The following is a 144,179-nucleotide window of genomic DNA, read 5'->3' as shown; positions in this document are numbered from 1 at the left end:
GGGTGCCACGCTATTTAAGGAGGCGGGGCGGCTCCGTGGCGTGGGCGAGGGGCCGGCCGGAGCCGTGTCGGCGCCGGACTCCGGTGGAGTCCCGGTCGGCCACGACGGGGAAGGCGGCGCGGAGCTGGGCCTTGGCCTGGCCGGTTGGCGGGGCCGACCCAGTCGGGGAAAGGTTTTTTTTATAGATTTTTCCAGACAACAGAAACATAAATAAAAATTTCCTATAGGCATATAATATATCAAAATTTTCAGAAATTATTTTCTACGACATGAGCATTTTCCTAGCATTAAATAAAATTCACACAAATTCAGATAATTCAAAGAGTGCTACTGGTCTATTAAAATCCAACAAAAATCATTTTTTAAATACCAAAATGATTTCAAATTAATTTTTCTCCAATTTTCTATTGTAGGGAATCATGTTACCCTATTTTCCATATAATTTATTTTTGGAGAAAAATAATTTGAATAAAACTCAAAATACTCCAAATTGAAAATAAATTCGAAAGAACTTTGAATTTAATTCTTTGAAACTCCCAACTCATATTTCATATAATTTGAAGAAGTCATTTTATATTCTCTCATGAAAATCATTGAGTTGCATAAAGTTTCTGAATTGGAAAATATTTTCAAATGAAATTCAAATATTTTCAACACCCCTTGTCACTTAAATAAATGGAAGAAGTCATGTCAACTTCTCTCCGGGGTTTTGTGTTTGAAAAGAATTTGAATTCATGGAGATCAGAAAGCAAATATGAAAGTTTGGGAAAGTCCTTTTATTCCCTCTCATTTAACTTTCAAAAGTTTCAAATTCACTCACTTTCAGTCAATCAATCAATCAAATCTATCTATTTATTATAACATTCCAAAATTTAGAATTTTGGGATGTTACAAACCTACCACCCTTAAAAGGAATCTCGTCCTCGAGATTCGGAGAGGCTAGAAAGAAATAGGTTACGGTTTGGGGTCTTCTCAAAATCCATCGATCATCCCAGGGGTCTGGGGTGCTACCACCCTTAGAAGCATGGTTACTGTTCCATCAAAACTCATATACTCCATCCTTATTCTTGACAGTGTCGGTCTTCTCAGATCCTCGAGAAAATACCTCCTCTAAGATCTTCCGGTAACGGCATAACCTTTTCCTCAATTCTTTTGTCCTTTCATCTTGGTAAGGTTATTCCGAGACTGGGTCTTCTTACCTGAGGGTCTGGCGCCAATTCTAAATAACTATCGATATCTCATGGTGGTTAACAATTTGTGGTTTCTCCTGCAGGAAATGGGTCTGGGTGATCCTCACCATATAACCTACGGTTGGCAAAGCTGCCTTGTACAAGGGAAAAATACCTATACCATTCTAAGGTTTAAACAAGGTTTTGATCGTCGTCTCTCCACTATAGGTAAGTCACTCAGATTTACCATCCCATATAGCAAGGCGAATAATGAGAGTAAGTCGGTATGGTGATCAATCCATCCCGCACCCAAATCATTACCATGTATACAGTTTAGCGAATCTCGCATACTAACACTCAGTCATCCTCACGAGCATTGCAGAATTTCTCTCGTCGACGAACCAAGGTTCGGATAAATCCATTGATTCTGCAAGCCAAACAAACATCTATCGTTCCTTCACAACTCTCAGGTTTTGCGTAACTCCTATAAGATCGTCTGTCAATAAAATCGTAACTTCTTTCAGGGTTTTTCCTTCAGCAAGAATGTGCTTGCTTCTTGGCAGGTCCTGGAGCCTGTGGGTTATGGCACATCTCATCACTTGTAGTCCTTGAACTTATCATCGGGCAACTGATCATTATTCCAACTTCCAACTTCCTAGTATTCTTAAATCCATCCAATTGTGATGTCTTCCTTCCGTCTATTGGCACCAAACTAGGACATGATTACTCAGACTCATCATGGAATTTCCATTGATCCATATTTCCAACATCATACCTCCTTTATATCCAATGGTAACTCATCTCTTCATCCTCGTGGGATATCCCTCATACCGAGATAAAAACTTATACTTATGAAGTCCATATTCCATTTCGTGGAACATCATTACCCTTTCCAGGGTCAAGCGTCCTTACAGGGGAATATTGTCCATCTCTGCATGGCACTTCTTCAACTGGGAAACGTGAAACACATCTTGAACTCCTGACAGTCCTTCGGGTAACTCAAACTTGTAGGCCCTTCTCTCATATGCTCCAAAACTCGGTATGGTCCTACAAATCTCGGGGCTAACTGTCCCTTAACTCCAAATCGTTTAACTCCTCGCAGAGGGGTCACACGAAGGCATGCTCTGTCTCCAATTTCATAGACTACCTCCTTGAGTTTTTTGAGTCTACATAACTCTTATGCCTGGACTGAGCTACCTTCAGTCTATCTTGAATCAACTTAACATTCTCTTCTGACTCCTTGATCACATTTGGTCCAAACAACTGACGGTCTCCAACTTCATCCCACATACTCTTGGGCATCACACATATCGAGACAAAACTCGTATTCATTTTTGTCCGAAATCCACTCAATGGAGTATCCTTATCTTTTCCAGGGGTCAATGGTTCTTACAGGGTACTACCACCCTTAAATGCACAAATCTTCCATAGACCATATTTCTCATATCCTAAAAAATGGTCAAAATCCTTCTTCATAGAGTAACAACTCATAAAATCCATATCAGTACCAACGATGCTACTTTATTCATTCTCAAATGATTACAATCTCTCGCTTCTCCATTACATGTCTCAACTCAACACCTCAATATAAAAGAAAAATGTTCTCACTTCTACTACTCCATTTCTTTTGTTGCAAACTCAACTATCTAGCACAAGTCTCCTTCTCCTTGGGCATTCTCTGGCAAAGTGCCCTGCTCCATTACAACTAAAACATATTACTTCTGACAAGTATCAGGGTTTCCTTTTTGGGCAATTGTTGAGGTAGTGCCCTGACTCCTTACACCTGTAACAGGTGATATGACTCAGGTCCTTCCTGGAATCCAATCGGTTTCTCTTCCTGGACCTTTCCATGCCAATCATGGCTTCTATTTCCTGTGGGTCATATTCTACTTTCTCTGTCGGGAATTCTACTAGATCCCCATTCAAACAATTTTGGGAGATGTGTCCTTCTTCTCCGCATGAATAGCATGACTTAGTGCAGGGTTTACTCAGGTCTTCTTTAGGTGTGTCCTCCACCCCTTCCTTCATCATAGTTTCTTCTAAAATTCCCATAAGGGCTCCTTTCTTTACTTCTTTCTTCTGGTGGATGGTTCATTGTACCATGGGGTAAATGTAACACTTAGCAGGATAGTGGGTAGTCCCTTCACACAAGAAACAAGTAATCTGCCTAACTAGGCATTCTTCAACTGGGTGACTTCCTTCACAATTAGGGCATTCATCCTTGTGTTCTTTATGGGTGTGTCCTATTTCTCCATAAAGCTTGCATGCACAAGGTTTCTTTATATCCTTTCCATAAGGTTTCAACTTCTGGGACACAAACCGAGACTTTGGCAGAGTCAACTTAAATTCTTTCCAAGTGGTTACTCCTTGTTATCCATTGATGGTTTGGTACATCCTCCACCAAGTAGCAGCACCTCTTTCAAAGCATTGAAGAGCATGCTGGGGCATATCCTTTCTGGCTATAGGGTTATTCTCCATGTGATCTTCCATGTTCTGAATCCATCGGTCTGTCTCCAACTGACTCATCGGTCCAGAAAATACAAGCTCATCTTCATTCATCCTCTATTGGGTCCATGGGTTTGGGGTGAGATAAGAGAGAGGGAGAGGGATACACACAATACAAACAAAAGTTTTGAAAAGACAGATTTTATTTGTGGCCGTCAGGAAAACATCAAACAAATGACAGCTCACAAACGTCGCATCTAACGTAGGTATATAACAGGGGTTTGGTCTTCTAAAGGTCAATAAATCTTAAACGTCTCCAAACTCTTCAAGCCTTGTTCATGCCTCCAATGGCTTCTTCCGATCTTGCTTGTCTTCTCAAGTTCTTTTGCCAGATCATCTCTGTTGACGTGAAATCTCTCGTGACATCCTTTAACATTCCGGAGTTGCATTTCAAACTTCTGGTTTCAACATCCTTCACATGAACCATGGTCATACTGTCCTTCAGTTCTTGACAATTCTCCGGTATCTCGAGGTTGTAGCTCCCCCATCTTGGCTACTTTCAGCTTTTGGTTCCTGAGTTCTTCATGAAATGCTTCCTTAGCTCCACCTTAAACTTCTTGATGTACTACTCCAGATCTTGGTGATACACCAGCTAAGTTTAAAACTGCATCTTTTGCTGATAGATGCTCCATCAGCCTTCTACCATCCAATCCTTTCGAAGGAATGCATGCTTAGCTCAGCTCGGTGACCACAGTATCAATGGTGATGACATCACGGATAACCGTGTTTCTGCCCTTGTCATTGCCATGAGCTATCTTGCCAGTTGATATCTCCTGCCTTAGGGTTTTCTTGACAAAACTTTGAGTTCTCAACTCTCCATGTTTTAGTCTTTCTCCAATACACCTTGATCTCAGGTATTGACAACTTCCATAGTCTGCCAAGTTCCATAAGGGTAGCCTTCCTAGGTCATATAAATCTGGGAATTCTTCAGAGCCTTCAAATTCTACTTGTCTTCGGCCTTCAACCATTGTAGTTTCCATTATTCAGATGCACGGAAAATACACTTCATTTCGAAGTGGTCTTAGTTGTCCGATATCTTGTACTTCTTGGAGTGGTCTCATCAGTGGAATCTTCGAGTGGTCAAAAGGGGAAAGGGGTATGGTCTCACTAAGAGAATTTTTGAATAAGCTCAGAAGAGAAGAGAGGTAAAAGATCTTTTTGAAAGGGAAAGTTGTAGAGAAAAATCTTTGCTATGGGCTTGCCAGTTTCTAGGGTCACGTCCTACAGTCAACATGTGCTCTGATACCATCTTGTAGCGACCTGACCCGAATGGATCAAGTCTCTGTGCTTAAGTGCCATCCCTGGATTGGTATGCTGACACACATAGTACTCGAGGATTTATAGCAGAGGTAAATCACATGTAAAAGTAACGTAAATACTATTACCTCAAATCCAAAATAGCGGAAGTAACAAGGTTGTGGATTCCCATCAACACCAACGGCAAAGTTGAGTGTAGAAACCATAACCCTAACGTATCACTTACTCGTCGTAAGATAATCCTGCAACATGAGACGTTGCAGCCATAGAGGGTCAGTACATTGAATGTACTGGCAAATTCACACCATAGAGAAAATGATGAACAATGACTATCACTATATGCATATATGGATGGTGGAAAAGCTCTATGGTTATAATGTTTTTGCGAAAAGCCAATTTTTCCCTACTGCAAAGGAATACATTTTAATTAACTATCATGGTGGTTGTTGAACATTGAGAATGGTTGACAGCATTCTCAATCCCAATTAAGTAACATCATTAAAACCCAACAAAGTTAATTCAAGTAACGTGATGAGATCAACAGGATAATCCAAGAACTAGATACTCAAGATGTCCATAACCGGGGACACGGCTAATCATGATTAGTTTATACACTCTGCAGAGGTTTGCACACTTTTCCCCACAAGACTCGATCGCCTCCGTTGGATTTCTCGCACTACATGGTGTTTGAGAAATGGATGACCGAGACACAGTCTTTCAGAAGCGCTAGCACCTTACGATGGATAGACCGGTACACCTACTTTCCCCTACATCTGCTAGTCTACCTTGTAAGAGTTCGCACGACTTAATCAACTATGCCAGAGCCCATAATGGCTTGTGGCTGCACACGGAAGTTTCTAGTTTGAAAAATCTCATGATCCCTTTGAGCCTGGGTGGCGGTCCAAAAGAAAACAGGCAAGTCCTGGATTACCCAGGTGCCTAGACAGGCAAATCCTAGAATAACCAGGTGCCTCAATCCACCCAGATGTGTGTTAGGTTGCCACCTTAGATAAACCATTAATTAACAATCTCACATCTGTCATGGATATCACTCACCCAAGTCACGTCTACTAGCATAGCATGGCATAAAGCAAACGCAGAAGTAACTCCCAAAGGTTTGATAATAAACAGGTAATAGGTACTACCTCATCTACTTCCCATCCCACAATTTAATTAGATCCGGTGGAGTCCCGGTCGGCCACGACGGGGAAGGCGGCGCGGAGCTGGGCCTTGGCCTGGCCGGTTGGCTGGGCCGGCCCAGTCGTGGAAAGGGTTTTTTTTTAAAAAAGATTTTTCCAGACAACAGAAACATAAATAAAACAAAATAAATAAAAATTTCCTATAGGCATATAATATATCAAAATTTTCAGAAAATTATTTTCTACGACATGAACATTTTCCTAGCATTAAATAAAATTCACACAAATTCAGATAATTCAAAGAGTGCTACTGGTCTATTAAAATCCAACAAAAATCATTTTTTAAATACCAAAATGATTTCAAATTAATTTTTCTCCAATTTTCTATTGTAGGGAATCATGTTACCCTATTTTCCATATAATTTATTTTTGGAGAAAAATAATTTGAATAAAACTCAAAATACTCCAAATTGAAAATAAATTCAAAAGAACTTTGAATTTAATTCTTTGAAACTCCCAACTCATATTTCATATAATTTGAAGAAGTCATTTTATCTTCTCTCATGAAAATCATTGAGTTGCATAAAGTTTCTGAATTGGAAAATATTTTCAAATGAAATTCAAATATTTTCAACACCTCTTGTCATTTAAATAAATGGAAGAAGTCATGTCATCTTCTCTCCGGGGTTTTGTGTTTGAAAAGAATTTGAATTCATGGAGATCAGAAAGCAAATATGAAAGTTTGGGAAAGTCCTTTTATTCCCTCTCATTTAACTTTCAAAAGTTTCAAATTCACTCACTTTCAGTCAATCAATCAAATAATCAATCAAATCTATCTATTTATTATAACATTCCAAAATTTAGAATTTTGGGATGCTACATGAGCAATTGACAAAATTGAGCATAGTTATGAGAATATCTAGGTATGATCATGTATATAGGCATCATGTCCAAGACAAGTAGACCGACTCCTGCCTGCATCTACTACTATTACTCCACACATCGACCGCTATCCAGCATGCATCTAGAGTATTAAGTTCATAAGAACAGAGTAATGCCTTAAGCAAGAAGACATGATGTAGAGGGATAAATTCATGCAATATGATAAAAAAACCATCTTCTTATCCTCGATGGCAACAATACAATACATGCCTTGCTGCCCCTACTATCACTGGGGAAGGACACCGCAAGATTAAACCCAAAGCTAAGCACTTCTCCCATTGCAAGAAAGATCAATCTAGTAGGCCAAACCAAACTGATAATTCGAAGAGACTTCCAAAGATAACCAGTCATACATAAAAGAATTCAGAGAAGATTCAAATATTGTTCATAGATAAACTTGATCATAAACCCACAATTCCTCGGTCTCAACAAACACACTGCAAAAGAAGATTACATCGAATAGATCTCCACGAGAGAGGGGGAGAACATTGTATTGAGATCCAAAAAGTGAAAAGAAGCCATCTAGCTAATAACTATGGACCCGAAGGTCTTAGGTAAACTACTCACACTTCATCGGAGAGGCTATGGTGTTGATGTAGAAGCCCTCGGTGATCGATGCCCCCTCCGGCAGAGCTCCAGAACAGGCCCCAAGATGGGATCTCGTGGATACAGAAAGTTGCGGCGATGGAATTAGGGTTTTGGCTCCGTATCTGATCGTTTGGGGGTACGTAGGTATATATAGGAGGAAGGAGTACGTCGGTGGAGCAAAAGGGGGCCCATGAGGGTGGAGGGTGCGCCTAGGGGGGTAGGCGCGCCCCCTACCTCGTGGCTTCCATGTTGGTTGCTTGACATAGGGTCCAAGTCTCCTGGATCTTGTTCGTTCCAAAAATCACGTTCCCGAAGGTTTCATTCCGTTTGGACTCCGTTTGATATTCTTTTTGTGTGAAACTTTGAAATAGGCAAAAAACAACAATTCTGGGCTAGGCCTCCGGTTAATAGGTTAGTCCCAAAAATAATATAGAAGTGAACAATAAAGCCCAATAATGTCCAAAACAGAAGATAATATAGCATGGAGCAATCAAAAATTATAGATACGTTGGAGACGTATCAAGCATCCCCAAGCTTAAGTCCTGCTCGTCCTCGAGTAGGTAAATGATAAAAACAAAATTTTGATGCGGAATGCTACTAGGCATAATTTCAATGTAATGCTTCTTAATTGTGGTATGAATATTCAGATCTGAAAGATTCAAGACAAAAGTTTAATATTGACATAAAAAATAATACTTCAAGCATACTAGCTAAGCAATTATGTCTTCTCAAAATAACATGGCCAAAGAAAGTTATCCCTACAAAATCATATAGTCTGGCTATGCTCTATCTTCACCACACAAAGTATTTAAATCATGCACAACCCCAATGACAAGCCAAGCAATTGTTTCATACTTTTGACATTCTCAAACTTTTTCAATCTTCACGCAATACATGAGCGTGAGCCATGGACATAGCACAATATGTGGAATAGAATGGTGGTTGTGGAGAAGACAAAAAGGGAGAAGATAGTCTCACATCAACTAGGCGTATCAACGGGCTATGGAGATGCCCATCAATATATATCAATGTGAGTGAGTAGGGATTGCCATACAACGGATGCACTAGATCTATAAGTATATGAAAGCTCAACAAAAGAAACTAAGTGGGTGTGCATCCAACTCGCTTGCTCACGAAGACCTAGGGCATTTTGAGGAAGCCCATCATTGGAATATGCAAGCCAAGTTCTATAATGAAAAATTCCCACTAGTATATGAAAGTGATATCATAGGAGACTCTCTATAATGAAGATCATGGTGCTACTTTGAAGAACAAGAGTGGTAAAAGGATAGTAGCATTGTCCCTTCTCTCTTTTTCTCTCAATTTTTTTACTTTTTTATTTTTTTATTTGGGCCTTTTCTCTTTTTTTATGGCCTCTTATTTTTTTAGTCCGGAGTCTCATCCCGACTTGTGGGGGAATCATAGTCTCCATCATCCTTTCCTCACTTGGGACAATGCTCTAATAATGATGATCATCACACTCTTATTTACTTACAACTCAACAATTACAACTCAATACTTAGAACAGAATATGACTCTATATGAATGCTTCCGGCGGTGTACCGGGATATGCAATGAAACAAGATTGACATGTATGTAAGAATTATGAATGATGGCTTTGCCACAAATACGATGTCAACTACATGATCATGCAAAGCAATATGACAATGATGGAGCGTGTCATAATAATCGGAACGGTGGTAAGTTGCATGGCAATATATCTCGGAATGGCTATGGAAATGCCATGATAGGTAGGTATGGTGGCTGTTTTGAGGAAGGTATATGGTGGGTGTATGATACCGGCGAAAAGTGTGTGGTATTAGAGAGGCTAGCAATGGTGGATGGAAGAAAAGTGTGTATAATCCATGGACTCAACATTAGTCATAAAGAACTCATATACTTATTGCAAAAATCTACAAGTTATCAAAGCAAAGTATTACGCTCATGCTCCTAGGGGGATAGATTGGTAGGAAAAGACCATCGCTCGTCCCCGACCGCCACTCATAAGGAAGAGAATCAATAAATAAATTATGCTCCGACTTCATCACATAACGGTTCACCATACGTGCATGCTACGGGAATCACAAACTTTAACACAAGTATCTCTCAAATTCACAACTACTCAACTAGCATTACTCTAATATCACCATCTTTATATCTCAAAACAATGATCAAGTACCAAACTTCTCTTAGTATTCAACACACTCATAAGAAAGTTTTTACTAATCTTGTATACCTAGCATATTAGGATTATTTAAGAAAATTACCATGCTATTTAAGACTCAAAATAATCTAAGTGAATCATGAGAGATCAATAGTTTCTATAAAACAAATCCACCACCGTGCTCTAAAAGATATAAGTGAAGCACTAGAACAAAACTATATAACTCAAAAGATATAAGTGAAGCACATAGAGTATTCTAATAATTTCCGAGTCATGTGTGTCTCTCTCAAAAGGTGTGTACAGCAAATATGATTGTGGTAAACTAAAAAGAAAAGACTCAAATCATACAAGACGCTCCAAGCAAAACACATATCATGTGGTAAATAGAAATATAACTCCAAGTAAAGTTACCGATAGAAGTAGACGAAAGAGGGGATGCCTTCCGGGGCATCCCCAAGCTTTGGCTTTTAGGTGTCCTTAGATTATCTTGGGGGTGCCATGGGCATCCCCAAGCCTAGGCTCTTTCCACTCCTTGTTCCATAATCCATCAAATCTTTACCCAAAACTTGAAAACTTCACAACACAAAACTTAAAGTAGAAAATCTCATGAGCTCCGTTAGCGAAAGAAAACAAAACACCACTTCAAGGTACTGTAATGAACTCATTATTTATTTATATTGGTGTTAAACCTACTGTATTCCAACTTCTCTATGGTTTATAAACTATTTTACTAGCCATAGATTTATCAAAATAAGCAAACAACACACGAAAAACAGAATCTGTCAAAAACAGAACAGTCTGTAGTAATCTGTAGCTAACGCAAAAATCTGGAACCCCAAAAATTCTAAAATAAATTGCTGGACGTGAGGAATTTATCTATTAACCATCTGCAAAAAGAATTAACTAAATATAACTTTCCAAATAAAAATGGCAGCAGTTCTCGTGAGCGCTAAAGTTTCTGTTTTTTACAGCAAGATTAACAAGACTTTCCCCAAGTCTTCCCAACGGTTCTACTTGGCAAAACACTAATTAAACATAAAAAACACAACAAAAACAGAGGCTAGATAAATTATTTATTACTAAACAGGAGCAAAAAGCAAGGAATAAAAATAAAATTGGGTTGCCTCCCAACAAGCGCTATTGTTTAACGCCCCTAGTTAGGCATAAAAAGCAAGGATAGATCTAGGTATTGTCATCTTTGGTAGGCAATCCATAAGTGGCTCTCATAATAGATTCATAAGGTAACTTAGTTTTATTTCTAGGAAAGTATTCCATGCCTTTCCTTAACGGAAATTGGAATCTAATATTTCCTTTCTTCATATCAATAATTGCACCAATCGTTCTAAGGAAAGGTCTACCAAGAATAATAGGACATGAAGGATTGCAATCTATGTCAAGAACAATAAAATCTACGGGCACATAGTTCCTATTTGCAACAATAAGAACTTCATTAATTCTTACCATAGGTTTCTTAATAGTGGAATCCACAAGGTGCAAGTTTAAAGAGCAATCATCAAAATCACGGAAACCTAACAAATCACACAAAGTCTTTGGATTCGTCAAAACACTAGCACCCAAATAACACAAAGCATAGCATTCATGATCTTTAATTTTAATTTTAATAGTTGGTTCCCACTCATCATAAATTTTTCTAGGGATAGAAACTGCCAACTCAAGTTTTTCTTCATAAGATTGCATCAAAGCATCAACGATATGTTTGGTAAAAGCTTTATTTTGACTATAAGCATGGGGAGAATTTAGCACGGATTGCAACAAGGAAATACAATCTATCAAAGAGCATATATCATAATTAAATTCCTTGAAATCCAAAATAGTGGGTTCATTACTATTTAAAGTTTTGACTTCTTCAATCCCACTTTTAACAATTTTAGCATCAAGATCTAAAGACACCGAATTTTTGGAACACCGTCTAGGTAAAGGTGGATCATATTCAGTCCCATCATTATCAAGATTCATATTGCAAAACAAACATTTAATAGGGGGCACATCGATAACTTTTAGATCTTCATCTTTATTTTCAAAATTCTCCGGTTTAGCAGCCATCTTATTAACTAAGGTAGCCTGCTTATCCGAAATTTCAGCTGTCAACTTCTCAAGATGATCAATTTGGGATCTTAAACCATCAAATTATTTAGACATATCATCGAGCTCTTTATTCATATGACTCATAAAGCTTTTTTGTTCCTTAAGCTCGTTTCTAAAGAAATTATCATGCTCAAACTGTAAGACCATAAAACTCCTAACGTTGCTTTCGATTTCTTCTAACCTTTTAAGGTGAAGATCACCAAATCGGGGAAGAGCCATTGTAACCAAACAAGCAATCCAACATACAAGCAAACGAGGAACGGGCAAAAAAGGCAAATAGAGAAAGAGAGGGAGGATAGAGAGAGAGGGCGAATAAAATGGCAAGGGTGAAGTGGGGGAGAGGAAAACGAGAGGCAAATGGCAAATAATGTAATGAGGGAGATAAGGGTTTGTGATGGGTACTTGGTATGTTGACTTTTGCGTAGACCTCCCCGGCAACGGTGCCAGAAATCCTTCTTGCTACCTCTTGAGCACTGCGTTGGTTCTCCCTTGAAGAGGAAAGGGTGATGCAGCAAAGTAGCGTAAGTATTTCCCTCAGTTTTTGAGAACTAAGGTATCAATCCAGTAGGAGGCTATGCGCGAGTCCCTCGCACCTACACAAAACAAATAAATCCTCGCAACCAACGCGATAAGGGGTTTTCAGTACCTACACGGTCACTTACGAGAGTGAGATCTGATAGATATGATAAGATAATATTTTTGGTATATTTTATGATAAAGATACAAAGTAAAATGAAAGGCAATGAAAATAACTAAGTGTTGGAATGTTATTATGATGGAAGATAGACCTGGGGGCCATAGGTTTCACTAGTGGCTTCTCTCAAGAGCATAAGTATTTTACAGTGGGTGAACAAATTACTGTTGAGCAATTGACAAAATTGAGCATAGTTATGAGAATATCTAGGTATGATCATGTATATAGGCATCACGTCCAATAAAAGTAGACCGACTCCTGCCTGCATCTACTACTATTACTCCACACATGGACCGCTATCCAGCATGCATTTAGAGTATCAAGTTCATAAGAACAGAGTAACGCCTTAAGAAAGATGACATGATGTAGAGGGATAAATTCATGCAATATGATAAAAACCCCATCTTGTTATCCTCGATGGCAACAATACAATACGTGCCTTGCTGCCCCTACTGTCTCTGGGAAAGGACACCGCAAGATTGGACCCAAAGCTAAGCACTTCTCCCATTGCAAGAAATATCAATCTAGTAGACCAAACCAAACTGATAATTCGAAGGGACTTGCAAAGATAACCAATCATACCTAAAAGAATTTAGAGAAGATTCAAATGTTGTTCATAGATAAACTTGATCATAAACCCACAATTCATCGGTCTCAACAAACACACCACAAAAGAAGATTACATCGAATAGATCTCCACAAGAGAGGGGGAGAAAATTATATTGAGATCCAAAAAGAGAGAAGAAGCCATCTAGCTAATAACTATGGACCCGAAGGTCTGAGGTAAACTACTCACACTTCATCGGAGAGGCTATGGTGTTGATGTAGAAGCCCTCCGTGATCAATGCCCCCTCCGGCGGAGCTCCGGAACAGGCCCCAAGATGGGATCTCGTGGATACAGAAAGTTACGGCGATGGAATTAGGGTTTTGGCTCCGTATCTGATCGTTTGGGGTACGTAGGTATATATAGGAGGAAGGAGTACGTCGGTAGAGCAATAGGGGGCCCACGAGGGTGGAGGGCGCGCCTGGGGGGTAGGCGCGCCCCCTACCTCGTGGCTTCCCTGTTGGTTGCTTGACGTAGGGTCCAAGTCTCCTGATCTTGTTCGTTCCAAAAATCATGTTCCCGAAGGTTTCATTCCATTTGGACTCTGTTTAATATTCTTTTTCTACGAAACTCTGAAATAGGCAAAAAACAACAATTCTGGGTTGGGCCTCCGGTTAATAGGTTAGTCCCAAAAATAATATAAAAGTGAATAATAAAGCCCAATAATGTCCAAAACAGAAGATAATATAGCATGGACCAATCAAAAATTATAGATACGTTGGAGATGTATCATGCATATATAATGATCATTGCCTGGATATCGTCATAATTATTTGAAGTTCTATCAATTTCCCAACAGTAATTTGTTCACCCACCGCTTTGCAAAACCACTGGTGAAACCTACGGCACCCAGGTCTTCTTTCTCATATATTTGCCTATGTGATCTACTTTTCTCTTGCATTTATTTTTAGATCTATTAAACCAAAAACCCACAAATACCTTGTTGCACTTTATTTTATTTGCGATCTATTTAATCTATCACAACTTTCTCCCGTCCACGTGTCGTTTCTGGCGCCGTTACCCGAAAGGGATTGACAATACCTTTAACACGTCGGGTTGCGCGTGGTTGTTATTTGTGTGCAGGGGTTGTTTACGTTGTGTTGCTTGGTTCTCCTGCTGGTTTCATAACCTTGGTTTCATATCTGAGGGAAATACCTACCGCTGCTGCGCTGCATCATCCCTTCCTCCTTGGGGAAATACCGACGTAGCTTCAAGCGACATCAGTTAGCATCCACCAAAAATAGCAAATGGGCAGCATCTCTAGTGATATGCTAAGTCATGTATTGGAAGTTGGTGAAATTGAGCTAGAAAGTTAATACTTGAACATCACACAGTGTGCAGTACTGAAATAAACAAGGCACAAACATGCTTAACACATCAACCGTACTAAACATAGCCATTGCAAGTGGTATTGGTAAGATTTAGCTGGTCAGATCATACTTGTTAAGTCCTGGGGGTAGTCGCTGGGGCACTTCATCTGGGCCAGATCCTGCACCATGTCGGTGGTGAAGGTGAGGTGTTCCTCCGGGTTAACAACCACAGCGGCCTTCGCCATGGACTGCCATCAGCTCCTCGACCTCCACGTGATATGTGGTTGGGCTTGCACGGTGATGCTCCGGAGGTAGGGGCGGTAGGGATTTGGAGGCATGAGGATGTTTCGCATGCGCCATTTAAGCAATCAGGTCGGGGCCGTGATAGAGATTGGTGGGTTACCTGACTGGATCTGAGTAGAACATAGATGTGGTTGAAGCTGTGGTTGCGGCGGTGGCGGTTTGAGCTGCTGGTAGGGGGAGGCGCGGGGGGGATACTGAGGAAATTTTGATGGGTGGGGATGTGGTTGGAGGAATAAATTCTAAAATCGCACAATTTCACTGTGAAACTTGAAACTTGGGCAGGAGGAAACACACAATGCAGACGAAGCGCGTAAAATACTCGTGTGCAAGAAAACAGAAAATTGGCAGATCCCGTTTCCAAAAAAATGTACACTTGTAGTTGATTTTTTTCGGTCAATGGTACACCTGATTTATTTGGAAACATCGCACAGGTAACTGACTTATGGATCATTAACACAAAAAAATGTACACGGGTACGACATAGAAACCATGTGTTTTGTGATCTTCTAATGATTAACGCAAAAAATGCACATGGGCACACATGCTAATCAACGCTCAAAGCCCTCAAAGGATGCTCTTACCGACATTGTACGTTAATACTACAAACTTAAAGTACTACTCATAATTTCCTCTAGTACTACAAACTTAAACTACTTCTCACATGCTGCCATCGGGGCATGCTGGCCAGACGTCGGTGTTCTCCTTCCCGGCCTTGTAGGCGGCAGCCCACCGTGCTTCGATCTCCGCCAAGCTCTCCTCACAATGGCGTGCGGCCTCTTATTTCTTGCCGCGGCAGGACTCTCTTTTCTTGACTCCATTCTACCTTTTCCGCTCCTTCTGTGCGGGTTTGGCCGCCTCTAGATCCACCGCCCATTCGGCCATGGCGGCCTCAAAGTTCGCCCACGTAATTGTGTGGCCGCTGTCGGTGTCAAAACCAGCGGATCTCGGGTAGGGGGTCACGAACTGTGCGTCTAGGATTGATGGTAACAGGAGACGGGGGACACGATGTTTACCCAGGTTCGGGCCCTCTCTATGGAGGTAATACCCTACTTCCTGCTTGATTGATCTTGATGAATATGAGTATTACAAGAGTTGATCTACCACGAGATCATAATGGCTAAACCCTAGAAGCCTAGCCTGTTTGACTATGGTAATGAGTCTATCCTTTTCGGACTAGCCCCTCCGATTTATATAGATACCGGGGGGAATCTAGGGTCACATAGAGTCGGTAACATAAGAAGGAATCTTCATAGTCGAACGCCAAGCTTGCCTTCCATGCCAAGGAGAGTCCAATCTGGACACAGGTACAGTCTTCGGCCTTCATGTCTTCACAGCCCATCAATCCGGCCCATGGATAACAGGCCGGACGCCCGAGGACCCCTTAATCCAGGACTCCCTCAGTAGCCCCTGAACCTGGCTTCAATGACGAGGAGTCCGGCGCGCAGATTGTCTTCGGCATTGCAAGGCGGGTTCCCCCTTCTGAACTCCTAGTTGATCTTCAGATGTAATGATTGTATCCGGACTAGTATGCACAACTGCAGAGGACATAATATTTCATGAGTTCAACTCACCGACCACTTTTTGGTAATATGACACCATGCCTACCCGGCCACTACTTGCGAACCGTTTTAGCCGGCCCGTCGCTCCACGTCCCAAGATGTGGTCTTATTGGTGCGTCTTATCCAAGCGGAGATCGTGCCTCCCTTTTTAAGGGATTCCTGTCAACCCAGATGTGGGTAACCCAACCGTCGCTTGGGTACAACTCCTTGCAAACAAGCAGATTTTTGAGGCCCAAGAGGAGACGTTTGATATTCGCAGCCTTTATATAGGGGTACAGACCCGTCTTTTGCTTCCACGCATGCCTCTTTCTCAACCCCTGCTACCCTGAGTTGCAACACCCGGGTTTCGGTCGCCACCAGCCCCAATCATGTCCAGATCCAGCCGTCAAGGCCGGTGGGTAGCTTCTTCCATCGCGGAGGAAGACATTGCAAAGTTTCGGGCTCCGAGGTACCTGACCACTGAAATCTATCATCGGCTTCCCGCCGAGGGGCAGGTTACTCCTACCCCCAGATCCGGCGAGTGGGTCGTGTTCGTGTCCCACTTCCTCCGTGGGTTGGGGTTTGCACTTAACCCCTTCGTCTGAGGGCTCATGTTCTATTACGGGCTAGACTTTCACGATTTGGCCTCGGACTCTATTCTTCTCATCTCGGCGTTTACTGTCACGTGCGAAGCCGTCCTCCGAACTCCTCCGCACTTTGGCTTGTGGCTCAAGACCTTTGATGTGAAGCCGCAAGTGGTAAAGGGGGAACATGCCGAGTGCGGCGGCGCTACAGTGAGCAAGCTTGCTAGCGCCGTTTGGCTAAAAGGGTCCTTCGCCAAATCTTCCGATCTGTGGCAGCAGGGGTGGTTCTATATCACCGAGCCCTGCGGCTCCAACTGGGCAACTGCGCCCACATTCCGATCCAGCTCCCCAATTCAGCTTGCATCGTGGATTAACAAGGGGCTGGATTGGGGATTAACGAATGATGTGCGGACTCTACAAGGTCGCATCCGAAGCCTCATTGAGAGGGACATCGACATAGCCAACATCATTCAAGTAATGCTAGTTCGTCGGCCCCTGCCGTGCCAGCGACGTCCTCTCTACCTATGGGAGTTCAATCCAGAAGGGCCGCGGACTCTTCGGCACTTCTTTGGCACCACGCATGAAGGAATGTGGAGATTATTCTTCGGGAAATGAAGTCAATGGTCGGACACCACCGAAGATGTCGGCCTAGACTGTAACCATCCGGATACCTCGGTAAGTTCTCGTTTACCGAATACCTTATAGTCAGATACCAAGTGGCAAGATACCAAAAGTATCATCCTTTTTCAAGGCTGGATAAAGAAGGTGGAACAGATTAGGTGTTCGGCTCCCCTTCTCCTGTGTTAACAAGGATGCTAGCCTCGGCGCCATACCAAGCACCGATAGGGGAGGGCGAGAAGACCCAAGATGACCTTGGTTCCAGAGGTAAGACGGACACTTAGTCCGGGGAAATCTACCTTTGCTCGCCCGAAGACGGAGGCGGAAAAGGACCCAGTATCCCTTCCCAAATAGGAGGAAAAGGGTCGCCTCCGAAGATTGGGAGGGGCGGTCTTCCAAGAAGGGCAAGATGCCACCGTCGATCGGCTTGGGTTTGGAAAGCGACGCCGTTGAGCAGCTCCAACAGGGGGACAAGCCCTCAGCCAAACCGCAAGAGAATCTGGAGTACTTTGATAGCATCCCGTTCTGTTATTGTTACCGAAGATACGCATAACGTATTTATGCATTTTTACAGGTCGGCAAAAAAATTTTCTGGGTGATCCTCTTCTTCGGTGAGTCTCCTCCCAGATATGATGAGAGCGAGACGCCTCCTCCGACCTCCTTGCCCAATAAGGTGGATGACTCTGAAGTGACATCGCGGAGGATCCCTTTAGACCAGGGGACAAAAGAGGCAGTACCCAAAGGTGGACCTCCGGCCATCCAGGATTCCGGGGCTGATGATAACAAAGGCCCCGGACTGTCTGGTTCACAGCCGGCAGTGATTTTGGAGACGGGTGAGAAGATTCCTTCAAAGGATGATTGTGCTTTTGGAGCAGCTTTCAGAGACCCGGGGACTCCGGATATGTTGCGGGACATGTTGTGGAAAGCATCTGTCTTGGGGGAACAACGTACCTTGATGGGTACAATGATTGAAAAGATTTCGTCTGCGAAGAGCGGATTAAATGAAGCCTTCATGAGCCTACTGAAGGGCTTCAAGGTTTGTGACATAATGTTTTCAGCTATGTTTCATTTGCAAAGATGTGCATGTGTATAGGTAGTAGCCCCTGATACTCGGGTTGGCTTCCGCTGGGAAGCAAAATGGAGAATCGAAAAGGATCATTTTGAGGACTAACCTGATCAACTTTGAACACAGGCTGCTTCCCCCTTGGCCGTTTCCCGGACTATGGAAATTGCCGATTTGCAGCGGAAGTTTGATGTAGCAGGGAATGATTTTGCTTTAATCAATATGCGTATTGACGAGTCGCAAGGTATGTATTCGGGACAATCCTCATACATTTTTGTGGTATAAGCATGATGCTGAGATTTAGATGCTGGAATATGCATGGCTGCAGATGGTGCTGCCGCCGTTGAAGTTCTTTGAGCGGAGCTGGCCCAGGCCAAGGAGCAGGCCCGTCATAGTAATGTTGCTGCCGAAAAGGCATCGGCTGAATTAAAAGCCGAACAAGCTGCACGGCACCAAGATGAGGAGAAGATATCCACTATGACGCTCGAACTAGAGAATGCTACCGGCCGGTGTGAATTTCTAGAGAAGGAGAGTAAAGCCTTAACGGCTGATCTGGACAAGGCCTTACAAGAGGCTAGAGCAGCGCAGTCGGAATCCAGAGCAGCCCGTGAGGAGGTTCGACAAGCGAGGGATATTGCGGCTAGGAATCCCTTTCTGCTGCAAAATAAGTTCGGTGACCTGAGCTATTCCCATCTTAACCAAGTATGGAGTTCTCCGAACGAGTTCTTGGACTTGCCGAAGAGTTCTGCCGACACGGCGCAGTATTACCAAGCGCGAGATGGATATGCAACGTAGAAGCTTTTTTGGTCGCAGTTTGGCGCATCAAAGCGCCCTCTATTGCTCAATGAACAGATGTCCCAATGGGTCGAACTTCATAGGATATCCGGTGCTGCCATGAAGGATGTCCTAATCCGGTTGTGGCCAGCCAAGCCTGTTCCGAATAGCTATTTCGGTTTGGTGCAGAGGCTTGTTGATGCGGTGCCACGTATCGATGTTGTGAAGCGATCATCATGCATTGAGGGTGCGCCGATGGCTTTTGTCCGAGTCAAAACATTCTCGGTGAAGATGAAGGCCATCGATGTTGCGACGAAGAGTCCACCCAAAGGCAAGGATCACCCGAAACCGGAGCATTATTTTGAAGACATCCTAGAGGCCGCCCGCTTTATAGAGGGTCAGTGCTCGAAAGACATAATGTTCGAGTGAGGTGTATGAAAATTGTAAAGGACAATTTTATAGTTGATATATTTATGTTTTGCTTGAAAGTGTGAATTCCTCCTGTGCACCCGTTTTGATATAATCAGAAAGTTTTCCAGTCGTTCGCTTCAGCCCCCTCGTAGGAAGTACGGGGGTGTTCATAAAGGCATTTAATCACTCTTTATCCAACGTCTTGGTCCATGAAGGAGGTGATAATGCGGTGAACCAGGCAATCGGACTATAGGGCATTAACGCTTTCACTTAGCCATAGGATTTTTATTATGGGGCTACGACATAGCCCCTGGTATGTATGCGGCATATGGTGCCTTACATATTTGATCTGAAAAAGATCCCTCGTGTGACACGGAGAATCGCTAAAGATTCCAAGAAGTCGTCAAGTGGTTGACCAGCTCATGCTGCATCATGACAGTCAGTTTTCGGCTTTCTCTACTGAGGTGCTCGTCCGGTTTATACTAGGGCACAATCGCAGTAATTCTCCCTTTACTACCCTAGCCGATAGAGCGGAACGTAGGGTAGCAAGCACAGGAGTCGGGCAACCCAACTATTAACCCAAGACAATGATTCGAAGCTAATGCATATAAGGCCAAACTTGCGATGCCGAAGTATGCTATAGAGCTGTTCGGACTTTTACTGGCAACTCATTTGTTCCCACACCAAGCCCCTGGCAGGTTATGCCAAGGTATTTCTGTGAAATAACCGTAGGAGCCATATTTTTTGGGGAATCAATGCGGATGATTAGTTCGGATATTGTTTAATGGGACTGAGAGATATGCCAATGATTACTTATGATATATATATATAAGCCATCCTCCCGGCCATTTGACATGCTCGGGGTTGGAGGCGGAGGAACAGGCATAGTACAGGCTCGAGAAATAGAGAGTGTGGTCTACAAAAAGTTATTTTGGACCTCCTGTCGCACGTCTGTGCCTCCAGTCCTCGGTGGGGGGAATCCTTGATGGAAATAGCCCTTTAGGTGAGTGTACGGATCCAGACTCCGATAGAGCTAGTTTCCGATGTTTATCCTGTCTGTCACCTGGTTTTTAAAGGTGGAGAAGGAAGAAATAAAAAGAAAATAAATAATAATAAAAAGGTTAGTGGAGTGCTTGCAGGCTTTTCCGTATTGTGCTTCCGCCAATGCCCATGGTATCTCGAGTGCGTAATGTTGTATGCGCGGTACGAAGTTTGTAGCTGTACGAAGTGGGCGGCGGAAGCCGGGCTGCTATTTCCGTTCTAGGAGTAGTTGATCCTCAGGTGGAGACTGCTTCTGGCCCCCGGTGTTTCGTTGGTGAACCTTTCTGTCATCCCTCTCGCTTGGCGTCCTCCCCCCCCTGTGTTCGGCGTTGAGCTTGCCGGCCTGTTTAAAGACCCAGCAGTTTTTGTTGGTATGATTAGCTGGTTTATCGGGGTGGCCATGAATCTGGCAGGGTCGGTCCAATATCCAGTCCAGGTTGGATGGTTCGTCTCGATTCACCTTGAATGGCTTCTTCCGCTGACCGGGCTTGGGATTGCTGAATCCGGCGTTGACCGCTGTGTCGCCTGATCTTTTATTGTCATTGCAACTGTCGTTTTTACTTCCTCGTGGCTTGTCGTTGCCGTCCCGGATTTCGGAGGTGCCCTGGTTGCTGGCATTATTGCTTCTACGAGCGAGCCAACTGTCTTCTCCCATGTAAAAGTGGGTCATCAGAGCAGTGAGGGTTGTCATGGATTTAGGTCCTTCTTGGCCGAGGTGGCGTGCAAGCCATTCGTCCTGGACGTTGTGTTTGAAAGCCGCAAGGGCTTCCGCGTCCGGACAGTCGACGATTTGGTTCTTTTTGACTAAGAACCGAGTCCAGAGCTCCCTGGCTGATTCTCCGGGCTGTTGGACAATGTGACTTAGGTCATCGGCATCCGGTGGCCGGACATGTGTTCCTCGGAAGTTATCGAGGAAGGCCTCTACCATGTCCTCCCAGCCGCCTATGCAGTTTTTAGGCAGGCTGTTTAACCAGTACCGAGCTGGCCCTTTTAGTTTTAGTGGGATGTATTTAATGGCGTGGAGGTGGTCCCCACGGGCCATGTGTATGTGGAGGATGAAATCTTCTATCCATACCGCGGGATCGGTTGTCCCGTCGTATGATTCAATATTGACATGTTTGAATCCTTCGGGGAATTCATGATCCATTACTTCATCAGTGAAGCAAAGCGGGTGTGCAGCGCCTCTATGTTGGGCCACACTGCGATGTAACTCTGAAAGAGTCTCTTTGTAGTTTTCGGATCGGGTGTGGCGAGGTTTGACACGTCCGAATAGGTAGCCATCGTCACATGTCGAATAATGCCTTTGCGATCCGTAGAACGGTCTTGCGTTTCCTGCTCTATTGTCCAAGTCCCTCTACAGGTTGTTTGGGTAATCGTGACCCGCGTTGTTCTTGCCTTTATGGTGAGGTGGGGCGGTCTGGTGTTCGGCTTGCGTTGCCTCTTTATCCGGACAGAGTTGTCGGCGACCTGCCGCATTGTGTGACGATGGTATGGGCTCCAACGCCCCGTCATCGGACTGGTATAGCGATCTGTGCTTTGGGTAGCTTTTGGCTAGTCCACTAAGGCCGTATTCTTCGGCGACCAGGACTTCGGTCCATCTATCCTTGAGTAGGTATTGATCAGCTTGAAGCTGCTGTTGCTTCTTTTTCAGGCTCCTTGTCGTAGCTATCAGCCTGCGCTTGAAGCGCTCCTGCTCGAGGGGCTCTTCGGGTATGATGAAGTCTTCGTCGCCGAGGCTTACCTCATCTTCAGAGAGCAGAAGGTAGTTGTTGTCCTCCAAACCGTCGCTGGGCGGGGCCTATTCTTCGGGGTTGGCTTGCCCGTTTTCCTGTTCCTCCTGCTCGGATATTGCTCCCACAGGGTTTTCATTGCTTTCGGTGCCGTCCATAGTACTATTTTCTCCAGCGCCATCGTTGTTGCGGCGTGACTTGGGGTGGTGTTTGGGGCGCCGGAACTTAGTCTGTGTCTCGGGAGTTTTAACTGGATCTCCCTTGTCCTTGCCGCGAGGCTTTTTAAGTGTATCGATCATGTACACGTCATATGAAGGGGTGGCCGTCCTACGCCTGATGACTGGCGGGTCTTGGCCTTGCTCCTTATCGGCATTGTCGTCTATGCCGTCAATGTCTTCGGAGCCAGAAGCGGGCATGTCGGTTAGGTCCTCGACAGTGGCTATGAAGTGGGTGGCGGGTGGGAAGCGAAATTTCCCATCATCGGCCTCTGGGTCGAACCGAACATAGTTCGGCTGTGAGTCCTTCTCCAAGGACAAGTTCTTTAAAGAGTTTAGCACATCACCCAAAGGTGAGTTCTGGAAGATGTCTGCGGCGCTAAATTCAAAAATCAATAACCGATCCAGCTCGGTGTCCACAGGCGTGCCCGGTCCGGAACTTATAGCCGGAGACGAGTTCGGAGTTCCATTGACGCAAATACTGCGGGGTGCCGAGCCCGTGTGCGGCTCCAACGCCGCGGACTCTGTGGCCTCGGATGGCACGATCTGCTCCGGTTCTAAGGTCGTTGCGGCAACAGGGACCATCTCCTGGATGTGATCCGATGACAGATTTAAGTCATGTTCATCGGGGCGAGGGCGAGCGACCGCTGTGGTCTCAAATCCATTGAAGATCAAGTCTCCATGGATATCCGTGATGTAGTTCAAGCTTCCAAATCTGACCTGGTGGCCAGGGGCATAGCTATCGATCTGCTCCAGATGGCCATGCGAGTTGGCCCGCAGTATGAAGCCGCCGAACACGAAAATCTGTCCGGGGAGGAACGTTTCTCCTTGGGCAGCGTCACCATAGACGATTGAAGGGGCCATCGAACCTTTCATTGACGGCACAGTGGAACTATCAATGAAAGCACCAATGTCAGTGTCAAAACTGGTGGATCTCGGGTAGGGGGTCTCGAACTCTGCGTCTAGGATCGATGGTAACAGGAGACGGGGGACACGATGTTTACCCAGGTTCGGGCCCTCTCTATGGAGGTAATACCCTACTTCCTGCTTGATTTATCTTGATAAATTTGAGTATTACAAGAGTTGAGCTACCACGAGATCGTAATGGCTAAACCCTAGAAGCCTAGCATGTATGACTATGGTAATGAGTCTATCCTTTCCGGACTAACCCCTTTGATTTATATAGATACCGGGGGGAATCTAGGGTTACATAGAGTCGGTTACATAAGAAGGAATCTTCATAGTCAGTCGCCAAGCTTGCCTTCCATGCCAAGGAGAGTCCAATCCGGACACATGTACAATATTTGGCCTTCATGTCTTCACAGCCCATCAGTCCGACCCATGGATAACAGGCCGGACGCCCGAGGACCCCTTAATCCAGGACTCCCTCAGCTGCCGCCGGCGACGAACTCGGCGTGGCGAGATGCCATCGCTTCCTTACCATGTGCGCAGTCGCGGGCAGCGAGAAGCGGCGCGGCGGGATGCCATCACTTCCTTACCACTTACTGTGCACCGCGGTGCCATGAACGACGCTTGGAGCAAGCTCTGGGACGGAGGGGCCGGGCAGCCGTACAGTGCGGTGGTATTTAAGAGCTCCATGACAAACGGCAAAGGAAATTTGGCTTCCCTTACAATTTTGCTCGTTCATTATCGCACACGGTTCATCTCCGTCACTTCCGGAAACAGTGTGCGCTGAGCCTATTGTGTGTTGCGTTATGATTGGTGATGTTTGCTTGAACTACGTCAGTATTTCCGCAAAGAGGAAGGGATGATGCAGCACAACAGCGGTAGGTATTTCCCTCAGTGATGAGACCAAGGTTATCGAACCACGCAACACTACATGAATGGCACCTCACAAATAACAAATACTCTCAACCCGACGTATTAAAGGGGTTGTCATTCCCTTTTGGGCAACGGCGCGAGAAATTGGCAAATAGGCGGGGTAAAAATATGATAGACTGGATAAATAGATCTCGCAGGAATGCGAGATAAAATAAATAAGAAGAAATTGTAGCAAGGTATTTTTGTATTTTTGGTTTAATAGATCTGAAAATAAAAGCAAATAAAAATAGATCTCGAAGGCAAATATAATAAAGAAGAGACCCAGGGGCCGTAGATTTCACTAGTGGCTTGTCTCGAGAAAAATAGCAAATGGTGGGTAAATGAATTATTGTTAGGCAATTGATAAAACTTCAAATAATCATGACGATATCCAGGCAATGGTCACTATATAGGCATCACATCAAAGATTAGTAGACCGACTCTTGCCTGCATCTACTACTATTACTCCACACATCAACCGCTATCCAGCATGCATCTAGTGTATTAAGTTCATGGAGAAACGGAGTAATGTAATAAGAACGATGACATGATATAGACAAGATATATCTATGTTGAGATAGACCCCATCGTTTTATCCTTAGTAACAACGATACATATGTGTCAGTTCCCCTTCTGTCACTGGGATCAAGCACCGTAAGATCGAACCCACTATAAAGTACCTCTTTGCATTGCAAGATAAATAGATCAAGTTGGCCAAACAAAACCCAAACATCAAAGAATAAATATGAGGCTATAAGAAATCATGCATATAAGATATCAAAGAAACTCAGATAACTTTCATGGATATAAATTGATAGGTCTGATCATAAACTCGAAGTTGATCGGATCCCAACAAACACACCGCAAAAAGAGTTACATCATATGGATCTCCAAGAGACCATTGTTTGAGAACCAAAAGAGAGAGGGGAAGCCATCTAGCAACTAACTACGGACCCGTAGGTCTACAATGAACTACTCATGCATCATTGGAGAGGCACCAATGGACATGATGAACCCCTCCGTGATGGTGCCTAGATTGGATCCGGTGGTTCTGGAACTTGCGGCGGCTGGAATTGATTTTCATCGAATCCCCAAGGGTTTATGGAATATTGGGGTATTCACTACAAAAAATACACTTCCATGATGATACGTGTTTGTCACAGTAGGTCGCGTTTTCTGTCATGCATGTACATCCGTGACAAATTTATGACAGAATCAAGATAGTCATACATGTGCTGTCGTAGAAGTGTTCCATGACATTGCCAAAATTATCATCACGGAAGTGTCCAGTTCCATGATGATAAATCGCGTGTCACATAAGTGCTTTCGTCAAGGGTGACCGACACATGGCATCCACTGTAACGGAACGCCGTTAAGCTATCGGGTCGGGTTTTGGATCCGATAACCCGTTAACAGCACCGACCAATGGGAAATTCCCACGTGTAAAATTCTTATTGGTCAGACGAAACACGTGTCAACTCGTCAGTGGGTCAGATAGGCGCCTATGATATGTCAACACGTGCCATGGCCCACCACTGGCCCATTTAGCTTACAAAGCTGGCCCATTTGACTTGGTCAAAAGTTAACGGGCTGGCCCATGAAAAGCCGGTTAACGGTCTCTTCGCAAATAGCCCATTTTACGGCCCGTTAACTCACGGCCCGTTAGGCCCTAAAGGAAATCGGCCCAACAACGTCATGTGGGCCGTCGAATATAACACCATCCCATTTCACTTTCGGCCCATGTATGGCCCACGACGTCTTTCAGCCCATATGAGGCCTTCATATCTTTCGGCCCTGTACAGGCCCACTGTGACTCTAGCCCATAATGAACAGTAATTTTCTTTATACCCGTTAATGGCCCGTGATTTACATTGGTCGTTTCCATCCCGTGTTAGCTTTCGGCCTCTTGACGGCCCATATATTCTTGGGCTCCTTTTCGGCCCTTGATTACTTCCGGCCCGTTACTGGCATGTTCCCCTAATGGGCCAAATTCGGCCCATGGCAAGAGTCGGTCTGTTACTGGGATATTCCCCTAATGGGCCAAATTCGGCCCATGGCAAGAGTCGGCCCATTACTGGCATGTTATCCTAATGGGCCAAATTCGGCCCATGGCAAGAGTCGGCCCGTTTCTGGCCTGTTAACCGGTTGCGCCGTTTCCAGCCCGTCCTATATTCTGGCCCATTAACGACCCGTTATGCCTGTGACAGAATTAAGCCTTTGCTGTCCTACGGCCTATTACCGTGCTGGGCCGATACCAATTACGCCCGATTACAGCCCATGTAGACCCATTTATCCGATGGCCCGAGGCCCACCGATTAAAGGCCCATTTATCAACGGCCCGTAGGAGACCCATGGATCCTACGGTCCGTATATGGCCCATGGTAGTTGCGGCCACTAGCAAACTAGGGAAAAAGAAGACTAGGAAATAAATAAGGCCGAAACTAATGCTAGGCTATTAAGGCGATTGCACAAATTACATCCACTCGGCATCAAAGATCGCCACCAGTGCAAATATAGGGAACACCCTACACTATACAAAAATGGCTTGCTATTTTCTTCAGCCGGTGGCTGCACGTTAAGAATAAATTTTGTATCGCACCAAAACAAATTACAACTATATAACAAAAGGAAGGTTGGCATAAAACTTAATAGTCTAGCAGATAAATGCACCACCAGAAGTTCAGAAGCTCAGTTCATTTGACCTGGCTGTTACGTTTTCATGTTGTATTGTCCGATGGAGCACCATAACCCTCGCCTTCATTTCCCCTAGGCTCCTAAAGAACATAGTGAATGTCTGATAGTCTGGTTTCAAAACCATGCATATCTTGACGACATTGAGCAATGTTTCTCCTTGTTTCACAAAGGGTCTCTGTTAGGGAATGGACTTGTGTCTGGAGCGCAGATACAACATTGCTTTGAGCTTGCATATCTTGATCATGAGGCAGTTTGGACGATATTTCCTTAACAACCAACCCAGTATTACGCAGGAACGTGCTTTTGCACTGTTAGTGGACAGGTACTGACCCACTACAGCAAGAGCTGACATTGCGGTTATAGTTGCCTCGCCACCTTCAGAAGGTGGCGATTCCACCATTTTTTCAATAGCTCGCTGAAAAGTTGAGGTTTTACATTGGTAGTACCAGAACAGAAGATATTAAGGAGGCAGCAAAACCAAACAAAATAGCTTTGTTCTATATACAGAACTTATTCTGGTGAATCCATGTAAAATAATAGTTGTATTTTATTGCAAAGTACATAATAAAACCAGGTTCCAAACATATGATCATGTACCATCGCTAATGTATTGTCTATTTCTTCACATTGTATTGAGGGCTAAGGATAAAGAGACGAAGTTTATAATACGGTAAGCATAGTATGACATCATTCATATCACAAAACAAACTGAGAACAGACAAACAGGCAATTGTAACGTTGTGTGGGCGAGTCCAGCACGGAACTAGATTACAGGTCAAGATCAAAGGAACATCACTCCTCTCTTTTAAACCTTGTAAGGTGCAATGATACACTAAGACAATTGTGTATAAAATTGAAAAGAGTAATAGACATTGACTGCAAACCATGCAGTTCAAGCCACAAGTCAGAGTAAGTAGTAGTTAAAAGGCATGAGGATTAAGGACTTACAACAGCGGCTTTGACTGGTGTAGTCATGCCCTTCTTCTTGCTGGTGTGACAGTCCTTGAAGATTTCCACGGCATTTGGTTCAGGTACTTTTTGGTCCTTGCAGGCATTCCTCTGCATTCGGAACAAGTCAATATAGATCTGATAATATGGTACAACGAAAAGAGTGAAACAGCAGCTAATTACAAGAGCCTCGCAGTGTGAAATATAGCTACGAGATCATGTCGTCTGTTGGAATTTCACTTTCATACGGTTGGCCTTGTTCTTTGAACAGTTCACCTACAAGAAGATAGATTTGTGTGGCACATGCGTACATAGGACTTCAACATGTGATCTGATGACATATATATAATGTACCTGATACTTTGGATCGGACCAGTGTTTAACGAGGACTCTCCAGTCTTCATCAGATATATTTTCCACTGGAGATGTTTGGGCAAGTTCACTATTAGCCTTGCCTTCAAAGTGAGTTTTCATCAAGTTATACCGATACTGTCGCAGAGCAAACTTGAAAACATGGGTGCAAGCTTCTCTGGTTGCATCATCTTGGCTATCCAACTTGAACCTCATCTGTTGAAAATTATGGTAGTCTCATTATCAGCAACCTAGAAAGTATTGGACAGAGCAAGACGATATTACTAGCTTCCATACATAACCATACTTACAGTTAAATGGTCGAGGAAGGTGTTGAACTAGGTTTCGTGTTTGTCATTCCTGTACTGAATCCATGTTGGGAAGATACGTACATGAGACCTAACAACAACCACTGCCTCTGATAGTAACTTGGCTGACTCTGTAGCATCACATGGCCTTTTTAAACCTGCCTCAAAACGAATCTCCATTCTTCCTCCTCTAGATTTAGTTAACCTATCGAGCATTATCCCTGATGTTTTTTTCCTCTTGCGCCTAGGTGCTAGTCCAACAACAAACATAGGAAGTGTTAGTGTACATCAAACTGTGAGACTACATATAAAGAAGCATGCAACTGTAACTTGACTCCAGCAACTACCTTCTTGCTGTTGAAGCTCACAAGGTTCATCTGATATTGCCAACTCGTCTTGTGTCAAGAGTTCTGGGAAGTAGTGTCAGGTGGCAAGGGAGCTTGGGAATGTGCTGCTAGCTCAGTTGACGCACGAGTAAGTCATGCAGCTAGTAGTACTGTCGTAGGTGTTGAAGAACTAGGGCTGTCTCTGCTTGTTTGGTGGCAGCTATTTGTTTCTGTTTGGCTCTTTTGCAACTCGTGTAGCATGGGATGCCGTGTTTGTAGAATTTTCCGCTGGACTTTGACCTTCTATTGCACCATCAATACCAGCAGAATCTGCAGGGTTCATCTGCTTCTCATTCCCTGGCATTATGTGTTTCTTCCTCTTTCTTTGTGCCATGTTAAGGCAAGCCGACAAGAAAAACGAATAACAATTTAGTTCTTCAGAACAAATTGATGCGTGATGCAGACGAACTGAACTTTGATGTTAGACAACCACATGATAGGAGGATGTAATATGTATGAAAAATAGGATGGAAGAGATAACCAGAACTATGATGTGTAAACTAAGAAGAAGACATTTCACCAAATTAGAAGCAATGCAATGGAAGGTAGACACCATATGAAAGATGCTACAAATATCGCTCTGCCAAGTTAACAGTGTCTCATCATAAATGGAATTTAAACAAATGTGAAGCAGTACAAGAAATAAATCATATGCAAGATGCAAACAACATCACACTACCATGTTAGAGGTCTCTCGTCATTAGTGCAATTGCATATTCACAGCTTATGATGTGTAAACTAAGGAGAATGCATTTCAACAAATTAGAAGCAATGAAAGCTAGACACCATATGAAAGATGCAACAAATATCACTCTACCAAGTTAAAATTGTCTCATCATAAGTGCCATTTCAACAAATTAGTAGTACAAGCTAGAAATGAATGTGAGATGTAACCTATATCACACTCCGAAGTCAAAAGTGTCTTATGATAAGTGATTGTTGCAGGTTACACAACAGTAGTAATTTGATGTAAGAACATGGTGTGATAGACAAATATTGTATGTTCTAGAAACAGGAACACGTGTCTTATTCAAGTATAATGTGTAAAGTAAGCAGATGGAATTCAAAAAAATTAGAAGCAATACAAGCTAGACATTACACATAACATGCAACCACATATAACAGTGCCAAGTTAGAGGGAGCACCGGTGATGCTGCACTAGGGGAGACGTGCTCATCATAAACACAGCTTTGTTGAGTGTCTATGCATGTTTTGTCTTGGAAATCATCTTGGGGGTGTGGAGGAGTAGAAACTGTAGAGGCCCTCCGTTCGGAAGGAGCACCTTTATCCGCTGCCTTGCTAACTTCCTTCCGCTTTATTGATTTTGAATTGTCAAGTAAAACCGACAAGAAAAAGCAATAAAATTCTCTCTTCAGAACTCATTCATGCATGATACTAACAATCACTACTTTGATGTAAGGCAAACACATGATACCAGGATGGAATATGTACGAAAAATAGGACGGCATGGCATGTTCACAACTGTTTGTGTAAACTAAGCAGAAACCATTCCAGCAAATAAGAAGCAATGCAAGCTAGACACCACATGAAAGATGCAACCAATATGACTCTGCCAAGTTAAAAGTTTCCCATCATAAATGGAATTTCAACAAATTATAAGCAACGCATGCTATAAATCATATGAAAGGTGCAACTAATATCGCACTGCATATACTAAAGGTGTCTCGTCATGTTGATTGACGCGGGATACAAAAAAACAATAGTTTTATGTAAGGACATGCTTAATAGACAGATGTACTATGTACTAAATATAGGAAGGCATGTCACATTAACAGGTATAATGTATAAGCTAAGTAGACTAGCACATGCAGTTTAACCAGATTGGAAGAATTACAATATAGACACCATATGCAACATGCAACCACATATCACGCTGCCAAGTTAGAGCAAGCACCTGTGATGCTAGTGTAGGGGAAATGTGTAATCAACTATAGAGCTACGTTCACTATCTTCATCTAGCATTTCTGTTTCTTGAGAATCATGTCGGGAGGCTGACGCTGCATTCTTTAAATGAGGAGTAGTCCCCTTGCATGCCTGCCTCGTCATAAGTGATTGATGAGGGATACACAAGAACATTAGTTTGATGTAAGAACATGGTTAATACACAGATGTACTAGTATGTACCAAAAACAGAAAAGCATGTCATATTCAAAGGTATAATGTGTAAGCTAAGCAGATGCAATTTAACCAAATTGGAAGCAATACAAGCTAGACATCCGGCTGGAGTGGAGAGCATGATCATTTAGGACCTGAGAGCCTGGTGGGAGGCGGGCTGCTTCGCCACCATCGCAGCTTTTTAGTTGGCTTCCAGGTGATGCCTATCTTTGTTGGGCTTGTCACTGGCTCGGCCAGTGCCCTGACTAGCTATTTGTCTTCTGGTGCTCACGGGATGGTGGTTCATGTAAAAAAAATATTTCCTTATCTTACCGACTTTGGCCTTTCGAATACAAGCTAGACACCATATGCAACGTGCAACCACATATGACACCATGAAGTTAAAGCAAGCACCTGGGTTGGTGGTTCACGGCGAGCGAGATCATCAACTCCAGAGCTACGTTCCTCGTCTCCATTTGCTGACACTACACCCTTTAAAGACTTGAAACATTTTTGGCCTAGCCGCGTACCACGCTGGAGCAACTTCTCTCTATTCTTTTCTGCTTCTGTCAAGGTAGGGTCTGAAATACCCTTGCATAAAAACACAATAGTGAGGGTAAGGGTGAAGTGTGTGCAGAACTAGTGCACTGTAAAAGTAGCAGATAGCAGGTGGCTGAAAAATAAATGAGAGGAGACATATGATAGCTCTACAACATTGTGTGGCAAACAAAATTAGATTCTACTCTGTATGATTTTGTAATATATGAGCACAGGAAATGTAGGTACTCCTCCAGCACACCACCACATGTGGTCATATCTAAGATAACAGTCGACTAAAAATAAATAGGTCAGTCGATTTTTTTAATGAACCGTCCGATCTATAAGGAACGGGCAGATGGCCTTCGTCTACCTCCCGCCACTCACTGTTGACGATCTTTCTTGAACCACCAGCGACCACCGGCCCAGAACCCTGCCTCCGCCGCCCCGCCCTCCCATCGACCTCACACCACCGCTGTGCTTGGTAGCGCCCCCAGGCCATCCCTTTAATCCCGGCCAACCTCTAGATCAGGCGGCAGTAGCTCTAGGCTGCACACACCCCTAAGATAAACACCAAGGCGCTGCTTCCATTAATTGGGAATCAACTGGCCAGAAATTGAAATTCAGGGGGGTGACAGACCTCTAGCTAAGGTGAAATAGTATATGAGGAGAAACCTTGTGCATCGCGAGTTACTAGGAACATCTAGTATCAAGAAGAAGTGGTCAACTAGTGTCTTCTGTGGGATGAATACCGTGCAAGCAGAGACGTAAGATTTGCACGAATAAGGGAAGAGGAGTACCTTTTTCGGTTGCTGGTGTGGTCACCTCCACATGTCGCGACGATCTTCTTCTTTTTACCAAGGAAACCGATGTTCTAGAGGGTGCAGGCTTGGATGAACCCATGGCCAAATTGTTGACTATGTTGCCATGGCCGTATGTCGGCAGAGGGGAAGCATATCCGAGGCGGCAAAGGACGGCGTAGCAGGAACAACTCCGGTGCGGTGGAGGGTGGCGAAGTTGGAGCGGCAGCGGTGAGGCGCAGGACGGCATGGTTGAACTGGCTCGGGTACGGACGGCTCGGCCTCGACTTCAACTACTAGCCGTGGAGGGCGTTGCGGTTGAGGTTGTGGTGGACGACGACGTCGGGGTATCGGCTACGGCGTGATGGAGGAGGGCGGCGGTTGATGGGTCGGATGGGGTGGCGGACGGAGGACGCCGGGGTTTCACGGCTGGTGGAGAGGTAGTTTTGGCGCCCACGGAGTACGAATGGGGAATAGGACGGGTGGGCGGGGGGGAGGGGGAACCATGTTTCGGTTTGGGACACGCTTGTTTTTGGCTTTTTTGAACAGAAGATGGGACGCGCTTGTTTGAAATTTGGGGAAAGTGCAAACTTTGCCCCCCTCTTAAATTTCGGACCTACTGCGGGTCGGGGGTAGGATGGTAATCCTAGGTGTCCCAAATAGTGGGCGGGAGCGATTTCGGCCGCGCACATGTGTGCTTAGGCGGCCATTGTGTATGAATGTTTTTCGGATGCGGTTGTGTGGCGTCTAGATGAAGCTACAAACCTACCCCGGTTTAGACCTTTGGACGTCGGGCCGGTAGGTTTCACGGGTCGGAGTTATTAGAAAAGTAATTTCCTTGTACTACCAAACATTGGTCTCACGCGGTTTCGGGCGAGTAGAGGCTCTTTTGGCGCTTCGTTCGAAATTTTGAAACACAAGCATTCACGTTTAGAGTACTCTTGAACTATGAGGATTGACCTAAATAGACAACGTTATATTTGACATTGTATGTTTGAAAACCTCATTAAATTATCCGCTTCTTTTTGAAATTTTGACACTTGAAAATCCTATAACTACAATTATTTTGGAATGGAGGAGCTAAATTTTAATCTATTTTGTACATGACTACATATGCTATTATGTACAAAATCAGAGCAAAGATTGGTGCCCCCATAATTTAGGTATGGTTTACAAATGCCATGATATCAAATTCAAATAATTGAATGGACTTCATGTTGAATTTGATTTTTTTTAGACCACCTTAAGTTCAATTCAAATGTATGCTAGTTCATAGGTAGCTATTTATAATGTCCATTGTGTAACTTTCGTATGTATAATGTGCTTCACACACACACATGAACTATACTCACGTTTATATTCGATTGCTAAAGCGATGCATTGTCTAGAGTTCAAAATACTAACTATGTGGATCAATTGTGTCGAATAATAACATAGACATGCTCAAATTCGATAAAATCTAGATGTATGATGGATCAATGACCGCTCCTTACGCGAATTACAAATATCATGATCCCATCCTAATATTTGGATACAATTTATATCTGCAATCAATGTGTAGAGCAGTCTTTTATGTGTAGTTTCACTCTCCATCGGTGGTCTCTCACACATGCTCACACACTCTCTCCCGAGGTGTCTTTCTCACACACATGCTCTAGATATAACCCTCCCTCCCTCTCATAACCATTTACAACTGTTTTCACTAACCTTTATCACGAGCACTCTTCCTCTCGCAAACATACACATGCACAATCCTCATCGACCCTTTCTATATACATGAACCTGCCTACGTGTCTCATGTATGCACATTATCTTTACGCATGTCTCTCACGCATTGTCTCACACCTCTCTTCCTAATCGGCGAGTATGATTCTAGCAGAGCATTCTGTAGGATGCCCCTTAAAGTTAGGTTGGATGAATAGTAATATCAGAGATAAACGGGTTACCTTAGTCCGAGAACCTAGGGTTACAAATCCTAGCTGGCTTTGTCAGTGGACACAGAGTCCTTCACAATTCTGCTATCTTTGTCTTGTATGACTAGTCATCCATGGGTCTTCCTAAATGCGTCACGGGCCGACCAATGTGGCGCAGGACGGAACCGAACGAAGGGCCTCACCTCAACCCACCGGATCTCACGCGGTGACACACCCTCTGCCCCCACGTCTCATTATCTTCTCACACCCACACATACCAACACAAACACCACACACACAGAAAATTTCTCCTGGTGCCTCTATTCCCTCCCCCTTGCATATACACACTCAAGGGAATGGAATCTCTTGTCGTGACGTCATATTCGTCTCTCTTGCTATCTCTCCCACGCCCCCCCCCCCGCGTCAGCCCCTCTATCCATGCCTCTCTCGAATACGTAATACACACACATACCTCTCTAGGCCCCGCCAAATGCATCAACTACACATTCACACATGTTACATCACGTCCCCCGTTGATCTAAAAAGCCCTCTCTTCATGTTTATTTTGCATACAACATTCCTTTTGAATAAAGTGTGGCCAAAAAATTATTTTAGAGTTTCTACATATATACAACATTACAAAGTTATATGGAGAAGTACGAACGCTAATTTGCATTGCATGGTGCCCACAATGATATTTATTCCGCATTGTGAATTTGTATATTTTTATAATATATACAAAGTTAGTCATAATAAAGAGAAATGAAGAGCATATCTCTCTCCATCGCATACCCCCCCCATACGCCCCTTTCACGTATGCACACAAAACTATCTCCAGGTCCTCTAAAAGTAAGCCCCCAGAAAATTCACGCATGTTTCATCTTTCTCTCGCGATATATGCAATGACGATCATTGTATTTGAAGCGAAAGCACGATACGTACATTGGACTTCTGAATCCACTCATTACGGTCACCATTTACGTTTAGTGGTTATTATACAGTCACGGGCTCACCGTACAACTATGTATTTGCTCATGACATGACTAGTTGACCAGTTAAACGCTCCACGTGGCACCTCTAGTGTTGCATCACATTATCTCACTACCATCGTGCCCACCTGTCGACTTGTATCTACTCTACATATACACTCTTATAAAATACATAAAATACACTCTTATAAAAACAGAGTTGGTGATGATGGTGTGCCTGCCATCCTGCAATATAGGCCGTCCGATTTATATCTGACGGATAGGAAAGGAACTATGGCAATTTTGGAAAAAGGTACCCACACACCTCTCCACATTTGCAAATAAGACCTTCCCTCGTTCATCCTTTTCTCTCACAAGATAAACAAGTCATACAAATGCATCTTGATGTTACGTGCAACGCACGGGCATCTTTCTAGTAAGAATGAAAACAAACGACAAAACAATATTTGGACGGTGGTTCGAAGTCATGACCGCGGGCACAGCGGACAAGGTGGCCTTGTATTGGTATGCTGAACCGTCTGTTTTAACACACAGGAGCTGGTGTGGTGATTATACACACACGCATGCATGCACACGAACTGCATCCACGCAACACATGCACCCATGCATGCAAGCAACACTCACACGTACACACGCAGCCACGCACGCACGCAACACTCGCACGCACGCACGCATGCACACACCAGTACACCGCACGACCAACACACACTCTCACGCTCAAGTGCTCAACCTACACGTGCATGCACACACATCAGGCCCTGACAGACACATACACAACCAGGTGATTCCCGCGCACGGGTAGGAGCCTTGTCGCGCCTGCATAAATTTGTGTTTATCTGACCTTTTGCCTATGCGAACTGACAGGTGGGACCCACAAGGAACATGGTCAATTTAACTAGTCAACATGGCGCCATGCAGACTATTTGGCCGGTCAACAGAGTGCAATCCGATGCTGAACTGTGAGCAAGTGACCGTATAATCACCGCAAAATGTATATAGTGACCGTAATCAGCTTATTCTGAAGTTCGGTGACCGTATTACGTTTTTCTCTCTGTAGGCCCTCCAAAACTACATCTCTACACGTTCTCGCATGTTACATCTAACAACTATGCAATACAGCACTACTACTACACTCTAACACAATAAATCATATGTGTTTTTAGTTTTACTAGATATCATATTGTTACTTATAATTATTCAATTTGCATACATTAAAATTGCCTTTGAAATGTATGGCCAGTATCATCTACCGTGTGGGAAAAATCCTGCCCTTTCCTGTTTAATCGAGTTTGTATCGATGGATCATGCGAAACAGCAAAACTATAGTACTATACAGTACAAGTGACAGTTCCCTAGGTCGTCGTGTCGTCTACTCCTCCGTCGTAAGAGTGGAGCGCTCGCTTTCATCAATCTTCTAGTCCCTTTCGCCGACATGTGCGACATCAAGCTACCGGGTCCACTTGCCATACCGGAATACAGTGCAGAGCAGCCGGGGTGAAGCACCCCAGTCATGGCGCCAGCGTAGTAATGAGCAATGAGGCATCAAATCACAAAGCTGCACCTTTCCCGCAGTTAAGTTGGAAGGACAAAGCAACCATCATTTCAATCGTTGCTGAATCCGCTTCTCCCTCATCTTCTTCAACTTAACCACGTGTTGCTTTTGTCGTTGTTCTGCCTCATGTGGGACGCGGATCGGCTTGGTAAAGCACTGACACGTGGGACCGCATGTTAGCAAACCGCAAGGACAACGTCCTCCGAAAATAAGAAGCCTAATCCTAGACTTACAAAGGGCTACGTAGCTACTACGTATACTTTCCATCTAATCTATATATGCCCCCTGATTTTCAGGTGGGGTGGGCCTAATCCTCTCCTTTAATCCAATCAAATAGTCCCACATCACATCAATTCATAACTTTACGTAAACCATTACATGGATGTAGCATTGCTCAAATAAGAAACCTCCCCCGCCATCCGCGCGGCAAAATCACCTCCTGTTTACTAATCTTGATTCTATAATTTTTTAGATAAATATAATTGAGATTTGTATAGATAGCACACAGGAGCAAAACCAAGTGGTACGGTTAAGGGCATCCACAATGTGTAGCCAAATGTGAAAATAGCTTTTGGCATCGTGGGAACCATTGTGGATGGTGTTGCGAAAGCCAAAAAGATGGAACCGAAGCTCCCTGATTGATTGAAGGAATAGAAAAATGCAACGTATCTCCTCTTTCTCCCATGCTTGGACGCATGTAGTACAGTATAGAGCAGAGAGTCTACTCCCCTGTCACTTCTATCACAAATCACAAAGCAGTGAGGCATCAAATCACAAAAGCACGGACAAAGCAACCATCATTTCACTCTTCGCTGACTCCGCTTCTCCATCGTCTTCTTCGAGAAACCATCTCACCGCACTAGTACTCCTAGTAGTACTCCCTCCGGTCCTTTTTTGTCTGCGTCTAAGAAAATTTCGTTTTCCCCGCAATGCTCCGTGTATGGGCATTTTTTCGCTGCTCTTTCCAACCGGGCCCTCCATCCCTTTCCACCGCATGCGTGCCTGCAGTAATCCCATCTCTCTTTCCCATGTGCTTCGCATCTTCCCAAGGCAGAGAGAGCTGCTTGCATGCAGAAACAGAGGCACATGCATGCAGAGAGATGGACAGGGGAGAGAGAGACGACATGCATGCATGCGGAAGTGATAAAGTTGGTTTGCATGGCGCTGCATTAATCAAGCGATGAGGAGTGAGATGGTTAGCTCTTTGGTCTTTGGAGAAAAAAATACGCATTAATTGACACGTGAAACGAGGATTTGTATCGATTAAATCCCGCGAAGGAAAACCCCGCCTTTCTTTTTTAACACTAGTACTCCTAGTACGTACATACTTATCCTGCTTGGGTCTAGGCCTTGCATTGCCAAACTTCGCCACACATTTTTGCCAAGCTTGCCTAAAGTTTTCAAAATGAGAAGGAGGTACACTTGCGCACGGCTGTCGCTGTCGCACCGCACCCTCACACGGTGGCTCCTGCACGCCGTGGTTGCACCGCACCCTCACACAGTCGCTCCTGCACGCCGCAAACCCAACCAAGGGAACGCACCCTCACTGACACGTGATGTCGCATGTGAACAAACCAAACTCAGACATCATATCGCTGACACATAATTTTCGTTCATAGAGCATGTTTATCCAACCGCATGTTGGGGAGTATCCGTACGGCCCGTGCGGTGGTCTGTTGGGGAAGAAGAAGAGGTGGGAAGAAGGAGGAAAGAAGGGTTAGGAGACGTAGGATATTCATCCAACCGACTGAAATGGTAGACTGACCCAAGTCAGGCGACTTGCATAACAAATATATGTTTTTACACAGCAAAAGATCCATAAAAACAACAACATAAAGAAAAACTATCACTGCTCGCGAAAAGAGACGGCCTTGTCGTCTTTGGCTGCCGGCGCGAACCAGCCGTCGCTGCCGATGTGTGTCTCCGCACCGTGGTTGTCCTCGGCCTCCAGCTACTCGTTCAAGCAGAGCGTGCCGGCGCTCTGCACGGATGAGAGCACAACCCAGTTCAAGTCGAGGACGTCCAGTTCCGCCTGTAGAAGGGCCCCGATGGCAGCGGCATCCGCGCGCTCCGCGTTGAGACGAGCCTCCGCCGCCCGGTTCAAGTTTGGGACATCTGGTTCCGCCTGCAGGAGGGCGTCGATGAGAGCGGCATCCACTCGCTCTGCGTCGAGTCGAGCCTCTGCCGCCTGGTTCAAGTCCAGGACATCCGGTTCCGCCTGCAGGAGGGCCTCGATGGCAGCGGCATCCGCGCGCTCCGCCTCAAGTTGAGCCTCCGCTGCCCGGTTCACATCCACAACATCCGGTTCCGCCTGCAGGAGAGCCTCGATGGCAGCGGCATGCGCGCGCTCCGTGTCGAGTTGAGCTTTTGCCTCCCGGTCCTCCTTTAGTATCGCCATGTTGAACCGCTGGTCCGCCTGCACCATGGGGGACTCGGACGCCGGCACGAAGTCGACGTCCATCGTCTCATACCCATCGGGGGCCTTCTGCACCGCGACCTCCGCCATGAACATTGGATCGGCTACCTCCTCCTCGTAGCTTGGCTCCAGAGAACTCGGGGATTGGCCCGCCGCAAAGCGAGCTTGGGAACGGAGGTCTGTGGCGCCGACCGCCGCCGTGATTTCTGCGCGGCGCTCCGGCGTCAGCATCTTGTAGTAAGTGATCTTGCGGCGCGCCATGGCTTTCCGGTGAACTAGGGGACGCTTGATGCGGGCTAGGGGATCGAAAGGTGGGGGAATGGGCTGGAGATATGGTGTGGTTTTAGGGCAGTGGCTGGCGTAGGCCGAGCAGCGAAGGTTCTGGTGTGAATAGTGGTTCTGGTGATGACTGGTCAATCGGTTTTGACTGTACATCGCTCTTGTCGCGTTCGCGTTGCAGCCCGGCATGCTAGACCCTCCATGTCGCTCACCGAATGGAACGTGCTTCGTATTGCGTTTTCGCTCGCTTGTGGGACCGCAGTTGAGAGCAAACCGATGTCCCTCCCCCTCCCCCGCCCGCGTCATTTATTATACCACCACTCCCTCCGTTTTATGCGGAGTAAATAAAAACAGAGGGAGTATACTACGGATGAGGATCCCCTGACGTGGCCGAACCCATTGAGTAACTGACATGCGGGGCCTAGCAAGCATGGGGTCCGCCAGTAAGTGACCGAAAGGGAGGGTAAGGCAGGGATACCTACGTCAGAGGATCCACTTCCACTATAAAACTTTGACCAAATGTTGGAGTAATAATATATGACATGCAACTTACACAAATGTTAGAGTAATAATATATGACATGCAACTTACACAAAGCATAAGGGTCTAATGCGTCTTTCGAGGCTAACTTTGACCAAATGTTAGAGTAATAATATATGACATGAAACTTACACAAAGCAAATGGTCAAATTCGTATGTGAAAGGAGTTTCCAATGATATAATTTTCACATTATACATCTCATGTACTATTAATCTTGTCGATAGTCAAAATTGGAAACCATCTCGAGTACAAATCTAGGAGTACATACGAATCTAACAATATTGATTGGGCGTTGTTGAATGTCGATACCTTTTTGATCAAAGTAGAGATACTTTGACTACACATAAAACTTATATGTAAACTAGAAAGGATAAGAGGGAGTATATTGTACGTTCAAAAAAGAAACGAACATTGAATACCCTTTATATATGATTTGCGGATGCTATGATCACCGGTTCAAAATTTTGAATCCGCCTTAGGTATCACGTGCCCCCACTTGTTCCCTCTCGACTTCATCTCAGGGTCCGAAGATCTATTGAAAGAGGACTAGGGTGGGTACAAGCGAATGATACTCCGCGGAATGTTCAAATGAGGCATGCGGGAGGATGGACTCGACTGGAGGGCGACATGATCGATGGAGAAGAGGGTTGGAGAGGAATGAGAAATAAGAAAACGCCACATGATTATACTTGAACGGCTCAAATCAACAATAAGTTGTCTCGCTTGGCCTACATAGTGAAAGGACTAATGTGCAACACGGAGCACTGACGCTCGAATATGGCCGGGAAAATAGGGAAACCGACATGTGGGGCAGACTAGTCCAATGGAGGAGCTGGCCCACAACCTCCTCGCCACCGACAACCGTTCACGTGGGTCATTGGGGCCAACAACGGGGCGCAGCTCCAGCACCGCCTCTGGACACGGCGACCGCGGTGAGCGACACGCTCATATCGTAGCTAGACACGGTCGGTTTCAGTGTGCTGAGGGTGGCGTTAGTGTTGTGGCACGACCAACGATATGTTTGGTTTGTGCCCAAGGTTGCCCCATCAAAGCATTGGGTAGCCAAAATTTTGTTTGAGGTGTTGGTTGCCCATGATTTGGCCGACATTGGCAAGAAAAATGAACTAGAGTTGGCTAGAGTTCATTGGCATGCCAAAGAAATGGCAACCATCCAAACAAAGACCAATCTTTGGGTCATGACCAAAATTTTGGTTGAGGTATTGGTTGCCCATGATTTGGCTGACATTGGCAAGAAAAATTAACTAGAGTTGGCTAGAGTTCATTGGCATGCAAAAAAAGGCAACCATCCAAACAAAGACCAATCTTTGGGTCATGACCAAAATTTTGGTAAGGTGCACTTTGGCCACAATCCAAACACACCCCAACACCCGGCTCGTCGAGGATGCACGGGGCGCCGCGACGCATCCGCGGAGTGGTGTAGCGCGGCCAATTGCATCCTCTGGACCTGAGACAATGCCGGGTCATCTTGCTTTTTCAATGACATGCGGGGATTGCATGTGAGAAAAGGGCATCTCCAACGTTGCCACGACCGCAGCTGACTACCCTGGTACACCAAAACCCTCGTCCCTCGCGCCATCACGCGATGCGTTCCCAGCCGGCACCAGTTGCCCGCGTTCATGTCGTCCGTTCGTATGTCGTCGTTAAGAAGCTCGCTGCCCGAGGAACCAATTCCGGCGACTTAATGACGCACCCGGACACTTGGCCTCACCGGAATGCGCTACTTAAAGCGGCAACACCCAGCTAACCTCCACACCATAGCGCATCGTCCTCCTACTTGGCACCACATCCGCCATGACCGCAAGTGCGAACGCTCTGCGGGAGAGCTTGTCTTCGGGGATGAAGCTCGAGGTCGCCGCCCTCGCTCAAGTCGCCTCTCACGACACAATAGCGGCGTAGCCGGACGTGGACACGACCGCACAAGCGGTGGCCACACTGGCGGCCGAGGATGGGAGCACCGTCAGCCACGCGGCCTACTTGCCGCCGTCCAACGTCCGGCACCGCCGAGGTCTGGGACTCCTCCGAGGATGAGTAGGGCATGGGAGGCAGCAGGGCATCACTACAAAAAAAGACACATCCGTGACATTTTGGGCCGAACGATTTTTTTTCTGTCATACATATGACACTTCTATGACGATAATTGTGACAAAACCCGGTATCATCATAGATGTGGTGGGCTCCTACTTCTATGACAAAAAGTCATGATAGAAAATGGGCTTTTCGTCCTGGGCGGGCCGGAGACGTAGGTGCATGACATTCTTTGGGCCGTCCATGACGGAAAAAACCGTGGTAGAAGCGAGGGCGAGCAAAATTTCGGGGAGTTCCCGGTTACGGTGGGAGGTCGGGGGCCGAGCGATGCGCGCTTCGCTCGTACACGTATGCGCGTGTGTGCGAGGCGTTGGCTCTAACTGAACCCGAGCGAGCCGTTGGGCTCTAACTGAATCCGAGCGATTGCACTGCAGGCTATGCGTTACTGAACCCGAGCGATCGATCGATGGCTGTTAACTGAACCCGATCGAGCGATTCCTTCGCTACTGCTGCTAACTGAAGCCGATCGATGTTGCCTCTGGATGAACAGTGAGCGTTGCGGGGGGTGGGTTGGATGAATAGTTCCCGGTGAGGGTGGATGAACAGGACCCCGATCGATCGAGCCGGTTGGGGCTGGATGAACAGGACCCCGTGGAGGGCTGGATGAACAGGACCACCCCATGAAGGGCAGGATGAACAGTAGACGATGGAGGGCAGGATGAACAGTAGCCCGTGGAGGGGTGGTTGAACAGGAGCCCGTGGAGAGGGCTGGTTGAATAGTAGCGGTGGAGTAGCGCGCGGTGGAGGCTGGATGAACAGGAGCCCGTGGATGAACAGTCGCAGGTGGAGGCTGGAGGAGGTCGACGGTGGATGAACAGTTGCTCGTGGAGGCTGGAGGGGGTCGACGGTGGAGATGAACAGTATCCCGTGGAGTCCCGTTTTGCGGTACGCCACACCCCTCCCAATGAACAGGACCCCCGTTTCGACTATAGCGCTCCAACACAAGTCTGTTTCATCCGTTTTGCGGTACGCCACACCCCTCCCGATCAACAGGACCCCCGTTTCGACCGTAGGAGGTCTGTTTCCTCCGTTTTGCGGTACGCCAGACCCCTCCCGATGAATAGGATCCCATTTCGAACTTGGCCGGTCGAACAAAAGGCCGTTTCCTCCGTTCTGCGGTACGCCAGGCCTCGTCTCCATCACATGTTCCGTCCATGCCCTCCCGATGAACACGACACATTCCGTTGCCTCCCCATGAACACGACACATTCCATTGCCTCCCCATGAACACGACGCATTCCGTTGCCTCCCCATGAACACGGTGCATTCCGTTGCCTCCCCATGAACACGACGACGACGCTGTTTCTCCGTTCCGACCCAGCCATGTACACGAGCCATGGCCGTACATATGCACGAGTAGGCGTTCGAAACCCTGCCCGTATGTACAAATACGTGGCCGTATTTTCTTTCTTGCACCCTGGCCGTTGTACATACGTGTACATGCTACGTGCGCGCCTCTACTACGACACGTGCGCGCCTCTACATCGACCAATATGTACATACACGTTCGCGACCAGAATGACAACACTACGTACGCTTCGACCAGGTGGGTCCCGACTGTCAGGCACTTCCTTGCCTGCAAAGATGTAGCTGGTGGGTCCCAGCAGTCAGGGGGTGAATTGTTTTTTTGCCCGGACGCACTTCCTTGCGTGCGAAGATGTAGCTGGTGGGTCCCAGCAGTCAGGGGGAAACGTGTTTTTCGCGAAATATAGTGGCCCGTCCGGTGGGTCCCAGCTGTCAGGTCGAGGAATCATTATTTTCCGCGTAATAAGGAGGCACTTCCTTGCTGCGGCCGTGGACCCAGCTGTCAACCTCTCCACGTACAGTCCATGTCCGATGGAAGTCGTTCCTTGACCACGCCGCGCCGAGAGCACCAGGGCGGTGGATGACGGCGAGGCCTAGGAAGGGGACGACATGGAGGCAGGGAAGACTCAGCAGTTGTTTCCCACACGGAGGGGAGTACAACAATACGTGGGTTTACTGGTTCGTCTGCCGTCGCCGAAGAATAACAGCAGGTGTGGGTGAGTAGAGCGATGGCTAGGCCAGCGATGGGAGTCCGATCGAGCGGTGAGGCCTGCGCGGTAGCACAGCCGACTGCGAGGAGGAGGGAGTAGGCAGTCCCGCCGGTGCTTGTTTGAGCGGCTGGAGCAGGAAGAGCAGAGATTGAAGAAGCACGACGGCCGTTGGATGGACATCCAACAGTCAGTGCTTGTGCGTCAACCTTTTTTTAGGAAAGCCTCAAATCTGTGGAAAACAGCATACAGCCCATCTGCCACTATTTCTAATAATTTACAGCCCAATTGCCAGTTCTTAAGGCTTTTTTTGGAGCCTCCGCGGCAGCACAGCCGGCCACGGGAGGCAGGAGCATGCGGCACGACCGGCACTGCTTTGGGCGGCTGGAGCAAGAAGACCAGAGGTTGAAGAAGCACTACGGCCGTTGGATGGACATCGTACGGTCACTAGAGCTAGAATCATTCATATTGACTAAGTTGACAAAGCCCTTCATCCCGTCAACTTAGTAGGCCCACAAGTCAGCCTCCCAACAAGGTGGGTCCCAGCTAGCTGGGGGAGTGTTCATTTTTTTGTGCGTAATAAGGAGGCACTTCCAGTGGGTCCGAGCTGACAGCGGGGGGGGGGGGGCGTTTTTTTCACGAAATATGGTGGCCCGTCCGGTGGGTCCCAGCAGTCAGGGGGAAACGATTTTTTTTGCAAAAATACTGGTGGCCCGTCAGGTGGGTCCCCGCTGTCAGGTGGAGGAATAATTATTTTGCATGTAATAAGGAGGCACTTCCTTGCTGCGGCCATGGACCCAGCTGTCAGCCTCTCCATGTACAGTCCATGTCCGATGGAAGCCGTTCCTTGACCACGTTGACCACGTCGCGCCGAGAGCACCAGGGCGGTGGACGAGGCGAGGCCTAGGAAGGGGACGACGCGGAGCCGGGGAAGACGCGGCAGTGGATGCCCACGCGTAGAGGAGTACGAGGGTTCACTGGTTCGCTGCGGTGTGAGGCTGTCGTCGCTGTAGAATAACAGGGGGTGTGGGTGAGTAGAGGGATGGCCTGGCCAGCGGTGGGAGTAGTAGGGGCGGTGAGGCCTCCATCGCATCGCAACCGGCCACGGGGGCAGGAGCACGAGGCACGACCGGCGCTGGTTTAGGCAGCCGGAGCAAGAAGACCAGAGGTTGAAGAAGCACTACGGCCGTTGGATGGACATCATACGGTCACTGGAGCTAGAATCGTGCATATTGACTAAGTTGACAAAGCCCTCCGTCCCCGTCAACTTAGTAGGCCCACAAGTCAGCCTGCCACTAAGGTGGGTCCCAACTAGCAGGGGGTATTCATTTTTTGTGCATAATAAGGAGGCACTTCCGGTGGTCCGAGATGATAGCAGGGGGAATGTTTTTTTCGCGAAATACGGTGGCCCATCGGGTGGGTCCCAACAGTCAGGGGCAAACGTTTTTTTCGTGATATACTGGTGGGCGTCCGGTGGGTCCCTGCTGTGAGGTGGAGGAATAATTATTTTCCGCGTAATAAGGAGGCACTTCCTTGCGGCTGCCATGGACCCAGCTGTGAGCCTCTCTACGTACAGTATTCTTGCGATGGAATTCGGTCGTTGACCACATTGACCACGCCGCGCCGACAGCACCACGGCGGTGGATGACGGCGAGGCCTAAGAAGGGGACGACGCGGAGCCGGGGAAGACACGGCAGTGGATGCCCACGTGGAGAGGAGTACGAGGGTTCACTGGTTCGGCTGCGCTGCCGTCGCCGCAGAATAACAGGGGGTGTGGGTGAGTGGAGTGGAGGGATGGCCTGGCCAGCGGTGGGAGTAGTATGGGGGCAGTGAGGCCTCCGCGACAGCACAACCGGCCACGGGAGGCAGGAGCAGGCGGCACGACCGGCGCTGCTTTGGGCGGCTGGAGCAAGAAGACCAGAGGTTGAAGAAGCACTACGGCGGTTGGATGGACATCGTACAGTCAGTCGAGCTAGAATCATGCATATTGACTAAGTTGACAAAGCTCTTCGTCCCCGTCAACTTAGTATGCCCACTATACTGGGTCCCAGCTAGCAGGGGAAGTATTCATTTTTTTGTGCGTAATAAGGAGGCACTTCCTTGCGTGTGAAGATATAGCTGGTGGGTCCGAGCTGTCAGGGGCGGTAACGTTTTTTTCGCGAAATACATAGGCCGTTTCGGTGGGTCCCAGATGTCAGGTGGAGGAAATCATTATTTTGCATGCAATAAGGAGGCATTTCCTTATGTGCGGCCGTGGACCCAGCTGTCAGCCTCTCCACATACAGTCCACTTCAGATGCAATGTCGGTCATTGACCACGCTGACCACGCCATGGCGGCGATGGACCAGGGCGATGGATGACGGCGAGGCCTAGGAAGGGAACGACACGGAGGCAGGGAAGACTCGGCCGTTGTTTTTGTTTCCCACGTGAAGGGGAGTACGACTGTACGAGGGTTTACTGGTTCGTCTGCCGTCGCTGGAGAATAACTGCAGGTGTGGGTGAGTAGAGGGATGGCTAGGCCAGTGATGGGAGTACGGTGGGGCGGTGAGGCCTGCGCGGCAGCACAGCCGGCCGCGGGGAGGAGGGAGCAGGCAGTCCCGTCGGCGCTTGTTTGAGCGGCTGGAGCAGGAAGAGCAGAGATTGAAGAAGCATGACGGCCGTTGGATGGACATCCAATAGTATACAAGCCATCTGTGGAAAGCCTCAAATCTGTGAAAACAGCATACAGCCCATCTACCATTATTTCAAAGAATTTACAGCCCATTTGCTAATTCTTACGGGGTTTTTTGGAGCCCATATTGTCTATGTTAGCATTATAGCCCATATTGTGGCCACGGTTAAAAAATTATACGAAACTTTGCATATGTCGGTGCAGTCTGAATTGTTTTTAATCCCGAAATTTCGAGTCACATTCAGACTGATTTTAAAAATAAATGTATATCAGTATAAAATCCAATAAATTGTCCACGCATAAAAATCAATGCAATTTAAAATCTCGAAATGAAAAAAAAGATATTTGAAAATAATTGTCGGTTTGATGTGTTTTAAAAATGTACAACCCATTTCTCATTACTGATAGGCCATTTTCTCGGCCAGCCGAGTGAAGCTCTCCTCGTCTTGAAAGATTCGCAGCCCAGCAGGCCTGATAAAGCGAATTACTTGACAAATCACAAAAGAACTAGGCTAGCCATTTTCAGAAAGAAAAAAACTACTGGGCTGGTCTATGGTAAACATAAAAGAAAAGGCTGTCTAGACAGGCCAGAGTGTCCCGCACAGCCCAGTTGACACCCTGCTTCCGTCTCAAAAACAAATTAGATAAATGCCACTCCAATTATGGCGATTCATAAAAATGCCACTACAATTTCCAAACTTTGAAAAATGCCACTGCAATTTTTGCAAACTCTGAAAAACGCCACTGCAGTTTGCAAACTTTGAAAAACGCCACTCCAGACTTCAAAAAATGCCACTAGAAATGGCATGAAATGGCATTTTTCAATGTTTGGAAATTCTAGTGGCATTTCTCGGATATACCAGATTTGGATTGGCATTTATCAAATTAACCCAAAACAAAAATAACTGGGCGAGCTGCTGGGTCCCTGGTGTCAGTCGCTCGTTGTGCAATTCTCTCGTTTATTGACTACGTTGATAATGGCATGGGACCGAGATGTCAGAAATCCACTAGGAGGAGCCATATTTTTATTGGCTTGAAATAAGGAGGCACTTGCTTGCGTACTGCCATGACCTTGGCGGGTCCCTGCTGTCATCCTCTCCACATACAGTACCAGTTAGTCGTTCTTCAAAACTGATCGGCACACCATTAAAAAATAAAGGTCGATAACTAATGCGGCACCTCGGGCTAACGCGGCCAGATCGCATTTTGCACGAGAAATTACACACTATGTTTCATTGACATGTGGTCCCATTCCAACATATCAGTGAGACAACGGCGAGTAGTAGGAGTATTTCCAAACGGACGTGTAGGCCGGGGCGCCTCTTCGTGAACCGTGGCAAACTCGCAACCGTGCACCGACTCTTCGTCTTTCCCTCTCGATTTGGAACTGATGTCACACGCTCTTCCTCTCCCTCCTCCATTTTCCTTCAGCCCTTCACCCTTTCTTCTGCCATTGTTCGATCGTCTTCTCCATGGAGGGAACAGGCCGGAAACGACCTCGTTATTCTTGCCCCGATCTGAAAGATGACGTGGTGGAGGAACTCATTGATCGGTGCGATGTCATCACCTCAGCTAGCATGGAAGGTTCGTTCAAGCCCATTCTCGACTCAACTAATAACATCATTACAAAGAACCCAAGAGTCAAGGAGCGGTTTGATCTCCCCTATCTTCTTCGCCGTGACCCTGATGACTGGCGTCGGCATGACGAAGGCCTCACCCTGTGCCAGTTGATGCCGCTTGATAATGATACGTATGATGTTAAGATGCCATCGCTTGAGGGCAAGGCTTGGGCGGTCGCAAATGGAGATTGGGTTGTTTACATTGGGTCCAACTGTGAGTGGGAACTTGTGAATGTGTACACTCGTCACCGGGTTCCACTTCCAAAAATCTCAGCACCCTGCCCAGAGGTTGAGCACACCGATAATGTACGCATGTTCAAATACGATCATGGTGATTGTCTTCTACAGAAGATAGCAATTTGTCGAGTTCCCAACCGCTCTTGGAATTACAACAACTATCAAGTTGTTGCTATCTTCGACAAGCTTGTTGCCGTCCTTCGTGGTTCGACTCAATGGATATTGCTCAAAAATCAGTTTATGTACACGGATGAGTACTGTGATGCAATTCAATACGAGGGCCTTATGTTTGCTGCCACCACTCGTGGCCCTGTTTTTGCATGGCATCCTAGTAGTTTCGGTACGTTTGTCTTCCACCGTAATTATAATTGTTTCATCCACATGCATGCGGGTTAGCAAGTTTCCCTTTACTAATTAACCTTCTTCTTGTGTTTCCAAGGTCCTGTGAACATCCCACCACCTATACTTGAAAAAATTTATAACCAAGGGGGAGATGACGATGGTGATGATCACGAGCATGAGGACGAGCGGCGATGATATACTCTGTGGCGCTTGGCAACTAATTCCGATGGATCACCTCTTCTTGTGTGTATACAGCCCACTGATGATGTTACTGCTAAGGAAGCAGGTATCTCCCATGGTTGCACTGTCCGGACCTATTCCAACACCCGTTGCATGGTATTTGGGATGGATACTAGTGTGCTAGCGCCAACTCCTTCTCCCTGGCACAAAATTGATAGTCTTGGAGAAAACTCGCTCTTCCTTGGAAAAAACTATCCGATGATGGTGAAAGGCGATCCAACTGTTGTTGACACATTTATGAGAAGCAACTGTGTCTATACCTCGGACATTTGGGTGGTTCCCTACCCTCGTACTAATATAGTAGGCCGCTTCAGCCGGGATGATCAGTCCTGCGTTGGTCTCCAGATCGACAACAGATGGCCCGTCCCAGAGAATCACTTGTGGTTCAAAGCGTTTCCAACGCCGCGGAATGGTTGAGTTGAAGTTCATTTCATGGCTTGTTATTTGTTGTATGGTGAAAACTTTAGTATTTATAATGTATCCTCGTTGTCGATGTGGGTTGATGACTTGTTGTATGTAATAAAATGATATGCATGTGATAAACTTACTATATTTATGAATGGCTTTCGAGTCGCTTCTCTAAATTTGTACTAGCTTCACATGCTTCGTGCGTCGGGCGGGTGTTTTTACTGTAGCCATATGTTAATGTGTTCGTTGTACGTAACCAGCACCTCGAATCCTCGATACTAGTATACTATATACTAGTAGGAGTAAGTAGTAGGAGTAGTAGGGTGGCATGGGCCAGAACAAGCATTCACGTCCAGGAGTACGGCACACGCCACCACCATGACATCCATCTGACACCATATTATTTCTTGGAGTCCGTGCTAGAGCAATCTCTTCAACCTCATCATTTCCCTAACTTCAGCCATCTTGCGGCGGGCGAGGTGGGGGTTTGCCGATAGTAGGTTTCCTTAACTACGGTCCCACTTGTAAGGCCAACTCCAACGCACGACCCCAAACGGACCTCCGTTTTGCACGAACTCTAACAATAATTTTGACTAGAAAAGCAAGACCAAAGAAAACAAGAGCCACAAGAATACATTTTACTACTCCTGTAAGTTGGATTAGTGCCTTCTCGATGCATTCATTGTTGATCTGCGGAGGCTCGATCTTGCGTGCTTCTTTCTTCTTCGAGTGTAAAGAAGTAGACGTTGCTTCCTCGCATCTAGTCTCATGTCTAGCCTCTATTCTAGTAGGAGTATCAACAAGTGCACTAATCTCATCCGAGAGCAGAACCGATGATTTGGTCGAGTTCTTCCTCCTTTTGCCGACATGTGGGACATCCAGCATCCAGGTCGTGTCATGAAAGAAAATAGAGTGGTAGTTGAAGCCACGAGATGTGCATCTTGGGTTAAACTATAAATAGAATCTTACTACTCTTGAGTAACTCCAAAAGCGGCCACTGAAGATCTTTATTGGATTTTTTTTTCATCACCAGCACGTCGAGGTGAAAGATGTGCAGGTTCAGTGCGTCCTCTTGCGTTTTCACTGACATGTGGGGCCGCATGTGAGCAAACAAACGATGGGCTCCGCGCGTCCGCTGGCTGGCTGAGAGGAGAGATAGAGGAGGGCTGAGCACAAACTACAGGAAATTTGTTCTACGTACCTCGATATAGGCTCGATATAGTGGGGTGTCATGGGCCATAACTAGCATTCACGTCTAGCAGTACGGCACACGCCACCCACACGAGTCCCATCTGACACCAATTTTCTTGGAGTCCGTGCTACAGCCATCTCTTCTCCCTCCTGTTTTCTCAGCCATCGCGGGGTGGGCGGGGTGGGGGTTTGCCGATAGTCGGTTTGCTCAACTGCGGTCCCACTTGCAAGTGAAAATGCAACACCGCACGCATTCCTGCTTGAGCGGCGTGCCGGACCAACCGTGTGGGGGTGCGACGCGAACACGGCAGGCTTTTCCTTTTGAACTCGTAACTTGTAAAATTTGGTTCTGCTCCATGGCGCGACCGATAGATAGAAAATAACGATTTTGCCTAGAGTAATGAGAAGTTTGGTTCTGGCGCCGTTCATGCATGGAGTACGTACGAAAATTATGAAGTTGATGCGAAAGGTAAGATAATTACTGTAGTATCATATACTACTACATGGATTTGACGGAAAGATAAAAATACATACAGATCCATCAACGTTCAATGACATCCTCACGCCCTAGTGCGTCGGGTCACCAACCGACGTGTGAGGAGCAGCGGCGTTGGCGGCGAGCTCAACGTGCTTCTGAACAGTGCTGTCCAAGGTTGCCCTGCGCTCCAAGAAGGTCAGCGTCCTATCGTCCTCCTCTTGCATGTAGTAGTCCTTGTGGACGATTTGCGCGTAGACATGGGTGATTATGTCGATGGTGTCTTGCTGCGCCAGGCGCTGCGCGGCGAGCACGACCTCGAGGTGGACATTATCCGGCGCGACGGCGGGCAGTCGCAGGGCCATCAGTGCATCGAAGAGGTTGTTACCATAGTGGCCGTTGAGGGTGGCGGGCATCGGAGAGCCTGGGCGCGTCGGCTGGAGGCTTACGTCAAAGTCGTCCGCAAGCTTCTTGACGACGGTGAACTTGTCGAGGAAACCGACGAGAACCTCGTCGAACAAGGAGACGAAGCTGTCGTCCAAGCGGCCCCTCGCCCTGGCAGCCTCAAGCAATACTACCTGGAGACGTTCCTCGGTGCCGGGCCGTAGGCCGGCGTTGTGGACCATCTGGCACAGTCGGCTGATGCTCGCGCTCATCACCTCCATAGGTCTAGCGTAGCTTCTAGTCAACTGATCTTGCGATTCAAGTGATCACTCAGCCCTTGGTTAGCGTGCGTAGGTGCGTAGGATTTCGTACTACTCCTCGGCCCTCTACTGCACCTGCCTTTCGCTGTATGATAGGTGGGCCAGCCACCCCCTGGGGCCACGTGTCATTCTCCCAAAGGCAGTTGTCGTAAGTCAATGAAGCTGCGTCCCCCTCCGTGCCGGTGCAGTATAGTCATCTCACCGGACCTCTAGTTGGGGCCAAACGAGGGAAGTTTGATGTTTACTAGTTTATTGGTCCCCTTTGCATTTTGCGCCAAGTTTTGACCTTAGATTTAACTAACAAAATGTTAATGCATGTAAACAAAAATGTTGTGTAAGTCACCTTATGAAAACCAAATAATCCCAAAATACTTAGGCACGGTGCATTAACTCCCTCCTTGTTTCTTATTTTGTGACATATCAACCAATGAGAGATGTGGGCCGTGCATGCTTTCAATGACTTGAGACTACCAAACATGGCATGCAGTGTTTAGTTCATTGCATGTACTCCTATTAGTACTCTAGATAGGAGTAGCAAAAAAACATTAAGTTCTCTCGCCGATAGGAATAAAACACCATGTATTTATTTACAGAGGGAGTAGTACATTTTTGGTGACATGCATTACTAGATATTGCTAGTCAAATACTAAAATCCAAATGGACGTGGTAGTACTCCTAAATCCATACGGTGGTGCTACTAGTACTAGTAGTAGTACTACCAATGTAGGAGTAGTAGTAGGAGTACTAGCACTGTACTATCCGTTGGTCAAATTATTACGTGTTGCTCCTCGCAGTGAAGTGACAAGACCCTGCGCCGGAGATGACACCTGAGTATAGGCGCCATGTTCGGCATACCATAGTTAGGCTCACCGTCTGCAGTCACTATCATCATGGCTGTAGAGCTAGCCTGCTTACAACTAGCCCTGTTCGACATAATTTCCCGTGCGTAGATGCCCGTGCATTGCACAGAACACCAGGATTGGGGGTGGACGGCTCTGGCAGGGCCATCGCGCGAGATTTTTTCCATGGCCTTCTACTCCTAGATTGTGAGAGACAAGGAGTTGTTTTTAAATAGGGAACAAGTGCGGGCATCTTTTTGCAAAAATGGAGAAGCTTGGTTTGTATGCGTCAGATCTAGATCCGACGGCTATTGGTGAAAGATGGGAGGCACAACATCATCACCAACTCAGGACCTGTTTGATTTGCAGGATTTTGAAAACGCAGGCATAGGACACGGCAATATTACAAGTTTCAAACTGATATTACAAATGTTAGGAGTAATGTTGCACCTACGAAGAGGGAATTACTAGGAAGTTTAAGTAAGAACTTTCGTTACTTTAGGTGGATGCAGCATTATCGTACAAACTAAAATCCAACGCCCTGACAAGTCACTAATGGGCAAACAAGTTTTCGAGTCTCTGGCCAGTTGATGTTTCAAAAACAAGTTCAGCTTCTGCGGAGAAATGAGCTCCACCGTGTACCCGCGCGGGTGTGGCTAGGCATGAAGCGTGAGTACGTGCACGATGCACCTATTCTCTTCTTGTACACGTACACCACCTACGTGGAGTTGTGTGAGAGAGATACAAACCTAGAGAGATATAGTGTGTGGGTTCTTGAGAGTTTTTTTTATGTGTGGGGGGGGGCAATCAAAAAATTTAACATATGCAATGTGTGTGAAATAGAGTCCTGGATATAACATATATATAGAGGGGGCGATCCACGAGAAGAGAGTGGAGGTATCATCGGCTTGAGGTGTCCATAGAATCAAAGAGAGGGATGATGTGTGTGTGTGTGCACGCACGCGATCGATAAAGAGTGCCATCGATTTTGTGTGTGCCCACGTCAAAGATATAGAGTGGTGGCCTACTGGAACGTGAGATGGGACATGTGCAGTTTGTCTCTGTGGCATGGATACCTACCTGCAGAGCTCGACTATCGGTGTGTGGTGGGGAAAGAGGGAGGCCCAATTAACTATAGAGGTACAATGGCTGGTATATGTGTGGAGGAGGAGAGAGGCCTACCTCATGTATTAAGGAGATCGATCTGCCTCATGTATTAAGGGAGATCGATCGGCATCCATGCATATGTGCAGGAGATGAATAAGGTTGGGAGAGAGACAAAGCTAGAGTGTTGGAGGGGGTGGTAGTGGAGTTGCTTCTAACAAATGGTGGGATAGGCTTGCTAGACAAATGGAGGGCACGCCCGCAATACCAATAAGAGAGGAGATGGCTTCTTGTTGTCTGTGCACGTGCATGTGAGAGACAGGTCAGGAGGCATGCACGAATGATGAGGGGGACGATGTGGCTGTGGTAAGCAGACGTAACTACATAGGAAGATCAATCGCCCTTTGTAAGAGAAAGGAGAGACATAACTTGAGAGGTACGTCGGTCGATGAGAGGTAGTTAAAGTCGATCTAGGTATATGTTGGGAGATCGATTGGTATACATGCATGTGTGTGTTAGAAGCAAATGAGGCATGAGGAGAAGGATAGAGAGAGAGGGATGCATGTAGGAGGTGGTATGAGAGGCATACTATATCAAGGGGGAGGAGTGTGCGAGTATGAGAATGATGAAAAGAGTGGTGGGAGTGAGGCATGGACGGTGACAAGAGAAGAGGGGAAGCTTGTGTTTGTGCTAGGCACACCTGGCTAGAGAGGCATATCGATCGATGTGTGTCGTAAAGAAGGAGCTGGGGGGCCTACACACACCATGGGTGAATGACCTAAAGTGAAAAGACGAATTTGCGCGATGGAGCTAGAGAATGCTGAGGGAGGGTGAGAGGGATGCGGGCGTGTGCATGCACAAGAGAAAGTTAGCACTAGCTACAAAGATAAGAGGGTTGTGTGCGTGTAAAAGATGAATAGAGATCATATATACTTCATTATAAAAAGCGAATTCGGATATTTGACGAATTTATCATAGTGTTTCAAACCGACGGATGTGTGAATATATATAACGGTGATACACATGGTGTGGTTATGAACATGGTATACTACATTTAATATATTTTATCTCTACTCTTATAAAAAATGGAGTTGTTGATGATGGTGTGCCTGCCATCCTGCATTATAGGCCGTCTGATTTATATCTGGCGGATAGCAAGGAAACTATGATGGTTGAAGTTGGCAACAATCATGATTGTAGATTCTTATTGAAATAGAGAAACAAATTCAAATTTAGTTCGAATTGCAGCAGTAGTATAGACATTTGGAATGCACTAAAATGTTGGTATGAGTAGGTTACATGCATTATACAGCAAGCGAAAAAATTTAATCGGACATAACATGGATTCATACTCCCTCCTTCCATCTATATAGGGTGTAATGAGATTTTTAAGAGTGCCTTTGACTATACACAAGATTAATAGTACATGACATGCACAATGTGAAAATTATATCATTGAAAGAACCTTTCACAGACGAATTTAACGGTGTGCTTTGTGTAAGTTGCATGCCATATATCATTGCTCTAATATTTGGTCAAAGTTAGCATCGAAAAACGCATTAGGCCCTATATAGATGGAAGGAGGGAGTAGCTTTGAATAGCATTTGTATAGTAAACTGGGGCAAGACTCTCTCTTTGTGTGGTGTGAATAGTTTTATTTTTTTCATTTTCTTTTTGGTTGAGGGAAGTGCGAATTGATTTGGTATGTACAAGTACAATATTACTACATGTTAGGCTTGTCCCTAAAATTCAAACCACGTCTTGTTATATCCCGAAAATTCAGATATCATGCTGCCAAAACTGGCGCCTTCACAACCCGCGCCTTGCTATCCCAAAATTACAACGCGCGCGAAAACTCCCTCCAGCTGCCATATCCCGACACGCGATATCCCCCTTCTAACCCTGAGCCGAAAGGGCCGCTAGTTCAAATCGGTGGGGGTACTTTTGTAACACACCCTACATTTTGGACAAGCGCGTTCCTAGGTCATGCTTCACCCCCTCCCATCGCACCCTTTTCGCCATTCGAAATCCCAGGCCGCCATAACCTCTCCGCTCCAGCTGCGAAACCCCACCCTCCTCCGTCCGCACGTCATCGCTTCCCAGCCGGAGCCTCTTCCTCGATGACGTCGTCCACCGCAACAGCTCGACGTCCCTCATCCACCTCCCCGGATGAGGATCCGTCGTCCATCTCGCCGTCCTACCGGTTCAGCCACCCCATCCTCCACCTCCAAGGAGCTGCTCTGACGATCGCCTCGTCTATCGCGGCTGCTCCATCCCCACAGCGCCGCCTTAACCTGCTCCACCGGAACCGCAGCATCCTCACCGACTCCTCAGACAAAGCCGAGGCCTACTCGGCGCCACCAAAGAGGTTGTACACTCATCGCATCGCACCTTCTCCTTAACTCGACCTCCCGGTGCCGACGGTGCTCCATCCTGCACCCCCATGGAGCGGCTACCTTGAAGCCGGCGCCGCGGGCGACATCTCCACGGCGGCTCTCCCCCAGTGCGAGGCCCCTTCGGCGGCGGCGTCCATACCAGCCGGATCTGCTACTGCTGCTCCGGCTCTCGCTCGATCGCTCGCTCGCCCAGCTGCTGCTGCTGCTCTCCCCCTCGCTCGTGCTGCTGCTCTACTCCGATTAAGCCACACTTCAGTCGACTGAATCGTCTTTTGGGTCAGTCGATTTTCAGGGATTGGGGGGCTCCCCGGAGTTAAGGAAGAACCACCCGCAGCGGGGACGGGGTGTAACGCCCTCGTGCGGCTATATCTCCTACGTGTCGAGGCACGACTTAGAGGCATAACCGCATTGAAAGCAATGTCGCAAGTTAGGCAATCATCACAACATCCATGTAATACATATTAATGGGGAAATGTAACATAGTTGGCTTACACTCGCCACGTCAATCAAAGTACATAAATAGCATTACATCAACCAATCACTCATGGCCCGACTACGGTGCCAAAATAAAAGACCAACCCAACATGCGACACAGTCCCGATCACCCCGACTGGGCACCCGTACTGATCATCAGGGAAAGATACATAGTAACGGCGTGAGTCCTCGTCGAACTCCCACTTGAGCTCTAACGCATCATCTGGAACGGAGTCGTCTGGCCCTGCATCTGGTTTGGAAGTAAACTATGAGCCACAGGGACTCAGCAATCTCGCACCCTCGCGATCAAGACTACTTAAGCTTATAGGAAAGGCAAGGTAAAATATGTGGAGCTACAGCAAGCGACTAGCATGTATGGTGGCTAACCTATTCGCAAAAGAGAGCAAGAAGAGATAGCAAAGCGCGAACGAATAACTAGAGAACAACCTGCGGCAAGCATTACTCCAACACTGTGTTCACTTCCCGGACTCCGTCGAGAAGAGACCATCACGGTAACTCACACAGTTGATTCATTTTAATTAAGTTAAGGTTCAAGTTATCTACAACCGGACATTAACAAATTCCCATCTGCCCATAACCGCGGGCACGGCTTTCGAAAGTTCAAATCCCTGCAGGGGAGTCCCAACTTAGCCCATGACAAGCTCTCACGGTCAACGAAGGAAAAGACCTTCTCCCAAGACATTCTGATCAGGCTCAGTATCCCGGTTCTACAAGACACTTCGACAAGTTAAAACCAATCCAGCAACACCGCCCGAATGTGCCGACAAATCCCGATAGGAGCTGCACATATCTCGTTCTCAGGGCACACTCAGATTGTCTAAACTTCGGGTAGGCCAGCCCAGAGTTGCCCCTGGTAGCCACCCGCGGCTGACGAGGTGGACCAACACTCAGAGGAGCACTGGCCCGGGGGGTTTAAATAAGATGACCCTTGGGCTCCAAAAACCCAAGGGAAAAAGAGGCTAGGTTGCAAATGGTAAAACCAAGGTTGGGCATTGCTGGAAAAGCTTTATTCAAGGCGAACTATCAAGGGGTTCCCATTATCACCCAACCGCGTAAGGAACGCAAAATTTGGGACCATAACGCCGATATGACGGAAACTAGGGCGGCAAGAGTGGAACAAAACACTAGGCGAGAGGCCGAGCCTTCCACCCTTTACGAAGTATATAGATGCATTAAGATAACAAGATAATATAGTGATATCCCAACAAGAAAATAATGTTCCAACAAGTAATGATCTCCAATCTTCACCTGCAACTAGCAACGCTATAAGAGGGGCTGAGCAAAGCGGTAACATAGCCAATCAACGGTTTGCTAGGACATGGTGGGTTAGAGTTTGACATGGCAATTTGGGAGGCAGGATAAGTAAGTGGTAGGCATCGTAGCATAGGCATAGCAAAAGAGCGAGCATCTAGCAAAGCAAAGATATAAGTGATTTCGAGGGTATGATCATCTTGCCTGAACGTTGTCAGAGTTGACTGGATCCTCGAAAGCAAACTCAACGGGCTCCTCGTTAGCGAACTCGTCTCCCGGACCTACCCAGACAAGACAAACAAGCAAAAGGAACGCAATCAACCACGTGCACAACTCAAACAACATGATGCAAACATGGTATGCTATGCGGGATGCATATGCAAGATTTGGCAAGAGATGAATGAACCTGGCCTCAACTTGGAAATCCAAGTGTGCCACTGGAAAGGGGAGATGAAATCTCTTGAAAACGATATAAAGAATGCCGGAATCGGAGTCACGGTTTGGAAATGGCGAGCAAAACAAATATGACAACGTTCTGCGATTTACAGCAAGTGACCAAGTAAATGCAACAAAATGAACATGCTACAGCACTCAAACATGGCAACAATATACATGTTCGGAATCCGTTCATGATGCTTAACAAAAGAGGAACACTGAGCTACGGCCAATTCATGCATTAACAGGTTCAAACAAGCATGGCAAAAATGCATTTGGTAAACAGATTTCAGACTTAGTGAAATTAACACTTGTCTGGAATTTCAGATCAGATAGCACTCTTTGGAGCATTAAAACTATATGCTACAGGGCCTGAACATGGCAAAGTAAAGCATGGCATGGAGCTACTCAAAGAGATTAACAAAAGTCCCTTAGTGACTTTGAGCCAAAAGGGATCAGAAAATACATTTGCAAGCATGTGAACATGACAAAAACATAATCAGTTCACAGACTTGGTGAAAACTGGAACATGCAAAAATCAGATATCAAGTAGGCATGTTTACGAGCTCGATGCACTCACTACAGAGCAAGGCATGACAATCTAAGCATACAGCCATCAAGAATACACATTATACAAGCTAGTCATGGCAAGAACAATAACATGGCATGCACGGATCAACTACAACATCCTCGGCAAAATCGCTAACAAGTAGGCAATCTGCCCAGATTCACGAAATGACAAAAGTAGAGCTCGATTGACTCAAGCTAGGGTGCTCCACAATTGCAAACAAAGACATGGATGGATAGAGCACTACAAGATTAACAAAACATCCTTACCGATCATCCCCAAAAGAGGCATGGATCACTAGGAAACAACATGAACATATGGCATATTGAAATAAACAGATCAAGGACTTAGTGGAATTGCTAAGTCCCTGAAAACAGCATTAACAAATGCACCACTTTGCAAGCTTGTGCTAGTCACGACACACATCACAAAAATACATGGATACCACCACTGGAAAGATGGCAACACATATAACAAAACACATGTAGAGCTCCTGGGCATATCATGCACACAATAATCATGGCAAAAAATGACAAATATCTAATTGGAGCAGCAGATCTGACAATTATCTCAAATAGCACTCTTCCAACAGCATTTTGGGCATCAAGATGAACTCAAATGAAAATGATGCAATGAGATGAAATGATGTGCTCTTTGAGACTAACATTTTGATATGCTATATGCCCAAAACGGAGCTACAGATGCAAAGTTACGATGCGATGAACATGGCAAAATAATTAGGGTTTCGGGGCAAAAGTCAACCCCGAGATGAACTAGATCCAGATCTGGCCCGATTTGCACGCTTCCCGAGGTTCGTCGTCGGACTTGCCGGACTTGGGGGCACGGCGGCCGGAGTTTGTCGAAGGGAGATGAGGCCGGGAGCGCCGGCGTCGAAGAGGCGGCGAGGTGGCGGCGAGGAGGCGCGGATGCGGCGGCCGGGGCGACGAGCGTCGGTGGCCGGGGCGGCGCGCGCCGGCAGCCGGGGCGGCGGTCGTCGGTGGCCTCGGTGGCCGGGGCGGCGGTCGTCGGTGGCCGGGGCGGCGGCCGGTCGGCGAGGTGGAAGAAGACCCGGGCGGCGGCGGGCGAGGAGATGGGTCGCGGGGGCCTGCCCCGGGCCTCGCGGGCCGGCGCGTGGGAGGCGAGGCAGTGCCACGTGGCGCACGCTGAATGGCATGGGCGCGGCGGCGGGATTCGTCCGGCGGCGGCCGGACGTGTCCGGTGGCGGCGGGGAAATTTTAGGGTTTCGGGGGAGAAGGAGATCTGGATTTTCGGGGAGAGACCTATTTATAGGCATAGGGGGAGCTAGGAGAGTCCAAATGAGGTGCGGTTTTCGGCCACGCGGTCGTGATCGAACGCTCTACATGATGCAGAGGGTTTTGGTGGGTTTTGGGCCAAAATGGAGAGGTGTTGGGCTGCAACACACACGAGGCCTTCTTGGTCCCTCGGTTAACCGTTGGAGTAATCAAACGAAGTCCAAATGGTACGAAACCTGACAGGCGGTCTACCGGTAGTAAACCATGGCCACTTGGCATGTCTCGGTCCAATCCGGAAATGTTTAATCCCCACACACGAAATAAAGGTAGAAATGACTACCGGAGGAGAACGGAATGCCGGAATGCAAAACGGACAACGGGGAAAATGCTCGAATGCATGAGATGAACACATATGCAAATGCAATGCACATGATGACATGATATGAGATGCATGACAACAACAACAACAACAACAACAACAACACATGGAGACAAAAACCCGAACCCGAGGAAATAAAATAACTTAACGCCGGAAACGGCAAGAGTTGGATTACATATTGGGTAAATCATATCCGGGGTGTTACAACACTCCACCACTACGAAAGGATCTCGTCCCGAGATCTAGGACTGAAAGAACACCGGGTACTCAGAACGGAGGTGATCCTCGCGTTCCCAGGTGGCTTCACGGTTGGAATGGTGTGACCACTTGACTTTGAGGAATTTGATTGACTTATTGCGAGTCTTGCGTTCAGTCTCTTCAAGAATAGCAACGGGGTGCTCACGATAAGAGAGATCTTCTTGGAGCTCAATGTCTTCGAAGTTGACGGTGCGGTCAGGAGTCTTGAAGCACTTGCGGAGCTGAGAGACATGGAACACGTGATGCACATTTGCAAAGTTTGAAGGAAGCTCGAGTTGATAGGCGAGATCGCCTCTCTTACTGACGATCTCAAAAGGTCCCACGTATCTAGGGGCAAGCTTCCCTTTGATACCGAAGCGACGAGTACCTTTCATTGGAGAGACGCGGAGGTACACATGATCTTCGATCTCGAAAGCCAAATCACGGTGCTTACTATCATAGTAGCTCTTCTGGCGCGATTGGGCTGCTTTGAGGTTATCACGAATGACTTTACACATCTCTTCTGCCTCTGTGATTAAGTCATTATCAAGAAGTTGACGCTCACCGGTTTCAGACCAGTTGAGAGGGGTACGGCACTTCCTGCCATACAGAATTTCAAATGGGGCCTTGCCCGAACTTGCTTGAAAACTGTTGTTGTAGGAGAATTCAGCATATGGAAGACAATCCTCCCACTTCATGCCGAAGGAGATCACACAAGCCCTGAGCATATCTTCAAGAATCTGATTGACACGCTCGACTTGACCGGTAGTTTGAGGGTGGAAAGTTGTGCTGAAGAGGATGTTGGTGCCCATGGCCTTCTGAAAAGAATCCCAAAACTTTGAGGTAAAGATGCTGCCACGGTCTGAAGAGATCACCTGTGGAATACCGTGCAGCGAGACAATTCGAGAGGTATAGAGCTCCGCCAATTGAGCTGCAGTGATTGACTCTTTGATAGGAAGAAAGTGAGCCACTTTAGTGAGTTTGTCGATGACAACGAATATAGCATCATTGCCACGTTTGGACTTTGGAAACCCAGTCACGAAGTCCATCTCAATGTGGTCAAACTTCCATTCTGGAATGGCAAGAGGTTGGAGGAGACCAGCTGGCCTTTGGTGTTCTGCCTTCACTCTTCTGCAGACATCACATTCATTCACGAACTGAGCAATCTCGCGCTTCATTCGAGTCCACCAATAAGCCTGCTTGAGGTCCTGATACATCTTCGTGCTCCCAGGGTGGCTGGAGAGGAGAGAATTGTGAGCCTCGTTCATGATCACTTTACGAAGGTCACCTTTGGGCACGACAATACGATCCTCGAAGAAGAGAGTATCCTTGTCATCAAGGCGGTAGCACTTGTACTTGGGTTGACTCTTGGCAATCCCAATCTTCACCTTCTTCACCATAGCATCAAGAAGTTGAGCTTGGCGAATCTGATCTTCCAAGGTAGGAGAGACTTGAAGGTTGGCGAGGAAACCTTGAGGAACAACTTGCAGATTAAGTTTGCGGAAAGCTTCACAAAGCTCGGGTTGATAAGGCTTGAGAATCAGACTGTTGCAGTAAGCCTTCCTGCTCAATGCATCAGCAATCACATTGCCCTTGCCTGGAGTATACTCGATACTCGTATTATACTCTTGAATCATTTCGACCCATCGAGTCTGCCTGAGGTTGAGATTAGGCTGAGTGAAGATGTACTTGAGACTCTTGTGGTCAGTGAAGATGTCCACTTTTCTTCCCAATAAGAGATGTCTCCAAGTCAAAAGAGCATGCACAACTGCCGCCAACTCGAGGTCATGAGTCGGGTAGTTCTTCTCATTGGGCTTCAACTGGCGAGAGGTATAAGCAACAACTTTCTTCTCTTGCATCAAAACTGCACCAAGACCTTGAAGAGAGGCATCGTAGAAGACCTCGAATGGTTTGGATTCATCAGGAGGAGTCAGAACTAGAGCAGTGATCAATTTCTCTTTCAAAGTGTTGAAAGCAATGTCACACTCCGGAGACCAAACGTACTTGATGTGCTTCTGGAGAAGATTTGAGAGTGGCTTCGCGATCTTAGAAAAGTTCTCCACGAACCTTCTACAATAGCTTGCGAGACCGAGGAAGCTACGGAGTTGCTTCACGTTCTGAGGTGGTTCCCAATTCACTATTGCAGACACCTTCTCAGGATTCAGCGCAATGCCCTTGGCAGAGATGATATGCCCAAGATAAAGAACCTCATCGAGCCAAAACTCACACTTTGAGAACTTGGCGTAGAACTGATGTTCCCTGAGCTTATCGAGCACCAAACACAAGTGCTTGGCATGATCTTCCTTGTTCTTCGAAAAGACTAGAATGTCGTCGAGATAGACCAAAACGAAGTCATTGGTGTAGGGGTTGAAGATGAAGTTCATCATGCGAGTGAAAGTCGGACGAGTGTTGACGAGGCCAAAAGACATGACAGTGTATTCATATGAACCATAGCTTGTCCTGAAAGCCGTCTTGGGAATATCTTGCTCACGGATTCGAATCTGATGATAATCCATATGAAGATCAAGCTTGGAGAATACTTGGGAACCTTTGAGTTGTTCGAACAGCTCGTTGATGTTGGGAAGTGGGTACTTGTTCTTGATAGTCTTCTTGTTCAATGGACGGTAATCAACACAAAGTCGGTCTGTTCCATCCTTCTTCTTCACAAAAAGAACACCACAACCCCACGGAGAAGAACTAGGTCGTATGAGGCCCATTCTCTCTTGAATATTGAGTTGCTTCTTCAGCTCCTTCAAATCATCAGGTCCGAGCTTGTAAGGACGTTTGCAAACAGGTTCCATGCCAAGCTCAAGATCGATGACGAATTCAACTGGCCGGTGCGGAGGCATTCCTGGAAGCTCTTCTGGAAAGACGTCTTGATATTCGCAAATGACTGGAATTTGAGAGATGGCATCCAGTTCACCCTTCTCATTGAGAGAAAACAGATGGATTGTATTATCCCGAGCAGCAAAGACAATTACATCCTTCGACGAATGAGTCAATTGAATCTGCCTGGCTGCACAATCAAGCTGAGCCTTGTGCTTAGAAAGCCAATCCATCCCGAGAATAAGATCAATATCCGAGTTACCAAGGACCATTGGAGAAGCCAGAAACTTGAAATCACCCATCGAGATAGAAATATCCGGAATCTCATAGTTAGTGAGCAAACATCTACCCGGAGAGACAACTGCTAACGGTTTATGCATAACTTGAGCATACCACCCATGCTTAGATGCAAAACGTCTCAGATGAAACAATGTGATGCACCAGTGTCAAAAAGTACTTTTGAAGGAACATCGTTAACAGGAAGGTTACCCATGATGACATCTGACGAGTCCTCTGCCTGAGATGCATTCACCATGTTGACCTTGGCGTACTTGGGGTTATGCTTGACCACAGCTGTACTTGCCGATCTCACAGGAGGAGGAGGAGGAGGGAGGCGCCTCTGATTGAAGCACTTGTTGGCATAGTGACCCTTCTGTTAGCACTTGTTGCACGTGACCTCTGAAAGCGTACGGTGGTACGGAGCACTCGATCTTGGAGCTTGAGACGAAGTCTTGTTCTGAAAGCCAGGGTTGGGTGGGTGGGAAGATCCACTGCCAGCTTTGCTCTTCTGATACGGCTGACGAAACGGAGGAGGAGGAAGACAATACTTCTGCTGCTTGGCCACTTGAGTAGAGGAAGACGGAGTAACATCTCTGACTCGCTTATAGGAAGCATCACACCTCAGTTGAGCAGCCTCTTGCTTCAATGCCATGTTGTAGAACTCATCGTACCTCAAGGGCTCAAAGAGAACAAGAGCTAGATGGATTTCTTCTCTGAGACCACCCCTGAACTGGTATATCATGCTCTTCTCGTTAGGGATGTCCTGCTTAGCAAAGCGGGCGAGCTTCTGAAACAACTTGTTGTAGTCATAGACAGACAAAGAGCCTTGCTTCAGGTTGCGGAATTCCTCACGCTTGCTTTCAACCATGCTCTGAGGGATATGATGAGCTTTGAAGTCTTGACGGAATTCATCCCAGGTAATCACACGTCCTCCTCTGGAATCCTTGTATTGCTGGAACCATTCTGCAGCTTGGTCTTTGAGTTGGAAGGAAGCGAACTTGACAAAGTCCTCAGGCCTGACGTTACTACACTCGAAATGCTTGCACAAGTCCACGAGCCAATCTTCAGCATCAGTTGCCTCAACACAATTGCTGAAAGTCTTTGGCCCATTAGCAAGGAACTGGTTGAGTGTAGCAAAGTGATTCTGATTGTTGCCTTTGTTGCCTTGGTTCGCTTGATTGCGCTCTTGAAGAATTTGCATGATCAACTGCGTGTTTGCATTAGTAGCGGCCATCACAGCTTGCCATGCCTCTGGAGGAGGTGGAGGTGGTGGCGGATCAGGATTCGGAGTCGTTCGCGTTGGAGGAGCCATCCTGAAGAGGTTGACATCCATTAGCACATTGATAGACAAATATTGAAGCTGAATCCAACGGAATGAAATTGCAATAAATCGTCTTCACATCCGAACAAAATGAACGAATGCATTCCACTAGAAATGGTCACATATCCATAAATTGAGAAGCCACTTAGAATTTAGGTAGAGGAATAAATCAACAAGGTACGGATCAAGAACGAATACTCGGCAAGAAATCCCAATCTCAAACCAAATATCCGTGGAAGAAGAACTAGAGCTACAAGAATTCCCACCTATGAAACTCCCGAACCTTTCTGGTTATGCAATCAGGTGTTGGGGATACAGGGGAAGCATAATATCTCAACCAAATCTAGCAAATCCTACATCCAGCTGTATCCATCCTTCAACACATAACCGAGAAAAACTTTGGAAACCAGTACTGGGTGGCGTCGAGGTTATCTCACCAACGAACTGCATAAAAGAGATTTTCGATGTCGGCGTACTAAACTCAGGTATTCCAAAACTGCAACGATAAAATTGTGACGACAACACCTCGGAGCTCAACTCCCCGGGACACTGCCACAACCCCTAAAGACAGGAGGCACTAAGAACAATGTTCTCGTCACAAAACCATCGAAACGATTCCAAGATACCCGCGTGCTCCTAAATTTTTTTTAGTGAAATTTGAGAAGAGAAGAGTCAAAACTCTACGTCAGGAAGCCTCACCAGAGCGATGAAGGGACTGGGGAGTAAAAAGAATTCTTAAACTCTCCGATATATATTTCCTAAATGACTCAAAACATTTTTCTAGACTCAACTCGGCCGCTAATAACGATCAAGCAATGGGGCTCCTAAGGTCGGGAAGGCTCTGATTACCAACTTGTAACGCCCTCGATGCGGCTATATCTCCTACGTGTCGAGGCACGACTTAGAGGCATAACCGCATTGAAAGCAATGTCGCAAGTTAGGCAATCATCACAACATCCATGTAATACATATTAATGGGGAAAGGTAACATAGTTGGCATACACTCGCCACGTCAATCAAAGTACATAAATAGCATTACATCAACCAATCACTCATGGCCCGACTATGGTGCCAAAATAAAAGACCAACCCAACATGCGACACGGTCCCGATCACCCCGACTGGGCACCGGTACTGATCATCAGGGAAAGATACATAGTAACGGCGTGAGTCCTCGTCGAACTCCCACTTGAGCTCTAACGCGTCATCTGGAACGGAGTCGTCTGGCCCTGCATCTGGTTTGGAAGTAAACTGTGAGCCACAGGGACTCAGCAATCTCGCACCCTCATGATCAAGACTATTTAAGCTTATAGGAAAGGCAAGGTAAAATATGTGGAGCTGCAGCAAGCGACTAGCATGTATGGTGGCTAACCTATTCACAAAAGAGAGCGAGAAGAGATAGCAAAGCGCGAACAAATAACTAGAGAACACCCGCGGCAAGCATTACTCCAACACCGTGTTCACTTCCCGGACTCCGCCGAGAAGAGACCATCACGGTAACTCACACAGTTGATTCATTTTAATTAAGTTAAGGTTCAAGTTATCTACAACCGGACATTAACAAATTCCCATCTTCCCATAACCACGGGCACGGCTTTCAAAAGTTCAAATCCCTGCAGGGGAGTCCTAACTTAGCCCATGACAAGCTCTCACAGTCAACGAAGGAAAAGACCTTCTCCCGAGACATTCCGATCAGGCTCGGTATCCCGGTTCTACAAGACACTTCGACAAGTTAAAACCAATCCAGCAACACAGCCCGAATGTGCCGACAAATCCCGATAAGAGCTGCACATATCTCGTTCTCAGGGCACACTCAGATTGTCTAAACTTCGGGTAGGCCAGCCCAGAGTTGCCCCTGGTAGCCACCGGCGGCTGACGAGGTGGACCAACACTTAGAGGAGCACTGGCCCGGGGGGTTTAAATAAGATGACCTTTGGGCTCCGGAAACCCAAGGGAAAAAGAGGCTAGGTGGCAAATGGTAAAACCAAGGTTGGGCATTGCTGGAAAAGCTTTATTCAAGGCAAACTATCAAGGGGTTCCCATTATCACCCAACCGCGTAAGGAACGCAAAATCTGGGAACATAACACCGATATGACGGAAACTAGGGCGGCAAGAGTGGAACAAAACACTAGGCGAGAGGCCGAGCCTTCCATCCTTTACCAAGTATATAGATGCATTAAGATAACAAGATAATATAGTGATATCCCAACAAGAAAATAATGTTCCAACAAGGAACGATCTCCAATCTTCCCCTGCAACTAGCAACACTATAAGAGGGGCTGAGCAAAGCGGTAACATAGCCAATCAACGGTTTGCTAGGACATGGTGGGTTAGAGTTTGACATGGCAATTTGGGAGGCAGGATAAGCAAGTGGTAGGCATCGTAGCATAGGCATAGCAAAAGAGCGAGCATCTAGCAAAGCAAAGATAGAAGTGATTTCGAGGGTATGATCATCTTGCCTGCAACGTTGTCAGAGTTGACTGGATCCTCAAAAGAAAACTGAATGGACTCCTCGTTAGCGAACTCGTCTCCTGGATCTACCCAAACAAGAAACACAAGCAAAAGGAACACAATCAACCACGTGCACAACTCAAACAACATGATGCAAACATGGTATGCTATGCGGGATGCGATGCGGGATGCATATGCAAGATTTGGCAAGAGATGAATGAACCTGGACTCAACTTTGAAATCCAAGTGTGCCACTAGAAAGGGGAGATGAAATCGCTTGAAAACGATATAAAGAATGCCGGAATCGGAGTCACGGTTTGGAAATGGCGAGCAAAACAAATATGACAACGTTCTGCGATTTACAGCAAGTGACCAAGTAAATGCAACAAAATGAACATGCTACAGCACTCAAACATGGCAACAAAATACATGTCCGGAATCCGTTCATGATGCTTAACAAAATAGGAACACTGAGCTACGGCCAATTCATACATTAACAGGTTCAAACAAGCATGGCAAAAATGCATTTGGTAAACAGATTTCAGACTTAGTGAAATTAACACTTGTCTGGAATTTCAGATCAGATAGCACTCTTTGGAGCATTAAAACTATATGCTACAGGGCCTGAACATGGCAAAGTAAAGCATGGCATGGAGCTACTCAAAGAGATTAACAAAAGTCCCTTAGTGACTTTGAGCCAAAAGGGATCAGAAAATACATTTGCAAGCATGTGAACATGGCAAAAACATAATCAGTTCTCAGACTTAGTGAAAACTGGAACATGCAAAAATCAGATATCAAGTAGGCATGTTTACGAGCTCGATGCACTCACTATAGAGCAAGGCATGACAATCTAAGCATACACCCATCAAGAATACACATTATACAAGCTATTCATGGCAAGAACAATAACATGGCATGCACGAATCAACTACAACATCCTCGGCAAAATCGCTAACAAGTAGGCAATCTGCCCAGATTCACGAAATGACAAAAGTAGAGCTCGATTGACTCAAACTAGGGTGCTCCACAATTGCAAACAAAGACATGGATGGATAGAGCACTACAAGATTAACAAAACATCCTTACTAATCATCCCCAAAAGAGGCATGGATCACTAGGAAACAACATGAACATATGGCATATTGAAATAAACAGATCAAGGACTTAGTGGAATTGCTAAGTCCCTGAAAACAGCATTAACAAATGCACCACTTTGCAAGCTTGTGCTAGTCACCACACACATCACAAAAATACATGGATACCACCACTGGAAAGATGGCAACACATATAACAAAACACATGTAGAGCTCCTGGGCATATCATGCACACAATAATCATGGCAAAAATGACAAATATCTAATTGGAGCAGCAGATCTGACAATTATCTCAAATAGAACTCTTCCAACAGCATTTTGGGCATCAAGATGAACTCAAATGAAAATGATGCAATGATATTAAATGATGTGCCCTCTGAGACGAACATTTTGATATTCTATATGCCCAAAACGGAGCTATAGATGCAAAGTTACGATGTGATGAACATGGCAAAATAATTAGGGTTTCGGGGCAAAAGTCAACCCCGAGATGAACTGGATCCAGATCTGGCACGATTTGCACGCTTGCCGAGGTTCGTCGTCGGACTTGCCGGACTTGGGGGCACGACGGCCGGAGTTCGTCGGAGGGAGATGAGGCCGGGAGCGCCGGCGTCGAAGAGGCGGCGAGGTGGCGGCGAGGAGGCGCGGACGCGGCGGCCGGGGCGGCGAGCGTCGGTGGCCGGGGCGGCGGTCGTCGGTGGTCGGGGCGGCGGCTGATCGGCGAGGTGGAAGAAGACCCGGGCGGCGGCGGGCGAGGAGATGGTCCGCGGGGGCCTGCCCCAGGCCTCGCGGGTCGGCACGGTGGGAGGCGAGGCGGTGCCACGTGGCGCACGCTGAATGGCGCGGGTGCGGCGGCGGGATTCGTCCGGCGGCGGTCGGACGTGTCCGGTGGCGGCGGGGCGATTTTAGGGTTTCGGGGGAGAAGGAGATCCGGATTTTCGGGGAGAGACCTATTTATAGGCATAGGGGGAGCTAGGAGAGTCCAAATGAGGTGCGGTTTTTGGCCACGCGATCGTGATCGGACGCTCTAGATGATGGAGAGGGTTTTGGTGGGTTTTGGGCCAAAATGGAGAGGTGTTGGGCTGCAACACACACGAGGCCTTCTCGGTCCCTCGGTTAACCGTTGGAGCAATCAAACGAAGTCCAAATGGTACGAAACTTGACAGGCGGTCTACCAGTAGTAAACCAAGGCCACTTGGCAAGTCTCGGTCCAATCCGGAAATGTTTGATCCCCACACACGAAAGAAAGGTAGAAATGACCACCGGAGGAGAACGGAGCGCCGGAATGCAAAACGGACAACGGGGAAAATGCTTGAATGCATGAGATGAACACATATGCAAATGCAATGCACATGATGACATGATATGAGATGCATGACAACAACAACAACAACAACACACAGAGACAAAAACCCGAACCCGAGGAAATAAAATAACTTAACGCCGGAAACGGCAAGAGTTGGATTACATATTGGGTAAATCATATCCGGGGTGTTACACGGGGGCTCACCGGAGAGGTACCCCACTATCTATCTTAGGGTTCAGGGTGGGGGCGGGGGGCCTAGAGGGCTGGCCGGGGCGGCGGTGGCGAGTTGTTTCGGGGCGGCGAGGCGGCACTGGGGCCGGCGGTTCGGCCGGTGGTGGCTGGCGGCTCAGGGGGGTGCAGGTTGAAGATGAACTGTAGGCCCTTCCTAAACTACATGCCAAGTGCCTCTCTGCTACCATTGCGTTCAGTTTCGGGAGTAGCATTCAGATTCCACAGTAAATTTTAGTTTCGCCAGTTAAGTACAGAGTCAATAGTTTTTACCTCATCTGTTGTAGTCTGGTGGTTTTTGGTGATGTTAATTTTACATCCATTTTACATCATCTATTGGAGATGCTATTAGAATCCCACTTGAGATTGACGATATCTGTCTTGTGCTGCTTCAGCCTTGACGTCTTACGGCTCACCGGAGCTGCTCCAACAATAGAACGATCCATCACAACAGAGCAGTGCCCTGGACGCCTTCTACATCGCCATCAGATCTTCCTCCACACCTCCGACAGCCACCTCTGCCTCAACTGCTTCAGCGACCAACCCAATGATGCTGAGGTCGACACGGCTACGGCAAAGAGGTTGTACACTTGTTGCATCACTTATTACTATACATTCACGTCGATCCATTAGGGCTATTTTGGTTCAACGGAAAAACATCGATCCACTGGTTGTTACCATCACTCTAAATTTCTGCATGCTCTCCTTACATAATCTCACCATATTTTTTTCGTATGCATGTCAGATATTGTACATAGTCATGCTAAACACGTAGAGAAAAAGAGAAGAGTTTTGCGCGGCAATACAATGTCATGCAGACATTGCTCCATGGTGGGTTCAATGGCAAACCCTCCCCACCCCTCTCCAGATTGTAATCCAGAGGAAGATATCTGTTCTGAGGCGGATTCGGACGCCGCTGACCACTCCTATTAACCCCCCAAGGTGTTTGCTCTACCTTGGCATGATGATGTTAGTCATATCATGCATATGTTGCCTTGCAGTGCCTAGTTTTGACATCATATATGTCATCTGCTTAGTTTAGACATGTTCCGTAATGCCACCTGTTTAGTTTCTATATCATATATGGGAATTCTGCAGTCTCATGTCTTTTAGACAGCCATAATATATGTGAAATGTGCAATGCCATCCTGTTTAACCAGGCATCATATATTTGAATGATATCTTGCCCATCCTTTTCTTCATTACATTTCCATTTGTCGACAATGTTTGTACATTAAACTACTCTTCCTGTGAATCAGCCATTTGGGTGGGAGATGGAAAAATCTGGAGTGAAAACAAGGCCTTCAGAGCAGATAGTGCTACCTGTCGAATCAGATCTCTTATTGGGTCCAGATAGCTCCTCAGAGATGGATTCAGAGACAGATGACCAGTCCTATTCCCCCACTGAGGTGTATGCTCTAACGTGGCACGGTTATACTACTCATATCATGCATACGGTGTCTTGCATTGCATAGTTTAGACATCATATACACAATATTCAACACCATGTTCTTAGTTCAGACATCATATCGAATGCCCTCTGTTTAGGATATAAATCACATATGTGAATTAAATGATGCGATCATGATTACTTAGATAACATGTAGGTGAATTATGTCATGTGATCCTGTTTAGTTATTCATCATATCTTTGAATTATGTTATGATATGCTATCCAGTTTAGATAGACATCATATATGTGAAATTATGTCATGCTATCCGTTTTAGTTAAACAATATACATGTCAACTATTTCATGCCCTCTTTTTTCCACACTATCTATTGCATCTGTCTCTCATACAATGTCTATACGTTCAACTATGTTTCATGTTTATCAGCCATTTGAATTGGATCGGGTGATGCCAGTATCTAGCGGACTAAAAACATGGTCTTCAAATAAAACAGTGCTACCTCTTGGTGGAGATAGCACCCCGGTTGTACATGCACAAGAACCAGCCCTACCACACATAACCCAAACTCTCGCAGATTATACCCCTACTATGATGGACAGAGAACTAATTTCACCCAATCTGACCCCAACCCCAGCCGATAGTAACCCAGTTCCTGTTGACACAACACCATCTCCACCACAGAGCTCCCAAACAAGAGCAGTTAGTATGGCAGCTCCAGTGCCCAAAGGGCCAGTACTATCACGGCGAACCCCAACTCCACCAGTTAGTTCGCCTATTCCTGTGGAGGAAGCACAACCAGCTAGTCGTAGTTTAGCATCTATCGCATTTGATGTTGTTAAATCCTATGTGTGTATCTTCCCATCTTGGAAATATTATACTGAAGATGAAGGAAAATGCCAGTTGCAGGTGTTTGTCCAGGAGTTATGTGTAAGTAATGTTATTCATGGCAATTATGTTGCTTCGTCCCATACATCCTACCTCCATGATGGTTATAATACATCAAATTTTCCCATTTTTCTCTATAGAGAAGGACCGATTTGGAAACTCAGGATGAGGTAACTTGTGCTAATACCTCTGCTATCTTCAAGAATGCTTGGTGGCAGTATCGGAATTACCTGAAGAAAACATACTTCACCGGCAAAGAAACTCATCAAATTCCCTTATGTTCTCCTGAGACACATTTACTGGACGATGACTGGGAACGCCTTGTTCTGTACTGGTCCCGAACCAAGAATGTGATAAGGTCTATGAGCTCATTTTCTATTTTTAAGTATTATATTCTTGCGTCTTACTGTACTCTGTTCATGTAGAACAAGTGCCTAAACCTGAAGAACAACTGTTCTAATTTAAAGATTCCATTGCTACCATAGGACATAGATATATGTTCATTTGATGCTTTTATTATGTACTAGTACTTGGCAATAGAAGACTTGGTAGTTTAATCCTGTCCACCTTACTAATGAAATTGTTCACCGAAATGAGTTTCATATACTAGTACATGATAAACTTGTTATGTGTCTGCTTGTTTCTTCTTTTAGAATGCTGATAGAATATTGGGGAAGAGTGCCTTATTAAGCAACGGTAAAGGAAGTAATGCAGATAAGGTTCAGGATAGTGACACATCCTGTCTTGGTTTAGTGTTGGAGTTACTGGCCACTACCGCTTGCACAAGCTATTCAAACTCACTGTCTGAATCAGTTCGGTTTCTTGAGTCTCAACTACAAGCTGAAAGACATCGATCAGCTGTGCTACGACAAGAAGCAGAAGGACTGTGGAAGTCCCTGGAGCATTCAGATGCATACTTTCTGGTGCAACAGCAAGCGTTGGAGGATTTTAGCGCCAAACAGGACAAAGCTAATCAGCTTGCTAAGCTTATTGCCAGCATGGTGGATACCCAGGATAACATTTCTTGAGCTCTTCTGAAGTTGTTTCAGTTATGCTCTTGTTTTGCTGCCGCGTTTATTTGCACTGGTGGCCAATTTTGATGGCCAGTGTATATGATATGCTGCTTTGTTCCCTATATTTGCACTGGTGGCGAACTTTGATGCCCAATGGATGTAATATGTGTAATAGCCGTGATAGCCTAGCGTTAGTTGCTTGCTTATTTATTTCCTTGTTGTCTTGTTTATTTGTTTGCTTGTATCATTGTAGTTCTTTTTCCGCGGTTAACTAGTGGCTGCAATAACCTATTTTTTAAAACTAGGCAACAATAACCATGGGCTAATATTTACTGTAGTGACACTGGGCCTCCTACGGGCCGTAGAAACAGTGGGCCTTCTACGGGTCGTAGAAACAGTAGGCCTTCTACAGGCCGTAGAAACAATGGGCCTTCTACGGGCCATATCATCAATGGGCCTTATACGGGTCGTATGATCGATTGGCCAAACATGGGCCAATAACAGGCCTCATTATGGTCGTAAACGGGCTAGAGTTGGAATCGTCTGTTCATGGGCCGACCGTAACAGGCCATCGTTAATAGGTCGTATTTGACGATGCTATGAAAACGGCCCAACGTATTAACAGACCACAAACGGGCTGACTGTAACCACGGGCTAAATTTGGCCCACAAGCAGAAAATGACAGTAACGGGTCATAAGTAAACGAATGCTCGAAATGAGCCCAAGAATAAATGGGCTCTGAGAAGGCCGAAAGATAACATGGGCTGGAAACGGCCCAACGGAATAACGGGCCGCTAATGTGTATAAAGTGATACACTATTCATTACGGGCCAGTTTCACCACGGGCCATTAATGGGTGTAAAGTGATACACTGTTCATTACGGGCCAGTTTCACCACGGGCCGTTAATAGGCCAAGAGTTACATAGGGCCTCATATTGGCCGAAAGACATCATGGGCCATACATGGCCCAGAAGTGAAAACGGGATGGAATCATATTGGATGGCCCAGATGAACCTACTGGGCCTAATTCGGATAGGGCGTAACGGGCCTTGGGTTAGTGGGTTGTAAATGGTCTATATGCGAACAGGCCGTTAACATGCTTTACATGGGTCGGCCCGCCACCTTTTGACCAAGTCAAACGGGCCGGCCTTTTCACAAGAATGGGCCTCTGTTGGGCCGTGCCACGTGTCGACGTATCATAGGCGCCTATCTGACCCACTGAAGAGCTGACACGTGTTTCGTCCGGCCAATAAGAATTTTACACATGGAAATTTCCCATTGGTCGGGGCTGTTGACGGGTTATCGGATCCAAAACCCGACCCGATAGCTTAACAGCGTTCCGTTACGATGGATGCCACGTGTCAGTCACCCTTGACGAAAGCACTTCTGTGACGCGCGATTTATCGTCATGGATGTGGACACTTCCGTGATGATAATTTTGGTAATGTCATGGAACACTTCTACGACAGCACAGGTATGACTATCTTGATTCTGTCATAAATTTGTCATGGATGTACATGCATGACAAAAAACGCGACCTACTGTGACAAACACGTTTCATCACGGAAGTGTATTTTTTTGTTGTAGTGCATGGTGTGCCAACTGGCCAGTCCGTATCTCGTGTTCTACTCTTCCTCGCCGGAGACCGCACCTTTACTTCACGGGTCTTGAACCCCACCCCGTACAAGAGATCGCAGATGAAGGACGTCGGTCGCCGCCGTAGAATAGGTTTAGGGTCGGGTTTATTTTATTTTTCTGTCCTATAAAAGTTCGAAATGTAATGAAAATCTGTCGTGTTTCCATTAATATCGGCCGGTGTATATGAACTTTCACAATAATATACATATTGTAGGAGTACTAACAAGATGCCCGTGTGTTGCACGGAAGATCAAGATCTTGTGGGAGAAAAGGATGAACGAGGGAAAGCCTTATCTGCAAATGTGGAGAGGAGTGCGGGTAAATTGTCATAGTTTCCTTCCTATCCGTTAGATATAGATCGGACGGCCTATATTCCAGGATGACAGGCACACCATCATCAACAACTCTGCTTTTTATTGAACCGAGACAAATCTAACATGCAAAGTAAAATAAACACATAGGGTCTATAGATACACAAATTATCTTAGGCACTCCAATAGTACGTCCACTACACATTCACGCATTTCACATCTTTCTACATCTACGGGAACCTACGAAAGGGTTAACGTAAATTGCCTCTCTCTCTCCTCCCCTGATTTTCATGGTGGTGGGCCCCTCCCTCCCCCCAATCTACAATCAATAGCTCACACGTTTCACATTACGTTAATTATGTAACTGGGATTATGTAGGTGTAGCATTACTCGTCCTAAAAACCCAACTAAGCCAACCTCCCAGCATATCGCGCGGGAAAAGACTCGGCCGCGCCATTTTAGTCGGGATTACCGGATTACTAGTAGTAGTATCGATGGATCACGTGAAGCAACAAATTTTTTTGAGGGGGCGAAGCACCTAGTTTAAAAGGAAAAAAGGCGGTACACTCACAACACTCATGTCGCGGTCGCATTGCACCCCACACACGTTCGGTCCTACACACGGCTGACGCAAACGGAACGCGCTTCGGCTTGCCTCTTCACTGACGCGTGGGACTGCACTTGGAGAAACCAACCATGCGCCAAACTCCCCCCGCCCACCGCGTGAAAATCCTCCCCCCCCCCACACCCAAAAATTCCCCCCAAATCCGATTCAACCGCCCTTCGGCCAACTAGCCAATAATATTCCCCCAACCCCCCCCCCCTCCCCCCTGTCCCCCTCCACTCCATTTGCTTCGCCAAATCCGCCCTCCCCGCTGCGCCGATACGTCGGCGCCGCGGTTCGGCGATCCTCTCGCTCCCATAGTACGCTCTCGTAGACTATCGTCCTCTAGCCGCGCCGCCAACTCTGGCTATGTTCTTGTGGAGGCGCACGGCGGTCAGTGCCGCCACCACTGGCGACGTTCGTGTGGAGACGCACGGCGGTCAGCTTCTCCCATGGTACGTGCATTCTAGACTGACGCCCCGTTCATGTTGGTGTAGCACTAAATGTTAGCTGATATACGCTGTTAATCTCACTATTTGCCGAAGTAGTTTACTGTCAATATGCTCTGCTTAAGAAGCTTCCTTACCCTATTCTGCACTCAATCTGCTTAGCTGAGATGGCATGCCAAGGCTGATTAGTTGCTAAAATATCCTACCATATATTTATTGTGATGTTGATTGCCATGGTCTAGTAGCCAATCTGTTAGGTGAAATAGCTCTACACTGTTTTATACTCGATCTTTGTTGCTGCAATGGCCTTCGATAGTTCGATGGCTGTGTGCTCAGCCTCATTGACTGCTGAAACAGCCTGCCATAGTTTGGCACTCAAATCTATTTGCTGAATTAGCTTTACATATATTTCGTTACTTAGATCTGCTCGTCCAAATATCTTGCCATAGCTTTAGACATCGACCTAGGTAATTTTTTTCTGGACTTCATAAAAAAGCATATATGTTTTTCCTGTAATATCTAGTAGAAGAACTAATTTGTATGTCTAACAGATGGACAGGACTTGAATAACTTCTGCTCGAAGATTCTCCGTTGCATATGTCGAGGGGGTTGAAAACTTCATGAAATTTATTAGAGCTGAGTACGGTGGTCCGAAATCAGATGTGCTCTGCCCGTGTAGCAGTTGTATGAATTCAGTTACAAGACCCCAGTCAACTGTGCAAAATCATCTACACTTGTATGGGATGTCGGTCACATATACTAGGTGGGTTCATCATGGTGAAGTTGTGAACGTCAATGTTATTGACTACGTGGAAGCAGCAGATCACCATCTTGATCTGCCTGATGCTCAGGTGGAAGAGGAGGAGGAGGTGGTGGTGGCGGAGCCAGTGAGTTTGACCAACATTGAAACAATGCTACAAAATGCTCGTGCATTCCGTGAACTTTCACCTGCAGAAGAAAAATGGTGGGCCCGCATGATGGAACAATGCAACGTTGTTGTCACCCAAGGAAATAAGCTGTCAGTATTCTCAGCTATGGTCACCTTTCTTCGGATGAAGACATCTGAGCGGATGACCAACAAATCATTCGATGCAATGTTGGCTGCTTTCTGCAAATCTTTCCCAGATGCGTCTGAGCTGCCACACACCTACAGTAAAATGAAGAATTTCCTTCGTGCAGTTGGAATTGGATATGATATGATCCATGTTTGTAAGAATAATTGTGTTCTGCTCCGGAAGGATTATGCCAACTTAAGTGAATGCCCAAAATGCAAATCATCAAGATGGAAAGATGGCGATGCTGTGAAGAGGATTCCTCATAATGTTCTGAGACATTTTCCAATTACACCAAGATTGCAGAGGTTGTTTCATGATGCTGAAACAAGAGAGGATGTACTGTGGCATTCTAGGAACCAGGAGTACAGAGATCAGAATGTAATGAGCCATCCATCTCATGGTAGTGACTGGAAAAGCTTCAATGATAAACACAAAGAGTTTGTTGCTGACCTGAGAAACATTAGACTTGGCTTAGCTTCAGATGGATTTAACCCATTTGGCCACCAGAGCGCCACATATAGCATGTGGCCAGTGCTTGTTATCCCTTACAACATGCCTCCAAATGTCTGCACCAAAGAATCAAACTACATGATGGCCTTGCTCATCCCAGGTCCAAAAAGTCCTGGAAAGGATTTTGATTTGTTCATGGAGCCTCTTGTGGAGGAACTTCAACAGCTATGGAAGGGTGTTCTCACTTGAGACCTATATAGCAGCCCACCAGCTGATTTCTTTCTGCGTGTTGTTATAATTTGGTGCATCCATGATTATCCGACTTTGGGCACTATGTCAGGGTGAACGACACATGGTTACAATGCATGTGTTCGCTGTGACAGGAATCCGCTGTCATACGCAATACTTAGCAAGATCTGCTACATTGACAACCGCCGTTTCCTTGCCAAGGACAAGCCGCATCCTAGAAAATACCGAAGACATGTGTTCAATGCAAAGCATGAAAACCGTGATGCGCCAAAGAGACTCACCGCCGATGAGTTGCAAGTGGAATTAGAGAAGGTCAGGCATATTACACCAGGAAACCATCCTGGTAATGGTAGCGGGAAAAGGAAGCGTGGCAGGGTAGAAGAGAGATTATTGTTTACCCGCAGGTCCACTTTGTGGGACTTGGAGTATTGGAAAGATTTGGATGTGTGGCATAATCTTGATGTGATGCACATCGAGAAAAATATATGTGACAGCATTATCGGCACACTTCTTAATATTGAAGGCAAGACGAAAGATACCTTAAAATCTAGGATTGATTTGACACACCTGGGTATCAGAAAGGATTTGCAGGTGCAAGATGAAGGTAAACCACGGGATATGGCATCAGTTGTGTACATCTTGGACAAGGTAAAAAGAAAAGAATTCTGCGAGGTCTTGTCACGTGTGAGATTCCCACATGGATTTGCTTCCAACCCTGAAAGGAGAGTCAGTGCAGATGGAAACAAGGTACAAGGGTTGAAAACTCATAGTTGCCATGTCCTACTTCAAAGGATTTTACCTGTTATCCTTAGAGGATTGGGCCGCCCTAACTTATACAGAGCAGTTGCAGAGTTGGGACAATTCTTCAGGGAACTCTGCAGTAGGAATATTAGGATAGATGCTTTGGAGCGTCTTAGAGACAAGATACCAACTATCCTATGCGACCTTGAAAAGATATATCCTCCAGCCTTCTTTGATATGATGGTGCATTTGGCTGTTCATCTACCTGATGAGGCACTACTTAGAGGTCCAGTACAGTATGGCTGGATGTACCCTATTTAAAGGCGGCTAGGCACTTTCAAGGGCTATGTTAGGAACAGAGCTAGACCCGAGGGTTCCATTGCAGAGGCCTACATTGCTACAGAAGCGTTGACATTCTGCTCAAAATACATTGAAACAGCTGATCAGCTTAGCAAAGGGGTGGGTGAAGACAATCCTAGGCTCAATGTTTTCGATTATTCTGTTTGAGATACAGGGAAGAGTCGACAAGAGGACAAACCTAAAGATTTGGACAAAATGGTTTGGTATGTGTTGAATAACTGTCCTGAGATACTACCTCATATCAAGTAAGTGCATTACTGCAGCTTATACATTGTAATCTACTAAACTTGCAGCACATTCTTATATATTTAGATGTTTGACGCGATCACTATGTTGTGCAGCATCTACAAAGAGGAGTTACTGCCGCAAAATCCAAGAAACATTGACAAACTGGTTATGGCAGGATTTGCGAAATGGTTCAAGAACCATGTAAGCTTTTGAAGTGCACTGTCAGTTTTTTTAATATATTGAGTACATAAGATGATCAGCTTGTCTATTTTCTAACCATAGGTTAAGAATATGTGGGAGGATGGGCAGGCAGTTGATGATACCCTTTACTCACTAGCAATGGGTCCCGATACTCGGGTAAGACATTATGAATCTTGCGTTGTTGGAGATGTGCGCTACAACACCCTTGCACGAGATAAAGGCAGGAAGACACAAAACAGTGCCATCATGAGCACGGATACGTATGACAAAGAGAAAACTGAAATGTATGCTAACATAACAGACATTGTTCAGTTGCAGTATATCTCTAGTTTCGAGGATCATCGGTGTGTGGTTTTGTTGTGCTGTCGTTGGTATAACCTATTTACCAGGATCGCAAAACCCAGAGCTGATGATTATTTCAAATCCATCAATGTCAAGGCGGCGTACCAGACCAACGAGCCTTTTATTTTGGCAAATCAAGCAACACAGATATTTTTCTTGGAAGAGACATTTGCACGTAGCGATGACTGGAGAGTATTGCAAAGGTTTGAGCAGAGGAATTCGTTTAATGAAGTTGCATAACAAGATGATGCTTACACTGCTCCTGATGTACAAGAAAACATAGATGTTCCTAATATCTTTGAGAACCATCACGTCAATGACGCCGGCGAAAAAATTGGCTGTCGTGCTATGGACATACAAGAGTTGATCAAAAAGAAGCCAATGTTCGAGGACGTTGAGGACGAAGAAGATGATGACACCGTGGGGAATTACGATTCAGACTGATACACATGGCGAAGATGTTGACACTGCTGCTGCGGATGATGATTACATTGCTTTTGTCGTATTTTCCTGTCAGAAGACGTTTTTTATCTACTATGTGAAATTGTGTTTGCTATGACAACTGAAACATGATGAACATGTTGTTTAGTATTTTGCTGTGAGAACATCACTTGTTATGTATGCTGATTTGTGTTTGGTGATTGTATGACAACTAAAACATGATGACAGTGTTGTTTAGTTGTACTCATATTTGGCTGTGAAACTTGAATTTGATGACATAGTTTGCTGTTGGACTGCAATTTGCTCGACGTCTTCGAATGAGAACAAAGCTGACCCGATAGGGCCTCTGCTATTTATTTATTTATATTTGCAAAAGGGGATACCCCCTGATTTCCGTTAATAGAAATCATTAGATGATCACAACACTACGCCTAGCCTGCTACACAGGTTTCAATCATTACTAGTTTCAGCAAAGTGCTCATGTCGTAGCCATTGAATACATCACGAGTGCTACATACACTACAAATAAAGAGACAATCATCCTACATAGCACATCGATTTTGCCCATTATCTTCACAAGCTCTTTCATCTCCTCATTGCTGTCAAGGCTGTTCAGCAGTTGTTGCTTGGCCATGATCAGAGGAACTGCATCTTTAACCTTCTGCTCTGCATCTTCCTCTTCTGTCGTTCCTTCAGTTACTTGTCCAACACCCCAAACTGCTGGTATTGGGATTCCTCGGCTAACCAAATAATCAGTGTAGTTGCATTCCCCCACATCAGCAACTTCCCAGAAATACAAATCACATGAATCTTCCCTTTTATGCACGAATCAAATTGGAAGATCATCACCAAACTATTAAAAAATCAGCAACTGAAAGCAGCAGAACAACACTTAAACATATTTATTACCCCATTATTCGAGCATTTTTAGAAGACTCGGCCAGGGTTGCTGATTGTGGTTGAGACGCGATGGATGACTCTGTGTGATTTGCAGCAGTGGCACCACACCAACGGCAGCGGGTTGCTATGAGCAATCGGCTGTGGTGCGCGTGCCGGCGGGGGTGTGATGAGACCCACAGGCGATGGTACGGGTGGCAACTTGGCGCATATCTGGTTGTTGCCTGCTGAAGAGCAAGTGGACGAGCAGCCAGCGGACATGGTTGCTGCGGCCAGAGCTTCTGATGCTAGGCAGAGTAAGTAGAGAAGAGGAGAAGCGAACGTTGGATATGTCAGTTTCGTTACTTGCAGAGTAGCATAGCACCATATATAGTCATAGTCTAGGTTTGGATTCGAACCAGCTACAGGAGCACGTCTTTCTTTTTTCTAAAACTCGGCAACGTCTCTTTACTGGTACACTAGCTTGTTTTGTACGCCTTCCCAAGTCTTTGATTTTCTTTCCCTTTTTGCGAGGAAGGAAGGAGGAAAAATTGAGAGTTCCTGGGACTCGAACCCAAGACCTCTCGGTTGAAAACCAAGGGTGCTAGTCACTTATGTGGCGAACGTTCCCTGTGAGGAGGACGGCGGACAAACGCATTTTCCTCGCAGTTTTCTTCCTATATATAAAAAATTATGCTACTTGGTGTCCGCTTAGTCAACAAGCGATTGTGCCAACCTTGACAGTTGGATTGACATTCAACGGCTGTCGCGTTTCTTCAGTCTCTTCTTCCTCGAACCGCCAAAGCCAAACCAGCGCCAGCGGGACCGCCTGCTCCCGCCTCCCACGGCTGGCTGTGATCTTCCCCGGCTCCTGTCCGTTCCCGTCCGAGGCCTCACCATCGTCCTCCGCCTTGGTTCGCTCGCCGCGGCGCCGCCCTCTAGTGTTGTCAACATGGTCAACAACTGAGAGGAATAAGGAGATGACTATACATGGTGAGGATGACAGTAGGGACCCAGCAGCGCGCGCAGTAATTTTGTTTTTTTGGGACGGAGAAGGGTATCAACTGGGTTGTGCGGGACCCATGGCCCATCTAGCCCAGGCTTTTATTTCATATGTTTTGCACATGACCAGCCTAGTTTGTTTGTTTTTCATTCTGAAAATGGCTAGCCAGCTATTATTTGCAGAATAACCAACGTAGGCCTACTTGCTTTTCTACGCCCTGCTAGGCCGAAAATCTTTCAAGATGAGGAGGGATGAATTTTGCCCAGAAAATGGGCTATAAGTAATAAGAAATGGGCTATAAGTAATAATAAATGGGATGTAAAATGAAAAAATACAGCAAACAGGCAATTAGTTCCAAAATACTGTTTTCTTTCGGATTTTGATATTTTAAATTTCATTGTTTTTGTGCGGGTAAAATTTCATTGAATTTAAATTAAGGTATATTTAGATTTAAAATTAATTTGAATCTGGCTAGAAATTTCGGGATGTATGCTGTTTGGGACAGATTTGGAGGCTGCCTTGTGGGTCTACTAGGTTGACGTGTACTTTGGCTTTGTCAACTTAGTCCACAAACGATTCTAGCAGCAGTGACTGTTGGATCTTAATCCAACGGCTGTGCTGCTTCTTCAATATCTGATCTTCTTGCTCCAGCTGCCCAAACCAGCTCCAGTGAGACTGCCTGCTCCCGCCTCCCGTGGCCGGCTGTGCTACCGCACAGGACGCACCGCCCCACCCTACTTCATTGCTGAACAGGCCATTCCTCTACTCACCCACACCTCCTGTTATTTTCCGACAATGGCAGTCGGACCAGTAAACCCTCGTACTCCCCACCGCGTGGGCAACCATTGCTGAGTCTTCCCCGGCTCCGTGTCATTCCCTTCCTAGGCCTCGCCGTCGTCCACCGCCATGGTGCTCTCGGCGCGGCCTGGTCAACATGGTCAACGAACGACATCCATCGGCCGTGGACTGTACGCGCAAAATAATGATTCCTCCACCTGACAGCTGGGACCCACCGGAAGGGTCACTGTATTTCGCGAAAAAAACGTTCCCCTCACTGACATGTCGGACCCACCAGCTATATCTTTGCACGCGAGGAAGTGCCTCCTTATTACACACAAAAAAATGAATACCCCCCTGCTAGCTGGGACCCACCATAGTGGGAGGATGACTTGTGGGCCAACTAAGTTGACGGGGACGGAGGGCTTTGTCAACTTAGTCAATATGAACGATTCTAGCTCCAGTGACCGTACGATGTCCATCCAACAGCCGTAGTGCTTCTTCAACCTCTGGTCTTCTTGCTCCAGCCGCCCAAAGCAGCGCCGGTCGTGCCGCATGGTCCTGCCTCCCGTGGCCGGCTGTGCTGCCACGGAGGCCTCACCGCCCCCTACTATTCCCACCACAGGCCAGGCCCTGCGGCGACCGTAGCCTCACACCGCAGCCGAACCAGTGAACCCTCGTACTCCTCTCTGCGCGGGCTTCCACTGCCGCGTCTTCCCCGGCTCCACGTCATCCCCTTCCTAGGCCTCTCCATCGTCCACCGTCGTGGTGCTCTCGGCGCGGCCTGGTCAACGTGGTCAAGGAATGACTTCCATCGGACGTGGACTGTACGTGGAGATCCTGACAGCTGGGTCCACGGCCGCAGCAAGGAAGTGCCTCCTTATTACGCGGAAAATAATGATTCCTCCACCTGACAGCTGGGACCCACCGGACGGGCCATTGTTTTTCGCGGAAAAAACGTTTCCCCTTGACTGCTGGGACCCACCAGCTTCATCTTCGCATGCAAGGAAGTGCGTCCGGGCAAAAAATGATTCTCCCCCATGACTGCTGGGACCCACCAGCTACACCTTCGCACGCAAGGAAGTGCGTCCGGGCAAAAAAAACGATTCGCCCCCCTGACTGCTGGGACCCACCGGCTACATCTTCGCACGCAAGGAAGTGCGTCCAGGCAAAAAAAATGATTCGCCCCCTGACTGCTGGGACCCACCAGCTACATCTTCGCAGGCAAGGAAGTGCCTGACAGTCGGGACCCACCTGGTCGAAGCGTACGTACAACGGCCAAGGTGCAAGAGAGAAAATACGGCCACGTATGTGTACATACGGGCGGGGTCTCGAACGCCTACTCGCGCATACGTACGGCCAGGGCTCGCGTACATGGCTGGGCCGTAGCGTCATCATCGTGTTCATGGGGAGGCAACGGAATGCGTCGTGTTCATGGGGAGGCAACGGAATGCGCCGTGTTCATCAGGAGGCAACGGAACGCGTGGGAGCCAACCGGCTAGGTCGGAATGGAATGCGTGGTCATGTTCATCGGGAGGGCTTGGACGGAACAGGCGATGGAAATGGGGCCTGGCATACCGCACAACGGAGGAAACAGACCTCCTACGTTCGGAATGGGGTCCTGTTGATCGGGAGGGGTCTGGCGTACCGCAAAACGGAGGAAACGGACCTCCTACGGTCGAAACGGGGGTCCTGTTGATCGGGAGGGGTGTGGCGTACCGCAAAATGGACGAAACAGACCTCCTACGGTCGAAATGGGGGTCCTGTTCATCGGGAGGAGTGTGGCGTACCGCAAAACGGGACTCCACGGGATACTGTTCATCTCCACCGTCGACCTCCTCCAGCCTCCACGGGCTCCTGTTCATCCAGCCTCCACCGCGCGCTACTCCACCGGCTACTGTTCAACCACCCCTCCACCGTCTACTGTTCATCCAGCCCTCCACACCACGGGGTCCTGTTCAACCACCCCTCCACGGGCACCCCTCCACCGTCTACTGTTCATCCAGCCCTCCACACCACGGGGTCCTGTTCATCCACCCCTCCACGGGCACCCCTCCACCGTCTACTGTTCATCCAGCCCTCCACCACACCACGGTGTCCTGTTCATCCAGAGGCAACGCCACCGCTCACTGTTCATCCAACCCCCCCCCCCCCGCAACGCTCACTGTTCATCCCAGAGGCAGCATCGATCGGCTTCAGTTAGCAGCAGTAGCGAAGGAATCGCTCTATCGGGTTCAGTTAACAGCCATCGATCGATCGCTCGGGTTCAGTAACGCGTAGCCCACAGTGCAATCGCTCGGGCTCAGTTAGAGCCCAACGCCTCGCTCGGGTTCAGTTAGAGCCAACGCCTCGCACACACGCGCGTACGTGTACGAGGGAAACGCGCATTGCTCGGCCCCCGACCTCCCACCGTAAACGGGAACTCCCCGAAATTTTCCTCCCCCTCGCTTCTACCACGGTTTTTCCGTCATGCACGGCCCAAAGAATGTCATGCAGCTGCGTCTTCGGCCCGCCCAGGACGAAAAGCCCATTTTCTGTCATGATTTTTTTTCATAGAAGTAGGAGCCCACCACATCTATGATAATACCGGGTTTTGTCACAATTATCGTCATAGAAGTGTCATATGTATGACAGAAAAAATTTCGTTCAGCCCAAAATGTCATGGGTGTGTCTTTTTTTGTAGTGATTTATAGAGCAAAGAGGCAGTGCGGGAGGCCACCGAGCTGCGCACAACCCACTAGGGCGCACCTGGGCCTCCAGGCACGCACCTTGGGCTCCCCCTTTTGTACTTCTTTGGCCCATTGGATACCTTCTAGTCCAAAAAAATCCACAAAAATTTTTGCTGCGTTTGGAATCCGTTTGGTATTGATTTCCTACAATGTAAAAAACATGCAGAAAAGAATAACTGGCACTGGGCACTATGTTAATAGGTTAGTACCAAAAATGATATAAAATGATTATAAAATGATTGTAAAACATCCAAGAACGATAATATAACAACATGGAATAATAAAAAATTATAGATACGTTGGAGACATATCAATTGGCCGGAACCCCAGCCACGCGGATCGCGTGTGTGCACCGTAGGATGCCCCGCGATCGAAAGGCAATCCACGCTCCTCACATCACACCCGTGCAATTGTAGATGGATTGGATTTATATGCGCTAAATGCCTAGAAAATGCACATAATCCCCTAAATATGGTAAATGAGCTCGAAAAAAAATCCAAATTTGAACACGGTGATTTACAGGGTGTATGTTCATCGTAGAAAAAAAACTCTCGGAAGCATGGAATTTCCTCGATGATGGTTCGATTTATGAAGGGTGTGCATGAGGACATAAGCCAAACCTTATCCAATTATTACCAGGGCATGGTGAGGTCATGCCATGGCACCATGACAAGCGTCATGTTTTTCAAGCATTTATTTCATTTTTCCTATAGTTGAAAACCCAGTAAACAAACGTTTGTGGTTGACTATTGTGCACCCTTTCATGCACCGAAATATATGTCCATTCCTTGTAAAAGGCATTAGAATTTACTAAATGGCACGAGCATGGTTTTCCAAGCCGTCCCTGTGCACCATTTCATGCGCCGATTATTTGAACTTGAATTATGTGCATTAATGCCTAGAAAATACACATAATCCCCTAAATATGTAAAATGGACCCGGAAAAGTGCCAAATTTGAACAAGGTGATTTGCAGGGTGTATGTTCATCGTACAAAAGAACTCATGGACAAAGGCCAAAGGAAATTTGGACCCCCCCCTTCAATCTTGGTGATTTCCCCTCGAAACCATGAAACTTCCTCGATGATGGTTCGATTTATAAAAGGCATGCATGACGACATAAGGAAAACATTCTGAATTTTTTACGAGGGCACGGTGAGGCCATACCATGGCACCACACCAGGTGTCATGTTTTCCAAGCATGTATTTCATTTTTGTATAGTTGTTAACCCAGTAAACGACGCATTTATGGTTGACTATTGCCACACATTTCCTTGAAATATCTACCCATTCCTTGTAAAAAGGCATGAGAATGTACTAAATTGCATGAGCATGGTTTTCCAGACCATTCTTGTGCACCTTTTCATGCACCTATTGTTCAATTTGAATTATGTGCACTAATGCCTAGAAAATGCAAATAATCCCCTAAATATGGTAAATGAGCCCAGAAAAATGTCAAAATTGAACATGTTGCATTTGAGGTGGTATGCTGATCGTTGGAAAAAAACTTAATGACAAACTAGGATGGAAATTTGGATTCCCCTTCAATCTTGGTGATTTCCCTCTCGAAAGCATGGAACTTCCTCGGTGATGGTCCGATTTATGAAGGGCGTGCATGATGACATAAATCAAACCTTCTCAGCTTTTAACCAGGGGACGGTGAGGCCATACCATGGCACCATGCCAGGCGTCGTGTCTTTCAAGCATGTATTTCATTTTTCTATAGTTGATAACCTAGTAAATGACGCGTTTGTGGTTGACTATTGCCACGCATTCCCTTGAAATCTCTGCCCATTCCTTGTAAAAGGCTTGAGGATTTACTAAATACCACGAGTATGGTTTTTCCAGACCGTTCTTGTGCACCTTTTCATCCACCGATTGTTCGAATTTGAATTATGTGGATTAATGCCTAGAAAATGCACATAATCCCCTAATATGATAAATGAACTCGGAAAAATGCCAAATTTGAACATATTGCATTCGAGAGGGTATGTTGATTGTAGAAAAACTGAATGACAAGCTAGGAAGGAAATTTGGATTCTCGGCCCCTTCAATCTTGTTGATTTCCCCCTCGAAACTATGAAATTTCCTTGGTGATGGTTCGATTTATGAATGGTGTGCATGACGAGATAAGACAAAAATTCTCAATTTTTACCAGCGCATGGGGAGGCCATACCATGGCACCACACCAGGCGTTATGTTTTCCAAGCATGTATTTCATTTTTGTATAGTACCCAGTAAACACATTTCCTTGAAATATATGTCCATTCCTTGTAAAAGGCATGAGAATTTACTAAATAACACGGTCATGGTTTTCCAGACCGTTCTCGTACACCTTTTCAAGCACCGATTGTTTGAATTTGAATTTGAATTATGTGCATTAATTCCTAGAAAATGCACATAATCCCCTAAATATTTGTAAATGAACCCGGAAAAGTGCCAAATTTGAACATGGTGATTAGCAGGGTTTATGTTCATCGTAGAAAAATAACTCATGGACAAAGGACAAAGGAAATTTGGATTCCCATTCAATCTCGATGATTTACTATCGCACACGATTTATCTCGGTCGCCTCTGCTAACCGTGTGTGTTCACTCACACATGCAAAAGGAAAAAGAAAACCCTCACCCACTTTGACCCCACCCACTCGTCGCGGACTCCTCCGCAACTCTGCACCTCATCAACTTCTATCACGGACACCCTAAGCTCGACGGTTGTTGTCGGCAGGCGGAGGTCGTGCTCCAAATGGCACGGGATTTGCCCCTACCGCTTTCCACCACCTATCTGGACCAACATTCTAGACTCTGGTCGATTGGGTTTTTTTTGCGGGATTGGGTCAGGGATTTTTCTCATGGAGAAGGTAATCAACTTAGAGAAATATTCACTCATCTCTTATCGTAGTCTGTCCATCGCTGTTAATCAACCGGCGGAAATTGCCGTGGAATCATTTTAGTTCTAGCTGATTCATGGGTGTTCATTCGTGTGTCCACAATGCGAGCACAAATCGGGCAAGTGTGGTCACGGCCAGTCGGAAATGAAGTTCTATCTCACAATTGCGGATGACTTCAGGGAGCGCTCGGTATGTTCAATCTCAACCTACCACGGTCGGCATGGCCTAAATTTTGTGAACATATACCGTCTAGTGCTACATTGTCTATATATTTGCATCAAATCTTTGTTACATTATATATTTTAATTATATATTTTTGTAGTTTGCTTCATCTATATATTGATCTGTTCTATCAGTTACTCCCATATTTGCATCTTTCTTTGTTATTTCAATATATCTAGTTTACGATCTTAATTTTCATTTCAAGCAGTACATCCCTTGCTTTGCAAGAATAGGAGTAGAAGGAAATCTTGGGCTTTACTTTGTTGATGACTCCTAGGATGTCATATTGACAACGCAGCATGGATTTACAATGACGGTTAGCGTAAAACTTGATAACGATGGTCACTCCTATTTTAATGCGGGCCTTTGGAGAAAAATATCTAAGTGTTATGAACTGAAAGCTGGCAATAAAATTCTAGTGTGTGCACCACAGCCTGGTCTAATTAACATGGATGTTTACTTCCCGAACAACATCAGCCGATCAAAGTCTGATCAAGGTTAGTGTTCTTTCAACTTTCTCCATGCTGTCATATTACTTAGCAAAATCGGGGTATTTGTTCTGACTAATTGATCACTATTTAAGCAACCAATTGTGATTTCATTTTTTGACTCTATTCCTAGACAGTAACAAATTCTATTTACCAATTTATGTGCACTATATATTCTTCTGCCATGTTCTGAATAAATAATACCTTTCCACCTTTTACATGTTGGATGCATAGTGAACGATCTATATGTTACTAAGTGTACCAAATTTCACTGGAAGGACTTGAAGCATGTCATAAAGTTTGTTGATAATGTGATAGAGATAGCACAGCATATGAACGTTGGATTTTGGATGGGATTAATTATACCTATGGTGCACACATTGAACAAGACCAATTGTGCGCACAAAACGCCGGTAAAAAGTCTTATTTTAATGTTGATGCTCATAAACTATATATATATATATCTTCAACGATATGTTATAATTGGTTTTTATTCTACATTTCAACAGAAATTGCCCGCTGTAGAAGTTCCTGGATCGATTTCCCGGCGTGGTCGAATTACACTTATGCCTGCTAATAACGCCAAAGTGATTCCAAGGTACTGCATTTCCCGCAGAAATGGAACCATTCAAATTAACAAGTTCTCACTTGTCGTGGCAATGCATCCATATTGGAAAATTGGAGGCACTATTCTACTCATGCTCTACCAAGGCATGCCGAGTCGCCGTGATCAAGCTGCTTCTAGCGAATAGTTGTGGTTGTTGGCCCTTAGCCTCTTAAAATGTGCTAGCTGTTACTATGTTAAGTATGTAGATATGGACCATATGGTTGTTGGCCCTTAGCCTCCTAAAATGTGATAGTTGTTACTATGTTAAGTATGTAGATATGGACCATATGGTTGTCAAAACCGTGTTACAAAGATCCTCATTTTGTTGAATAGTGTAACCAATATATACATCTGCGCTATTCTGTTACGCGTAATAGAATATTATTCTGTTACCCTTTTTGAACTGACGGTTTTAGGTGGTTGTACTGATGTTTTCGAAGTGGTTGAACTGATGCTTTCAATTGTGTTTAACAGATCGTCTTCTTTAGTTCAAAAACTTTTTGTAATTTTTTTGTCGGAATGTGGCGTGTAATATATCGTTGGAAAGCTCTTGACAACCATATTTCAAGTATATTGAACGTTTTTGCAAAATCATTATGGTTTAAGAGCAGTTTTGAAAAACCATTTTTTTCAAAATCGAAAACGTGAATCGTATTTTGGACTCAATTTTCAAACGGTTTGTCGGAATTGATCAAATAAGATGGAGTTGGAAAGCTGGTGAAAATCCACATCTTCCATATATGTGTTATTTTTTCTAATTCTATATGATTTAAAAGTAATTTGAAAAATGGTGAAATTCTGGGCGAAATGTATTTTCGCGATTTTTTGCAAACGGTTTGTCGGATTGACGCAAATGATACGGTGTTGGAAAGCTATGTAAAATGCGCAACTTTTTCGTATAGAAATATTTTTCTAATTCCTTACGGTTTAAAGACGAATTCGAATACGGTCAAATTTGATTTTGATCGCGATTTTTTTTAAAGTTTGTCGAAATATGGCAAATAATATACCGTTGGATAGCTATCGAAAATGCGAAACTTAGTCATGTTGAACGTTTTCTCTACTTCGCAACCGTTTAAGAGTAATTTTGAATATGACATAACGGATCCTGCTGTTTTCTCGTGTGAAAAATAGAGTAGTCGTACTGATATATATGTATGTTTGTACTTATAGAGCCCAGGGGTAACAGAATAATATTCTGTTACTAGTAACAGAATAGTCCAGCCCTATATATATATATATATATATATATATATGATGTTACCTAAGTTCTTACATTTTCATGGAAAGTATTAGTATCGTACACAGTTCATTGAGTTTAAGCGTGTGCCCGATGTCCAGAAGGAAATTGCGTATTAACTGTCCATATTGCAAATTTGCACACATGTTAACATAAGGAAACATATGTGTAACTTACTAATCATCGCACACGAGTACTCGCAGACACATCGTGTGCGATACTCCTAGCTCCCGCAAGCAACTAGTTTGCATTTATCAAAGTTTTTTATACACACAGAATCGCACACGAACTAACTGTGTTGTAATTTCTCATTGCAAACAGTTCATCCGCTGTTTGCCACGTATCACACACATCTTGTTTACATGACTCATTTGTGTTCTTTTGTCTCATTGCAAATAGTTCACCCATGTGAACTGTATGTCGCATATCACACACATCTTATTAAGTTGAACCGTTTCTATTGTGTTCCCTAATCGAAAACAGTTTGTCCAAGTGAACCGTATGTCGTATATCACACACACCTTGATCTGGCTAACCGTTTATGTTGCACTCCCTAATAGCAAACAGTTCATCGGAGCGAACTGTATGCGGTATATCACACACACATTGATATGGCTGCACGTTTCTGTTGTTCTGCCTCGTCGCAAACAGTTCGAATGGATTAACCGTGTGCCCTGCATCGCACAAGCAACTAAAATCTGAACTGTGTTTGATGGCTCCTCCATCGCAAATGTTTTGAAACTTTTTTGACGGGTTTTTACACCACCGTTTATGATTAATGCATTGCACACAGTTTCATCAAAGGGTCTCTGATCGTAGTGTCACGTTAGCAGCATCCTGCAGTAGTGATATGGGCTCCTTGTTAGATCAACAATAATGCATATGAGAGCTACTCAATATTTTCATCGTGGTCTTGTCCTCTTGATCCCCAAAGAAAAGAAAAGAATTTCAAAGAAACACACTGAAATGTTTTTGGAGTTTTTGTTTTTTTGAAGAAAGTAAAACAAGAACAAGAAAAACTATTTACACGGGAAAGCTCCCAACAAGCAAAAGAAGAATGAGAAATATTTTTGGGTTTTATTTAATACTACTACTAAACAAACATGGAAAGTAAACTAACTACAACTAATTTTTTGGCTTTTCTTAAGGTTTTTCAAATACACAAGAAGAAAGCGGGAAAAAGAAAGTAAACTAGCTTGGACAATACAATGAAAAAGTATGAACACTAACAAGTGAAATGGGTGTGTGAACATGAGTGTAATGTCGGTGAGAAATACGTACTCCCCCAAGTTTAGGCTTTTGGCCTAAGTTGGTCTAGGGCTACCACTGGCCCGGATGATATCTGAAATCATAGTTGGGGTTGTACTGTGCTGCGGCAGCTACCACTTGGCGGGCTGCTTCCTAGAGGAGAGCATCCTCCGATGTTCTCTCATACTCGTTTGCCTCCTCTCTAGTTATAAAATATCTCCCATTTACCTGAAAGTTAAAGAAGGCAGGAGCAGGAAGGGTAACATAGACGACACACCGTCTGTCAAAGATTAGTCGGTACTGGAGGGACTGTTCGTTCCTCTCAAGAAACTGGTAGTGTACCATAGCATTATAATCTAGAAAAGCGGGTGGCAACTCAATGTCATTTCCTCTTATGGTTACACCAAGATAATTAGCATAATTCCCACCAAATAAATCTCCATCTTTAGCATTAAGATGTAACCTCCTCGCAATAATAGCCCCCAAGTTATATTTCTTATCACCTAACACCGCACACTTGAGGACACTAAGATCTGCAACGCAAAGGTGGCAATGCTCATGCATAACGTTAATGCATCTACTTATAAAGAGAGCAAAGTAATGTATGGTAGGAAAGTGAATGCTCTCTATGGTAGCTTGTGTTATATTTGTAGTTTCTCCCACAGTGATGCTAGCAAGGAAATCATTGTATTCAGATTTGTGAGGCTCACTAGGAAGGCCCCAATGTGGGATTTTGAAAGCAGTATTAAAATCTTCAAGGTCCATGGTATATGATTCATCATAAAGATCAAATAAAACAGTATGGGTATTGCGCTTAGATGAAAATTCAAACCTCCGCACAAAGGAATCAGTGAGGTGATAGTATTGTCCGCACTTGCCTGATACGAAGTCCTCAAGATCAGCATTACGTACATACGCATCATATTCATCCTTGAAGCCTGCATGAACCATAAATTCGTCCGACGGCCATTCACAAGGCCAAATTTTAGCTTCCCCTTGTGGTTCAAGGTCTGGATCACGTATCGCGAGCCTCAGTGCTTGCTTCCTCGAAGAACCACCTTGGTACATTTTCCTAGACATTTTTCTTCCTCTGAAAAATTTCTGAAATTTTTAGTAACTCAAAATAAAAGTGAACCAATCTCAAGAAGATTGATAGCAACTACTCCTACAAGTGCCTAGAGGCTATATCATGCATCAAAACTACTTTGGACCATATAAATTTGACATGCAAGCTCACGAGCAAGGTCACCACAGCAGCAAAAATTTGCAATAAATAAAGCACTAGAACAAAAAACTAATTGGACCATTGGAGGAGTCACATACCTAAGAACAATCCCCCAAACTAGTTTTGCAGATGGAGCTTTGAGCAAGGAGATCGAAAATGGCAGCAAAATGAGCAAGAACACTGGTTTGAGCTATGGGATGATTTTTTCTGGAGGAAGACGAAGTGGATGGGTGTTGGAATAAGTGAAGGGGACCCACGTGGGACCCACAAGATAGGGGGTGCACCGAGGGGGGTGCTACCTCTTAAGCATGCGTTGGTTTTCCCTTGAAGAGGAAAGGGTGATGCAGCAAAGTAGCATAAGTATTTCCCTCAGTCTTCGAGAACCAAGGTATCAATCCAGTAGGAGACAACACACAAGTCACCTAGTACCTGCACAAACAATCAAGAACCTCGCAACCAACGCGATAAAGGGGTTGGCAATCCCTTCACGGTCACTAGCGAAAGTGAGATCTGATAGAGATAATAAGATAAATATTTTTGGTATTTTGTTGTATAGATTGGAAAGTAAATATTGCAAAATAGTAAACGAGATGCGATAATAAAAGAGATGCAATATAATAACAAAGAGACCCGGGGGCCATCGGTTTCACTAGTGGCTTCTCTCATGATAGCATGTATTACGGTGGGTGGACAAATTACCGCCGAGCAATTGATAGCAAAGTGCATAGTTATGAAGATATCTAAGGCAATGATCATGAATATAGGCATCATGTCTGTGTCAAGTAGATCGAAACGATTCCGCATCTACTACTATTACTCCACACATCGACCGCTATCCAGCATGCATCTAGAGTATTAAGTTAATAAGAACAGAGTAACGCTTTAAGCAAGATGACATGATGCAGAGGGATAAACTCAAGCAATATGACATAAAACCCATCTTTTTATCCTCGATGGCAACAATACAATATGTGCCTTGCTGCCCCTACTGTCACTGGGAAAGGACACCGCGAAATTGAACCCAAAGCTAAGCACTTCTCCCATTGCAAGAAAGATCAATCTAGTAGGCCAAACTAAACCGATAATTTGAAGAGACTTGCAAAGATATCAAATCATGCATATCAGAATTCAGAGAAGAACCAAATATTATTCATAGATAATCAAGTTCATAAACCCACAATTCATCGAATCTCAGCAAACACGGCACAAAAGAGTATTACATCGAATAGATCTCCAAGAACATCGAGGAGAACTTTGTATTGAAGATCAAAGAGAGAGAAGAAGCCATCAAGCTAATAACTATGGACCTGAAGGTCTATGGTAAACTACTCACGCTTCATCGGAGAGGCTATGGTGTTGATGTAGAAGCCCTCCGTGATCGATTCCCCCTCTGGTAGATCACCGGAAAAGGCCCCCAGATGGAATCTCACGGGTACAGAAGGTTGCGGCGGTGGAAAAGTGGTTTGGTGGCTCCCCTGATGTTTTTAGGGTATAAGAGTATATATAGGCGAAAGAAGTACGTCGGTGGAGCTCTGTGGGGCCCATGAGGGTGGGAGGCGCACCTACCCCCCTGGGCGCGCCCTCCTATCTCATGGTCGCCTCACGGAGTTCCAGACTTCCATTCCAAGTCTCCTGGTTTGCTTTCGGTCCAAGAAAGATCATCGCGAAGGTTTCATTCCATTTGGATTACGTTTGGTATTCCTTTTCTGTGGAAGACTGAAATAGGCAAAAAAACAGAAACTGACACTAGGCCTCCAGTTAATAGGTCAGTCCCAAAAATAATATAAAAGAGAATATTAAAGCCCATTAAACATCCAAAACAGATAATATAATAGCATGTAACAACCAAAAATTATAGATACATTGGATACGTATCAAGCATCCCCAAGCTTAATTCATGCTCGTCCTCGAGTAGGTAAATGATAAAAACATAATTTTTATGTGGGATGCTACCTAACATGTTTATCAATGTAATTTTATTTATTGTGGCATGAATATCCAGATCTGAAAGATTCAGGACAAAAGTTTAATATTGACATAAAAATAATAATACTTCAAGCATACTAACAAAGTAATTATGTCCTATCAAAATAACATGGCCAAAGAAAGCTCATCCCTACAAAATCATATAGTTTGGTCATGCCCCATCTTCGTCACACAAAATACTCAAATCATGCACAACCCGATGACAAACCAAGCAATTGTTTCATACTTTAGTAATCTCAAACTTTTTTAACTTCCACGCAATACATGAGCGTGAGCCATGGACATAGCACTATAGGTGGAATAGAGTGGTGGTTGTGGAGAAGACAAAAAAGAGGAAGATGGTCTCACATCAACTAGGCGTATCAATGAGCTATGGAGATGCCCATCAATAGATATCAATGTGAGTGACTAGGGATTGCCATGCAACGGATGCACTAGAGCTATAAATGTATGAAAGCTCAACAAAATAAACTAAATGGGTGTGCATCCAACTTGCTTGCTCACGAAGACCTAGGGCATTTTAGGAAGCCCATCGTTGGAATATACAAGCCAAGTTCTACAATGAAAATTTCCCACTAGTATATGAAAGTGACAAAATAAGAGACTCTCTATCATGAAGATCATGGTGCTACTTTGAAGCACAAGTGTGGAAAAAGGATAGTAGCATTGTCCCTTCTCTCTTTTTCTCTCTTTTTTTTGTTTCTTCTTCTTTTTTCTTTTTTTGGGCCTTTTTGGCCTTTTTTCCCTCACATGGGACAATGCTCTAATAATGATGATGATCACACTTCTATTTATTTACAACTCAAAGATTACAACTCGATACTCAGAACAAAAATATGACTCTATATGCATGCCTCCGGCTGTGTACCGGGATGTGCAATGAATCAAGAGTGACATGTATGAAAAAATATGAGCGGTGGCTTTGCCACAAATACGATGTCAACTACATGATCGTGCAAGGAAATATGACAATGATGGAGCGTGTCATAATAAACGGAACGGTGGAAAGTTGCATGGCAATATATCTCGGAATGGCTATGGAAATGCCATAATAGGTAGGTATGGTGGCTGTTTTGAGGAAGGTAAATGGTGGGTTTATGGTACCAATGGAAGTTGCGTGGTACTAGAGAGGCTAGCAATGGTGGAAGGGTGAGAGTGTGTATAATCCATGGACTCAACATTAGTCATAAAGAACTCGCATACTTATTGCAAAAATCTACAAGTCATCAAAAACCAAGAACTACGTGCATGCTCCTAGGGGGATAGATTGGTAGGAAAAGACCATCACCATCCCCGACCGCCACTCGTAAGGAAGACAATCAAAGAAATACCTCATGCTTCAAAAATTTTACACAACGGTTACCATACGTGCATGCTACGGGACTTGCAAACCTCAACACAAGTATTTCCCAAATTCACAACTACTTAACTAGCATGACTCTAATATCACCATCCTCATGTCTCAAAACAATCATCAAGTATCAAACTTCTCCTACTATTCAACGCACTTTATATGAAAGTTTTTACTATACCCATCTTGGATGCCCATCATATTAGGACTAGTTTTATAGCCAAAGCAAATTACCATGCTGTTCTAAAAGACTCTCAAAATAATATAAGTGAAGCATGAGAGATCAATGATTTCTATAAAATAAAACCACCACCGTGCTCTAAAAAGATATAAGTGAAGCACTAGAGCAAAATTGTATAGCTCAAAAGATATAAGTGAAGCACATAGAGTATTCTAATAAATTCCAATTCATGCGTGTCTCTCCCAAAAGGTGTGTACCGCAAGGATGATTGTGGTAAACTAAAAAGCAAAGACTCAAATCATACAAGACGCTCCAAGCAAAACACATATCATGTGGTGAATAAAAATATAGCCTCAAGTAAAGTTATCGATAGACGAAGACGAAAGAGGGGATGCCTTCCGGGGCATCCCCAAGCTTAGACTTTTGGTTGTCCTTGAATTTTACCTTGGGGTGACTTGGGCATACCCAAGCTTAGGATCTTTCCACTCCTTATTCCAAAATCCATCAAATCTTTACCCAAAAACTTGAAACCTTCACAACACAAAACTCAACAGAAAATCTCCTGAGCTCCGTTAGTATAAGAAAATAAACCACCACCTTAAGGTACTGTAATTAACTCATTCTTTATTTATATTGGTGTTAAACCTACTGTATTCCAACTTCTCTATGGTTCATACCCCCCCCATACTAGCCATAGATGCATCAAAATAAGCAAACAACACGCTAAAACAGAATCTATCAAAAACAGAACAGTTTGTAGAAATCTGGAGGTTTCCAATTCTTCTGTAACTCCAAAAATTCTGAAAAATTAGGATGACCAGGACAATTTGTACATTGATCTACAGTTGGAATTGGTATTTTATCGCTCTCTGGTAAAAAATGAAAATTATTCTCGTGAGCACATACTTTCTGTTTTTATCAGCAAGATCAAACAACAATCACCCAAGAAGATCCTAAAGGCTTTACTTGGCACAAACACTAAATAAAACATAAAAAAAGAATCATAACAGAGGCTAGATAAATTATTTATTAGTAAACAGGAACAAAAAGTAAAAAAACAAAAATAAAATTGGGTTGCCTCCCAACAAGCGCTATCGTTTAACGCCCCTAGCTAGGCATAAAAGCAAGAATAGATCTAGGTATTGTCATCTTTGGTATGTGATAACCCACAAGTATAGGGGATCACAACAGTTTTCGATAAGTAAGAGTGTCGAACCCAACGAGGAGCTAAAGGTAGAACAAATATTCCCTCAAATTCTATCGACCACCGATACAACTCTACGCACGCTTGACGTTCGCTTTACCTAGAACAAGTATGAAACTAGAAGTACTTTGTAGGTGTTGTTGGATAGGTTTGCAAGATAATAAAGAGTACGTAAATAAAAAGTAGGGGTTGTTTAGATAAAGAAACAATAAAGTAAATATAGCGAGTGCGGAAAAGTGGTGGTAGGAGTTGTGAAATTGCCCCTAAGCAATTGACTACTTTACTAGACCGATAGCAAGTATTATGTGGGAGAGGCCACTGCTAGCATGTCATCCCTGACTTGGAATTCTATGCACTTATGATTGGAACTATTAGCATGCATCCGCAACTACTAACGTTCATTAAGGTAAAATCCAACCATAGCATTAAGATATATTGGTCCCGCTTCAATCCCGTATGCATCAATTTCTATGCTAGGTTGAAGCTTCTGTCACTCTTGCCCTCCAATACATAGTCCTATCAACATACAAGTAACCCTAGGGTGTGATCCACACGCGCAATCATATGATGGGCACCAAAGGACAGCAACATAACACAAGCAAATTAAATCAATCATAGCAATTCATCAACCACCGATAGGACAACGAAAATCTACTCAGACATCATAGGATGGCAACACATCATTGGGTAATAATATGAAGCATAAAGCACCATGTTCAAGTAGGGGGTACAGCGGGTTGCGGGAGAGTGGACCGTTGTAGATAGAGGGGGGAAGGTGATGGAGATGTTGGTGAAGATGGCGGAGGTGTTGGTGTAGATCGCGGTGATGATGATGGCCCCCGGTGGCACTCCGGTGCCACCGGAAGCGAGGGGGAGAGAGCCCCCCTCCTTCTTCTTCTTCCTTGACCTCCTCTCTAGATGGGAGAATGGTTTCCCCTCTGGTCCATGGCCTCCATGGCACGGGAGGGGCGAGAGCCCCTCCGAGATTGGATCTGTCTCTCTGTCTCTCTCTGTTTCTGCGTTCTCAGATTCTTCCCTTTCACCGTTTCTTATATTCCCCGAGATTCGTAACTCCGATTGGGATAAAATTTTAACACAATCTATATCCAGATATTAGCTTTCTTTCAGCGAAAGAAGGGCATCAATTGCCTTACGGGTGGCCCACGAGGGTCAGGGGCACGCCCAGGGGGGCAGGCGCGCCCCCTGCCTCGTGGCCACCTCGGGCACCGTCTCGCGTGGATTTTTCTTCCCAAAAATCATATATATTCCAAAAAAATCTCCGTCAGTTTTTATCCCGTTTGGACTCCGTTTGATATGGATATTCTGCAAAACAAAAAAACATGCAACAAACAGGAACTGGCACTGGGCACTGGATCAATATGTTAGTCCCAAAAATAGTATAAAAAGTCGCCAAAAGTATATGAAAGTTGAATAATATTGGCATGGAACAATAAAAAATTATAGATACGACAGAGACGTATCAGCATCCCCAAGCTTAATTCCTGCTCGTCCTCGACTAGGTAAATGATAAAAAAGATAATTTTTGATGTGGAATGCTACCTAGCATAATCTTGATCATATGTCTAATCATGGCATGAATATTAAGACATGAGTGATTAAAAGCAATAGTCTATCATTTGACATAAAAACAATAATACTTCAAGCCTACTAATAAAGCAATCATGTCTTTTCAAAATAACATGGCCAAAGAAAGTTATCCCTACAAAATCATATAGTCTGGCTATGCTCCATCTTCTTCACACAAAATATTCACATCATGCACAACCCTGATAACAAGTCAAGCAATTGTTTCGTACATTTGATGTTCCCAAACCTTTTCAACTTTCACTCAATACATGAGTGTGAGCCATGGACATAGCACTATAGGTGGAATAGAATATGATGGTGGAGGTTGTGTAGAAAACAAAAAAAGGAGAAGATAGTCTCACATCAACTAGGCGTATCAACGGGTTATGGAGATGCCCATTAACGGTGTCCTAGACTAGGGGGTACTCATCACGTCGTCTCCCGATCAGTTGGATTGGGCCGAGAACCCCCATGGACATGTACTCCTGGGCCAGTTCGGACAGCTGACGCATACAAGGAAGATTACATAAGACTTGGTGATCAAGACAAGGACTCCTCCCCCACCGGCGTATTCGGCTAGAACTCTTGTTATCCTAGGCCTCTGGTGCATTATATAAACCAGTACCAGGCTAGTCGATAGATGATATATACAACAATCATACCATAGGCTAGCTTCTAGGGTTTTAGCCTCTACGATCTCGTGGTAGATCAACTCTTGTAATACTCATACCATCAATATCAATCAAGCAGGACGTAGGGTATTACCTCCATCAAGAGGGCCCGAACCTGGGTAAATATCGTGTCCCCTGCCTCCTGTTACCATTGATCCTAGACGCACAGTTCGGGACCCCCTACCCGAGATCCGCCGGTTTTGACACCGATATTGGTGCTTTCATTGAGAGTTCCGCTGTGTGATCGGCAAAAGGATCAATGGCTCGCCCGCAGGTCAACTGCGACACCGGCATCTTCGTCGCCAGCTCGACTGGTCACCTTGGCTCGACCGAGGACCGTGCTCCATCTCTGATCGTCATGTTTGGACGGGGGCCTTCTTCAACATCAACTCCGATCTCTATCATGATCATAGACGAGTCATCCATGGAGCTCGAGGGCTCAACGTCAACATTGCCCTTGGGCGGCCATGCTGTTTTTATGGACAGCGAACTTGTATTCGCCGTCACCACCTCCTCGAGCATTGTTTTGACGATTGCTTCGGTGGAATAGTGTGGGATTACGTCTACAACAGCCATGCAAAATTTCGTCGAGTTGCGATGGAGGAATCTCCGACAATCTACAATATACCGGAGCCCTGTCAAATCTGGACGGGAATCTGGACGAGTTTAGGGCGTGGCCTCCAGAGCCCAGCTCGGAGGTCCTCTGGAAGATCCAACCGTTCATATACTGCAGAATTCCCATATCTACCACCCCTCTAATTTTCAGCTCGATCCGACGGTTCAAACTCCGGGAACCTTCCGATGAGTGGAACAATTTTCGGATCTGTTTTCTGCACGAATACGGATCCGACCCGAATTCATGTTTCTTTATGAACGTGATATTGGACAACCTTTTTAGAGGAATTCTCTTCTAGGGTATTGTGCGTTGTTTTTAAACACGTGCCCGTAAATTTTTAAGCCTCCCCTGAGGTCACCTTCATCATCATGCTGGTGTCAAACCAGTTCGTCACTTTGTTGAGCCGAGCTCAACTTCTTCGGATCGTCATCTCGGCAAGCCGAACAAGAGTTCGGCATCGCGAAGGATAAATCATCACCAACATCACCGCCCCACAGATTACACGAAGTGGGCATACCGGCATCGCCGCACGGTCACTTCATCAAGCCGGCATCGACCACGTCACGACCTGCATCGGCAGGGCCGCACTATTGCTTCTTCAAGCTGGTGTCCATCACGCCGACCTACTTCGACATCTCGGCTAGACCGGGGGCTTCGCCATCTCTTCATCAACCTATACTCCGGAGACTTCGGCGTCACTAGCCGACCAGCTCCGTCACGTTAGCTGGACCGAGGGCTTTGCCTCGGCAAGCCAACCTTTGCCAGCATCGCCGTGCCGTCGCTTTATCGCCCATCAGGCAATGGGTGTGCAGATCGAGTCCCAATTTTGGGAATCACCTTTCTTCGGATTGCTACAACAAATAAACCAGGTGCTATTAATCCTAGTATTTTTTTGCTTGTTTGGGTTCATTTTTCCCCAAGGAATTATTACTCTGGTTTGTCCATCATATGTACGAAGGTCTATCAAATGGTGGTCGCATTAACGACGAACGCATGGTGGTTCGGTCAGTTTCCGTACATAGTCCGGCGAACGCCGCATCCGGAACTCAGACCGACCTGTGAATTCAGGCTTCGCCACGCCTTTACCGCATCACGCTGACGCCCTGCATTGACTTCGGCGCCAGGCCATATTTCTTTTATTACTCACTTTGCATAAATTATTTATTATGCAACAATTTTTTTTAGTACTATTATCTCCGGTTTGCACTATTTTTGTGCACAGGAAAATGATCCAGCCAGACTATATCCTTTGGCGTCACCTCGGCTGGACGGGGGGCTTCGTCAGCACTTCATTACCCCATGCCAGGGACTTCGGCATCACTCTGCCGGCCTGCATTGACCGTTCTATGTCACCACTTCGGAGTGCCGAGCTCTTTGCTCCGCCACCTCGGGACCGGCTTGGGGGATGGAATCTTGTCCCGCACCAAGCTCGGACTGCGTCGTCAATACCGAACACATTAACCAGCTAAGTTGCCTTCATGCTCCAAGTTTTAAATTTTTAACTTGTGTTCGGTTCGACCAAGCATTATACCTTTTTGGAAAAAAAGTTGCTTGTAAAAAATTTCCTTGTCCAAACTTTGTTTGTGACGCACAAATTCAAATACCCCGTTTATTTGGGGGCTTCCTTTATGAAGCTTTTCCTCTTTCATATGATTATACTTGTACGGCTTCGTTCCTTGTTTGTGTATTACGCCACAATATGCACCATATTGACTTAAGCGATTTGCAAGCTGGGTTGCCTGGCTCCTGTGCTTACCCCTACGTTCCTGATTGTTCGGCTAGGGAGTAAAGGGAGCACCTCTGCGATTGTCATGACCGGGTCCTCCGAGCTCTGACCTCAGACTGGGTGAAGCCGAAAGCTAGCGCTCTTATTGTTTTCAATCATGGTCGGCACACAACGGAACTCATGAGTACAAAAAATCTATTGCACAAGTCTCATAGTAATAATGAGCACCGAAGAAAGGTATCGGTGGGGGTACTATTTTCTTCGAAGATGCTTCTTACACTTCGTCTGTAATATAGCATAAGTTCCATGAGTGCGCTTTGTCTGTTACAGCCTTATGGCCCTGTTGCCTGGTTATCGGAAACACTGTCGATATTCTCGACAGGTAGAGTACATAACACTTTTCGGTCTTTGACCGAAGAGGGAGAAGCCGACGGTCGGTTAAGACGCGTTTAAAGTTCGAGTGAACAAAGATATGATATTAGTACTTTGGTACATACAATCATTATACATAAAATTCTTTTACCCAAGTCACTTGGGGGCTCTTAAATTTATATGAGCCGTTTTATAATAAGTGTTCTTCTTCTCAGTTGTTGCAAATTTTTTATTACTATTATTATTCATCACTCCTTTTTTTGACACGAGTGTGTGGTCACTAGCCGGGGAGCCTAATTTCTCTCTCAAAGCCGCTAGAGTTTACTTTGCTAAACTGGCCTAGTGAGAAGTACTCCGCCTTCGGGATGGGAGGTTGAAGCTGTAGGCTGACCCGCTTGAAGTCTTGAGATAGGATGTGCCATGTTAAAGCACGACAGAAGCACTCTTTTTTTTCTAAGACCAATTTTCGGATTGGCACCGAACACTTGATCTTGTTCGGACATCAAGTTTTTACTGACGTTTTTTGGTTTTCCAAGCTTGTGGCACTTTTAAACTATTTGTGTGTTTTCAGCACAAGTCTCGTAGTGCGACACCGGACACCTTTAGAGATTCGGCAAAAACATTCTCGGATACTGCTATATATGCATCGGTTTCGAATTGTGTCTTCGGTCAATAGTTGGGTTGCCCGGCTCCTGCACTTGCTTCCTACGTTCCGCTTTGTTCGGCTAGGCGTGCAAAGGGAGAACCACTGTGATTGTGCTTCCATCTCACATGGTTAAGCACCTAAGTGGAGAAAGCCGAAAACTGACCGTCACAATAAGCGTAAACTGGTCAGCAATCCGATGACTGTGTTAAATGACAGGCCATTCATAACAATGGCCGAAGTGTTTACAGCTTGACCTCGACTGTCGCCGAACACTACCGGGGGCTATTAACTGGCCTCCCAAACAAAATCCTCGATATTTTGCTCTTATGTTGGAGCTGAGGTTTCATGATCATGCTTAGCATGACAACCCAAAGAAAGGAACCGATAGTGGGACTATTTTCTTTGGAAGACATTTCTTATGTTAAACGGTAATATAACATATCTCTCTGCGCACCTTTGTTTATAAAACCGTATGGCCAGATTGCCTTGTTTGTCGTAAATCTTTGCCCTCATAACGGCTTTATAAAGTAGGACAAACACTCCTCGGCTACTGGCCGAGGAGGTGGAAGCCGATGGTCGGTCAACAAAGTTTTGTACAATGCGGATCCGAGCATTAATGACGTAAAGTACTTGGATACATAGAGTCATTACACATAATTTGTAATTTTACTATGGATATCGATCCTTAATCCGGCCACTCGTACCCGCATTAAGGCTCGGGGGCTACTGGGCTTCGGGCTTATTATTTACAAATATTAAAGGGGCACATCAATCCCCTGATCTGGTGTTTCCACCCGACCAGTGTCTCGGGGGCTACTGCATTGCCTGTCCAATGCAGAAAATTTTATGTGCAATATAGTTTCTGAGGAGATTTTGATCCTCAGGTTGGTCGGGCGCACCCAACCTGAGTCTCGAGGACTGAGCACGCCACTTTTTGTGTCCTGAAGTATTCTGCCGAGCTAGGACTTGATCCTCAGGCCGGTTTTGTAAATCAACCTGAATCTCAGCGGCTACTGGGATCAGCGGTCTTACGTCATCCTTCAGGTGCATCTCGGGTTTTAGACCGATACACACCTTGAGGGCTACTGACTATATATCTCGGCAGAGAATAAATTGCACCAATCAAAAATATTGACAAAAAATTGGCCCACGGTCGGGGTGGTGCACCACCTCGGAAGCAGTCCGGCATAAAGCTCGGGCACTAGTTGCTGGCTCCATAGAGGGCATTTCCGGCATTAAGCTCGGCTAAACTCCTTCAACTTTTTTTGGACCAAGATGATCTATGACATCTTGGATATAGTCCGGTGTTGGAGCTTGGACACATTCCAGCGTTGGAGCTCGGATACATTTCGGCGTTGGAGCTCGGAAGCGGTCCGGCATTGGTGCTCGGCTGCAAAAGATACCTCGAATGCAGTCCGGCATTAGATCTCGGACGCAAGAGGACACTACCTCCCGGGAAAAACTTCAAACCCGAGGTGTGGCATAAAAATAACAAGGCATTGATAAAGGCCGGATACTTAAAGGGGCTCCTCGGATACCCGATGAATGCATTTCGGCGATCCTCAAGATCAAAGATGAGAAGATTTGTTGAACCAGTTTTCAAGACCGACGACCGAAGATGAAGAGCAGTTCGGAAGAATCGAGGAGCGTCCCTAACTTGAAGACCAGTTCAGGGGGCTACTGACGGTGTCCTAGACTAGGGGGTACTCATCACATCGTCTCCTGATCAGTTGGATTGGGCCGAGAACCCCCATGGCCGTGTACTCCTGGGCCAGTCCGGACAGCTGCCGCATACAAGGAAGATTCCATAAGACTTGGTGATCAAGACAAGGACTCCTCCCCCACCGCCGTATTCGGCTAGGACTCTTGTTATCCTAGGCCTCTGGTGCATTATATAAACCAGTGCCAGGCTAGTCGATAGATGATATATACAACAATCATACCATAGGCTAGCTTCTAGGGTTTTAGCCTCTACGATCTCATGGTAGATCAACTCTTGTAATACTCATACCATCAATATCAATCAAGCAGGACGTAGGGTATTACCTCCATCAAGAGGGCCCGAACCTGGGTAAATATCGTGTCCCTACCTCCTGTTACCATCGATCCTAGACGCACAGTTCGGGACCCCCTACCCGAGATCCACCGGTTTTGACACCGACACCCATCAATAGATATCATTGTGAGTGAGTAGGGATTGCCATGCAACGGATGCACTAGAGCTATAAGTATATGAAAGCTCAAACTGAAACTAAGTGGGTGTGCATCCAACTTGCTTGCTCATGAAGACCTAGGGCATTTGAGGAAGCCCATTGTTGGAATATACAAGCCAAGTTCTATAATGAAAATTCCCACTAGCATATGAAAGTGATAACTCAAGAGACTCTCTATATGAAGAACATGGTGCTACTTTGCAACACAAGTGTGGTAAAAGGATAGTAACATTGCCCCTTCTCTCTTTTTCTCTCATTTTTTTGTAGGCTTCTTTGGCCTCTCTCCTTTTTTGTGGGGCTTCTTTGCCCACTTTTATTTTGATAACCTCACATGGGACAATGTTCTAATAATGATGATCATCACACTTTTATTTACTTACAACTCAATATTCCAACTCGATATCTAGAACAAGGGTATGACTCTATATGAATGCCTCCGGTGGTGTATCGGGATGTGCAATGATCTAGCATAGCAATGACATCAAAAAACGGACAAGCCATGAAAACATCATGCTGGCTATCTTACGATCGTGCAAAGCAATATGACAATGAATGCTCAAGTCATGTATATGATGACGATGAAAGTTGCATGGCAATATATCTCGGAATGGCTATGGAAATGCCATTATAGGTAGGTATGGTGGCTGTTTTAAGGAAGGTATATGGTGGGTTTATGGTACCGGCGGAAGTTGCGCGGTACTAGAGAGGCTAGCAATGGTGGTAGGGTGAGAGTGTGTATAATCCATGGACTCAACATTAGTCATAAAGAACTCACATACTCATTGCAAAAATCTATTAGTCATCGAAACAAAGTACTACAGGCATGCTCCTACGGGGATAGATTGGTAGGAAAAGACCATCGCTCGTCCCCGGCCGCCACTCATAAGGAAGACAATCAATAAATACCTCATGCTCCAACTTCGTTACATAACGGTTCACCATACGTGCATGCTACGGGAATCACAAACCTCAACACAAGTATTTCTACAATTCACAACCACCCACTAGCATGACTCTAATATCACCATCTTTATATCGCAAAACTATTGCAAGGAATCAAACATATCATATTCAGTGATCTACAAGTTTTATGTTGGATTTTATGACTAACCATGTGAATGACCAGTTCCTGTCATCTCTCTAAATAGATATAAGTGAAGCAAGAGAGTTTAATTCTGTCTACAAAAGATATGACCACGCTCTAACAAATATAATGAAGCAGAAGAGCATTCTACAAATGGTGGTTGTCTATGTAAAGAGAAACAGGCAATCCAAACTTCAAATGATATAAGTGAAGCACATGAAGCATTCTATAAAGCCATACTCAAAAGATATAAGTGAAGTGCATAGAGAATTCTATAAATCAACTAAGGACTATCTCATACCAGCATGGTGCATAAAATAAAAATGAAAATTAAATGCAAAAGATGCTCCAAGATTGCACATATCGCATGAACAAAACGAATCCGAAAACATACCGATACTTGTTGAAGAAAGAGGGGATGCCTTCCGGGGCATCCCCAAGCTTAGACGCTTGAGTCTCCTTGAATATTTACTTGGGGTGCCTCGGTCATCCCCAAGCTTGATCTCTTGCCTCTCTTCCTTCTTCTCACATCGAGACCTTCTCGATCATCGAACACTTCATCCACACAAAACTTCAACAGAAAACTCGGTAAGATCCGTTAGTATAATGAAGCAAATCACTACTCTAAGTACTGTTGCAAACCAATTAATATTTTGTTTTTGCATTGTGTCTACTGTAATATAACTTTTTCATGGCTTAATCCACCGATATGAATCGATAGTTTCATCAAAACAAGCAAACTATGCATCAAAAACAGAATCTGTCTAAAACAGAACAGTCTGTAATAATCTGAACATTCACCATACTCCTGATAATTGAAAAATTCTACCAAAATTATTAAAAATAAAAAATTTGTATAGGAAGACAGTTCAAAAAGAATCAGAACCATTTGACGTTCGAGCTAAAAATGTAAAATCGCGCACTACAGCCAAAGTTTTGTCCTGCACCATACAAACCATCAAGCAAATGTAAACATCCTAAAGGCAAACCTTGGCACATTATTTTGATTTCTAAACTTTATAAAAGCACATAACAGAAATAAATGACTATCTAAAACTTCCGAGTTGTCTCCCTGGCAGCGCTTTCTTTAAAGCCATTAAGCTAGGCATATAGTGCTCAAGTAATGGATCCACCCGGATCCCAAGGTATATCAAAGCCAATTTTATTTAACAATGATTTGTAATTTAGTGGTGAGCACAAGGTAACATATATCATGTAATGACGAAGTCTAACTCTCTTCCTATGCATCGTCATGTCATAAAAGAACAATTCATGCACACATAGTAAAGGTCAATGCATAGTATAAACAGTTTCTTGCAATTCTATCATATTGGAAACATAGAGAGGTGGAGATATAGTTCCTCTCTCATAATAATTGCAAGTAGGAGCAGCAAGCACATGCATATTATATTCATCAAAATCATCATGTGCAATGGTAAAAGGCAACCCATCAATATAATTCTTAATAAGTGCAAACTTCTCCGATATAGTGTAGTCGGGAGAATTCAAAAAGATAATAGGACTATCATGCGTGGGTGCAATAGCAACAATTTCATGTTTAACATAAGGAACTATATCAAGTTCATATCCATAAGCATAATTCATATTGGCATCTTGGCCACAAGAATAGCAAGCATCATCAAAAAGGAATATTTCAAGAGAATCAACGGGATCATAGTAGTCATCATAGCAATCATCCTTCGGTAAGCACGAAGGGAAATTAAACAATGTATGAGTTGAAGAGTTACTCTCATTAGAAGGTGGGCACGGGTAGCTAATCCGCTCTTCCTCCTTTTGTTCTTCGCTCTCCTCATCATCTTTTTCATCCAATGAGCTCACAGTTTCATCAATTTCTTCTTCCATAGACTCCTGCAAAATATTAGTCTCTTCTTGGACAGCGGAGTAGTACTCAATATATGGTTCAACATAGGCATTAGAAGCATAATTATCATAGCAATATTTAAGTATGGCAAAATTTTCAGATTCGTAAAGAGTAGCATCATACTTTTCAATCAAAGAAGCAATTTCGTAAGCACCCTTAAAAGCAACAAATTCTTCAATTTGTTGAACGTCATAGTAACTATAAACACCCTTAGCATAAGAGGATACGATTCCATTATCACTAAACAAACATTGGTAGGGAAGGTGTTTCTTAGGGTTTTCAGAACAACAAGTAAAATCATATATTTCACATAAATTCCAAGCATAGCATTGCAAACGATGAATTTGATCCAGTAAACGTTTCCCTTTTTCAAATATTCGGTGTCGCACATAACAAGCATGCTCATCTAAGGATTTGCCCTCAACTAAGCTAGTTGGGGTTTCAGCACGAGCACATAGGGATCGAAGATGATCCAAGTAATAGGCTTCAGCAGTGTGATAGATTTTGAGTGGTTCTTCAACCATTGGTTCAGCAGGTATAACTAATTGTTTTTGGTATTTTGCGTTGCCTACCCATAACTAAAGATAGAAAACAACTAAGAACAGCAAATAAAAATTACTTAGTGATAAAGCAAACAAGCACACACGAGAATATTCACCCCACGCTATTGCTCCCCGGCAATGGCGCCAGAAAAAGGTCTTGATAACCCACAAGTATAGGGGATCGCAACAGTTTTCGATAAGTAAGAGTGTCAAACCCAATGAGGAGCTAAAGGTAGAACAAATATTCCCTCAAGTTCTATCGACCACCGATACAACTCTACGCACGCTTGACGTTCGCTTTACCTAGAACAAGTATGAAACTAGAAGTACTTTGTAGGTGTTGTTGGATAGGTTTGCAAGATAATAAAGAGTACGTAAATAAAAAGTAGGGGCTGTTTAGATAAAGAAACAATAAAGTAAATATAGCGAGTGTGGAAAAGTGGTGGTAGGAGTTGCGAAATTGCCCCTAAGAAATTGACTACTTTACTAGACTGATAGCAAGTATTATGTGGGAGAGGCCACTACTAGCATGTCATCCCTGACTTGGAATTCTATGCACATATGATTGGAACTATTAGCAAGCATCCGCAACTACTAATGTTCATTAAGGTAAAAACCCAACCATAGCATTAAGATATATTGGTCCCCCTTCAATCCCGTATGCATCAATTTCTATACTAGGTTGAAGCTTCTGTCACTCTTGCCCTCCAATACATAGTCCTATCAACATACAACTAACCCTAGGGTGTGATCCACGCGCGCAATCATATGATGGGCACCAAAGGACAGCAACATAACCACAAGCAAATTACATCAATCATAGCAATTCATCAACCGCCGATAGGACAACAAAAATCTACTCAGACATCATAGGATGGCAACACATCATTGGATAATAATATGAAGCATAAAGCACCATGTTCAAGTAGGGGGTACAGCGGGTTGCGGGAGAGTGGACCGCTGTAGATAGAGGGGGGAAGGTGATGGAGATGTTGGTGAAGATGGCGGAGGTGTTGGTGTAGATCGCGGTGATGATGATGGCCCCCGGTGGCACTCCGGTGCCACCGGAAGTGAGGGGGAGAGAGCCCCCCTCCTTCTTATTCTTCCTTGAACTCCTCCCTAGATGGGAGAAAGGTTTCCCCTCTGGTCCATGGCCTCCATGGCATGGGAGGGGCGAGAGCCCCTCTGAGATTGGATCTGTCTCTCTGTCTCTCTCTGTTTCCGCGTTCTCAGATTCTTCCCTTTCACCGTTTCTTATATTCCCAGAGATCCGTAACTCCGATTGGGCTAAAAATTTAACATGATCTCTATCCGGATATTAGCTTTCTTGTGGCGAAAGAAGGGCATCAATTGCCTTACGGGTGGCCCACGAGGGTCAGGGGCACGCCCAGGGGGGCAGGCGCGCCCCCTACCTCGTGGCCACCTCGGGCACTATCTCGCGTGGATTTTTCTTCCCAAAAATCATATATATTCCAAAAAAATATCCATCAGTTTTTTATCCCGTTTGGACTCCGTTTGATATGGATATTCTGCGAAACAAAAAAAACATGCAACAAACAGGAACTGGCACTGGGCACTGGATCAATATGTTAGTCCCAAAAATAGTATAAAAAGTTGCCAAAAGTATATGAAAGTTGAATAACATTGGCATGGAACAATAAAAAATTATAGATACAATGGAGACTTATCAGTATGCAATCCATAAGTGTCTCTCATAATAGATTCATAAGGCAATTTAATTTTCTTCCTAGGAAAGTGTTCCATGCCTTTCCTTAACAGAAATTGGAATCTAATATTTCCTTCTTTCATGTCAATAGTTACACCAATCGTTCTAAGGAAAGGTCTTCCTAGAATAATAGGACATGTAGGATTGCAATCTATATCAAGAACAATGAAATCTACAGGCACATAATTCCTATTTGCAACAATAAGAACATCATTAATTCTTCCCATAGGTTTCTTAATGGTGGAATCCGCAAGATGCAAATTTAAAGAACAATCATGAAATTCACAGAAACCTAGCACATCACACAAAGTTCTTGGAATCATGGAAACACTAGAACCCAAATCACATAAAGCATAACATTCATAATCTTTAATCTTAATTTTAATAGTAGGTTCCCACTCATCATAAAGTTTTCTAGGGATAGAAACTTCTAGTTCAAGCTTTTCTTCATGGGATTACATTAAAGCATCAATGATATGTTTATTAAAAGCTTTATTTTGATCATAAGAACGAGGAGAATTTAAAATGGATTGCAACAAGGAAATACAATCTATCAAAGAGCAACTATCATAATTAAATTCCTTGAGTAGTGGGTTCATTGCTATGTAAAGTTTTGACCTCTTCAATCCCACTTTTATTAATTTTTGCATCAAGGTCTAAAAACTCTGAATCATTGGGATGCCTTTTAGATAAAGTTGAATCATCTATAGTCCCATCTTTATCAAGATTCATATTGGAAAACAAAGATTTAGTAGGAGACACATCAATCACTTTTAGATCTTCATCATTATTATCATGAAAACTAGAAGAACGCGCTTTCACAAAGCAATCTTTTTTAGCACGCATCCTAGCGGTTCTTTCTTTGCACTCATCAATGGAAATTGTCATGGCTTTGAGAGACTCATTGATGTCATGTTTAGGTGGAATAGATCTAAGTTTCAAAGAATCAACATCAAGAGAAATTGTATCCACGTTCCTAGCCAAATCATCAATCTTAAGCAATTTTTCTTCAACCAAAGCATTGAAATTCTTTTGCGAACTCATAAATTCTTTAACACTAATCTCAAAATCAGAGGGCGTCTTATTAAAATTCCATAAGAGTTGTTATAGGAATTACCATAATTATTAGAGGAATTACTAGGAAACGACCTATAATTAAAATTTCTTCTATACGCGTTGTTACCAAAATTGTTCCTACCAACAAAATTCACATCCATAGATTCATTATTATTCTCAATCAAAGTGGACAAAGGCATATCATTAGGATTGGAAGAAACATTTTTATTAGCAAACAATTTTATAAGTTCATCAATCTTTCCACTCAAAACATTAATCTCTTCAATCGCATGAACCTTTTTACTAGTGGATCTTTCGGTGTGCCATTGAGAATAATTAACCATAATATTGTCTAGGAGTTTGGTAGCTTCTCCTAAAGTGATTTCCATAAAAGTGCCTCCTGCGGCCGAATCTAAAATATTTCTAGAAGCAAAATTCAATCCGGCATAAAATTTTTGTATAATCATCCACAAATTCAAACCATGTGTAGGGCAAATACGAATCATTAATTTCATCCTCTCCCAAGCTTGCGCAACATGCTCATGATCAAGTTGCTTAAAATTCATAATATCATTCCTAATATAGATGATCTTAGCGGGAGGAAAATACTTAGAGATAAAAGCATCGTTGCACTTATTCCATGAATCAATACTATTTTTAGGCAAATAAGAGAACCAAGTTTTAGCACAATCTCTAAGCGAAAACAGAAATACTTTCAATTTAACAATATCATTATCCACATCTTTCTTCTTTTGCATATCACACAAATCAACAAAGTTGTTTAGATGGTTAGCGGCATCTTCACTAGGAAGGCTAGAAAATTGATATTTCATGACAAGATTTAACAAAGCGGTATTAATTTCACAAGATTCAGTATCGGTAGTAGGAGCAATCCGAGAGATAATAAAATCATTGTTGTTGGTATTGGAAAAGTCACACAATTTAGTATTATCTTGAGCCATCGTGAAAAACAATCAATCCAACACACAAGCACACAAGAAGCAAGAGAAAAGAGACGAACGGAAGAGGGGCAAATAAAAGGCAAAGGTTTTTGAAAATTGTTTTAGAAGTGAGGGAGAGGAAAATGAGAGGCGAATGGCAAATAATGTAATGCCATGAAGAAGAGTTTATGACGGGTACTTGGTATGTCTTGACTTGGCGTAGATCTCCCTGGCAACGGCGCCAGAAATCCTTCTTGCTACCTCTTGAGCATGCGTTGGTTCTCCCTTGAGGAGGAAAGGGTGATGTAGCAAAGTAGCGTAACTATTTCCCTCGGTTTTTTGAGAACCAAGGTATCAATCCAGTAGGAGACAAGACACATCACCTAGTACCTGCACAAACAATCAAGAACCTCGCAACCAACGCGATAAAGGGGTTGTCAATCCCTTCACGGTCACTTGCAAAAGTGAGATCTGATAGAGATAATAAGATAAATATTTTTGGTATTTTGTTATATAAATTGGAAAGTAAAGATTGCAAAATAGTAAACGAGATGCGATAATAAAAGAGATGCAATATAATAAGAAAGAGACCCGGGGGGCATAGGTTTCACTAGTGGCTTCTCTCATGATAGCATGTATTACGGTGGGTGAACAAATTACTGCCGAGCAATTGATAGAAAAGTGCATAGTTATGAAGATATCAAAGGTAATGATCATGAATATAGGCATCACGTCTGTGTCAAGTAGATCGAAACGATTATGCATCTACTACTATTACTCCACACAATGACCGCTATCCAGCATGCATCTAGGGTATTAAGTTCATAAGAACAGAGTAATGCTTTGAGCAAGATGACATGATGTAGAGGGATAAACTCAAGCAATATGACATAAACCCCATCTTTTTACCCTCGATGGCAACAATACAATACGTGCCTTGCTGCCCCTACTATCACTGGGAAAGTACACTGCAAGATTGAACCCAAAGCTAAGCACTTCGCCCATCGCAAGAAAGATCAATCTAGTAGGCCAAACTAAACTGATAATTCGAAGAGACTTGGAAAGATATCAAATCATGCATATAAGAATTCAGAGAAGAACCAAATAATATTCATAGATAATCAAGTTCATAAACCCACAATTCATCGGATCTCGGCAAACACATCGCAAAATAGTATTACATCGAATAGATCTCCAAGAACATCGAGGAGAACTTTGTATTGAAGATAAAAGAGAGAGAAGAAGCCATCTAGCTAATAACTATGGACCCGAAGGTCTGTGGTAAACTACTCACGCTTCATCAGAGAGGCTATGGTGTTGATGTAGAAGCCCTCCGTGATCGATTCCCCCTCCGGCAGATCGCCAGAAAACGCCCCCAGATGGGATCTCACGGATACAGAAGGTTGCGGCGGTGGAAAAGTGGTTTCTTGGCTCCCCCTGATGTTTTTAGGGTATAAGAGTATATATAGGCAAAAGAAGTACGTCGGTGGAGCTCCGTGGGGCACACGAGGGTGGGGGCGCACCCTCCTATCTCGTGGCCGCCTCGCGGAGTTCTAGACTTCCACTCCAAGTCTCCTGGTTTGCTTTCGGTCCAAGAAAGATCATCGCGAAGGTTTCATTCCATTTGGATTCCATTTGGTATTCCTTTTCTGCAAAACACTGAAATAGCCAAAAAAACAAAAACTGGCACTGGGCCTCCGGCTAATAAGTTAGTCCCAAAAATAATATAAAAGAGCATATTAAAGCCCATTAAACATCCAAAACAGATAATATAATAGCATGGAACAATCAAAAATTATAGATACGTTGGAGACGTATTAGGGGGTAGGGCATGACCTCCACCCTTGTGGTCCACTGGTGCATCCCCCTGGTGCATGTTCAGTGCCAGAAATTCTAAAACATTCTATAAAAATCATACTAAATTTTCAGGGCATTTGGAGAACTTTTATTTTTGGGACATTTTTTATTGCACGGATAATTCAGAAAACTAACAGAAAATACTAATTTTGCTTTATTTATTCTAAATAACATAAAGTAAAGATAGGTACAGAAAATTGTGCTTTCTAAATACATCCATATCATGCTCATCAAAAGGGATCCATTAACAAGGTTGATCAAGTCTTATTAACAAACTTCTTCCGAATGACATGAAACTGGAGAATTTCTGAATGACACTAGGTTACTCAACGGGGATACGCATGTCCCCAACAATAAGAATATCATATTTCTTTTTGACAATAGGAAGAGGAAATTCAAAACCTCCCATAGTAATAGTTGAAATTTTTCCAATAGAATTGATACTATGAACTTGAGGTTGTTTCTTTGGGAAGTGTACCGTGTGCTCATTCCCATTAACATGAAAAGTGACATTGCCTTTGTTGCAATCAATAATAGCTCTTGCAGTATTCAAAAAAGGTCTACCAAGGATGGTCGACATACTGTCATCCTCGAGAATATCAAGAATAACAAAGTCGGTTAAGATAGTAACGTTTGCAACCACAACAGGCACATCCTCACAAATACCGATGGGTATAGCAGTTGATTTATCAGCCATGTGCAAAGAGATTTTAGTAGGTGTCAACTTATTCAATTCGAGTCTACAATACAAAGATAAAGGCATAACACTAACTCCAGCTCCAAGATCACATAAAGCAGTTTTAACATAGTTTCTTTTAATGGAGCATGGTATAGTTGGTACTCCTGGATCTCCAAGTTTCTTTGGTATTCCACCCTTATAAGTATAATTAGCAAGCATGGTGGAAATTTCAGCTTAAGGTATCTTTATTTTATTACTAACAATATCTTTCATATACTTAGCATAAGGAGGCATTTTAAGCATATCAGTCAAACGCATATGCAAAAAGATAGGTCTAATCATTCTAGCAAAGCGCTCAAAATCCTCATCATCCTTCTTCTTGGATGGCTTAGGAGGAAAGGGCATGTTCATCACTAGGTTGTGTCTCAGCATCAGAAATAGAAATATCATTGGGATTCTCAGGTGTGTCTATAGCAAGTTCACTAGCACGCAAAGTCCTGTCAATTTTATTTTTGTTTTTATTACTAGGACTAGGTGCATCAGTATTACTTCTCTGAGAATCTTGCTCAACTATCTTAGGATGGCCCTCGAGATACAAAGGTTCCTGGGTCATTTTACCACCTCTAGTCATAACCCTAACAGCATTATCAATGTTCTTACTATTCAACTCATTAAGCAAATCATCTTGAGCCTTAAGTACTTGTTCTACTTGAGTTGTAATCATGGAAGCATGTTTACTAATAAGCTTAAGATCATTAACAGTTCTACTCATATAATTACCCAAGTGGTCAAGCATGTAAGCATTACGTTTCAATTGTCTACTAACATAAGCATTGAAGTTTTCTTGTTTAACAATAAAATTATCAAACTCATCCAAGCATTGACTAGCAGACTTATTATGAGGAATATCACCTTCATCAAATCTATTAAGAGAGTTTACCTCTACTACCTGTGTCGGGTTATCAAGACCATGTATTTCTTCAATAGGCGTTAAATTCTTAATGTCGTCATCTTTAATACCTTCTTATTTCATAGATTTCTTTGCCTCTTGCATATCAGGACTGAGAAATAGAATACCCCTTTTCTTTGGAGTTGGCTTAGGAGTTGGTTCAAGAAGTGTCCAATCATTATAGTTATTCAATATATTATTCAATAGCAATTCAGCTTGCTCAACAGTTCTTTCCCTAAAAACACAACCAGCACAACTATCAAGGTGGTCTCTGGAAGCATCGGTTAGTCCATTATAGAAGATATCAAGTATTTCATTTTTCTTGAGAGGATGATCAGGCAAATCATTAAGTAATTGGAGAAGCCTCCCCCAAGCTTGTGGGAGACTCTCTTCTTCAATCTGCACAAAGTTAAATATTTCCTTTAAAGCAGCTTGTTTCTTATGAGCAGGGAAATATTTTTCAGAGAAGTAGTAAATCATATCCTGGGGACTACGCACACAACCAGGTGCAAGAGAATTAAACCAGTCTGGTGTGTCGTGGTCGCCAGGGACGGCGGCGGCGTGACCAGATGGGTTCGCGGAGGCACAGCTGGATCTGGGCCCAGGCGTGGGCCTTGGTCGTTGATTGCCGTCAGCACGGTGGCGGGTGCGACTCATCGGCAGCTGGGCGGATCCGCCAAGATTCTACCCTTGTCTGGTCCTTGAAAGCGCGGGCAACTCTAGGGGAAACCCTAGATCTCCTTGGGACCGAGCGATGGCGGTGCTTTTGCGTCGTAGTACCTCTTTAGGGCATCGTTTTGGAGTTTACTCTGGTTGAAGGGACCAGCGACGTTGGCGGCGCATGTCTGGTGGAGCAACTGTCGATGAAAATCATGACAACTACGGTCATGGCGGACGATGGCGGTGTCTTTGATGTCGTTCCCTTGTCGAGGCATCGTCGTTGCAGTTTGCGTCATCAGGCTTGGGATGCTCCGGGGGAAACCCTGGATCTGGGTCTTCCGGATCAGACGATGATGGCGTTTATTGCTTTCCCTCTTGGGGGCATCGTTTTGGAGCAAGTGTTGGCTGGAGGGATGGTGGAGCGGTGCTTCATCCCACACACTAAGGGCAGTGGATATCGGCGGCATGGCACTGTGGAGACTCGGCGTCCGATGTGCGGTGATGGACTCGCGCAGGAGGAGGTAGTTGTTTGACATCATGGTGATGTCGATGGCAGAGTGGCCAGACAAGGTAGAAACCTCAATATCTGCTCTGAAGATGGACCTGTGGAAGATGGAAATGCGAGTGCGTCAGACCGGTTTGTGCCCCATACCTGGTGTGTGGCTCGGCTGGGGCTTCCGACTTTTGATGTTAGGCTTAGGTGAGTGGTTTGGGTAGTGGCCCAGCTAGCACCCCTTCATCATATGGATAGGAGTAGCGGCAGATGTTGCCAAGATGGCGGTTTCAGGCATATTGTTGTAATACTTTGTAAGGTCCTCGAGAATTATTAATAAAGTGGCCAAATTCATCTCCCAGATGCAGAGGCCGGGGGTCATCCTCCTTTTCTGAAAAAAAACCTTTAACGAGAAAGGAAACAACTTAAGAATATAGTAATAGCGAATTTTTTCCTCATGAGCAAATAGGGTGGCTATATCATTTAATTTAGTAAGATGTGCCACAACAGTTTCAGATTCATAACCATAGAAAGGATCATATTCAACCAAAGTAATTAACTCAGGATCGATAGAGAATTCATAATCCTTATCAATAACAAAGATAGTTGAAGTAGCAAACATAGGGTCATATTACATTCTAGCATTCAAATACTTTTCTTTCAGCTTAGCTAACAGTTTCTTAAGATCATCTCTATCATTACAAGCAAGAAAGTGAAAGTGCGTTAAGTCGACTAGAGGGGGGGTGAATAGGCGATTTTTAGGAATTCTTCACTAAGAAATTTTAGGGCGAGGAAATTCCTGAGCGAAGAACTACTTGCAGCGGAATAAATACTCAGATGCATACCTGACATAACATAAACATGGATATCATGATGAAATGAAAATAGACACAGTGTACATAAAGCGTAAGCACATAATAAAACAGGATGAAGACAAACAAACTGAAGAAATTGAACTGAGGAAATTGAGAAAGTCTTCAGTCAAAGCCTTCAAACAGATATGAATAAGCACACAACACAGTAATGAGGAAAATAAAGGGTTGAGGAAATAGAACCAGTAAGCTTGGTGAAGACAATGATTTGGTAGACCAGTTCCAACTGCTGCGACAGTTGTACGCCTGGTTAGAGCGGCTAGGTATTTAAACCTGAGGACACACAGTCCTCACCGTATTCTCCTTGAACTAAGGTCACACAGACCTCGCCCAATCACTCGTGGTAAGTCTTCAGGTGACTTCCAAACCTTCACAAACTCGGTCACTCGGAGATCCACACTTCCTCTTGGGCGCTCTAGCCCATGACGCCTAACCGTCTGGAGGATGCACAGTCCTCAAAGGTAACATGCGTCGGTTCCACACAGGAACAATCTCTTCAGTGATGCTCAATCACGTTGGTTTGTAGGTGTTTGGTTTGGGGTTTTGGGTTTTTCCTCACTTGATGATTTTCGCTCAAAGTCCTCGGAGGATGGGATGCTCTCAATGACAAGTGTCGGTTTCTCGCGGAGCAGCCAACCAGCTAGTAGTTGTAGGGGGCGGCTATTTATAGCCTAGGGAGAAGCCTGACATGATAAGACATAAATTCCTTTCAATGATATGACCGTTAGGTGGGTAGATATTTTGGGACAGCTGGCGCGTAGCATAGCAACGGTCGGAAATTTGACTATAAAATTCCTTAAGGCTATCATGTTCCTCACTTGTAGGTAATCCGCACTGGCGAATTCCTAACTCCTCAGTCAAAACAAATTCCTCAGAGACCAGAAGAACTTCGTCTCTGTCACTGAAGAAATTGACTGAACTGTATGAGATTTCCAATGGCTTCACTCGAAGGGATTGGTAGGTGTAGGATTTTGAGATGAGCATCACTTGGAAACTTTTCCTTAGTTTTACCTCGACCCCCTTTAACAATATGGAGTTTCTGAAAGGATCGATATGGTTGACTAGAGGGGGGGTGAATAGGCAACTAACAATTTTTTTTAGCTTTTCTTTAACAAGTTAAAGTTTGCATCAAAATAGGTTGTCTAGAAATGCAACTAGGTGAACAACCTATATGATGCAACGAGGATAGGTACACAAGCAAGCAAGAGATATAAAACAAGTAAGGTTGCTTAAATAAAGGCACGAGATAACCAAGAGTGGAGACGGTGGAGACGAGGATGTGTTGCCGAAGTTCCTTCCCTTTGAGAGGAAGTATGTCTCCGTTGGAGCGGTGTGGAGGCACAATGCTCCCCAAGAAGCCACTAGGGCCACCGTATTCTCCTCACGCCCTCACACAATGCGAGATGCCGTGATTCCACTATTGGTGCCCTTGAAGGCGGCTACCGAACCTTTACAAACAAGGTTGGGGCTCTCTCCACAACTTAATTGGAGGCTCCCAACGAAACCACGAAGCGTCACCACAATGGAATATGGCTCCGAGGTGACCTCAACCGTCTAGGGTGATCAAACACCCAAGAGTAACAAAATCCACACAAGAAAGTATGGGGGAACCAAATATCCTTTGGTGGAAGTGTAGATCTAGGTCTCCTCCTTCAATCCCTAGCAAATCAACAAGTTTGAGTGGCTAGAGAGAGAGATCGGGCAAGAGAGCTTGAAGGGCATCAATGGTGGAGTGAGAGAGGTCAAAGGTGGGTGAGGTAGGTGGGAGAAGCTCCCTTATATAGTCACCCTCAATATCCAACCGTTACTGTGATTTTAGCACTGCAGCGGTACAACCGGTCCTCGTCCCGGTACAACCGGGACTCACAGTGTATCTGCAGAACCCTACCAAGCGGTACAACCTGACTAGGGGTGCGGTAGTACCGGCTAAGAAAAATAACCGGACTAACCGCCTGGCCACCGCACAAACACCGCATCAAAACAGGAGCTTGACCGGTACTTGGGCGGTGCCTGGCCAGAACAACTGTATGGCCTTGAGCTCTTGGGTGGCTAAGTCCTGAGCGGAAGAACCGCTCAGACCACCGGTGGTACCGGTCATCGTGGAACGACCGGACCAACCGGGCCACTACCGCCCAAGAACCGCATCAAACCAGAAGCGAGAGCAGTACTGGAGCGGTGCATGGACGGAACCACCGCCCCAGCTGTTGCAGAGCATGGTGGCGGTACCACCGCCCGGAGGCAGCGGTACAACCGCTCGAGCACAGCTGGTGAGTGACAAGACCCAGCGGTACAACCGCTCCAGAGAGCGGTACAACCGCTGGGCAGAAACAGTGAGCAGAATAGAAAAGAGGGGAAGAGGCAAGGAAAACTCTCTCTCACACACACACCTGAGGAAGGCAAAGAGAGGGTGAGAAAAGTGTACGTGAACTGATTCCCCCAGATCTTCCTAATGAGGATTCCCTCTTGATAGTACGGATACTCTACGACCAAAGAAAATAAAACCGTAGAGGACACGTCTTCGATCTTTTCCTTCGAGAGGTAATAGCAATCCGATGTAAGCCTAAGCATCGAGAACCTGAAACATAAAGCACACGTTTAGACCACCAAGGGTTGTCATCATCATCCAAAACATAAAGTTGGGAAATGCCCTTTCAATCTCCCCCTTTTTGGTGGATGATGACAACAACACGATTTGCAAGAGATAAGTCAATGAAATCTAGATGGAACTCCCCCTGAATGTGTGCCCCAACAAGTACTAGCTGTTAGAAAGCATGAGCACACTTTCAGGACTAGACTCCCCCTAGATTTTATAGACTCATCACTCTGAGCTCAAAAGGATAGATAATATAATACTTAGAGGCAATAATAACGATAAAGACCTACGAACAGAAAGGTAAACAGAGTAGCAAGTCTCACACACAGCACGGAACGAACCAAGTCCACAAACAAACACAAAACATGAGAACAAGAGAAAACAACCCAAGCAAATCCCCGAGACCTATAGAACCCTCCCCCCCTTTGGAATCAAGACACCAAAAAGGAAAAGAGCGAAGCTAGCGACCCAAAGCTCAGGCGTCCTCCTCTGACTCCTCAGTCACATCTGGATCTTCATCATCAGAGTCGTCATCGTCGTCGTGATCAGATTCTTCCATGGCATTGTCCGCTGCTGCAAACGAGGATGATGGCTGGGGAGGGGCTTCATCATCAGTCCAGGTGCTATGGGTAGAGATCCAACGCTCCTCTGGGGTGATGCTCTTCTCAGAGCCACTCTGAACCTGCATGTTGAGGTGCTTCATCATTGCAATTTGGTGACGCCGTGCAAGCTTCTCATTGACATGTGCCTCATACATCTTCTTCTGGATGTCAGCCTGGAGACAAAAGGTCTTCTTCACTTTGGCAGTAAGTTTGGCCACCCACGAAGGCTTGCCCCCTGGCTCCAGCTCAAAGTCCTCATCGTCAGAAGTAGCATAGACATCCTCAGGAGCATGTTCAGGGAAGCAAGGCTCGGCATGCTTCTTCTTCTTAAGGAGCTTGACCTCATGAACAGTGAGGTTGTCTGGAGAAGTGAGGAGCTCTCCAGGACGACGAACAGCCCACACAGAGTTCAGAAAGCACATGACAAACGGAGCGTAGATTGGGACTTTACGGTAGATGACCATGTTGTACATCTCATGCCACAGCCAATTGGACACATCAAACGTTGCCCCTGTCCCCACCATGGTCTTCATAGCAACCATCAAATCAACTAGATAGCCATGAATCTCATCTTGATTGCCCACCTTGGGCAAGAGCACATTGCGGAACACTCGGTGCATGATGTCATAGACCTTCTCCAAATCCTTGGATTCTCCAATAATCCCACGGCCCCTAATGTATAGAGGGGCAAGCTTCTCCTTAGGCATGGACTCAGGAAAATCATGAGGGCGAATGCCACCCCTTCCTTGCAGACCGGTATCCTCGTACCCAATAGCATTGCAGAAAGCCCTCCAGGGAACGTGAAACAATTCATCGCGACACATGAAGGTGAGAGTGTGCGCATCATCTTCTCCAAAATGAATTGTGGCATAGAACTGATGGATAAGTTGAACATCAAAGTCACAGTTGACTGACATGATCTTGACAAGATCAAACTCCTCGCAGAGAGCTAGTGCCTCACCAAAATACTCCATGTTGTTTCTCCAATGATCAAAATCAATTGTCCATTGCTTGGCATATCTGTTCTTGTTGTGCTCAAAGAGTTCATGAACAATTCGCACTTGCATCTCATTCCGAAACTGAACAGTGGTCCAACGGGGAGCAATGGGAACCTCATACGGATTCTTTGAGCGGTAGGCTTCCCAATCCTTGGCTTTCCAACGATGCAACAGCATGACAACACGTTGCTTAGCAGCTGCAGACTTTTAACGGCGAGTGGGCTTGGTGGGAATCACAACTTCATCAGCATCTGACACAACCGGTCGCAAGGTCCTTCGTGCCCTCTTCTTGGTCTTGCGAGGAGCAGAGCGAGAACTAGAGCCACCTGAACACACACACGAAAAGAACACACAAAAACCCAACAAGGATGAGAGGATTGCACCCACTAGCAGAAAAGGAACAAGTTGCAACAACAGAGAAGATAGAACAGTGCTTAGTGGTTGATATACTCCGGTTGTACCGGATCTTCCGCCGGTAGTACCGCTCCAGCGGTTGTACCGCCCGTAGGGGCGGTAGAACCGCTGACAGTGGCACTACCAGGGAAGATAGATCTAACCGAGTCATACGAATCACACAAGTAATATTCTGAATTCTAAGTGCTGCAAACAAGACAGGAGGCTAACAAAGAACTCTTCTAAGCTATAGAACGAACACTAAACGCGGAAAGATGGGTAAAGCCCTAGGCAAGGAAAAACCCTAAACAAACATCTAGAGGCAAAGAACACGAGGCATTACCACCATCCATGGGAAGAGATCGGAAGGCCTTCACGGAGAGAATCCACGGAGAGCCAAGGATCCGAAGCACGAGACGCACTCCGGGGCAGGGGTAGAGATGGCCGGCGGCTAGGGCAAGAAAAAGAGGAACGAGGACGAAGGGAAAAAGACAGCCCTTCAGCCCGGTCGAGTATATATAGGCCCGTATGCACGCCCCGGTAGAACCGCTTAGGGGAGCGGTTGTACTGCTTGTCTGGTACAGACCGGTGGATGGAGGCGGTACTTCCGGTGCCTAGAAGGCAACGGTAGTACCGCACGGCAACAACCGGTAGTACCGGATGTGGGTTACCGTGGGATTGTGCGGTGGAACCGCCCAGGCACCGAACGGAAACCCTTGGGACAGCACAACCCGGTACCAGCGGTAGAACCGCTCGTGGTGCCGGTTGTACCGCCCGACCACCTAAGCCCAAGCCAAGATCAAATGAGTGCAATCCGAAGGGAGGAAGAAGGGGCACAAAAATAGGAGAGAAACAACACCCTAGGAGAACCTAACACAAAGAGCAAAGAGAGAAAGAGAGAAAACAACACGAGAGCAGCAAGGCTAACTCCAACTCCCCGAAGAGAGGAAGGTGGCCGAGGCCACCTATGTTTGAGTCAATTGGTATGGCACCGCGAAGAATTATCCTTGGGTCCATGACCAAAACTCGTCTTTGAAGCACAAGTACCATCAAATATGGCTAATGTGAAAGACACAATCAATTTATGCATAATGGGGGGAGGGAGAGTTCATTGAGAGAACAATACTCCCCCTATGTCCATGCCTACACCTAAACTAGACAACAAGTTGAGCGTGGTAGGGTGTGCAAGGGTTCAAGCCACATTGCTCGAATCAATGATATTTAGCTCATGCCTTAACTCGCGAAATCTTGCTTCATCCAAGGGCTTCGTGAAAATATCTGCAAGGTTGTCATGAGTGTTGACATAGTTGAGCTCGATCTCTCCTCGTCTAATGTGATCCCAGATGAAGTGATACCGGATCTCAATATGCTTCGTCTTGAAATGTTGCACCGGATTGAGAGAGATCTTGATGGCACTTTCATTGTCGCACCAAAGAGGCACTTTGTCACAAGTGACACCGTAATCCTTTAAAGTTTGCCTCATCCATAGGAGTTGAGCACAACAACTACCAGCGGCAACATACTCCGCCTCAGTGGACGAGAGAGACACACAACTTTGCTTTTTGGAAGACCAACTTACCAAAGAGCAACCAAGGAATTGGCACCCTCCGGAAGTGGACTTCCTATCCACTTTGTCTCCTGCCCAATCGGAATCCGAGTACCCTACAAGCTTGAAGTTTGATCCTCTGGGGTACCATAGGCCAAAGTTTGGGGTATGAGCCAAATATCGAAAGATTCGTTTGACCGCCACATAGTGACTTTCCTTAGGTGCGGCTTGAAACCGTGCACAAATTCCCACACTCAACATGATGTCCGGTCTAGATGCACAAAGGTAAAGCAAGGATCCAACCATGGAACGATATACCTTTTGATCCACCACTTTACCATTGGGATCTAAGTCAAGTTGGCACTTGGTGGGCATTGGAGTGGAAGCCGGCTTGACGTCACTTAGCTTGAATCTCTTGAGCATGTCTTGAGTGTATTTGGATTGATTGATGAAAGTTCCTTCTCTTCTTTGCTTCACTTCGAACCCTAGAAAGAACTTCAACTCTCCCATGGAGGACATCTCGAACTTTGAGGTCATGAGAGCGGCAAATTCCTCATTGAAAGCTTTGTTGGGAGAACCAAAGATAATATCATCAACATATAATTGGCACACAAACAACTCCCCTTTGACCTTCTTAGTAAAAAGAGTGGGGTCGATTAGCCCAACTTCAAAACCACGGTCTTGTAACAACTCGGTAAGGTGGTCATACCACGCACGTGGGGCTTGTTTAAGGCCATAGAGCGCCTTATCAAGTTGATACACATGATCGGGAAAGTAGGGATCCTCGAACCCGGGGGGTTGCTTGACGTAAACCAATTCATTAATGGGACCATTAAGAAAAGCACTCTTCACATCCATTTGTTGTAACTTAAAATTATGATGAGAAGCATATGCAATTAACAAGCGAATGGATTCAAGACGAGCAATGGGAGCAAAGGTTTCACCGTAGTCGATACCCTCGACTTGGGAGTAGCCTTGTGCTACCAAACGAGCCTTGTTGCGAATGATAATCCCATGGTCATCTTGATTGTTCTTGAATATCCACTTTGTTCCAATGACATTGTGGTTCCCCATTGGCCTTGGCACCAATCTCCACACTTTGTTGCGCTCGAAGTTGTTGAGTTCGTCGTGCATGACATTAAGCCAATCCGGATCTTCTAGCGCCTCATAGACCTTGTGGGGTTCCACACAAGAGACAAACGCGTGATGCTCACAATAATTTGCTAATTGTCTACGAGTGCTTACCCCCTTTATTAAGCTTCCAAGCACATTCGTCATGAGATGATCCTTGGTGGAGAGCTTGGATGCAATCTTGGTGGCACGACGCTCTAATTCCTCCTCGGTGGTGAGTTGAGGAGCGGTTACTTGATCATCTTGAGCACCGTCATGAACTTGTTCTTGATCTTGAACTTGCTCGGGGGAGAGAACTTGACCTTGGGCATCACTTGGTGTGTCAACACCGTCTTGAGTATGATCTTGCCCTTGGTCTTGTTCATGAGGTTGAGGGCCTTCACTTTGTTCTTCGGAAGCGTGTGGGCCTTGGGTTGGTGATGGCTCCACTTGAGTGGAGCATTGTCCTTCTCCTTCGGCCACAAGGGGTTCCTCAATGGGTAGGATAAAACCAACACCCATTCTTCTTATGGCTTGAGGAGGAATTTCATCACCTACATCACAAGTGCCACTTTGCTCCACATGGGAGCCGTTATTCTCATCAAACTCCACATTACACGTATCCTCAATAAGTCCCGTGGATTTATTGAGGACACGGTAAGCATGAGAGTTTGTAGCATAACCAACAAATATGCCCTCATGAGCTCTAGCCTCAAATTTAGACAACCAAACACCTTTCTTGAGAATGAAACACTTACACGCGAACACCCGGAAGTACTTGAGGTTGGGCTTGTTACCGGTGAGTATCTCATATGGAGTCTTGTTCAAGCCCTTGCGGAGGTAGAGCCGATTGGATGCATGACACGCGGTGTTGATGGCTTTGGCCCTAAAGTTGTACGGAGACTTGAACTCCGCCATCATGGTCCTTGCCGCATCCATCAACGTCCGGTTCTTCCTTTCTGCAACACCGTTTTGTTGACGAGTGTATGGTGCGGAATATTGATGCTTGATTCCCTCATCACTAAGAAATTCATCCAAGGTGTAGTTCTTGAACTCGGTGCCGTTGTCACTTCTTATTGTCAAGATCTTTGCATTGTGTTGACGTTGTGCTTCATTTGCAAAGTCAATGACGGTTTGTTGGGTCTCGCTCTTCCTCTTGAAGAAATATACCCATGTGTACCTTGAGTAGTCATCCACAATCACCAAGCAATACTTCCTACCTCCAAGACTATCGAAGGATGTGTCGCGACCGGTTTTCCGGGCTCTAATTTCCAGAAAAGGGCCGTTGTGCTCACCAGCCCCAGGATTACTGTTAGCTGATGAGGCACCGACTTGTTACAGAAATTCCAAGCAAAAGTGCGAAATATGTATTACAAGACCATTGTGGCCTATGAGTACATCAAATGGTTTCTAGTGGTTGAGGGCGGAAGCGGTTTGTGGATCACCACGGTCTATGGGACTCCATTTCCCACAGGAACAGCTGACCAGGTTAACTCCTATCTTCGCGAGGCTGCTATCACCGTTGCTTAGGTCCCAAGGCTATCATCGCCTCGCTCCTCTCCAAGCAAGCAATCTGGCCAAGACAATAGCCAGGGACAAGCCAGTGAGTACTTTGAATGTACTCGCAAACATTAAGAACACAGGTATAATATAATTGATCAACATACATTGAAATATTCTATGATCACATCGTCAGTCATAAATAAAATCTTGATGCATGCAAGCAGGTTATTTATATGCAACCGGAATATGCAATGACAGAATAGAAATAAAATGCACCGATCGGATGTCTGAAGCGACGTCTCGAAAGGATAGTAAAAGTGAGCATGCCTCAGTCGGGCGTCTTAGCAACACCACGTAAGGGGCTTATAAAGTAAATAAAATAACAAGCATGCCACAGTCGGGCGTCTAAGCGACGCCACATAAAGGGCTTATGAGGAAATGAAATAACAAACATGCCTCAGTCGGGTGTCTGAGCGACGCCACATAAAGGGCTTATGAGAAAATGGAATAACAAACATGCCACAGTCGGGCGTCTGAGCGACGCCACATAAAGGGCTTATATGAAAATGAAATAACGAACATGCCACAGTCGGGCGTCTGAGCGACGCCGCATAAAGGGCTTATAATCATAGTAAATATCCAGGAGGTGGTACCGTCCCAGGGATATTCATTATTTCAAACAATGCAAACGGTTAGTCCATAATGATAACAATCATAACCATCATATATCACATGTCATCATCAATATTCGAGTTTAGTGGTTTCTCCTCCGAAGACCGACACTAAGACCGACACTTGACCCATCCCAGACTGTAATCCTTAACCATGGACACGGCTATTCGAATAGGTTTAATATATCTGCAGAGAGTGTACTCTTTACCCATGAGTAACGGATTCCTTTAGTCCATCGGACTAATTCCGTCTACGGTCTTTTAATTGAAACACACCTGACTTGCACACACCAGCTTTTACTCGTGTCTGGAATCACCCATGACACCTGTTAAGCAAAACTCTAAGTGGGGAGGCTACAACCTCGCGTAGCATGGGATCAAATTTCTATCGCGCGCTCTAAGGGGTGCCCCCCTCTCGGTCCCAACCGGATACACCCATGCCCCCGGACCAGGTGGCATGCCTACCGGCTACAACCGGTATCTTCCACCATGGCCTCTCTGTACGGTGTGTGCCAAGACAAGGGTTAACAACTTACTGAACCATACCCCACCTACGGTAGGGACCAGTGGCAGTACGAAACAAGTATGGGGGTTACCGGAACAAGACTCGACCTATGGCCGACTCAGGAGGCTTATGAGTTCCCTGCATGACATGTATATCAAATATATTTCAACCAACAAATCACCACCCATTATACCTTACTATGCCATACCGGACATAACCGTCCCGACGGAGACCGGCGACAAGCTCACGCCTACCCAAGGCAGAGGCTTTCCCGGGTTCCTTTCCGGCATGCATGCAAGGCACATGAGGATGATTACCATCACATGTATATTCATTTCCTACAGCAAGGAAATCACTAATATGCATCCATGCAAATGACCATATCACATGAAATAACAAGTTCTCCGAAATAAGGTGGTGTTATAAACGTGTCAACTAACACACCAAAAATATTATTCCGGGGTTCAGAATGCTTGCCTTCAAGTTGTGGAGGGGTGAGGTGCTCTCCAAAACTTTTGAAAGTTTTCTTCTCTCTCTCTCCAAAATCCTATTTAAAATATATTTGAATTAACACACAATTTCAAAACAGCACAAAAAAGTTGTTTGAAATTTTTCAAATAAATATGATAAAAACTAGACAAAAATTTAAAGAGGACAGAAAACGAATCAATCAAAAATCATTTTCTGTTTAAAAGTTATAAGAGTTTTAATCTAGGGACTCATCTGTAATGAAACAGAAAGTTCCCAGGGGCTAACTTATAAAAACAGAAAACGCTTCGATTGAGAGTACGTCGGCCCAGAGGGGAGACGCATTTTGGCAGAAGACGTTTTCAGAAAACGGTTCGTTTAAAAGATCAGAGAGGCTGACAGGCGGGTCCCGCCCGTCAGGTTTGAAATTTTAAAAGAGGCGGCAGAGCTCGACGGTGCCTGAGAGCCGCGGTGGTCGCCGGCGGCGATCCACGGCGAGGCAGGGAGATCGGAGAGTACCTCCGTGTTCAGGGCGCCATTCTGCGTCTGTGGGAGGTGGTGGTGGTCGCCGGCGAGTACCACGTCGGCGGCGACGCTGGCTCCGGCGGACGGCGATTCGGGTGGTTGTGGACCTCGTCGGAGAGAGCTGTGAAGATCAAATTGGAGTGGGGGTTAGACTCTTAGTTGCTCGAGAGGGTTGCTGACGAAGTTGGGGTGCCGGAGACGGCCTCACCGGAGCGAATTGAGGTGTAGGCCGAGGCGGAACGGGGCGGCCGGAGTCGGGGAAGAAGGGCCCCTCGAGGCTCCTCCAGTGGCCAGGCAGGGTCTAGTGAGATGGTGGAGTTGTGCGGGGGCGAGAGCAGGCTCGGGGGTGCTATATATAGCCGGCCCGAGTCGGTTGCCGCGAACGGATAAGTCCGGCGAGGTGATTACGGCGGTGCCGTGGTTGCACGGGAGGGTTTTGAGGTTGAGCGTCGTCGTGGGCGTTCCCTGGTTCCGTTTAGGTGCTAACCGCGTCGGGATTTGGTTGCTTAGGGGGAGTTCGACGGAACGGGGCGACGCGGGCCCGTCGGTGGCAGGGAGCACGCTCTGTGCGTGCCGCGCCACGGCGACGGTGCCACATGCGTGCGCTGGCAAGGAGATGGCCACGCGGAGCTACCAGGAGGATTGGGCGGCGCCGAACAGCGTTGAGCCACCGTTCTGCTCCCTGTCAGCCGCTACGGTGGTTCGGCCGCCGCAAGACACGCCGGCGCAGGCGGGCCAGGGTGCCACCGATGCCAGGAAGGCGCCAAGCGCGCGTGTGGAGCTCCGGACAAGTAGGCCAGGCGGCGAGCAACGTGCCAAGGGCACTGTGGACATGTGACTGAATCTTTGATGGAGAACGACACTGCAAATTCTGAATTTACTAAACATGAACAAAAACAGTGCACGCCAAGTGTTCGACAGAATGATTCTGGCCTCTAGGGATTTTTCCTTGAGCTGATTTTTGGTGGAGTGGTCTCTCATTGCAACTAGAGGTTGTCTGAATTTTGGTGGAATTTTTGGGGAAGTGTAGATATGAATTTCACCAAATTTGGCAAATCTGGTCCAAACTTGCAGTGAGTGAAATTTGAAAATTTTGAAAAGAAGAAGAGTGGATCAAGATGGTTCTAGGTTGTGGGTGCTAAGGACTATCCAGAGGAGTTGGTTTGAGATCAAAACTCAAAGGAAATTAGGTACTTGCTTTGCAAATCACCTAGGCTTAAAATAATTGACAGAATTGTTTTGGGGAATAGAATAAATGAAATAAAATCCAAAAATGGGTTGGACTTGTTGGAACAGAATGAAAATGAGGTTGATTCACTCAAAAACTTTCAAAGAACAGCACTAGGTTTTTGCATAATGTTGAATCATATGCTACTACCAACATCCCATAATTTTGGTGGAGGCCACAAAGAAATATTTAAATGGGTTGTAGTGCAAAATTGCACTCTGGACCAGAGAAGAAAAATTGATGCAGAGCTCAAAATATTACAAGAATAAAAGATATTTTTGCATAAAAGTGATTTAAAAACATCACATGACATCTCCAAATTTTGGTTGGAACTTTAAGTGAATTTATCAAATGGTTGTAGTTCAAATATGGCCATGTAACCTTGGAAAAACCATTTTTCAAGAAAATAAAGATCAAGCAAATTAATTATGTAATTAGTTCTACTAATAAAAGAAAAGTTTTTTCTTGAGAGGTTAAACAAGTCCAAAAACATATTTGAAAAGTTTTCACTTTGGGGAAAACTCCATAAATCAAGGGAGGAAAAGGTTCAAAAATAAAAAGGGAGCCTAGAAAATAAAGGTTTTAATTTCCTGGCAAAAATTTTAATTAATAAAACAAGGTCAAAAATTTGGGGTGTCACAGGATGGAGGCCCAAAGAGATCCATGTGAAGGAGCTCCAAAGGCCTCTTTGAATAAATGATAGTCGTGGGAGGGTGAGCCTTCTCATGTAGCTTTCCTTCGATACAGGCACTGCAAGCACGATCTTTAGCAAAACTAACATTCGTTAGTCCATGGACATGGTCCCCCTTGAGGAGACTTTGCAAAGATCTCATATTGACATGGGATAAACGGCGATGCCAAAGCCATCCCACATCAACTTTAGCCATTAGGCATGTCACGGTCTTAGTGGGTCGCTCCGAAAAGTTAATCACATATAGACCGTTCTCGACATGCCCAACAAAGGCTACTTTAAGAGTCTTGCTCCACAAGAGGGCCACGGTATCGATATCAAAGAAAGTGGCAAAGCCCATGATTGCAAGTTGACGAATGGAAAGTAAATTGTATGCAAGGGACTCAACAAGCATGACCTTCTCAATCGTGAGATCATGAGAGATGACCACCTTGCCAAGTCCCAATACCTTAGAAGATGAGGCGTCACCCCACTCGACATTGGTGGGCATAGATGGAACCTTGTGCACGTCCACCACCAAGTCCTTGCTTCCGGTCATATGATTTGTAGCTCCGCTATCAAGCAACCATGATCCACCACCGGAAGCAAACACCTACAAGAGATCAATGCTTGGTTTTAGGTACCCATTTTGTAATGGGTCCTTTGATGTTAGTAACAAGGGTCTTAGGAACCCAAATATACCATTCAATGTATTCATGAAGAGAACCAACAAATTTGGCATAAACATGCCCATCACTAGCACGGCATAACACATAAGAAGGATTAAAATCGCCGACTTTGTTGGGAGGGGTGACATTGCCCTTCTTGACATTATTCTTCTTCTCCTCGGGGGCACTCTCTCCCTCCCTCACAAAGGTTTGCATGAGAGGAGGAGGCCGTTTGTTCTTGTCATTCTTCTTCTTGTTCTTGGAGTCGGGGACGTACCCAACCCCTTCCTTGGCCACACCTCCCTTTTGGTTGGTCAAGAGATCGTTGAGGTTCTTCTTGCCTTGTATGCAAGTTGCAAGACCTCTCTCAAGTTGCTCCTTCAACTTAGCATTTTCCTCAACAAGATGTATATGCTCACAACACGGGTTAGTAGCATTTGCATTATCAATTAAAACCATATGAGGAAAAGTTGCTTTCTCCTTAGTTAGCTTCACTTGGAGTTGATCATGAGACTCCTTGAGACTAGCGTGAATACCCTTCAAGGCCTTGTGGGCCTTGTCAAGTATATCAAACTCCTCTTTGAGTCTAGCAAGATCAACCCCGAGTTTGGCCTTCTCGGAATTTAGCACACGAGAAACAACGAGGGCATGATCATAATCTTTCTCTAACTTAGCATGATATACGTTGTGTGACTCCTCAAGAGCCAAACGAAGACCACGCTCTTCCTCAAGAGCATTGGAGAGATCCGAAATCTCATCGGCATAGTCATGACTATGTCCTTCCATCTTAGAGATGGTGTCTTCGTGAGCCTCGATCATGTCATTGGCCTCACCAAGTTGTTCCAAGAGAGCAATAAAGTGCTTCTTGGATTTTCCCTTGAGTTTGCCCATAAAGGCCTCAAACTCGTTAGCCTCCACATTAGCTCCCTCAAATTCATTAATACTATCCGTTTGGGAAGGATGATTAATGATGGTAGTTTTGATGTTGGAGGTTACCTTGTTGGTGGCTTTAGCCATGAGGCACTTGGCGGTGATGCTCTCGTTGGGTGAGTCGAAGAGAGACACCCATGACGTTGTTGCAATAGCAACGGAGGCCATGGCAACCGACTCATCATCTTCATCATCGTCATCGTCCTCATTGTACTCTTCTTGCACAACCAAGGCCTTGGGATGAGTCTTCTTGGTGAAGTTGTTCTTGTTGGGGAACGACTTGGCCTTGTCCTTTTGGATGATTTTTCCACCATTGTCTTCCCTCTTCTCATACGGGCATTCCGCAACGAAATGACTCACGTTGCCGCAATTGTAGCAAGTCCATACACGTTGCTTGCCCCTTGTACCACTCGAGTTGTTTTTTCTAAAGTTTGGCCTTGAGTTTTTCTTGCTCCAAAATTGCCTTGAAGCAAGTGCCATGTGTTCATGATATGCATACTTCGTATCTTCGGGGTTGCTCTCCTCTTCTTCCTCTTCTTCGTCTTCCACTATGAGCTTGGCCTTCAATGCAAGGTTAGGCTTCTTTGCCCGTTGAGAATGGAGCACCGCATTGTCGGCGGTCTTGTCCAAAATGTTCATGGCCACAAACTCATCCAACACTTCGCTTGAGGTCAAAGTGTGGAAGTCCGGTCTTTGACGAATGACGGAGGACATGGCCTTGTGATAGGGCATCATTGCCTTGAGGAATTTGCGCTTGATCCAATTGTCATCCGTGTCCTTGCTCCCGTGATCTCGTAGTGAGACCACGAGTTTGGTTACTCTCTGATAGAGCTCACGAGGTTCTTCATCTTCCTTCATTGCAAACTCATCGGCCTCATCTTGTACCACTTCATAGTTGGAGCGTTGAATGCTTGCGCTTCCCCGGTAGAGAGACACGACACAATGCCATGCATCTTTGGCCAAGGCGAAAGGACGAAGATGAGGTAGGTCTTCGGGTGGAATAGCATCTTGAATGATGAAGAGAGCATTCTCATTGAATTGATTGTCCGCGGCTTCTCGAGGAGTGAAGTTGCTTGGATCATGTGGATAGAAACCTTCTTCAATGATTCTCCAAAGGTTAGTGTTCACATGATTTAAATGGCATTTAAAGCGGTAAACCCAAGAATCAAAATCCTCATTTTTCACAATCTTAGGGGGAGGACCGGCATGATTCAAATGAGTGGAAGGAACCGGTCCACCATAAACAAGTGGTGGTTCCACATGGGCAAAGATGCCGGTGCCATTCTTGCCACTAGAAGAAGGAGCCTTTTCACTACTAGCTTCCCCCTTGTCGGGGATAGCATCCGTCACATTGTTGGCGGGATCACCCACTTTCAACGGTGCGGTGGATAGTTTAAGCCCCTCAAGAAATTTAGTAAACATGCTTTCGACTTCGGTCGTATGGAGGTTTTCAATGTCTCCAAGGCCACATTGAACTCCTCACGAGAGACCGAAGTTCCCCCATCTCCCGTAGACGAGATCGGATTCACACCGGAGTGTTCCTCCACACCGTCTACGGTATCAACCATACTCTTTGGATGGTAAAGTCCTTAATAAAGAGACGAGGCTCTGATACCAATTGAAAGGATCGATATGGTTGACTGGAGGGGGGGTGAATAGGCAACTAACAAATTTTTTTAGCTTTTCTTTAACAAGTTAAAGTTTGCATCAAAATAGGTTGTCTAGAAATGCAACTAGGTGAACAACCTATATGATGCAACGAGGATAGGTACACAAGCAAGCAAGAGATATAAAACAAGTAAGCTTGCTTAAATAAAGGCACGAGATAACCAAGAGTGGAGATGGTGGAGACGAGGATGTGTTGCCGAAGTTCCTTCCCTTTGAGAGGAAGTACGTCTCCGTTGGAGCGGTGTGGAGGCACAATGCTCCCCAAGAAGCCACTAGGGCCACCGTATTCTCCTCACGCCCTCACACAATGCGAGATGCCGTGATTCCACTATTGGTGCCCTTGAAGGCGGCTACCGAACCTTTACAAACAAGGTTGGGGCTCTCTCCAAAACTTAATTGGAGGCTCCCAACGAAACCACGAAGCGTCACCACAATGGAATATGGCTCCGAGGTGACCTCAACCGTCTAGGGTGCTCAAACACCCAAGAGTAACAAAATCCACACAAGAAAGTATGGGGGAACCAAATATCCTTTGGTGGAAGTGTAGATCTAGGTCTCCTCCTTCAATCCCTAGCAAATCAACAAGTTTGAGTGGCTAGAGAGAGAGATCAGGCAAGAGAGCTTGAAGGGCATCAATGGTGGAGTGAGAGAGGTCAAAGGTGGGTGAGGTAGGTGGGAGAAGCTCCCTTATATAGTCACCCTCAATATCCAACCGTTACTGTGATTTTAGCACTACAGCGGTACAACCGGTCCTCGTCCTGGTACAACCGGGACTCATGGTGTATCTGCAGAACCCTACCAAGCGGTACAACCGGACCAGGGGGGCGGTAGTACCGGCTAAGAAAAATAACCGGACTAACCGCCTGGCCACCGCATAAACACCGCATCAAAACAGGAGCTTGACCGGTACTTGGGCAGTGCCTGGCCGGAACAACCGTATGGCCTTGAGCTCTTGGGTGGCTAAGTCCTGAGCGGAAGAACCGCTCGGACCACCGGTGGTACCGGTCATCGTGGAACGACCGGACCAACCGGGCCACTACCGCCCAAGAACCGCATCAAACCAGAAGCGAGAGTGGTACTGGAGCGGTGCATGGACGGAACCACCGCCCCAGTTGTTGCAGAGCATGGTGGCGGTACCACCGCCCAGAGGCAGCGGTACAACCGCTCGAGCACAGCTGGTGAGCGACAAGACCCAGCGGTACAACCGCTCCAGAGAGCGGTACAACCGCTTGGCAGAAACAGTGAGCAGAAAAGAAAAGAGGGGAAGAGGCAAGGAAAACTCTCTCTCTCACACACACCTGAGGAAGGCAAAGAGAGGGTGAGAAAAGTGTACGTGAACTGATTCCCCCAGAGCTTCCTAATGAGGATTCCCTCTTGATAGTACGGGTACTCTACGACCAAAGAAAAAAAAAACCGTAGAGGACACGTCTTCGATCTTTTCCTTCGAGAGGTAATAGCAATCCGATGTAAGTCTAAGCATCGAGAACCTGAAACATAAAGCACACGTTTAGACCACCAAGGGTTGTCATCATCATCCAAAACATAAAGTTGGGAAATGCCCTTTCACTATGACTCAAGAAAGAGAAAATGAAACTACGAAAACAAGTCTTCACACTTCATGTTCCTCGTATGAATATCAAGTCTTCACGGTCACACCAATTTCTTCACTTTCAAAGTCTCCAGTCGAAGACATTCATTTTTAGGGGTCAACTTTCTCTCTAAATATCAAACTCCTCTTAGACTTATAGACCTGTGTACACTCACAAACGCATTAGTCCCTTAACCTATAAGTCTTCAATACACCAAAATCACTAAGGGGCACTAGATGCACTTACAGAAAGTCTCTAGCAGTTTCCTCATCCATGGTATAACCCTCAGGTACAACAGGCAATTCATATGTAGGGGGTCATAATCTTCATTTTCTATAATATCATCAGTTTCAGTAATTTCATTATCTCTAACCCTAGCAAGTTGTTCATCAAGAAATTCACCTAGTGGCACAGTATTATCAAGCAGAGAAGTAGTTTCATCATAAGCATCATGCATAGCAGAAGTGGCATCATCAATAACATGCGACATATTGGAATCAATAGCAGGTGTAGGTGTCACAAGTTTACTCAAAACCGAAGGAGAATAAAGTGCAGAGCTAGATGGAAGTTCCTTACCTCCCCTCGTAGTTGAGGGGAAAATCTTGATTCTTTGATCTTTCAAATTCCTCATAGTGATCAACAAATAGAAATCCCAAGTGACTCAGAGAATAGAGCTATGCTCCCCAGCAACGGTACCAGAAAAAGGTCTTAACAACCCACAATTTAGGGGATCGCAACAGTTTTCGAGGGTAGAGTATTCAACCCAAATTTATTGATTCGACACAAGGGGAGCCAAAGAATATCCTCAAGTATTAGCAGCTGAAGACAAATAATTCGAAAAGCATACATAGCTACTCAATCATACATCATAATTTAAAAGGTTCAGTTATATTCAATGAACAATCTGATCGCAAATCCACAAATCATCGGATCCCAACAAACACATCACAAGAATTACACCGGCTTGATCTCATAGGAGATCATTGTATTGAAATCAGAGAGAGAGAGAGAGAGAGAGAGAGAGAGAGAGAGAGAAGAAGAGGAAGAAGAAGAAGAAGAAGAAGAAGAAGAAGCCATCTAACTACTATTATGGACTCGTAGGTCCTGAAGGAACTACTCACACATTATCATGGAGGCAACAAGATTGATGAAGAGGCCTCCCGTGATGGCTTCCCCCTCCGACAGAACACCGAAACAGGGTTCCAAATGGGATCAATTCAAAACAGAGGGTTGTGGCGGCGATAATATTCTTTCGGGTTCACTTTTGAGGGTTCCGGGAATTATAGGATTTATAGTTGGAAGAATTAGGTCAAACGGAGGCTTAGGGGCCCCACATGAGCAGGTGGCGACCCCCCCCCCCCCCCCGGCCACGCCACGTGGCCATGTGGCTGCCTCGTGGGTCCCCTCGACCTCTCTCAAAGCTTCTAGGGTCCTTCATTGTCTAGCAAAAATTGTCAAAAATCGACATCGTATTTGGACCTTTCTAGATATGAATTTCTACGAAACCATAAACAAACAAAAAAGAAGTGACGTTGGGCACTAAATTAATAAATTAATCCAAAAATAATATATAAATATATATAAATGTATAATATAATAAAAAGTTATAGATACGTTGGAGACGTATCAACCACCTCTAGCTTCCGACGGTGCCATTAGCTATGTTGTGTATTCTGTATTTGATTCTCTCAAGTATTCTGATACAAACACCTTAACCACCGCAGTAGAAAATTTGACCATGGCTTTGAGGGAAGCGGGGGCTGTTTGGATCAGAGCCAAGGGTTGCCCAGCCAAATTTTTGGCCTTGACCAACGTGTTGGCGCACATTTGGATCAGCTCCAAATATTTGGCTCGCCCCCAACTCATCTGCTCTCCCCGTTGATTCTGTAGCCAAAATGTTGACGAAACCGTGGCGGCTGAATTGTCCGCCAATTTTTTGGCGTGCCGATGGTTGGCAGGGCCACCACGGGCAGCAACCAAACGGCTCTGTGTTCAGACATAAGAAGGTATTCGTCCATAAATCTAAGGCATACTTTCATTGGCAGGTCCGCGTTGGAGATGCCCTTGGGATCGTACTTTCGTTGTCAAAGCCACACAAGAGATAAGGCGAGCCTGTGCCCACGAAAATTCACTTGTGTCGAGTAGTTCGATCTTCGGCTCATTCTCCTCCATTCATTCCCACCATCGCTCGAGTGAGCGATCAGTGGCATGGCGTTCATGGCGAGCGGCAGGGTGGCGATCGCTCAGACCAGAGCAAGGTTCGTCACTCCCCGCAGCCTCTTCAACTGGGGCAGAGGCGCAAAAGAAGCCGAGACGCCGCCGCCGCAGTTCCAGTACCACGGCGTGGAGCCGCCGTTCCCCATGTCGCTCGTGGCCAACACGCACCTCAGAGGACGCGAGCTCAGCTGCTGTTACAGGGCCACCGTTGACGGCTTCAGCGCGACGGACTTCCACCGGCGGTGCGACTTCAAGGGCCCCTGCGTCGTCGTCGGCTACACGGCGGGGGGCTCCTTCAGGTTCGGCGGGTTCAGCCCGGAGGGGTACCGCAGCACGGACGACTACTACGACACGCTCGACGCCTTCCTCTTCTACTGGCCGCCGGCAGCGCCGGAGGACACCGCCGCTGCCGTTCCGGTGGTGCTGCCCAAGGTGGGCGGGAGCGGCGCTGCGCTGTTCGACTACTCGCGGGGCGGGCCGCAGTTCGGCGCCGACGGGCTGCTCATCGGCCCGCCGCTCACCGCCGTGATGGGGGTGTTCACGGGGCCCGACGCCAGCGTCGGCGTCGGCGACCTCCGGCGCGCGCGGTCACGGCTCGGGCTGTCCTACGCGAAGAGGGAGGACGGCAAGGAGAGCCTGTTCGGCGACGAGTCCAAGGTCGAACTCGACGAGGTGCTGGTCTTCTGTAGCCCACAGATTGCCAGCATGTACTAGCTCAGTTTGCTTAGAGCTATGGGTGGATAATTAAGCTAACCAGTAAAAGAGGATGCTCTCTTTGTCCCGTTCTTCCAAATGTTAATGGGAATCCTAAAAGGCATGTAAATTCGTCATTGTTTCCATTCATTCAAGTGGTTTAGGCTGATGGAGTAAGGGCATGTATTTTTTAGAGAAAAGGCATCAGCCCGACTTTATAAATAAAGCCTTCAGGCAGGGTTCGCCGCAACCAAACAACACCAAACAAAACAAATAATGGGCCACAACCATAAGGATTAAGACAGAACAGAGATACATGACACCCAGGCCAAAACGATGGCACGCAGGTCGAAACTATGAAGGAAGGAAGGAAGCCGAACCAGGCCACCCTCATAAGCCAAAAGGGACCTCCCTCGACAACTAGCCACCTGGCTCTTGCTGCGAGATAGAAGAAGTTGTAGCCCGAATTTGGGCACATAGGAGGTCGAAAGCATCGCAGTCGTCAGACTTAGTCAATGATCTCCACTACTGCAGAAACAGGCAAGTTTTAAATAAGCAATCAACAGGCTTGGCAGGAAAAATATGCTCGATAGTAAATTTGTTTCTAGCCGTCGATAGGGCCCAACAAACCTCAGCCAATCCGAGCCAAAACATACATTTGGTGGCCCCGGCTAGGCCATTAGCTAAAATTCTGAGCTCAGAGAAAGAGGAGGGGTTCTAGGAGACCCGAAGCCACGACTTGGTACAACACCAGACCAACTTGGCCAAGACACAGTGGAAAATGATATGATTTGTGTCCTCCAAGTCTCCGCACAACGCACATCTGTCTGAGCCCGGGCCATTACATTTACGAATTTGGTCCGCCGCAGGCAGGTGGCCCTTGAAGGCTTGCCACAAGAAAATCTTAATCTTGGGAGGAATCCGAGCATGCCAGATAGGTCTAAACTTAGTAGTGGGGGTACCACAAATTAACATAGCATACAAAGACTTAACAGAAAAACAACCAGACGCAGAGTGGGACACACAACCGAGTCCTCACTCTCCGAGAGCATGGGGATGTAGGCAACAAGTCGCTGTCAATCATCAAACTCTTCAGGAGACAAAGAGCATCGAAAAGCCAAGTCCCAGTAATTATCGGAGAGCTCAGAGATAGAGATCACCGGGTCCGAGCAGTAAGAAAAAAGCGTAGGAAAAGCCACAGCAAGGGTAGTCTCTCCACACCACCAGCCAAGCCAAAAATGAGTAGACTTGCCATTGCCAACCACAAATTTAACACAGTCTTTAAAAAGAGCTTGGACTTTGACAAGATCTTTTCAAAACTGGGAACCGCCTAGGGAAGAGGCAGACATAGGGCTAGAATTAGGGAAGTACTTAGCTTTAAGGATGGAGAACCACAAAGAACCCACCCCAATCATCATGATTTTGCACCACCATTTAATAATAAGACATTTGTTCATAACCGCAGTGTTTAAAATGCCCAACCCTGCAAGGTTTTTGGGCCTACAGATGGATTTCCATTTGACCATCCTATGCTTGCATTCATTGTCCGCTGCATTCCAATAAAAAGCACCCCTCTGCTTATCAAACCCTCCATGGATAGCGCCCGGGAGGAGATAAAAACCCATGATAAACATCGGAAGGGAAGACAATTTAGCCGGAGAAATAGGAAGGACCAAATATTTGAAGGGAAACGAGCGCAAGGAGAAATTCAGAAGCTGGGAGACCCACAAGGCCTTCGCCTCCGACACACCAGAAACAATAACATCACTCTTGGAAAAGTTGATCTTGAGCCCAGATGATGCTTCAAAACAGAGCAAAAGGAACTTAAGATGAACAAGGCAAGCATCGTTCAGCCCAACCATAATGATTGTGTCGTCCGTGTATTGGAGATGAGTAACACCCTTGGGGATAAGGTGGCAGATGACATGGGAAATGTGTCCGGCCGAGGCCGCCCTAGATAAGATACGAGATAAGGCATCTGCAAGAAAATTGAACAAGAGAGGGGAAACCGGATCCCCTTGCCTCAGCCCCCTACCATTGGCGAAGAATTTGCTAACCTGGCCGTTAACCGAGATCTCAGTGTGGCCACCAGAAACCAGCTGTTTGATCCTATGCACGTAAGCACCATCAAAGCCCTTGGCTAGCAGGACCTAACATAGGAAAGCCCAGCTCATCGAGTCATATGCTTTTTCAAAATCAAGTTTTAGAATACCAACCTTAGCATTACGCACCCTAAGGTCATGAACAATTTCATGCAGGCATAAGATACCATCCAAGATGAACCTCCCTTAGACAAAAGCTGATTGGAAAGGGCTAAGAGCCATGTGAGTGATAAGAGATAGGCGAGTTGCAAAGCCCTTAGCAGGGAACTTCGCAAAGTTGCTAATGACTACGATAGGTCTAAATTGCGATATAAGGCCAGCCCCCTTGACTTTAGGGATAAGAGAAATCATAGCATAACTCAACCGCGAGATAACCACTATCCCCAAACAGAAACCCTGTATAACATTGCAAACCAGGGAGCGCAGCTTAGGCCAAAAATTCCTGAAAAGGGGAATGGAGAAGCCGTCCGGGCCCAAAGCCGAATTAGAGTTGGCAGAACGCATGACCTAAAAAGTCTCCTCGGATAAAGGGATAAGGAGTGAATCGTTCTCATCTCTAGTGATCCTCCCAGATTGATCCCACAAAGAAGGTGAGATCCAGAAGCCAGACGCGGTCTTGGAAGAAAGAAGGGAAGAAAAGAACTCCACTACGTGCGAAAGGATAAGGACCTGATCCAAAACTCTAACACCGTTGGCCAGGAGGCTATCGATCAAGCACCATCTCCTTCTGACGCTGGGAATAGGAAAGAAGTACGCGGTAGGAGAATCGCCCTTAAGGGTCCAATTCAAGGTGCCCCTTTGACGCCAATAAATCTCATCCTGACGATGCAACTACATCAAGGCCTCCTCCAGGCCATACCTAGTCTACCACTCCAAATCAGAAAGTCTAGCCCATCAGCCACCGTGTCCAAGGCAGTGATTTGATCCACCAAGTCAGTTTTTTCCCTATGTGCCTCGGCCGCCCTGTTAGGAGCCTAGCCGCGAAGGAATTTTTGGAGAGAATAAGAGAAGTGGTGCCAATCATCGTGGTCCCAAAGGAATGTCTGTCCGACGGCAACAATGAGGTAATCTTATCGGAAATCAGGTCACAGAAGCCATCGACCAAGAACCATGAAGCATCAAACTAGAATCGAGAGGAAACTAAAGGACTTGCGTCTAAAATAAGAGGGGAATGGTCCGACCCAATGATCACTCTGCCCTTTAGCATTGCTCGACGAAACAGGGAGTCCCAACCCGAGCAGATAAACACACAATCCAGGACCGAATGAACCAGATTAGTCTGATGGTTAGTCCAGGTGAAATGGGCTCCCACCCGAGGGAGTTCGCGGAGGGCACAATCTTGGATGAACCCATTAAACGCCTCAGCAAGGGGCCACGAGAAGTTACTACTGCTTTTGTCCGCAGGGGACTGTAACAAATTAAAATCACCACCAACCAGGATGGGGAGGGTGCAGGACTTGATCTTGTTCGAGATCTCATCAAGAAAGAGCACAGAAAGAGAATGGTTAGTGGGCCCATAGACCACTATAATTTCCCAGAGAGCATTAAGTTGACGGTGATAAACAACTGAACTAGCCCAGAAAACACCATGATCAAAAGAAACAAAATCAAGCACATCACACTTAGTACCAATGAGGATACCACCCGAAT

At 45.4% G+C, this 144,179-nt stretch overlaps 1 protein-coding gene across 1 annotated transcript; it reads left to right on the top strand.

The window, feature by feature from the left end:
* The first annotated feature begins 139,536 nt into the window (after window positions 1-139,536).
* On the top strand, window positions 139,537-140,564 carry LOC147975004 (TLDc domain protein). The gene has a single exon (XM_087517933.1). It carries the CDS (start codon window positions 139,726-139,728, stop codon window positions 140,446-140,448), a length of 723 nt encoding a protein of 240 aa, XP_087374059.1. The 5' UTR covers window positions 139,537-139,725; the 3' UTR covers window positions 140,449-140,564.
* The last annotated feature ends 3,615 nt before the right edge of the window (window positions 140,565-144,179 follow it).

This window comes from Triticum urartu, chromosome 4A (genome assembly GCF_056163025.1).
Source record: "Triticum urartu cultivar PI428250 chromosome 4A, HENAU_Tu73, whole genome shotgun sequence".
Taxonomy (NCBI): Eukaryota; Viridiplantae; Streptophyta; class Magnoliopsida; order Poales; family Poaceae; genus Triticum; species Triticum urartu.
The sequence above is the reverse complement of the archived record's forward strand: the minus strand, read 5'-3'. Positions and strand labels throughout refer to the sequence as shown.

What these genes read in the sequence shown, in the direction of transcription:
- LOC147975004 (XM_087517933.1), top strand. Translation starts at nt 139,726, where the DNA reads ATGGCGTTCATGGCGAGCGGCAGGGTGGCGATCGCTCAGACCAGAGCA.